This window comes from Thermobia domestica, chromosome 2 (assembly GCF_964235325.1).
Source record: "Thermobia domestica chromosome 2, izTheDome1.hap1.1, whole genome shotgun sequence".
NCBI classification, from domain to species: domain Eukaryota; kingdom Metazoa; phylum Arthropoda; class Insecta; order Zygentoma; family Lepismatidae; genus Thermobia; species Thermobia domestica.
In genome coordinates this window covers 333,096,619-333,240,797 of record NC_137455.1, presented here as the reverse complement: position 1 = coordinate 333,240,797, position 144,179 = coordinate 333,096,619, and the positions used below count along the sequence as shown (strand labels likewise).

At 34.9% G+C, this 144,179-nt stretch overlaps 2 protein-coding genes across 2 annotated transcripts in view; one reads left to right on the top strand and one right to left on the bottom strand.

The window, feature by feature from the left end:
* LOC145678713 (uncharacterized) overlaps nucleotides 1-30,011 on the bottom strand; it is a 117,584-nt gene extending 87,573 nt beyond the window's left edge. The window contains exon 1 of the mRNA XM_081749140.1: nucleotides 29,855-30,011. Coding sequence (XP_081605266.1) covers nucleotides 29,855-29,881 — 27 coding nt within the window. The 5' untranslated portion in view covers nucleotides 29,882-30,011. The remainder of the gene's footprint in view (nucleotides 1-29,854) is intronic.
* Nucleotides 30,012-80,430: 50,419 nt separating this feature from the next.
* LOC145679530 (uncharacterized) lies at nucleotides 80,431-135,298 on the top strand. The gene is made up of 5 exons (XM_081750108.1): nucleotides 80,431-80,526; nucleotides 115,099-115,170; nucleotides 130,720-130,887; nucleotides 133,976-134,112; nucleotides 135,250-135,298. The coding sequence occupies exons 1-5, from the start codon at nucleotides 80,500-80,502 to the stop codon at nucleotides 135,296-135,298; spliced, it is 453 nt and encodes a 150-aa protein (XP_081606234.1). The 5' UTR covers nucleotides 80,431-80,499.
* Nucleotides 135,299-144,179: the final 8,881 nt, after the last annotated feature.

Genomic DNA, 144,179 nt, shown 5'->3' with positions numbered 1-144,179 from the left:
AGCAGCGAGGCTATGTGAGACGTGGACCTACTGATTAACGTGGAATCCGAACCACATGAACTCCCACCGGGAATCAAACCCAGGTTTCCCACGCCAAAGGCAAGTATACTAACCGTTAGCCACGAAGGAGCTCCACCATAATTTTAGTGGGCGATAAGAAATATTTCGCCAGTGCTTTTACAATAAATAAAATTTTATAAGTATTAAAGAATAGTGGTAAGAGATTTTATAATAGCTCTTTTATTTATGAGATATGAGTATTTAAAAAAAACAACAACTAAAGAATAGGTTGGCGGAACCACAAAAGACTCGTAAAATAAACTTTCTTATAAATACATACGCACCTTACTCACCTTTTATAATTGCTATGCTTACGTTCTCCATAAAAACAGAAATTCTCTTTTAATGATACTTTACACAAGATCATGAAGTGGGTTCAAATTTAATTAAAGGCAAAATACAATACAATAATCCACAAATATTGCCACAAGTGAGTTTAAAGATTTCTAAACACTAGTGCGAAACCGGGCTCTGCCGTTGCGATCGATTTACAGGTCTTGAAACGAAAGTAAGAAGGGACTTACGCACACAGTAAGTAAAAACAATTAATATGCCTGTAACTTTCCCCCAAATGGGTGTATCTTAAAACTAACCTCACCATTATTTTTCTAATTAAATTCTAGCCCGAAATTATGTATCATATTATCCTATTCCCATTTTGAAAACTTGACCTTAATTCAAAATGGCGGATTTCAAGATGGCTGCCATCAAGGTCATATCTACCATACGACTTCCCCCAGGACTTATATGTATCCACATGGTTTTTCTTCACTTTTCTTCATTAACGCTCCGTTTACAAAGGGTAGTAAGGGACTTCTGTAGTAATCTCTAATAACCACATCACAACTCTTAAAATTTATTTAAAAAAAATAGAAAACATGCACCATGGCAAAAATTTGTCATCACAAGTAATGATGCATACATGCCTTCTATCAGCAAAAAAAGTTTCATTGAAATTGGAGGGGTACATTTGAGTGATGTCCCTTGTGGGATGTGATTGAACGTGACGTCAGAACACATCGCCCCCCTTCCCGGAATTTACGGGAATTAGGTGACCTGAGTGAGCACATGTGGTGCCAGCTCTCTTCAGCGACCTATCAAGGATCATTGCGTGTATGCCAAGACGTGTCGCCGTTTTTATCCATGCCAAAAGTCGACATACTGACAATTAGGTAGGTAGTCATGATGGTCTGGCTGATGTGTGCGTATATTTTAACTCGTACATTTTGTCTCGACTCGAATTTCGAGACGTCTCGACTCGAATTCGAGTCGAGTCGAGACAGAGACTGTCGAGTCGAGACACGAGTCGAGACAGAAACATATTTTCGAGTCGAGACACGAGTCGAGACAACATTTTCTCGAGACGAGTCGAGACAGGCTTAAATCTCGACTCGACTCGACTCGAATGCATCCCTAATATTCTTTTAATTCAACCACAGGCGAAAAGTGCTTCAGTGGTTGAAAACATGCAGAAATCAAAGAAGAAACTTTCTAAGACAAAATGACAAGAAGAAATTTTTAAGAGGGAAGAGAGAGTTCACAAACCACAGCATTTAAGATACTTGCGATTTGGGTCACGAGTGTACAAAAGAAGATATAAGTGTGATTAATGACTCCGTTCCAGAAGAATCTGTACATTACATTGCTTCTAGTGTCCTTGAATCAAAATTAATGCTTCTTTGTTTGTAACTATGTGAAATGCAATCGTATTGTAATGTTTCGAATCAAGACGATATTTGAAAGCTCTTAAAACATTCAACGGATCTCTTCTATTTTAAAGGGGCCGCGGTGGTTCAGTATTAGAGCGTTCACCTCTGGTGCTTGGAGTCCCGGGTTTGATCCCAGCCCCCGCCAAGTGGACTTTGTGGTGGACAAACACCGTGTGCGTGGGCTAGGGATGGTATCGAGACGAGACGAGACGAGACTTTGTACAGTCTCGGTCTCGTCTCGGTTGATAAATAACGGTCTCGGTCTCGGTCTCGTCTCGAGTAAAAAATCACCGTCTCGGTCTCGGTCTCGTCTCGGTCAACAGATGCTTGTCTCGATCTCGGTCTCGGTCTCGAGTACGAAGTCTCGGTCTCGTCTCGAAAGTCTCGAAATAAATAGTGTGAAATTAAAATAGTGAAAGTATTATTCTCTTACAGTTTGTCGTTTCCGCTTATTTTTTTCTTTTATTTTGACTTTGAATTATGGTATGGTGTACCTCTTCATAGCTAATTTGCTAGTGCTAATGCTTTCCATGCGCTTATTCCAGGTAGAATGATCAGTGGGTATATCACCCTAAAACCCGAATAGAACCCATATTTCACTTTCAGCAATAGACTGTCTCATATAGCCTCAGAACTGCCTATACAATTAAACTCTATTAAATTAACTCCAGTACTATACAGTAGTTTATTTCCTTCCTTTGAATCAGAATTGTTCAATACCTCCTAACGATAACGCAACACATAGCAGCACGAATTATTTAATCGTACCGAAATTGAAACTTTATTATTTCTCCTTTATTATTCAATACATTCTGCTTTGACTGTCATTTTAAAAACAAAATATAACGTTCATTATCTTAACAAATAGGGTAAATTATTAATAGGGTAAATTATTACTATTGAAATTGATTAAATGCTTTATTACCATTTCACATCTCCGTGTTTAATTGACACTTTATAACACGAACGTCCTGAACCTTGTGGTGGGAGCTACTTACTACACTCATCTTTGCTATGTGAAGTCTCGAGTTGGATCACAAAACAAGTTAGATTCAAAGTCCGATGTTTCACATAATTCGCGTCTCATTTTAAGTGCATTCTGTTTTTTATACAAGTTTATAAGGTCGTAAAACATTATATAAGCATATATCCAATGCCGTAACATAGATTAATCTTATTCCTGAGCTTTCAACGGTGCATGCATCTTTATTCGAGAAAACTAATCTTGCGTTCATTACGTTGAAATTTTATATTGATTAAAAATTACTTGCGAAACATGGATATACATATTATATAAGTATATAGGTAATTCGAGTTATCTGTATCTATTTTTTTTCTCACTCACCAAAAAAAGTGATTCTTAACTTTCTAGTTTTCTTTTGTATTAATTTTCGTAGTTTTGCTGCAACATGATGGATTTAATAGTCAAAAATACTTTTTTCGCTCTACGACTTTCATTAAATTTTGGATCAATTTTAACCCTACCTTATCTAGTAAAAGTTATGTATATAGTCTTAGTTGAGAAACCAGGTTTTCGCTTCTGTAAAATTACGAACTTATGACTTGGTTTAGTTTACCTCCGAGGTTTAGATATAATAAAATCATCACCATCATCATAATCAATCATTATCAATCCATTGCTGGATGAAGGTCTTTCCAAGTCTTCACAACTACGGTATCTAACTTGGGCAATTCTTTTCCAGGTTACTCCTCAGTGGCTCTTGATTTCGTCACACCTTCTTGTATCCTAAGGTTTCCTAGGCTGTTTTTGTCTTGTGGTGTCCAGTCTAGAATTGTTTTCGTCCGTCGATCATAATTTATTCTTGCAATACGTCCAGCACATTTTCCAGCTCATATTAAATTATTTCATTAGCATAATCAGTATTCAATTCTATATATTTGGGCTACAAATAGTTCGAATTCGCTACTTTCGGACTACTTTTTAATCTTAGGATCTGGCAACACTGACTAAATGATTTAAATCAACATAATGTGAGAACCCCCATTTGGTCTAGCGCCTAGCACGCTTGATTTCGGTTCGCGTGATCTCGAGTTCGATTTCCGGTAGGGGTAAAGTTGAACGACCGAAGTGGTTCGGATTCCACTATAATCATTAGCTCCACGTCTCCTTTAGCCGCCCTAGCATAACTGTGGACGTTAAACTAAAACAAAACAAAACAAAAGTGAACACTGTGTATTACTAACTGTAAGTCTTGAATAATTGTATATAGCTATATGGTATGGATCGAGTTTGATGTGATCGGTGGTCAAACTAAAGCAAGTGAAATGTAATTAGTGTGTAATTAGAACTTTTAATTAAGCACGGTCTTAATCTAAAGTGTACACCAGGCCTAAGGCTTAGGGGGAGCAACTAGTGTTACTGAAAATGTATCAGTTACATTTAATTTCAGTTACAATTTGCATTTACATGTATTGCTGGAACGAAGACTTAAACATTAACATTATAAGTAGCCCAAAGACTATGAAAAACGTCTTCTGTTGAAAGCATTCTTGCACCATAAAAGAAACTACGAATAATTTAAAAATATCTTGCAGTTCATCTACGTTATTTGCACATATTTAGAATAGTATTTAGCAATTTATTTAAGTGGGCAACGCTGCTTAAAATAATGTAACTGCCACTTGTAATTAAAACCATCAAAAACTATTGTTGTAATGTTATAGAAGCAAAGGAAAGCAATAATCATTATAAAAAATTAATACAAATACGTCATTTTAAGCAGTATAACAATCACTACCAATGTGTTTGGTATCTCTGAAACGATTTGAAATAACAATTGTTGTAAATGGTGTTATAAGCATTTAAGTCTTTTGGAATCATCTGCATCATGAGACGTGATATGTCAGCGCGTTTTCGAAGTAAAGTCTTTAGAAACATTTAAATTTTCCGTTTCTTGTAACTTTGTTCCCTCATTCATTCGAAATATATTATACCATGATCACAGTACTTGACGCTAAGATAAGTTGATGCGCATTGCACCGTCCATGCCATTTGAGTTACCGGTATTAAATATTTCCAAATTGTTGATGTTAATGATACTGTGTTGTCCTCTGTTACACTAAATAATGTATGGGCTATTGTGGTTTTGTTAAATAACTAAATTAGAAATATGTAATACTTTACGTAGCGCAATTTGAGAAAATACAACTTTGTTTTGCTTTTAGCAACATTGTTTATCTAGTGACATTGCAGAGTATCTAGAAGAATTTCCCAACTTTCTAGAAGAATATATATCTAGAATAATTCCCCGGTACAAAATTTCAGCATTTTTAATATATATAAACGCACTGGATTTCGAGAGGTTAAGGACCTTTTTCAAAATCAATTGCCTATTGTGGCCATAATATTGGTCGGTGTTGGCCCATTTTTTCCTTGAAATGTACAGTCTCTACTAATACTAAAAGGCACTTCAAGGCTCAAATGCTAATGTTAAAATTTTTTATGAAACTGGAACTCGTCAATTGAACCCGAATTCGACACACTTCACCTGGTTTCGACAGTTACGGTACCTGAATTCGACACCTTCAATTATATCAATGTAAAACATTAAGTCGGCATTATTAGCAGTAGTAATCTCTTTTCAGCCTCAAATATTGTTTTATTATTATGCAGAAATTATCAGACGGGCAAAAGAACACAACTTAAATTTTCTGAACTGAGTAGTTACTTCGATGATCCTCAATTCGACATGCAGGAACCTGATTTCGACATTCCATATCGAACTGAGGTTACTACAACTATCGGAGAATTATGCAACAAATAGCTTTATGAAAGACTTTGAACATACTTGTACGTTTAGATATTCAGCTAAAATTATATTTGCACTACTGAGCATGAATTCGACAACCTTGTCGAAATTCGGTTCACGTTACAAATAAAGGCTCGTGTTTTCGACAACCTCCCGTTCATGTTACATCACAACCTTTGTCCTCACAGAAGAAAACAAAACGCACTGATTGAAACTTCTTTACAATATTAAAGTACCACTATTTGCTTGAAGCAGACCTAACTTTAATAAAAGTCTTACGAAAATAACTTGCCGTCTTATGATTTTCTTAAGATTATGTGTTTTTTCTCGAAGAGTGTATCACACACACAACAATGTACTTCTTTTCTCCATACATATGACTCATATACTGTAACCACACTTTTCACACGAGAAAAGACGTATAATGTTGCCACTTCTATTCACGATCGCAGGAATGACATCTTACGCTGATTTCACAACATTTAAGCACACGTATGTCGAATTCGGGTGCCTGTCGAATTCAGGCGCGTTTACCTTATATATATATATATATATATATATATATATATATATATATATATATATATATATACCGCAGATCATAGGGGAGGGCTATAGGGACTATAGCCCCCCTTAACGCTCAGTTATACACTGGATGAAATGGGTTTCAATCCTACTTTCTTTACACTGGATAAAGCGGCAAACCATGGTTTAGCCCCTCCCTTGATCATATACTGGGTCCACGGCTATATACACACACACACACACACACACACACACACACATATATATATATATATATATATATATATATATATATATATAAACAGGATGGCCCATTTTAATCTTTCCACGGAGATATCTCGAAAACGGTTGAACATAAATGGACCGAACAAAAACTCAAATAGGAAATGCCATGGGGCACAGCGAATTCCATTTACAATTTTGAGTTTGCCCCCTGGGCCCCCATGAAGGGTGGCCCTGGGAGCCTCCGCGACGATATCAATCGATGTGCCACATGACATTTTCTATTTGAGTTTTTGTTCGGTTCATTTATGTTCAACCGTTTTCATATAAGTGGTACTGCACGTTTTATTGTATCTGATAGAGACAACATGTCATATCGGCCATTTTGAATACAGTGCCCGATATGAAAAATCTTTTGCCACAACGCTTTTAAGTTTTTCAAGGTATATCGAACAAGGTACCACTCACCCCTTACTTCCATTTAAAATTAAAGTTGTGTCAAGGGAACCTATGCAGGGTGGACCTGGGTGACACCGCGACAAGATATATATATATATATATATATATATATATATATATATATATATATATATATATATATATATATATATATATATATATATATATATATATATATAGAGAGAGAGAGAGAGAGAGAGAGAGAGAGACAGAGAGAGAGAATTCTATTTTCATCAGCAGTGGATTTTGTTTCTGGAGAGGCTTGAGGAACGAGTAAGAAACATTTGCGTTGTACGCGCAATGCAAAAAATTATCACAAATTTATTTCGGGAGAAGTTTGAGCCCGATAACCACACCCGAAATACGCCAATGTACATCAGTCAACCGTTCTCATATTATCTAACACAGCAACGAAACAAATTTTGAGTGAAGGCAATTTTAGTATCTATCAATATCAATATTCGAGACGAGACCGAGACTTTCGAGACTGACCTAAGTCTCGTCTCGGTCTCGTCTCGATTTATAGAGGTCTGTCTCGGTCTCGGTCTCGTCTCGGTATTTAAAAGTCCGTCTCGGTCTCGGTCTCGTCTCGGTATATAAAAGTCCGTCTCGGTCTCGGTCTCGTCTCGAATTATCGAGACGAGACCGAGACGAGACCGAGACTAGTCTCGGTCTCGGTACCATCCCTAGCGTGGGCTTCCTCGGGATTCTCCCGTTTGCTTCCACTTTCTTCATTCCACCATTTCATTCATTACTCATCATCACCGTCTCCTTTAGCCTAACCGGCATAACCGTGGGACGTAAAATCCAAAGATTTCATTTCGATTTTAAGAGAGTTTTTTTTTTTAATATACATGGTATCTTAAAGGTCCATTGACATAAGGTAACTCTATGTTATTATCAGAGTTACAACAAAATGTAAGAGGGGAAACCGTCTCCAAATATGATGCTTTCAATCTAAAGTGGGGGATTTAAAAAAAAAAATCGGACGAGCCATTTGGACTGTACACTATTTATGCCCCCAATGTTAAATGAAAATGCAACGTTGTCATTTAACGGAGGTGGATAAATTTTCTAAGAGTATAGTGAATGGGGGCTGGCCATTGACACGTTAGCTTAAAAGACAGTAACTTCATTCACTTATGTTATGAGTCCCGGTAAATGGCAAGGTTGTATTTTCATTTAACATTGGGCATATAAAGAGTGTAACATAGGGATGTGCACGAAACAAGATTTGTGGCTGTCTCGTCTCGAAAATGTGCTGTAAAAGTGATGTATCGACTCGAAAAATGTATATTTCTCTATTGGAAGAGCCGTGTCTCGACTCGAATTTTGTCAGGAAAATCCTGTCTCGACTCGTCTCGTGCGCGTCCCTAAGTGTACAGCCCAAACAGCTCGTCCGATTAAAAAAATCCTTCACTTTGGATTGAAAACATCATATTTGGAGACGGTTTCCTCTCTCACATTTTGTCGTAACTCTGATAAATAACTGAGTTACCTTGTGTCGGGATACTTTTGAGGCACCCCGTATATCGAAAGATATATGCAATAATAATGTATAATATGGAAACAGATGGTTTTATAGTTGAGTTTATCTCAGTTTCTATTAAGAGGAGAAGTCTTCTCATTGTACTAGTTTGGAGTCCTAACTTAGCGTTTCTCAACCGCTGTGTCGTGAGACTTTTAATATCTTCCAAGATCTTCCGCAAAGAAATTATCTTTCGAAGAAAAGAGAAATTGAAGAACATAAAATGTGACCACAGATCTCGCCTCCTCTTTGATATGGACGCCAAGATGAGAATGTATCTGTGATGAGTTCATCCACGCATAGAGAAGTTTCGCAAAAATCGCCAGGGACAAATATCTCACTAGTTTTAAGTTTGATGCCTTGTTATACAGTATTTCTGATGGTAATAGTTCTTTCTCATATTCCTGCTTAAGGTGGATCACCACCCGGAAGTCAGTACATATTTTAGCTCATTCCCTTAACTACTGCGTAATGAAATGTTACATATTATACCTGTAAATGGTTTGGGTACAAAACCTCGCGGCCAGAACCACGCGGCGACAACCTCGCGGACCAAAACCTCGCCTCCCAAAACATCGCGGCCCAAAATCTCGCCGGGCCGAAACCTCGCTTGGCCAAAACCTCGCCGCCCAAAACCTCGCGGGACAAAATCTCGCCTGGCCAAAACCTCGCCACCCTAAACGTCGCGGGTCAAAATCTTGCGAAGCCAAAACCTCGCCTGGCTAAAACCTCGCGGGCCAAAATCTCGCCGGGCCAAAACCTCGCCGCCCAAAACCTCGCGGGACAAAATCTCGCCTGGCCAAAACCTCGCCACCCTAAACGTCGCGGGTCAAAATCTTGCGAAGCCAAAACCTCGCCTGGCTAAAACCTCGCGGGCCAAAATCTCGCCGGGCCAAAACCTCGCCTTGCCAAAACCTCGTCTTCCAAAACCTCGAACCCCAAAATATCGCCATACCCCATATCGTCATACTTTAAGAGCATGAAATAGGAACTTTTTCTCAATTTTTCTAACGGAATGATAGAAAGTTAGGAACGCATAGCAATTATTAGCAGTTCACTTTAGCGTGAAACTCGGGTTACAAGAGCAATGCTTAAAGTGGTCAGGAACGCACAGAAACTTCATTCTGGCAAATGAGCGTTCTGTCGGAACATAGTTTTTAGCTGACATATGTCTCTTAGTAACATTTAAACATTTTCTTTTAGTTATTATTATTATTATTATTATTATTATTATTATTATTATTATTATTATTATTATTATTATTATTATTATTATTATTATTATTATTGGTTTATGTAGCAAATTACAATTAATATGCGATATAAAACAAATCTGAAATCTTATTGATTCCCATTATTAACAGCGTTCCAGCAAATTAGTGTGGTAAGCGTTCCAGCTATTCTTTGAAGTCACTTTAAGCATTGTACAACAAGAAATACGTTCACAGGCTGTTAAAATTTGACATGGTTGCTGCCATAGCATGATGTTGAGCTTTGAAGTATCTCCAGTTCTCAACTAACTTCTCATCCTGCAATGCAGATTTCATACCAGCACATTTGCACTGAAGAGAAGCTTTCTATCTTTTAGAGTTGTTATTCAAGTCTCAGAAATATTGTATATAATAAACCATGCTACTCAGACTCTTTTGATTTACTTGCCACTGTCATAGAGTAGTTGTCCCATTCCTAAATATATATATCAAAAATGCTTGTGAGTAAACTATGCATAATATTGTTATTTAAATTGTACGTGTTAGCAATGAACTTTGTAAATTCTGTAAGAAAAAATATCAATGACTGTGTAAAACAAAATTACTGATGTTTAAGAAAAAAATAGGGAGTTTTACATTTATCGACTTCAGTGGAATATAAGTAGGGGCAAAGAGCAAAAAGAAAGGACTGGCCGGACTAAATCGGGACGTCCGATGGCCTTAAACATACTATCTAACCTAATCTACTAGAAACGCAGAAGACGAATGGTGTGCTGTTACAAAATTCAAATAATTCCACATTCCATATTTGACGATTACATTAATTTAAGAAAATGATTATTGCAACAATTTAAATAATCGTGCTGGGTAAATAGTTTAGGTTCTGAACCATTTAGCTCCGACACCTTTCTCACTCCTGTTATTATTTTTTTATGATTGTTAGTTATTTTAGTCAAAATTGACCGCTCATCTTGTGTCGGGATATTACTTAAGTAACGAACAAATCGAAAAGTTACTCGAACACACTATTGGATTGGTGCGATTGAAATGTCTAGTTTTACATTAAGTAGAAAATCATCCTTTAACCAATGGATAGACTGAGGTTAGGCGTACGATGTCACAAACTCTGCACATGTTCAGAAAACGGACTAGGGTGTCCACTTCTATGAAAACACCATGGAGAACTCACAATTGCTAGTGATTTTCCTTTGCGAGTTCAAACTGGGACATGCTGTATGTATATCTAACTACGAGACCGAGACCGCGACTGCGTCAGCAGTGTACGTATTTGGGTCAGGAATGTTGAAGGAAAACATGATACGCTATTAATTTGTGAAATTGACACAACTATGGAAAACGAACACATCGTTGCTGACTAACACATGTTAAAATGAGCTTCTCAGGAACACCGTAGAAGCGGACCGTCGAAAATATTCATAAACTTGCAAACGAGTTAGGTATACACCATATCACTTCCGTTCGGCAACTGCGCGCAGTCGATAAGGAAAGAGTTAGACTCATTTCTTCCAAACAAGATAACAACAATCAATAAGGCCATCCAAGGGTGGCCATCTGGAAATGTGCATTTATCTGAGTGTACGTCATAACTTGGAAGGTTTTCATCATTGAATTATCACACTTCTCATAATTGTGGGGATCTCAGTCAAAAGCAGCAAAACCTCTCTAAACATGCCGTGCTTCAGCAGAAATTAAGCTTAGAAATTACTTTATCAGAATCAATACGAAAAAACCCTCCTGGTTACTTAATATTTAACATTTATATTTAAATGAATACGGTATGCAGTCAAATGTATCTCGTAAGCTATATGAAAAGAAAAAAAAAAAACATTTCTTTAATTTCTCTGCTACTTGCAGGAAGTATCGCGTATATATTGTTTTAGTTAAAGTACGGAAGAATGAAACCATGTGCTCCACATGGGAAGAGAAACGCCCACAGCCATAAAATGTTTTCAAATTAATAATATCCAACATTTGTAATTCTCTCACACAATTAAACAACTTCCCCCTCAGGAAAACAATAATTTCTTTCTTTCTAGGTAATATTCCTTCCACACAGTTTCTGTGGAAGTATTTTTGATTCCTCTGATATAGTCATTAACTTTGTAAAGCTCGTATAATAATTGAGGATAATGAACATTGAATAAGGCAACAAATAAAACTTTCACTTAAGAAAACACACAAGCTATATTAAGTTGCAGTAAAATCTGTTAAATTGGCCTCCGTTCAAGTATGGCCACTTAAAGTCTAGAACAACGTACTCGTAAATACTGCATAGCTATGTCCTATTATTATTATTCCGCTAAATTGGCCACTTGCATACGTTGTAACTTGTTTTGGAACCAAGAATTACCAAATTTTCACTGTATTTTATATTAATCATAACATGTACTAGCAAGTTCGTTGGTCAAAATTAAAGACGTCGCAAATAATGTAAATTAGGAATAGTAATCGCCCTTGTATCCTCATTCCTATTCGGAGGCGGTACACCGACATTCGATTATCATTACTATAATACTGTTTATCCTTTTATTATCGTGTCAGAAAACTTATTCAACGTCTACAGTGAAACACACTTGGGTTGGTGTCATAGAAAACAATCAATTTAATGGAGTAATTATAGCATATCCCTATATCTACGTAGCTTCACAACTATGATGTCCATTTCAGGGAATACGAGCGAATATAGCTAGCATGTATTAAGAATTTCGACTTAACATTATGTGGAAACTTTTAACTCATACTACCTAATATCACACGTGCTTCCTCTTACGTGGGCAGCATAGCTGTCGAACCACATATATACAGAGGTGTGCTATTTTCGCTTGGATACAGAGATATTCTATTCTTACCTCATTAAGTTCGACATTTTTTTATGATTCCAAGGATGGCCAAACAGGGGCGTTTTACTGTAAAAGTACAATGAACTTTTTGCCATAGTGATACAAGGGTACAGATAATGAAAAAAGAATTATATTATCTATAATTTATACCAAGAAAGTTCTGTCGCTTTTACTGCAGATCTGTGTTCAATTGGACCTCATACCGTGAATTGAAGGCGAATAGAGATAAGACGAAAGTCAGTTGTTGGTGTGGGTATATCCAACATTTTACCTGGTTGTGGCAGTTCAGTTACACCGTGAACTTGCGTAAGGACAGAGTGAACATGAGACCTCCATAGAGCGTCATAAAGGCACGTATGTTGGACGAGTTGAAACTGGAGTCAAACGCCACTGCAGCGGTGTGGAAGATATGCAGGCATTTGGTGAGGGTGTCGTGACTATGCGGACAGTGCAGCGGTAGTTTAACAAATTTAAGGAAGGTAACGAAACACTCGAAGACGAACCCCGTGCCGGAAGACCAACACATGTATTAAATGAAGATATTCAGCCAGCAATTGAGGCGAACAGTGGCCAGACATGTGAGGAACTGGGACTATAGTTAAGTGTGAGTGGACAAATCATTCGGCAGCATATCCATGAAATTAGGAAGCCCTACAAGTTGGGTGCCATCTGATTAGATTTCGGGCCAGAAGTAGAGCTGTTCCGATAATCGAGTAATCGATAACAATTCGATAAAATTTCAAAACCGTTTCATCGATAAAGAATTTTAATTTTATCGAATTATCGAACTTTCGAGACTCCCGAAATGTTCGAGACTCTCGAAATGATCGAGACTCCCGAAATGTTCGAGACTCACGAAATGATCGAGACTCCCGAAATGATCGAGACTCCCGAAATGATCGAGACTCCCGAAATGATCGAGACTCCTGAAATGTTGGGACTCCCAAAATGTTCGAGACTCTCGAAGCGTTCGAGGCACTCGAAATGTAAGAAACATTAGACAACTTCGAGACACTCGAACTCTTCGAGAGTCTCGAATTGTTTGAAAGCAGCGAATACAGAAATATATCAATATGATCGCATTTGTCGAGTCGCTTGAATATTTTGAAAAGTTCGAGATTATCGGGGTGTTCGGAAGAAGCAATGAATTCGAGGTTATCATAGTTGTATATAATATGTATTACATATATGCAGAGTGTTTATTTTAAAACTTCTCTCCTTAGCAATGAAGTGAAGGAAAAGTTTTTTCCCCACAGATCTGTATAAGGTTTAAGCAGTCTGTCAGAAGAGAGAAAGAGAAAGAGAAAACATGCATCACTTGAATGAAATTGGAATCCAAGACACCATTAGTCTACTAATAGTCACTTTGCCGATTGCGCCAATAACGGGGCAGGCAGAAAAATAATTTTAATATGATTTCGAGGGTTTAATTTAAAGTTCTGTATAGAGGCAGCTAGTGATATAGGTAGAGGTAAGGAAAGTCGATAAGGCTGAAGACTTATCAAACTTCCGTTTCGAAAATTTACTCTCCGGCGCTGGAATTCCTTCGAGTATTTGAGATTGTCGTGAAACAAACCTTGAGAATTTTGGGTGTGAAGCTCCCTATTACAGGCCGTCCTGTCTGTCTGTTTGCATGTGGCATCCGACGATAACTTTCGAACGGATTGTCCGATTTTGATGGAACTCGTTTTAAAATGCTCTCTTTTGCTTTCACCAGACACCTATTGTTTTGGTTGCCATACCACAAGGGGATTTTTCCCGAATTGAAGTATTTGTTCTTGCTTTGGGCGTAGGTGTGTGAAAGCTATGATAATTTTTGAATGAATTATCCGATTTTAAAGAGGATTGGTATAAATGCATATGTCAGGTATCTGTTGCTCTTCGTTACTTTACGATATTTGATTTTGTGCATAAGATGCCGTGCGGCTCTGGGTATTACCAACCTCAGATTCAATGCGTACCTGGGAGGGGGGGATGCGGCCGAAGCGTGGTGCCGACAACACCACATTCATCTACGACTGAGGACACACTCCCTACATGCCCTCATGGCATGATGCTATGCACAAGGGAGAACTTTACATATGACAGAATGAAGACTAAAGGAAAATGAAATGAAGTGAAATCTTCCAGTTTAATGACCTACTATTATGTCTGTTAGGCAAAGGGAGAAGTATGATTAAGGCAAGTGAATGCTGATGGAATAATTGGTGGAATGAGAATGTGGAAGGAAACGGGAGTACCCCGAGAAAATTCATGGACACGATGTTGTCCACCACAAACTTACTTGGTCGGGGATCGAACCAGGGAGGGACAAAAGGGATGAAGGGGAAAGGAGAAAAACACACATCCTCTGACTTACATTTCAATGGCTCTGATTCAATTTCCATATCAAATTAAAATAACTTCCGATCACTTCTTAAGGAAAAATAGAAAACATTATTTCCTCAAGAGTTCTTTTAGTTGCTTCGTATATTGTTGCAAACAGCCTTTGAAAGAAAGATGGTCGTGCAGTTACTTGCTTTGCAGTTGTTGAAAGAAATATTAGACCCTATCTCTCCTGTTGTGTCCTGCATAGAATAGACTACTTATCATTGTTTCTTTCTTTTAAGAAACAAGAAGCCAATGTCTTTAAAACCGATTACGATTACATTGCACTTCGGTTGTAATCAGATTTCTCTATGGGAAACAAGGTTATACTGCTAATTCAAGCTGAAACAGTACTGGAAAGTGTGTTCAAGTTACTGAAGTGAAAATGTCAGTGAAAAGATCATATGGGATATTTGGATCATTCTGAAACTTGGATATTTGGATAGGAGTTCCTAAATAAAATCTTGACCAGACTACGGTAGATCCTATAGTATTGGAGCTATGGACCTATAAAGTTCATTTAGTCATGTTTTCGGCATCCTATAACTCCAAAAGGAAGCATTTGTGCACCCAGGTTGGTCTATACTTTTTGTTTTATCTTGGTCTCAGGATAGGGTTGCCATATTTTGAAATTAGAAAAGCGGGGGATTCTAAACCGTAAGTACTGATGTGAATTTGTGTATTAGAAATACTGACGATTCTTCTGACCATTTTTTTTAGTGATTTCTTTGTTAAGTGACACTTCCAATGTACTTTTCTAACAAAACTAAAGTAAAGAAAATTTAGTTTTTGCCTTTAATGTTTTATTAAGTTCAACAAATGTAAGTAAGTATTAAATAAGTATTACAGTAAAATATCTCTAATAAGGATTTCTCTAAGACAAGTTTTCAAAAAAAAAAAATAAATAAATAAATAAAATAAAAAATAAAAATAAAAAAAGAAAAAAGAAAAAAAAGCAAGCGATATATGGCAGATGTTGTTCATACGGTTTTCTCTCTAAGGAATACAAAATAATTTCTAAACTTTTATCATAAGAAAGCTAAAACATATTTAGGAGTCTTGGTCCATCTCTTATAAAATTTCTGATTATTTTCAAAGATTTCTACTTGAAATCATACTAACATACGAAAATACCACAGTTTCACAATATATGAAATACAGTATAAACATTTTAAAAGAAGAAAATACTAATAATGAATCTAATCTAAACAATATGCTAAGGATCCGTAGGTTCAATTTGCAATCATTTCTGAATATATAAAGACTAGTTGAACATATAGATTACGTAACAACATAGACGTGTTCAGTTGAACTGGACAGAATGTTATCAAAGAAATACGCACCCATGAGATCATACATTAGTATTCATGGGTTGAACCAAAATGTGTATGATTATGCCAAATTTTTTTACATCTTTCATTCCCTTTAACTTCCTTTAAAAAATCTCGATGGCATAAAATCTTATCATAAAATTCTACGCATGATACGTCTTTTATATTGTACAAAACCAGTAGTAATAATTTGACAGTTTTTGCGTTCATGTTGTTTCTGTCATCTGTCCATTCGCAATTGAGATTAACACAGAAATGTAGCGGTTTACGTTGAATATAACAACACTTTATCAACAAAGTCGTCTTAGATTTTTCTCCAATCCGAAAAAGCGGGTGGTTTTTCATGATTAAGAGATAATTAAGCGGGGGACGAATATAAGACCTGAAAATCTGGTGGTATCCGCTAAAATTAGGTAATATGGCAACCCAAACGTTGGCGGTATTGTTTTGAAACACTCTATATAAAATAATGCACCACGTTATTCTAAATTGATGCAAAAATCTTACGTTTTTAAAACCTACATTATTCGTCCAGGAAGCAATCTAACGACGCCAAACGACGCTTCTGGATCCGCTAGTGTGTGGATTCATCATAATGTACAAACCAACTGTATAGAACATATGGTACACTGTATATTCACTGTCGAGGAAATAGATTTATTTCCGTTTTTCACCTTCATTAAACTTAGTGATGATTTCAAGGTTTCCCCCGCGTAGTCTTATCATACGTCCTAGATTCAAGCCCGATCCGGAAAATTGTCTGGGATTAACTAATGCCCGAAATTTTAGGGAAAATGGAAGACTGGGAAATTTTGCTGTGTTCGGTCAAGTGCTTGCTTGGCTTGCAATTCTGTCTTGTGCTGATATTTATGAAAAAATCAATAACGATAAGGTGTTATTCGCAAGAATACTTTACTCAGGAAAATAATTAAGACAATAATATAAAAAATATATTTTAAGTATAGAAAATGAGCATAAGCATTTTAGGAAGTTAAGATTAGACTTTTCTTAACTTCTCAATAAACAGACACACCATTCTTAAAAATATCCAGAAATTATGGTAATCCTACCCCGGGAGATTTTGAATACACGGAGGGTGAAAGTAGCAAAAATACTGGTAAACCACGGTGAACATGATCAGAGATATATTTGTGTGGAAATATTCCTCCTAAACAACCCCTGAAATCACCACTGATTTGACTAACATTTATTTTATTGAAAGGCTAAAGGGAGAGTTTGCGCCCAAAGCATCATCATATCTGATTGCGGCAATGTGTGAACTAGTGGCCATTAAGGGAAAGCAAACACGACAGAAGATAATACATTTGGCTTAAAAATAAAATTTTGCTATAACATTTTAGCAACACCGTGCGTGATTAATATGGTTGAGGTGATGGGCATATACTATTTTGTATGAAGAGCAAATTACCATATTTGTACGTTTAAGACCGTATCTCTGGCAACACTAATACACTAGCTGTTAGTAAATAACAAACAAGAGATAAAATTCAGGGAAAAATGAACGCTTTCTGTGTGTGTATGGGGGGGAGGGGACCAAAAAGCAATCCCTTTGTGCACGCTTTCCTTTCTACTCGCTTTCCTTTACAATAACTTATCAGATAAAAAAAGTTGTTTGACTAGTTTGGCTGCAAGAAGGAATCATTGGAGAGGTGAAGGAACCGAACTGTCCATCACTACTTTTGATAATACCCGAAACTTCGATAATACTCGAAATTCCGATAATACCCGAAACTTCGATAATACTCGAAATGTCGATAATACCCGAAACTTCGATAATACTCGAAATTCCGATAATACCCGAAACTTCGATAATACTCGAAATTTCGATAATTCCCGAAACTTCGATAATACTCGAAATTTCGATAATACCCGAAACTTCGATAATACTCGAAATTTCGATAATACCCGAAACTTCGATAATTTCAAATACTCGAAAGGTTTCGAGTAACCGATGACAACTCGATAAATTTTCAGTCCCGAAGTTCGATGGTCCTCAGCCTTATCGAACACCCCTAGCCAGAAGGCAACGCGAGGAGATACCTGTGTTCGTTTGCTGTTTAGTCTCAGGTAGGATCCATTTCTGGACAGGCTATTGATATGTGAAGAGAAGTGGGTTTTGTACGAAGCTCCACGGCACCGTCATCACTGGTTAGCATCCCATGAACCGGTTACAAAACAGCCGAAACCAGCATTGCACCAAAAGAAGGTCCTCCTGTGCGTTTGGTGGACTGCTTGCGACATCGTGCATCGGGAACTGCTACAAGATGGTCAAGCATCAATGCAACTGTGTACTGTCAGCAGCATAGCCGTGTTCAAGAAAAACTCAAAACTCTGGAACCAACACTTTTGAATCGCAAAGGGGTGCTCCTGTTGCAGGACAACGCTGAGCCCCACGTGTCTAGAATGACCCGGGACACCATTCTACGCCTTGGATGGGAAAAACTATTGCATCCGCCATACTCTCCGGACATTACACCGTCCGATTATCACCTGTTCCATTCCTTGGACAATCACCTTAGAGTACACCAGTTCAAATTCCTAGTAAAGGTGCAAAATGCACTTGATACCTTCTTCGCTGCACGGCCCACCAAGTTTTACCGCGATAAAATCCATGGCCTTCCAGAACTTCGGCAGAAGGTCGTCGATGCTGATGGAGACTACTTTTGATCTTCCAGGTACGTCTTAAGTGACATATCGATGTTCGAAGGTGGTAGATGAAAAAGTGACAGAACTTTCTCGGTTACCTTTATATTTGCAACGTGTTTAGTTCTCATCAATGAACTTACTCGTACGTAGTATAGTTATGGTTAATTTAAAATACATTGAAAGAAATTTGACAATTTTGTTAATTATAAGTTAAAGAAGTTATATTTGAACTCAACATTTTTATTCTTTAAAATAGTCAAAATAAAACAATTTGCACAATCATGGCGTATGCAAATGGTTTATTTTCTGGGTTTAACTTCCCTCCAAAATAAACCGCCACGTTAAGATATATGTAGAAAAATCCTGAAACGATATGAACTTCGCATCTTGAACCTTACGTTGATAAGTTCTGCATACACTACTATTGCCCAGCTCTAGTATTGTGTGCTTAAGTTATTAAAACAACAAATTATTTCCCAGAATGAATCACGTGTCGCAGATAACTCAATTAATTAAATTTAGATTTTTTTAAAAAAAAAACTGAAATTACTTTATTTTATTGACTTTTATTTTGAATACTAATGTCTTAATTAGAAAAATCGATTATGAAAAAATAAAATTATATTGAACGTCAGTCGTTGTATATAAAACAGGGTCTACTTCAGCAACATTTCAACTTATTATAACGTGAAGTAGTGGTTCCCAACCTATATAGACTGACGACACACTTTAATGAACACCCATAGCCAGGGATGGATCCAGGACCGACTTCTGGGGGGGAGCGGTGGATTGTCATACTGCTACTTTTAAGGGCTCCAAACTTTGGGATGGGTTTTATTTTTATATATAAAATAAGGAAGTTTCCTCTCCTGGGGGGGGAGGCGATTGCCCCGATCGCCCCCCTGAATCCGCCCCTGCCCATGGCATCGTGACATACTTATTTGATTTTTATTAATAGTAATATACATTATAATAGTAGAAAACTATGTTTGTATGAATTAGTGACTCTTTGTAGTACCTTTTGGACACAGTGGCTTAGTGGTAGAGCGCCTACCTCTGGTGCATGGGGTCCCTTGTTCGATTTCCGGCTAAGTAAGTTTGTGGTGGAGAACATGGTGCTCATGGATTTTCTCGGGGGTACTCTCTCTTCCTCCACTTTCTCATTTCATCAATTCTTCCATCGCCATTCATTTGTTTTAATAATCATCGCCCTTAGCCTCAAGAGGATAATCGTAGAACTTTATAACTCAAAGATTTCATTTCATTTTTTCCCCTTTGTAATACCCTGAGAATTACTGCTGTGGGCTGGAGGTGTTAATTGGTACAAAACTTATTTGAACTAATTATTAAATGCATCATGATTTTTAAGTTCTAAAATTTCGCGGCACACCGGTTGGGAACCACTGGGATAAAGTACTCAATTTTTTACCAACATATACTCAAATCTACAAAAAGATAACTTCCATTACAAAAATTACAACTTTTGCTTCTAAATTGCAAGCGTTCCATACACGTTGCTAGTATTTTAAGAAACAGAATACTGATTTAACTACCGTAACTTACATTGCTAATACTAGTTGCACAAACTTATAGCTTGTAATTCACTTCCGTACTCTAGGTCAATGCAAACGTGGTAAAACTGATTTACATTAATAATGTAAGGCTAATATAACAAGTAAGATGTGCGTAAGTGTTAGATATATATGTGTGACACCGTTAGGAGAAGGCAGGGACGTTATTTGGGTTTCCAGGGGGCGATTTCCACTCTGAGTTCGATATTTGTATACATTTTAATCCATAAGATGACAGTATACCAATGGAAAACCTGAAAATCTACTGATATCTAGTGTTTGCTCACCCACACGCAAGCAAAATCTGAAACGACTGTATTATTGTTGGCAACAAAAGAGTCTCCTTCCAGAGCCATAAAAATTCGTTTTGGTCGAGTTCCTCAAAAACTACGCATGAAAATTTAGCAACAAGCACGTATAATTGTTCAATTTGATGTGGTCTATCAATTTACATACGTTTCATTTTAGGATAATATTGTAATTAGACAAAAATTAAAGTTTATAGCTTAATCATAATGTTGGGCTATGCCTCATTAACCTTATTGTGCACTGCTATTTCGCAAGTGTCGCGATAAAGAGCTGAATGAAAATATACACATCTGTTTCAGTTTCACCTTAACAGATGGCGTGGTTATCGCAGAGCGCCAATTGGACAAGCTTGGATGCCAAGTAATGTATTTCCAAAATGGAAAATTTTCAAGAAAGAACTTTTAAGTTCAATATCTTATGAAAAATTCATATTTTTTATAGTTGTAACCAAGAAAATACAATTATGAAAGTTTATTTACTAATACTGATAGTGAAAAACATTCTTTTAATGTTATTTACACAAGATGTTGAAGATTACGCACAGACTATCGCAGCTTCAACATCGAAGATTTCTGCGGATGATAACTCATCATCTGAAAACATAATACAAAATATTAAAGAACTTCTTCAACTTCTGAAGGATTTAAACCTGACCAAAGTAGTACACACGCTACGCACCTACATGCCAAAGCTAAAAGCCTCCCCAGATATGTTCAAGAAATACACCGTCCTCACTGATTTCTTTTCTGAATTATTACCATAGAATCAAGATGCCTTTTCAACACTTCAACGATTCATTGCTTGTTGTAGAAAGCATTTTTCTTCTTTTATTTGTATTGGCCTGTATTTTGTATTTTGAAATTTTGTGTTGTAAACAGCCAAAATCGATCAATGAATAAATCCTGTTACCCATCTCCGAACGAAAACTGCAAATAAACGAATACCCATGGCTCAAGAGAAGGCGTTACCTTCTGCAGTCCTCCCATCTTCAGATGAGAATGAAATTGCACTTATAAAAAGATAGATTTCAAAATTCTCTCCTGGAAGATTTCAATTTTGGAGTTACATTGGATTACAGAAATTGAGTTTAGCGTCCTGTTCAGCAGCGAAGCTATATCTATGAGTCGTGGACCTACAGCTTATCGTGAGATCTTAACCATATGAGCTCCTGCCGGGAATCGAAACAGGGTATCCCGCGCCAAAATTGCATGCGCTACTCACATAGTCACGAAGGAGCTCCTGGAATTACACTACTTGGCATCACCAATTCTTAGATTTACGAAAACATTAGTTTTTTTACATTTTCTCAAGAACTACGCATGAGGATCTACATTCACACATATCATTACGATCAGCGCAATGAGATATATCAAATTGGTATATATATATATATATATATATATATATATATATATATATATATATATATATATATATATATATATATATATATATATATATATATATATATTAACTTAGGAATCTTTCTCGTTAAGCCTTAATAATATTATAGAAGTAATCTAGTAGTTTTGAGAAATATATTCAAAATAGAGTCATTTAAAATAAGAATATCTTATGGGAAACATCCTAAAATAAGTACAACTAGAATGATTTAAAAAAAAAAGCACCTAACAAACTCCATTATAATGCTATATGAACCTTCCCATAGAATCCATTATTCAACCGCCACTGACTAAGCAATACATCAAGTATATTATATGTAATGTTTGCAGAACATGATGTTTATTCAAATTATATGCAATGAAGACCCATGACAACAAGCGTAGAGCGAAGAGCTGTAATCCAGGAAGACGGCGGTCGGTCGCTTAATGACTTTGGAGTATGCGGTTGATGTAATCGTCCGTAATGTCTTATTCGTGAACAAGGAAATTATTACCTGTCTGCTTTTCCCTTACCATCTACATTATACTTCCTAACGACTTTTTTGCCCATACCGAACAAAGATTAAAAAAAAAAAAAAAAAAAAAAAAACAGTTTCTTGGGAAATTCACTGTGTTTGCAGATGATTGACAGTTCTTCATTCTTTCACAACTGTTTTTGGAACAGAGTAATTTAGTAAAAACAACTAACTAGGCGTTTCCTTTTAGCCATTATGTGTAATAAATAAATAAATGAACTTGAAAGTGACTATGTGATTTATTAACTCTTGAACTAGCCAACCGATCCTGATCAAATTTTAAACATAGATGAGGTTCGATCCTGGGATGGCTTTCACTTTGACAGTGCAACTTAGGGAAAGAGGAGGGGTGAGATATATAAAAATTATCGAAAATGACCGATGTTAGCATTGAATCCATAATTTTCGGGGTCGCTGAGATGAACAGTGACACTTCTGATGCCGTTTGAATCCAAAGATACATTAAAATGACTGAAAATGACCGATATCAGAGAGCGCTTCAGTAATAGTAAAAAGTGACTAACTAACGGAACATACTAGTAATTTTTCTTATTTTAACCCAGAAAAGCGTGTAATTGACACTACTATCTAATAAATAAATAACTAAAAAATAATATCCTTACACATAAACACAAGTTTGGTCTTTATTCACTCCTTCTGTGTGGAGTTATTTATTTATTTATTACAGCATTTTATTCAACTTTTAATTACATTTATCTACCATATCAACACCAGTGGCTTAAGCAAAGGACGAGGGTTTCGGGCTTTAAACCCTTCCCTTGAGCAAGATATGAAAAAAATACATATTTATTAGCGTCCGGAGTAAGTATACGGGAGTTAATAGTTTCACTTCAGATGTATATACAGTATGTATGTGTATACGTGGCATTTTACTTTTCGGCAACTATTGGCTGGATCTGAGCCAAGTTTGCTGGGCAATTAACAAATGGTCTAAGGAATAGAGATCGCTATATTTGGTGGACAAGCTCGACCACAAACTGACTTGACTCGGTTCGATTTGTTTGTAGTATTTTATTTTTCGGTAACTATTGGACGGATCTAAACGAAATTTGGTGGGTAAAATAGCCTATCTTTGAAGCATTAATGCTTGCTATATATCATGTTTATTCTGAAAGGATATGCAATGGCATGCTTGAACCCCCTTTATGGAATTTACCATATATCTATTTTGGACCTACCAAAGTTGAAAAATACAACTATGTAGGCTAATGATCAGCGTGGATGGGAATTGGTAACTGCCAAATTAAAGTAGAAAAATTATGTCTTCTAATGATCGGCATGATTGGGAATTGGTAACAGTCAAATTAAAGTAGAGAAATTATGTTTTCTAATGATCGGCATGATTGGGAATTGGTAATTGCCAAATTAAGGTAGAGAACTTATTTAGGCTAATGATTGGCATGATTGGAGATGGGTAACGAAGAAAATAAGGTTGAAAGGTTACGTAGGCAAATGATCGACACGGCTGGGAATTGCTGGGGTAATTGCCAAAATAAAGTTGAAATAAGTTGATAAAATATGTTGGTGCCAACATTTATCCAACAGTATTGAGCTCGTATTTCTAATCCCGATTTGACCTCTTCCATAGTGATTACGTTAGCAGTAAAATTGGTTGGCAAATGACTGGCAAAGTAGCTGATTATAACATAGGACCAACGTTGGCAGTTTGAAAGCCTACGGCTTCGTACTGTTGGGTCTACTGTCTGTGCTGTTAGGATATTTCGATCAGGTATTATTGTTACATTTAGTTTTTCTCGAGACACTGGACGAGATAAGAAATAAGATTTCCTTGCCATGTCTCGTAAATTTTGTAGAAGTATAATCTTATCTCGTCTCTATTCTCGAAAAAATAAAACTTTTTTTTCGTTTCGTCTCAATATTCTTCTTATCTCGTTTTGTAACTTCATGTACAAAATTAGCCCTGATTTTTTCTTAATTACTTTTTCCTTGAAATTGCTAAGATACCGTATGCGCAACTACTTCACACTTGGATAAAACATAAAAGGGTTTATGCATAAAAGTAACAAAAATTTAACACATTCTACATTGTGAAGTTATAAGAAGGTAAACATATATCAATTGAAATGTTTTTGTTGTTTCATACGTGTTTTATTTCATTTGCGTTTATTTTGCTGACATTCTGAACAGTCATAACCATTTTCGTTTTCGAACCTGTTGAAACTTTTTGTCGTTAACAAAATGGTTATAATTTCTTGGAGGGTCAGCAAATCGATAGAGAAGTTAATAAAATATAGATGGAACATCAAAAACTACTTAAATTACATTAAAATAGTCTCTGAGCAAAACAATACTTTTTATTTAAGAACTAATATCGTGTGCCCGTTTCGTCAATCATCATATATATGGGGACGCGGTGGCTCAGTGGTAGAGCGTTCACCTCTGGTGCTTGGGGTCTCGGGTTCAAACCCTGCTCCCGCCAAGTGAACTTTGTGGTGGACAAACACCGTGTGCGTGGGTTTTCTCGGGGTTCTCCCGTTTCCTCCCACTTTCTTCATTCCACCAATTCATTCATCTCTCATCATCACCGTCTCCTTTAGCCTAACCGGCATAACCGTGGGACGTAAAACTCAAAAATTTCATTTTCATATATATATATATATATATATATATATATATATATATATATATATATATATATATATAGTATTGTTTTCCTCAGTGAATATTTTAATCAAATTACGTTATAAAAGCAAAGCTGGATATATATATATATATATATTCCAGATGATGATGTAAGATTATAGTTTAAATCCAACACCGGGATGTAGAGAAGGCGATGAATTGGTATGAAGATTTCAGCATTACTAAGAAATAACAGTTTAAAAACCACATATATCGTTTTAAGAAAAGAACTACAATATTACGCACTTTATAGCAGTGTTACTTATTCTACTGTTCGCACATTAAACAAGGACTGAAACAAGGAAACAAAACAAATGAGAAATATAATTTTATTTAAATGAAAATTACGTCATGTTGTGTAAATTTATGGCCGGATTGGCGGAAGACGGACGGATGAGTGAGAAAAATAACGCACCGTGAGATTTTAAGTATTCTTTCTATCATCAACAAATGGAAGAAGAAAGGAAAACATAAGAAATGACGCCTTTTTTTAAAGCGTCTCTGTACGTCTTTTCCTCTCGTAAAAATTGCATATGACTTTTTTTTTTCTCTAAAAGAAACTGCATGCATAAGTTATAGATCTTGGAGAGAAAACTGCAGTAAATAGCACGCATTTCTTCTCTTTTCTTATGGAGAAGGCGTGAAAGGAAGATGTAAGGATGATTATATACGGAATTTCCAAGTATTAGTCACGGAAGTATGGTTCTTAAAGCACTTTTTTTTTTTTTTTTTTTTTTTTTTTGAAATCTGCAATTTTGCTTCGACTAGTCAGGTTGTGCACCCTCTTACATTGTTTAATCTGTAAAGGCCTATCCGGTTTCAATGATGTAAACAGACTTTGTGGGAGATGGCTGAAATTCAGCTTAAATATAGAAGGGACTATGCAGATTCTATATTCCAAAAGCAAATTGTTCTAAAATGGATGGAACATAGTAAAAAGTTACGAAACATGAACATTAAAATCAATGGAAAATAAATGAAAAAATAAAGTCGTTCACATATCTCTAAAACTATAATAAGGAGGTGGCCAGTTAAAAGCTTAGTGCAAAGACATAATGAACAGCTTAAAAACGATGTATAGCACGTAAGGTAAATATGGATAGAACATTGCCAGAATTCAAGTTGTTTGAGTAAAATCTATAATAATAATAATAATAATAATAATAAAGTATATGCATCTTCTACGAATTACCCAGGGCACCCTACGCGGAAGTTACGTGCTTGAAATATTTCACATCTGGATTTGGGATCTCCAAGCTCAATTTAGTACGCAACGTGACTTTTGACCTGATCACGTGACACAGTCTGGTCCTTATGGCAAACCGATAGACCCTTTACTAAACGTGTAATTTTAATTTGTAGAGCCGGATTTTGAAACTAGGCGCTATTAGTAAGCAATGTTGGTATTGTGCTTACATTACCCATCCACCCTCGAAATAAATCATGAAACCTATAAGTTTGCTCATACAAAATACACTACTGCTGTTAGGTGAAAGGGTCGCATTCACATCATTGGAGTTCATAGACACATTGAAAATTAATGTTTCAACTTTTAAAAATTTCGAATTTAAACGTACGAGGCTAAAGGAGGTGATACTGATGGAATGACGAAAGTGAGTAAAAACGGGAAAACTCTGAGAAAACCCACGTACACGGTGTTCGTTCACCACAAAGTCCTCTTGGCGGAAGCTGGGATCGAACCAAGGACCCGACGACTCAAATTTCACGCATCAATGAGCCAACACAGCTTCCTCGCATGTACAGTATACACAAGGATGAGAGAAAGTATCAATATTTTCATATATAACAAATGATTATGTAGCTACTGACTATAGTATAGCCACCCTTTACCTAAGTCCGAAATCACCACAGGAAGTAGAGGTAGGGTGTAGGAGTACATAAGAACACTTAGCACTGCAATCCATGAACACAGATAGTTTACATACTATGTGGAATTAGGGATACAAAGTTGCCAGATCAAAATTGACTCAATTTGTTTAATTGTTTTTCCCCATACCACCAGTTCAAACGTTAATAACATATAAATTACTCTAATTAATTTTGGAAACTGCTGGCAATAGTGCTACCTGATTCACCCCTCAGTAACTTAATAATGGAGAAAGGCTAATTCATAGATTTTAAGTGGCGAAATTTTCCGCATCCCTAGAATTTTGCATCCTTCTCCCAACGACAGAATAATAATGAAAAAATGCAAACTGCTATTTATGCATGTACTACCACAATATTCAATAAACTGAAGAATTTACTGACAATGTGTATGTAACTTTTCTTGTTATTCTTATATACGGGGCACCGTGGTTTAATGGTAGAGCGCTTACGTCTGGTATATGGGATCCCTGGTTCGACCCCTGGCCAAGTTAGTTTGTGGTAGACTACCCCATGTACGTGGATTTTCTCGGAGTACTCCCCTTTCCTCCCATTTTCTCATTCCACCAATTCTTTCATCATCTTTCACTTTCCTTAATAAGCCATCTCCCTTAGAATAACTTACATAATCGTGACATAAACTGAAATATTTCATTTCATTTCATCCTGAGCAAAATTAAACACAATTAGATTTTAGACAGAAAGAACACTTCCCTCTAGTTATTAATCAAAATAAAATAAAATAAAATAAAGATAATAAAGACTAACTCTTAATTGAATGAGAATGTTTCCTGAAATTTCTTGTTTAGAACAGATCTCGTTAAATTTATACGGTCAAAATAATGGACGCTTAAAACAAATTTTTGACTTCTTACTAATGAGTGGACATATAATTTTAATAATTTAACATTCACTCGTTTATAAGTTAAACTTGTAAAGGTGTTCGAAGGCATAAGAAACTTATTGTAATGTTACAAAATATCTATAGGGTGGTATAGTCATTTAAGACTAGAAATAGTGTTAAATATAAAGTGTTTGGTCTTTTTGGAGTCTTCTAAGGTTTGTACGGCTTTATTAACATTTTGTTTTCATGTACTTATATTGACAAAGGAAAATATTTAATTTTTTCACATTCATCATGATCAGCTCAGAATTTAAAAACACAACGCAGGGGCTATTAATATCTATTATTTGAAGTAACTCGTACATGATTACTATAACATGACTTTTTGTGTTAATATTGCTTCTCGAAGCATGTTTACCGAATTCTAAGGTAGGATGTTAGATGCTTTTAGACCGAACTTTTATGGTTCGTGCAGTATTTTAAACTGTTATGTATAGAATTATGTAGAAAACTTATGTCGCGTAAAATATTAATTGTTATGCAGTACTATATACTCATATTCTGCGACAACTCAAAATCTAATTTATCCACTTACTAGATTCCTTATGTAGAAATTGATATAAGATGTGTAGCAATTGCACAAAAATTACGACTATAGCTTGACTTATTTTTGTTAGTTTTTAAAGTAATTTCAATGTGAATAAAACGTTTGCAGCTGCTCAAATTTATATTCTTATTGTTTAAAAAAATATATTAAATTTACTTTTTATTCTGCATGTTAATTCAAAATTAGTATGCAATCACAAAATTGGATAAAAATTATTAAACACAAATATTTAGATCTAATTGAGGTTTTTATGCTAGTATATGATTTGACATTTAATGACATTTAAGTATAAACACAAACCTTATGTTTTTTTTATTCCGGAAATTGAGATAAAACTATAACTAGTTCACAGACTATTTACTAATTTTAGAAACTTGGAAGGAAATAAATATAATTATTACTTTATGATATATTTATTTTATTATTTTAGATAAATTTCCTTTAACTTTGTTGTTTAATCTTTTTTTTTTATTTTAACAGTCCTAATGGTTAGGTTTGTTATAGTTTAACTCGTCTCTCCCCAGCACCGATGCTGACTAGTGGCATTCGGTCTGAACCTAACATATTCTTAAATACTCTACCCTACATATCTAACATACAGTTCTCCCGCAAGAACGCAAGACTAAAGGCAAGAACGCTACTATTTAGCCACACGGGGGGCATCTGTTGCTAATAAAGCATGAAACGCAGAAGACCAAGTGTTAACCTGAAGAAGTTAATCGGTTTCATTATTCATATATTTTAAAGAATATTAGATTTATAATAAATATTAGCTTTTAGTGTTTACCGGTATTTGATAATCTATCGAAATTCTAGTCCAACTAGTAAGCACAAATAATCATACGCCACCAATTTCATTCTTTAAAATGCTTAGTAAGCTGAAATCCGAAAGTGCAAGAATTGTATAACATATTTTCAGCTTATTAATTTTTTTTAAGATTTTCGCACAGTTTTTCCCAGAATATTTTGCTTTTAGCAATTTCGTAAGTAAGCATGAAGCAAGGCTCCATATTATTTTCTAGAGTAGAAATTTTCGGCAGCGAATTTTTGTTTCTAACAAATTTATTTTTCATAAAATTCCGATATAGCTGAAAATATAGATAGAAAAAAAAAACTTCATTGGGTCACGTTCGGTCACAAATCTGAGATTTGTGTGGTAAAAAAAATGTTTTGGGTGACTTACTAAAATATTCATTGTAAGTCGAACACAACGTAGAAGAGAACACTTCCTTTTTTTTTACACAATTAACACAATAGGAAAAATCCAACACATCACACTAACACGCACAAACGTCCCATAATCTTGTACAGCACAAAGTATGATTTCACTGTGAAGGCACTCACCATCAGAATCGCTCCGATCGCCCCCATGGTTGGCTGCGGATGAGTGGCCGCCGCGGTCGACGCTCCTCTATATCAGCTGCGAATGTGTGTCAACCGGTGAAAGGCTTTCGCACAAAGCACATAATCCAACAGCCTTTGGAGTGTGTGAGAACCCAAGTGGAGGAGTCAACGAAGACATCTTCCATTGACCTTAACTGTGGTCACTGCCAAGGCCGCGCTGTAGGTAGTGGTCACTACTACATATCACGTCTCAAACATATCACATAACATATTCATCCATCATTCATTACATACACATACATAGCCTATGCATATACGTGTAACCTTTCTTCTTTGATACACTTGATGTATACAGGGCTGTTTACATAAGATACGTCAAAAGCTATGCTACTCAGTTGAATAATAATAATAATAATAATAATAATAATAATAATAATAATAATAATAATAATAATAATAATGCAATAAGTGGGCGTTAGCTAGTTAGAGTTCCGCGTTCATACTTTGCAATCGGGAAATCTCAGGTTCATGGACACATGGTCAACCATTCTGATTGAGGTTTTTCCAGTTTCAACTCAGTTCCATCAGGTGAATGCTAGTATGTTACCTTTAAAAATGAACCTTTAGAATGTTAAGTGGAAATTCCAACTCCAAAATGGAAATTTTTCAGAAGAGAACTTGAAAGTTCAATATCTGATGAAAAATTCACATTTTTTTTTTTAATGGTTGCAACCAGAGACACAATTAAAAAGTTTATTTTCTAATGTTGATATCGAATAACATTTTCTTAGTGCGATTTACATTACACCACTTGGTATCAGAGCGGTCCATATAACCCGGTATTTTTGTTGTTGTTCCTTGTTGATTGACTTTGGGGTAAATTGATCTTGCATATTATACTTGGAAATATGCTAAATAATAATAATAATAATAATAATAATAATAATAATAATAATAATAATAATAATAATAATAATAATAATATAACAGGGTACAAAACTTTAGGTCTGAATCCATTAGCGAAATCAGATATTTTGATCACCGTTTTTTCTTTGTAATTCGAAGGCAAAGACCAAATGCCTATCGCTAAAGTAGTGGCCTGGTGCCCGAAAATTTTCGCCCGAGTAATAATAATAGTAAAATTCTGATTGTCAAAATTAGCCTCTTTACTGACCTATCATAGTATTTATAATACACGAAATTTTTCTGATGCATTTGAAAGTAGAGATGAAAATAAGAAATGTTAATATATGAAATTTATTCCATTTTTACTACGGATGAATAATAAACATCACGAGTGAAAAAAAAATGCAAATGTTTTTGGAATGATGAGTAAAATTATAGAAAATGAAAATATCCAATGAAAATTTACTAGTCATGTGGTTAGCGTTGTTGTTTCCGGTACGAAAGCGGATTGAATACCCAGTAGAAACTCACATATTTTATATCTTTGTTTAAATTGTAGACCAACAATCTCACGGGAAGGAACACTAAACTTCAAACTCACGGAAAATATATTTGTTCATATATTTTCATATATAGCATTCAATTCATATAGGGAGAGATAGAATCTTTGACTCTACACTGCAAAAAATAAATGTTTTTGTACATTTTTTATAAACGACTTTTGGTCATTCTTTAGTAAGTCCAAAAATGTCCTGAAATGTTCTATCAGAAAAGAAAAAATGTCTAGAATACATTCTAATAATGAACGGTTAATAGGAACTGCCCTAGAGCAGTGGTTCTCAACCTAATCCCTATTACGACCACCATTTTATCACATCCTCTTGCCAGTGACCCCTTATAATTTCTGATTTGAAATAAGCTTGAGTGGGATTTTTAATATACATATTGCGGAGATCTCAAGTTATCAATCTATTTCTAGAATAGTAGAATCCATTTCTTATATATCGTGGATACAGTAACTTCCCTGAAAGTGAATGTATTAAAACTAAATTTGGTCAGTTCATTCATATTACAAATATCGAATCCGATCCGTAATACTGTTTCAAAACGGAGGAAGTTTGAAAATTTTAGAACTTCATAGTACCTCCCTTAATTTTGGATCATATGATTTAAAAAATAAAGTGATTTCTGATTTTGGTTTAAAAACTTGGACAGTTGCTTAAAAAGTTATTGACTATTTTAATTTTCGAGAGGACGCAATTTTGAGCTACCTCATATTGTTGTGAGTTTGGTACATTATTGTGTATGTGTTCAGTATCACCAAAAACTTTTAAAAGAAACTTCCTTACATTTAAAATTTAGAAAACAAATAAAATCTCACTCGAAAAATCTAAATTCATTCTGGTCCATGTCTTCACTGTTCGCCTTTTCCTGTTTTGCCTTATGATTCTTATCTCAAGAGACGACAATCAAAAATTGGTACTTAATGATTTTTTTTTTTTACCGTAAGGCAAAACGGGAATTCCCGTATCATCTTAGACCCTACAATAATTTTCATATATTGGTAGCCCTACTTAAGCAAATACAAATGTAATTAAAAGTTCAACAGAAGGATACTGAGAAATTGGAAAGAAATAAGTTTTATTGAAAAAGAAGGTAACAATATAATGAATTGGAATTCAGGACATATAATTAATTATGACAGGGCAAGGGCGGACTGGCGAACCTTGACCCATCATCAAAATTTTGACCCACGAATCCGATCATCACGGCTTACTAATCCGGATTTTCGGCGCCCTACTGCAATTCACGGGAACAGTTATACTTAATTACACACAAAAAAAGAAAAAAAGAAAAAGAAAGAAAAAAAGAAAAACGACACAAACATAGTCCTACAAGTCCTGGTGTACGTAAGAGTCTGCTTTTGTACGTATTAGGGATGGCCAGAACCGGTTCCTGGTGGAACCGGTTTTCGCGTCTGAACGGATCCGGTTCTAGAAGATCCGGCCCGGAACCGGTTTTTCGGATCCAGATCTAGAACCGGTTCTTCGGATCCTGGTCTGGAACCGGTTCCTCGGATCCAGGTCTGGAACCGGATCCGGAACTGGTTCTGAAAACCGGATCTCCGAGAACCGGTTCCTTGCGGAACTGGTTCCGCCGGAACCGGAACTTTGTGGCCATCCCTAGTACGTATAATTTACATGCAAATAATTATAGCATGAAATTTTCCTGCTTCGACGAAATCTTTTTCAGGATCATATTTTGGTCAATCGGCGATGACATGAAGCACGAATATTCCCTTCTTGTTTCAACTCGCAGGTTCAAACGAACGTGTTTGCTTCGAATCTGCTGCCACTCTCAAATTCACGTTGTCATTTATCATTTCTCTTTCCGGATTTTTTTCTTTCGTTGTATGAAAACAGTAGAGTCACTTTTAACACTATCCACCTTACACGTGCTTTATTTATTTTAACCTCAATTGGTAAAGTTAACATTAAAAAAAAAAAAAAATGGGAGCAACAAGGAACTTTACAGTAGCGATATATACAGAGGTAGTCGGAGAGAAGAATGGCTAGCTGGTCTTCCAAACCATATCCTGCCAATTGGGGTGCGTTTGTCATATGTTTATTAATCTTGTTTGATACTACAGCCAGGGACGTGAGCAAGAATTTACTCCGGGGGGGGGGAAGGTGTCCAAATTTAAAATGAAGACAAATTGTATTAAAATTTGTGATATCACCCCTAAAATTAGACAAAATTTACAGAAAAGTCAGGATTTCGGAGAGGGAGTTCGGACGTTATGGACCCACCCTTTGCCTACAGCAAATGAAGAGTGTTTATAATATAAAATGAAGTATTTAAAACATTGAACAATGACAACACGTTAAAATAATTTAAAGAAATGAAATTAATCATCCATTGTGATACTCTGGTGTGCCTGACTGGATGCACAGTTTCGAATTTATTGTATACTACATATTGTATAATGGTGTCTACGTTTAATCTTATATTTTCTTCGAGCTTTTTTTTTTCGTTCATTTATATCCATACAAACGCAAAGCCAAACAAATTGAGTTTTATAAATGATTTTTGCTTCCTTATTAATAGTTTATAGATACATTTTGTATAACCTATTATTCTAAATTTGCGAAGACCAAAGCTCAATAAGATAGTATACCCAACACACAATAATAAGTAGGGACCGGATTTTAAGGTGCAAATATATGGTAGGAAAAAAAAGAATAAAAGGTGCTGAAAAATTATTCAAAAAGGTGCAAAAAAGGTGTTAACAATTATACAGTTACGTGAACATTCGTTATTCATTACACCAGCAAAACTTGGCTTTAAACATTTGACAAAATTGTTTTATTTATTCTCATAAACTTGTACAACATTCAACATTCTTGTAATAAAATTGCTGTTAAAACCAACACGGTATTTAAAAAAAAAAAAAAAAAACACTAATTTAACAATATTGTGGCTCGAGAAACGTTCCATACTACTGGATTTTCAGAAACTGATTATACTTGATTATGCACAACATTTCTATGGTTTCGAATGTTAATTTCTGTCGCTTGGAGTTCAGGTGATTCTTAAACATTGCTCGACATCGATGGAAACCAGTGCTGCATATCTTGTAAGCACATGGACAGGAAGTTCAGATGACGTTGCAAAGATTTCTACGTCCGGGTTGTTTCGCAATTTCAGTTCAAATTTGTTCCCAGCAAATCCGTCAAGGTTGTGTCTAAATTTATGGATTATGTGCAAACCAGATTGAAAATAAAATATTGTTCTGTCCAAATTTAAAAAAAAATAAAAATAAAAAGGGACAATAAAGGTGCTGAAGGCTAAAAGAAGTTTAAAAAGGGAAAATTTTATTAATTTAGCAAAAAAGATGCAACATTCACAAAAAAGATGCAACAAAGTGCCTTCATTTCAGTTCGTTTTATGTCTGGAAATACATATTTTGAACTTTGGTTGTTTAACAACTACATTTTTAGAAAAGATGCTGCACCTTAAAATCCGCTCTCTGATAATAAATGTATATGAATAAGTGTTTCCAATAATTATTATTCATTGTACACATATGGAAGATAAATAGCATCTTGTATAGATAGATGTTTCGCTCACACACACATACGTGCACAATTCTGCAAGGAACAACAAAGGATCCTAAGCAAAAGCAATTCCCTTTATTGCCGACAGAATAATTTGTCCATTGTTTATTTTTCAATATGGAGGTTTTGTTACATTTGTACATTTCTGGTATTTCAATATGCAGTAATTTCACCTAACCGTACCACTTTCATTTAAATTTATTTTTAAACAACTCTGCACCTGTTAAAAATGTTTAGTAGGCCTATTTTTTGTTGTTCTTAACAGTATGTATATAAAAACATGCCTATCAGAAGAAAATTCAAAATAATATTTAAAAATATTTTTCGGTATTAGATTCTAACTAGATTTATCTCTTTCGCTTATCTTCGCGACCCCCATGAAAACCACTCCGGACCAGCAGGTTGAGAAACCCTGCCCTAGAGTGTTCAAAATATACCTGGACTTCTGATGTGTTGAATGAGCATGAGTAGAGACAAGTTGTGATGTGTAAAATGCCCTGACATTTTTAAAGTCATTTCTATGCCCGTTTATTCATTGGTTATAAAAAATTCAGGTGCATTGTAACACTCTTAGGACAGTTCGTATTAACAATTCTTAGAATGTGTTCTCGATATTTTTGTTTACTTATAGGACACTTGAGAACATTTTTGGACATGTTAAATAATGATCAAAAAATATTTTTTAAACAATGTCCCGACATATTTATGCAGTGCACGCAGCAGAGGCAATTCCTCTGTCCCAAAGCCGTTTCTTTGTTACTTTGTTAATAAAACGCTATTGAATACTGTAATGTATGATAAATAGTTGAATAAATAGTCCTAGTTGAATTTCAAGATTGCATTTTTCCTTTTCATTTCATGACAACTAAGTAAATATCAACATTCTATCAATAACTTTGTTTTGTTAATTCCTCCACATTGAACAATGCATACAGACTGCAAATTGTGTCAATAGCAGACTTGAAATATTAATATCTCAATGCCATAATATACCTTTTGGTGTTTGAAATATGACTAATTTATTTTTAATTTTAGATTGAAAAATTTAATGAAAATTAAAACCCGCTAAAACACATTGAGGTTAGAGAAATATATTAGTGATGGGCAAAACTGGTTTTTATAAAAACCGGAATCCGGTTTCTAAAACACCGAAACCATAAAAAACGACATTTCTGTTTTCTCCAAAACCGATTCAGTTTTTTTTTACCGAAACAGGTTTCGGTTTTCTTCAAAACCGGTTTGGTTTTCACCGAAACTGGTTTCGGTGAAAACTTTTGGAAAACACAATACTATTTCTGTGGAAACGGAATCGGAGAACAACGAAACACTATTCTGGTCAGAAATAGAACAAATTTTGAAAAAAAAAATGGAACCGGTTTTGAAGAAAACAGAAACCGGACCAGGTGAAAAACCGAACCGATTTTGGAGAAAACCGATAACCGGTTTCGGTAAAAAAAACGAAGCGGTTTTAAAGAAAAAAACGAACCTGTTTTTTGAAAATTTTCAAAAACCGTTTTCCGTTTTCCTGAAAACCAAAAACCGAAAAACCTGTTTTTGTGCTCACCATTAAAATATATACACATAAATCGACTAAGAAATGGATAGTGTTTATCTCCCGGTAGGCAATTCTTTTACTGACATGTTCCTACCCAAAAGTACTAATACTATTAAACTTCGAATGTTGGGGTACAACACGAATCAAGGGAAGATAATATTGATTAATGGATTTATATATGTTGGGAAAGAAAATAACCATAACACAAGAAGTTATGTTATACCGTTTAGATTGAAGTGTGAAACTGATTTTTAAGATTTGTTTCTCCCGTACTTGCGAGCAAACTGATAAAACGAAACGTTTCTTCACTGTGAAAATTCTGATTTATTCAGAATGTGCATCTACGATTATCATGTCATCCTTTTCCAATAATTACGACATTTTTGCCTAGGTTCATTTAAATGATCAGGAGACCGCGAAGAGGGAAATTTTTGAAATCCAGGTTTTCTCTTACAACAAATAAATAATAAAATGAAATAAAATACAAGCTAATTTCATAAGCTTTCTTAGTGGTTGAGCACTCATTTCATCTGCGTGTAATTCTTGTAGTCAACAAATCGTGTGTGTGGATTTTATCATTTTTTTTAAAATCTCTTACCATCTTCATTGCAGCAAGTTTTTAGACTTCGAAACTATGCTACGCGTAAGTGTCGGAAGTCTTATAAACGGCTTTGTCCGTCCGACTGTTGACAAATATCAGAGCAAAACCGTTTAAGAGATATCGAGATGCGATTTCCCACAAAAGATTCATTGCCCAAGAATAGATTCGATATTCTTAATTAACACTCTATTCAAAAAGGAAGTGGTTTAAATTAAGCTTTTTCTGTTTCAACCTTTATCGCCATAGAACAAAAATGGTAATATATAGCGACAAGTTGTTTTCTGCAATCAATTCATGGTGTGAAGAGAACATACCATCACAACTCACAATAGTCTATCAAACTCAAAAGTGGTTGAAATTTACTACTACTTCTGGTTCCAATAATGATTTTGTTGGAGCAAAAGCCGTAAGAGATATCAAGATGCAGTTTATTTAATTATCTTTTTTACAATCGATTCCGATTCCCAAAAGTAGGTTCTATCTTCCTTCACCCTTAACCATCTATTCATTACGGAAGTGGTTCGAATTAACAATTTCCGGTTTCAACCTTTTTCGCCATAGAACAAACACAGTAAGCCATAACAAGTAATGGCTTTTTGATATGGATTTAGCATCCGAGGAGCAGGTTTTATCTTTGATCTTATCAATATTATATTGCTACCAGTAGTTATAGATGTAGGCTTACTACTTCAAGTTTGAGTATTAAATTCACATAGTTTGGACGTCTACCGTCGTTTCATACTGTAGAACGATACTCACTTGTTCATAATCATGCATTTACACTTACCAACAGCTCTTTTTTTCTTTTACAGTTTGTATCACGAAATTGAAAGTTTGTTTAATTTAAATTTATTGTTATTATTTATTCCAACTGTTATGGGAAGACGAATCAAAGAGATTATATTGAGAACCAAGAAAGAAGGCGGGAAATATATGGATACTTACATGACAGGTACAAATAAATGCAGAGTAAATGAGCATGTTCCCCATACGGAAACACATGAAACATTAAGATAGACAGGCAATAAAGATTGAAGCAAATTGGGAAAGTCATCTGATCTATAACAACAGGAAGTAAACAACGTACTGAATAACCTTTTAAAGGAGTTTAGGAGCCTATTGTTGTATGAACTTTGTACTTTATTTAACATTTTATATTGATTTACAAGAACAGGAAAACAATTGTAAATTCTGATTCTCGTAATTCTCTAAATCACTTTTATGAGGTTTCGCACATAAATTCATTCAGTCTTCTAGACAAAGCACAGGAATGGATGCAAGATTCCATGTACTTAAAATGACAAAATGTTAGTCATTAGTCTGTTTTATAGATTAAAGAAATGGCTGTTAAAATATACTTCTTAATGTAACATGTTATATTCCTAGTGTTACTCACTCTTTTGCATATTTTGATTCAAATTTTATTTTTTGTTTGTCTGAGTAATATTTCGTGGATTACTTTTAAACATGTCAACCCATCCGTTTCTTAGATTTCCAAGCTTCACTATTCGAAGTATAGGAAGTTTTATAGAATGTTTCCATCCTCCTTTTGTCTGTCGACAAGTATCAAAACAAAAAAACAAACTCTGGTAAAGACATTAAAGAGGATCACCCGAAATTAACATTAATGAATGAATCTATGCTGGTATTTAATACTATCAGTATTATATATTCTCTCATATCCTAAGTATGTGAGGTATTAACTCACTAATAATGTTTGAGTTAATAAAAAATCTTATATTTGATATCAAACAACAACAACATCCTAGGCTTTATATACCGTCTATATTCCAAGTATTTAAATTTTTAGTGCCTAACATTTTATTTGTTTTAACAAAAAGAACTATTAACCTTAAGAAAATACCCTTTAAATAAAAAAAAATAATCCCAACAGAATTTCCATTGATTGGGTCTGGCTGTTATGAACTTTAAAAATCGCTTTATTTACCATTTGCAGCACTCAGGACGTGTTAACATCACAATCTTATAAGGCTCACTAATACAGCGAGAAATGTTTTCTTAATGTGGGTTGAATGTCGAAAGAATGAGACCATCTTCGCCATTATTCGTGTATTAATGCTGGAAATGGTAGAACTCTGTTTTCAATGTTGATCTCAAGATTCTAGTTCCAAGAACAGGTTTCGTCTCCGTCTTTATCCCTCTATTGAAACCAGAAGTATCAGAACTTAAAACAGGGATAAATAGTGAGAAACCATTTTGAAGGGGTTTAGTTTACCAAAACTCCTTTATATATTTACCCTGTCTGAGACAACTTTTAAGAACATCTTGACCAGGATGTATCTGATTTTAATGTTGATCCTTACAGAGCAAAAGCGATAATATAGATAATGAGAATGGTTTCCTTCAGTCGATTTAACGTCCCAATACACTAACTTTATATCCATATCACTCTACTAAAATCGGAAGTGATAGAAACACACTGGAACTATCTGGTTCAATATTAATCTATAGAAAGCAAAAACGTTAAAAGGTACCGATAAATGCTTTTTTAAAAAATCGTTTAGCGTTCTAAAAATAGGTACCATCTTATCTCTCAACTCTCCAACCGAAAATGGGAGAAATAAACCTATTCCGGTTTTAACGTTAATCGATACAAAATAAAAACCGTAATAGAAAGGAGAACCTGTTTTCTGCAATTAATTAATCGTCCCAACAATATATTCTATCTAAACTCCATTTTGTTTATAAATGCCGATAGTGTTAGAAATCTAGTGTCACTTCCGGTTTCAATGTTAATTGAGAAACCACGCCATTCAAACCAAACTGCTTCACGTGGTGTACAAGTGACACTGCTACCTGTTATATATAGGTTCAATGTCTTTAGAACCGACCCAATTACGGCCCTTATTCCTCTGTCCATGCCACTGGCGGATTCACGGGGCGGTTTGTGGGGTCGCCCGCTCTCCTTCTCCTAAACGCTACCTTTATATATCTCTGCGCTACTAAGATGGTAGTGCGTACGCAAATGTGGTTTAGGGGAAAGAATGAAAGAAGGATTGACTGATCATTTTCTGTAGATAGAATTCACTAGCAATTGGGAATATGGTACCATCAGTACAAGGTAAGAAGATATGGAAACCCTCAATAGACGGCCGAAGATATCAAATAGACTATGTTATGATTCACGACAGGTATCGGAATAGTTTGAAGAACGCGAAGACCCTTCTCAGGGTCAACATTTTCTCTGATTATAATCTTGTACTGGCCAAAGAGGATATTCAACTGAAAACTGTAGGAAGAAGAAAAGTAGGCATCAAAATGTTGAGTAATGATAAACTGAAAAATGAAGAAGTACAACACTTTAACGACGAAAAATTGGAAGAAAAATACTCAAAGGAGGAAAGGATAGGTGCAGGTAGTCGGTGGGTACATGTTAAATTTTGCATACAGTTGGCTGCAGAGTAGTAGTAGGTTACCGCGAACACAAAACGACTAAGAAACCATGGGTTGTTGCAGAAAATGAGGAAAGGAAGACTTGGAAACAGGTTGATACAGAAGAGGACAGAAAGATGTAAAGGAACAAGTTACGAAGGGAAACAGACATAGCAAGGGAAGAGTTTACTAAAGAAAATGGGAGGACATAGAAGAATTAGAAATAGTTGGGAAATATGAGGAAATGTACAAGGAGGTGAAATCTATGAACTTCGGAGGAAACTAGGGGATATTATGATGATAGTAGAAAATCAAGAAAGAAAGTTTTAGGGAGATGGAGAGAGTATATTGAGAACTTACATGAGAGTAAGGATAGACCGTGTGTCCTAGATATTGAAGTAAAAAATGAAGTACACGAGGAAGGGTTTAGTACCCTTCGGGATGAGTTTGAAAATGCTATATCCGAGATTCAGAATGGAAAGGCAACCAGGAAAGATTATATACTAATCGAATTCATGAAAAATATGGGAGATAAGCGCAAGAAAGAATTGTTCTGACTCTGCAATGAAACATAAGAAAGAGGACAGTGGCTAAAATATTTCCTGAAAACGATCATGATTCCAATGTCTAAGAAATTGAACTCAAAGAGAAGTGAAGATTATAGGACAATTAGTGTCATATTTCATGCAGCAAAACTTTGCTTCAAATACTGAACAGATGGAGATGACTGTATGGGAGAATAAGTGAAAAAGTTGAGGAGAAAGAGTTCTGGTTCAGGAGAGGTAAGAGCACAAGAGATGTAGTTGGATTATTAGGGATAATCAGTGAAAGGTTTACGGAAAAAGAGAAAAAGGTGTAGGTTGTATATATTGATCTAGAAAAGACTTTTGATCGTTTGAATTCCAAATTATTCTTATGAGTTCTAAAGGAGGTTGGGTAGGAATGGAAAGATTGAAGACTCATAAGAAACTACCCTTCTGGATATGCTTGTGGTCTAGGGGCGCACCCAACGGACTGGTCCATCGGGTCCGGAACCATCTTTAAAAAAAACGACATATATATGTACACATTCTTAATAAAACTATATTTGTTTAACAGAGAAATTATTGATGTAACATAAAAAATTGATCTTTCTCTTTATCTGTACTCATTCTTCCAATACAGAACAACATAGCTTCATCTTTTTTTTAAGGGTAAAGATAGAAGTACTTAAGGATCTTCACTACAGCGAAATTAAACTACCGCTAATTTTAGAGTTTTTCTGTAATATTTTCAAAACAAATAAAAATATTCGAAAAGCAGAAACGTAGTGAACTAGACAATGCGATTTTGCATGTGATACCTTTACCACAATTCACCTTTCTGCTTTTGGTACGTCGCTATTTACAGAACCCGCAAAAAAAATGCTAAATCTATCTACAGTTGCAAATTGAAAGCAGATAGGTGGGTTGTGATAACGGTATCACAAGCAAAATCGTATTGTCTAGTTCACTACGTATCTGCTTTTCGAATATTTTTTATTTGTTTTGAAGATATTACAGAAAAACTCTAAAATTAGCGTTAGTTTAATTTCGCTGTAGTGAAGACCCTTAACAATTACGTCTCGTCATTTCTGGTGCTGAATAACACCGGTTCAATACTACATAGACAGTGTCTTGTAGTTAGGGATGGGCAAAACCGGTTTTTATAAAAACCGAAAACCGGTTTCTATAAAAACCGAAACCCGAAAAACCGAAACCCGAAAAACCGAAACCGGTTTCGGTTTTCCTCAAAACCGGTTCGGTTTTCACCGAAACTGGTTTCGGTGAAAACTTTTCGAAAACACATAAAACTATTTCTGTGGAAATGGATTCGGTTTCCGGAGAACAACAAAACACCATTCTGGTCAGAAATAGAACAAATTTTGAAAAAAAAACGGAATCGGTTTTGTTCTTCAAAACCGAAACCGGATCAGCTGAAAAACCGAACCGGTTTTGGAGAAAACCGATAACCGGTTTCGGTGAAAACCGAACCGGCTTTGAAGAAAACCGAAACCGGTTTTTTGAAAATTTTCAAAAACCGGTTTCGCTTTTTCTAAAACCCGAAAACCGAAAAACCGGTTTTTGTGCCCACCACTACTTGTAGTATTGGAGTCTCCCAACAAAAAAAAAATTATAGGTGCGCGGCCAACTAACTTGTTTTAAAATTTGTATATAAGCTCATCTATGATGATAATACAACCTTTCATCAATTCCAACTTACTCTGTATGTGTTATTTCAAAACTAAATTCATGAGGAAAAAACGCAATCGCAAATGAAAATCTCGTTCATCGACAATTGTTACGCAGATACACTGTACAGAGTGTAGTTCTCATCTATAACACAAAGCATTGATATCAGTTTAAATTGAACCACCTTCGTAAGTTGCATCCGTAACTACTGATTCATTAAGTAGTGGTTCTCAACCTTTTTCTGGTCATGACACAGTTTGCTATACTGCAGTTGATTGTCATTAATTACTAGCCTACATTCTTAAACCCTTATAGATTCTAGTACCTATTTTTAGGTACTAAAGTAGTCTTCATTATTCGATTAAAAAAAAAAAAACAATAAAGCTTTTTGCTTCATTTTTTTCAAATAAAGAGGCATTGTAGAACACGTTACGTATGGTTTCACGCCTTCCTGCGTCGAGACATAGGAGCTGATGACGTCGTAACTAAAAAAATATTTTTTGTTAGGTCTATTTTCATTATTTTTTGGCGGGCTTACTTTTGCACCTAGAAGATTGAAACTTTGCACAAACATTCACTCCACCAAGTAGTATTTAGCAGATTTTTCAGATATCTGCGTTAGCACAGGAGGGGTCCAGAGGAGCAAAAAGGCAAAAAAGGATATATATATATATATATATATATATATATATATATATATATATATATATATATATATATATATATATATATATATATATATATTGTTTTACCAAAAATCCTTTTTTTTCACGATTTTCCCGCCTCAGATATATGATGGAGACATGTGAATGGTACAGTTTGAAAGGGAGTTCTATTCTGAAGAGAATGAAGAGAATGATCCTAGGATAAATATGGATTTCTCAGGAAATTTTGTACCTGAGATCAAGGTCTTTTGCGGTAATCTGGGTCATTGTGGGGATTATTGATAAATATTTTTCCCGCCCTTACTATTCAAAATAGAAGCTTGAAATTTTGTACACACATTTAGCACACCTTTTAGTATTTTTCAGTTGATTTTCGGGTCTCTGAGTTAATACAGGGGGGGAATTCAGAGGGGCTCAAAATTTTTAAAAAATCAGGGAAAAATCCTAATTTCTCTCAAAATTTCCCGCCTTAGGGACATGATAGGGAGATGTGAATGGTACCAATTTAAAGGTTGTTCAATGTGAAAAATCGAGATATGAATCATGATCCTACGATAAATATGTATGATGCTATAGCCGCTTGACTGAAAGTATCTAATTTACCTTAAAAAACCGGAATCTATAAGGGTAAGATCGTGTTCACCGACAATTGTTACGCAGATACAGGGTACAGAGCGTAGTTCTTATCTATAACACAAAGAGTTGCTATCAGTATAAATTGAACCACCTTCGTAAGTTGCATCCGTAACTACTGATTCTTTAAGGTAGTGGTTCTCAAACTTTTTTGGTCGCGACACAGTTTTCTTTGTTGAGCACACCACGAACATACTATCGTACGTGTTTGCTATACTGCGGGTGATTGTCATTAATTTCTAGCCTACATTCTTAAACGTATCCGTAAAATACATAATTTTAAGCCTTTGGAATATTTTGCTTGTTCCCTTTTTCAAACTTACTCTAAGGAATCTGAAGATAGTAAAAATACAAATCCAGTAACTGAAAAATACATTCAATTTTAATTTATTATACTAGGTAACTTTTGAATGAAAGAAATTTAAATTACAGTACTACCTTCATATCTATCCATAGTTGTTAGGATAAGGAATGGAAATAAGTCAATTATCTTAGGCCTACCGCTCAATGGCGACGAAACAGTTGAGCAACTATCTCGTCGCTGTCGCCTACAGTCAGCAATTTCACGGAGACAAAATATTTTTGTTGCCACACTCTAGCTCACTGGCGACGGAAACAGAAAAGTTGCCGGGCATTTGGTGTCACAATTTGGTGAGATTGGACACAGTACGATGTACATTTGTCATTCTTTAATCTTGTTTTACATGGGACTTCGAGCTTTTCTGTGAGAAATGAATACACATAATACGTCCAGAAACCTCACGTTGGCTTCTATCGGTTGGCGCCATAAAATAAAAATTGGCTTTCCTCGTTCATCCCACGCACTCTTTACGTTTTAAAATAAGCTATGTTTATACTGTACAGTTGATTTTTTTTTTCATATTTGAAATGAAAAGGAAACTGAGAATGACAATTTTATTTGTATTTATTCTACTTGTGGGAAATCAATAAAAGTAGTAGTGAGTAGTATGACAGCGATGTGTAATTATCGAATAATGTACCTACTTGTGTTATTTTTCTCTTGGTTGGAAAACTCTTTCCAGTTGCATACAACAGAGAAACATGCTTCCTCAGACAATTTTTTTCTTTAAATTTATATCGGAATATTGTTGCAATATATGCTACTAGGTGTTTCTTTATTTCCTCAATTAATTTTTCATTGTCTTCATCGCTAATTAAATACATATTAGCTTCCATTGCAAATACTTCTTTTCGCGCTCCACACGGAACGAACTGTTATGTGAAAAAACTTGTAGAAAACATTGAGCAGTGAGCGGACAATGTATTTTTAGTTGTTCCGCAACATTCAGTTACTGAGCTGTTGCCCTGCTTAGTGCAGTCGGCGACTTTTCTGTTGCTGTCGCCTCAGTGAGAGGACTACCATAAAACTCAACGCATTTAGCCAGGGCAACAAGATAGTTGCTCGTTAGCGTACGCGCCTTTGGCGTGGGAGACCCGGGTTCAATTCCCGGCGGAAACTCATGTGGTTTGGATTCCACGTTAATCAATAGGTCCTGTTTCATATAGCCTTGCTGCTGAAAGGGACGTTAAACTCAAAATCAATTCAACTCAAATCAAAATACACCCGACAGAAAGTTGGCAGAGAGCGGTGGGCCTTAGGATGATGGAAAGGTGATGGAAAGGAATGAAATGGAAAGTTGTCTTCCTCCTAAAAACTAACTTACGACATATCTTCACATTATGGAGAGAAGATACTGTGTATTTCTATAGGCTCAATTAATTTGAAAAATGAAACATTTTCACACCCTAAGCATTTCAGGCAAATTTTACGGTGAAATAGCTGACAATGAAATGCTAAGCTTTCAACGTAATTTTTAATTAAAATGTTACTGGAAAAACTATGTGCAAAATCATTGATTCAATGTCTATTGTAAATACTAAGGCTATATGAAATGTAACCTAATTAAAGAGGGATCGAAGCCACTGCTCGTATTAATAATTGCAGTGAGTACCTGTATAGAAAATAATCACGGGATTACTCACTCAGAATTGACGTGCATTGCCACTTGACGCTAAGAAGATTATATTATTTTACGTATTCTATGAGATCTGATAACTAACTCTGGAGAGTAGATCATGGTAAAAGTTTAGAGGACTTGTATAATGATTATTAGCAGAATTTTTCCTCCATCGTCGTTAGACCTGTAAATTACGCAGAATAAATTAAAATTTGTGAAACTGTCACCAATCGTAAGTGTTTGTACAGACATTGTTATCACAGATTTGCTATACGCTTAAGGTTTGTACAGTATAAGAATTGTATAATGATTTTGTAAAAGAAACATAAAAAAAATACCTTATTATTCATTGGAAATTCTTATATAAGAGTAAAACCATACGCAACTCGGAAATTTATGGTGAAATTCTGGCTTCTTAAATACCACTCTAAAACTGAAAGATACATTTTAGAGTATATGTTTTTACAATAGCCCTTACTTTGCACAATTTCCTGATTGTGCAGATATTAACGTGTTAGTAATCTGGAAATGAAGAACACAACCTTACTTTACATAGAATAGCACATAAGGTGTATAATGATGCATTACCTTCATTATGTACGTTGCATTTTGTGTGCATAATGACCAAGGAAAAGGAAGATAAAAATAATGGACGCTAATTCTAATATCCTGCATGAAACCTGCTCTCACCATGCATTTACAGTGTATTTCCAACACAATGTATGGTCATTAATCTTAGGTGGAATGAGAGTGTTCTAATACCTGCGACAAGGAAGAAGAGCGGAATATATTAGCGAAAGTTACGGCTAAACTCTATTGCCTAACCTTTCCAACGAATGACTAATAATTGTGTATTGTTCACTGAACTTCGTCCTGTCTTTGACCCATTTCTTTTCTTTTTTCAATACAACTACAGTAAGAATTAAAATAATGTAATCCATAATCTTATATCATATGAAAAAAAATGTGTCTAGACAATAGGGGTTAAAGAATGATTTTAAAGAAAGCTTAAATGGGGGTTAAAGAAAGCTTTCCTGCTTTGCAGTTGGGAGGTCAAAGCAGGGGTCCACCCAAGGGAGGTCCACGGGGTTCGGACCCCCAAAACTCCCTAACTCAATATACATTTGTACATTTTCTCAATAAAACTTTACTTGTATAACAGGGAAATGATTGATATAGCATGAAAATTTGATCTTGTACTTCATTTGTACTCATAAAAATTATCTAGTTTTAACATATTTTTCTGAAAGTATAGGAGGAAGTGTTTTACAATTACTTATTCTTTTTTGGGGTGCATAAATATACCAGTTTAATACTATATAGACGAGATGGCTTGTAGTAATTGAACCTTTCCCATTTGGGGGGGAGGTGCGCGCGTGGTCCAAGGTTTGAATCCCGGGAGTGTTTTCCAGACGATTATCCCTATCCTATCAGGCGATGGTGTCTTTGATTATAGGTTCTGATTGACTTCTTTCAAAAAACTTCAGGGCATGATGTTTCAGAAGTACAGCTCTTACTTCTGGTGTAAGGTCTCTTACTGGTGTGAGGGCTCTTACTTCTAGTTCGATCACATTCCATGTGAATTACAGTGGACAGCATCATGTCAGTAAATTTCCTCGGTGTTTTCCCATTTCTTCCCTCATTCCCATTTCACAATTCTTTCATAATCATTCCCTTTCATTAATTATCGATCACATTTAATCTAGAGCTCCCTCGTGGCTAAGCGGTTAGCGTACGCGCTTTTGGCGTGGGAGACCCGGGTTCGATTCCCGGCGGGAGCTCCTGTGGTTCGGATTCAACGTTAATCAGTAGGTCCACGTCTCATATAGCCTCGCTGCTGAAAGGGACGCTAAACTAAAATCAACTCAACTCAACACATTTGATCTAAAAAGCATAGGAGTGGGACATAAAACCGAAATATTTAATTTTAACTTTGAAAATTTCTTCCCTTATTTCATTGTTAATATTTCTTTCAGTGTAAAGTGTCTTGTCGGTCAGTGCTAGTGACCATGATTCCAAAGCAAGAGATCGACGGGTACAAAATAGGAAGAAGTACCGATTGTACTACTACAGACATGAAATTTGATGGCCTAAGAATATGAGCTGTGACTAAAGTTTAGAATATGAAATTATTACATATCAAAAGGTGTTAATAATTACTAATCAGGTTTCAAGACCTAATTTTTTCCTCCAGTGACAGACCGTGAGTCATAACTACAATTGTAAAGTTGAACAAATTTTCAAACTAACTGACCAAAAGATTTTTTTAAAAAAAAGTATTGAAAACATTTGAAAGTTTTAAAATTAAAATTTTAACATGATTGGTTAATCAGATTGCACCAAGGATAGTTGTTACCTAGTGACATAGACTGAGTTGGGAATAAAGTTCAAAGTGTGAAAATGTTAGTTACATATTAACCGCCTTTAATAATTACATATTTGGTTTCAAGTCCTAAGTTTTTCCACCAATGATCTTAGAATATGAGTCATGGTCCTATGGTTTAAAATTTTTCAAATTAAAATTTTAAAACAGTAATAGAACAATTTTAAACAAAAATCTTGAATTTTTTAAAAATAAAGATCTGGAAGTGATCAGCCAATCAAATTTCATCAAGAGAAACTTTTCACCAATGACCTTAGACTATGAATTGCAACTAAAGTTCAGAGTGTGAAATTGATACTCTTTCTTATCAATCGGTTTTAATAATTACATACCAGGTTCCAGGTCCTAAATTTTTACACCAATGACCTTTGACTATGAGAAGTATCTAAGTTTCAAAGATTTAAGATGATAGATCAAAATCCTCAAATTTGAGTTTTGGCAATTTTTTACCCATGAAAGAACCCAAGTTACGGTGTAGACCATTCAAATTTAAACGAATCCTAGGGAAGGAAACATTATTATTATTATTATTATTATTATTATTATTATTATTATTATTATTATTATTATTATTTACAATTAGAAACTAAAGTTGGGCCAAATGTACTCCTCCTGAAATTTAAAAAGAGTATCACAAGATACTCACGTTTCATAAAAGAGAATGGGAATTTGTAATCATCCAAATGATTATATGTTACAAATACAATCTATCCTAGTGGGCACTAAGCACAACATTCAAAATTTGCGCCTTATGCTAATTCAATTATCCCGCCACAATTTAAAATTCCCGCCAAATATCCTGATGTGTTACTTTTAATAATATATTTTATACATTTTTGTACTTACAAAAGAGGAATAAGCTTGAGGAACCAAATTTAGAGAAGTATACATTAAGACCTAAAGAACATTTAACAAAACACATTTTTTAGTAATTCTTAAATTTAGGAGGTGAGTCAATATACTCTTCCAATTTAAAAAGGAATGTATCAATGTACCCATATCCTATGAAAAAATAATGGATCCCTGTACTTATCCATATAAGCATATAATACTATAAATCGTCATTCGAGAGTATAGACCAGGTCAAAACCCTCCAAATTTGGAATTCTTAACATTTTTTTTTTTTTACCTATAAAAGCGAACAAGCAGTACAAAACCTAATTTACAAAAATATACGTACGAGTCCTAGCCAACATTTGCCAAATTTCTTTTCTCACAATTCTCAAATTTAGGAGGTGGACCAATGTATTTCTTCGAAAATTTAAGAAGAACGCACCAACGTATTTATATGCTATAAAAACCAATGGACTCCTATACTCAATTGTATAACCATATAACATGATACACTGTCATCAAAGGAGGTAAAATAAGTAAAAATCTCTAAATTTTGAATTTTTGGCAATTTTGTGCCCATGAAAGAGTTGGACCGCCCAAATTTACGAAAATGTGTGTTTGGGTCCTAGAGATCAGTTACCAATTTTTTTGACTACTTCCAAATTTAAAGGTTTGTCCTATGTACAGACTACACTTTCCAAAATTTAAGAGGATACATTACTGTACCTATTCCCTATGAAAGAGAATGAACCCCTGTACTCAACAGATAATCATATAAAGTGTTAAAGGCTCTTCAAAGAACATAAAATAGGTCAATAGGCGAACATGACGAATATGTAGCATTACTGATATGTACAACTATTGGGCATTTTTTTTTTTTTTGCCACAGACAAGTGTAAGCTGGACCACCCCAAATTTATATTGGTTTACATTTGGGTACTCGTTATCAAATTTTGTTTTTTGACAATTCCCAAATTTTAAAGGATCGGCCAATGCACCTGCCCCCAAAATGTAGAGGGCTACAATAATACCCATGTCTTACAAAAGAAAATGGACTCCTATGTTTGACTATATAACCATATAACGTGATAAGCCCTCATCAAAGGAGATAAAATAGGTCAGAAACTTCCAAAATTTACATTGTTGGCAATTTTTTTTATCCACGAAAGGAAACGAGATGAACCAACAGTACATACCCCAGTCTTAAGATTTTCTTTATAAAATTTAACAATTTCCAAACTTTAAGGCTTGTGGTCCTATGTACCTCTTCCAAAATTTAGAGTGTGGGCCGAAATACCCCTTGCAAAATCAAGAAGTCATTGACCCCTGTGACGTCCTACTCAGAACCGAGTTATCCAAAGTAACCCCAATACTATTACAGACTGATTTACATATACCTTTAGAGGGGAAGACTTCACTATTCCTCCTCTATCTTGTCTCCCACCAACCACTCGCGAGTTCGGTATGGTATTCGCAACTGAGAGGATACACAAAGAACATGAAAATGAAAGACGATCAAAGGAATGATGAATGAACCTCCTGATACCGCAAGTAGTGATGTGAGGTGGAAAATTTTCCGCTATATTTTTTCCGGAAAATTTTCCGTTCTAAAAAAATATCAGTAATCAAGTAACAATTCCTCAGCAATCATAAAATTGGTTGAATTCGTGTACAGAAATGTAAAAATGTGAAAGATAGTTTAAAGAATCTGAAAATTTTCATCGCTCACACAATTTTCAGTACTATGTAGGAACAAGTTAAACCATTTTTCATGAAATATTTTCTGTCTTATATGGAAAAATTGAAGAACTTTTTATGAGTCGGAAAATTTTCATCATTTTTAAGCAAAAAGTAAAACAACTTTTTGTGCATCGGAAAGTTTTATTGCTCTGTAGAAACAAATGAAAGAAATTTTCATAGATAGGAAAATTTTCATCACGTTGTAGAAACAAGTGGAAAAAACTTTTCATAAGCCGGAAAATTTTGAATATTATGTATAGTTATGTTAGATGGAAAATTTTCCACTATATTTAACTGCACATTCAGCTACAAAATTGAATTTATGTAGAGGAAAGGTGGTCAACAACAAATTATAATTTTCCAATTAGCTTTCGGGAACGGAAAATTTTCTAATATTTCAAGTTGGGAAGTAAATTTTACACAATGTTTCTCTCTCTCTCTTCGCTCCTTCGTTCCTAAGCAGTTAGCATACGCGCCTTTGGCATGGAAGACCTGGCTTCGATTCCCAGCGGGAGCTCATGTTGTTCGATTTCACGTTAATCATATGATCCCGTCTTATATAGTCTCGCTGCTGAAGGGGACGTTAAACTCAAAATAAACTCAATTCAACTCCTCTCTCTCTCTCTCTCTGTGTGTGTGTGTGTGTGTGTGTGTGTATGCAAAGTGCAGAGAACATGAGTTCGTAGGATACAAATATCCCATTCTATTATTTAAAATTTCAATTTATTAAAAGTCATGAATGTTTTCCGATTCACAAAAACATACTCCACTTATTCCTATATCGTTGTTTAGCCGTAAAATTTATTAGTAATAAATATTATCTTAAAAAGTTTCATGAAGTGAAAATCTAACAATTCTTCATTTCAAGAATGTTTTAAAAACTTCAATGCGTTCTTCCCTCAGAATCCACCTTTGATCTCACAAAATTAGATTTCGTCAGTTTAATACGCATAAGACGGTTTTATCATAGCTTTACTACTTTTATAGATTTACATTCTGCAACATTTATAAATAAGTAGATATAATAGAGAGAGAAAAAATAAACACTATGTAAATTTTTACTTCCCAACTTGAAATATTAGAAAATTTTCTGGTTCCCAAAATCTAATTGGAAAAGTATAATTTGTTGCTGTCTAATTTTCCACTATAGGAATTGTATATCTCAATGTGCAGTTAAATATAGTGGAAACTTTTCCACCTAACATCACTATATATAATATCCAAAACTGTCCGGATTATGAAAAGCGTTTTCACTTGTTTCTACATCGTGATGAAAATTTTCCGATTCATGAAAATTCCTTACATTTGTTTCTACAGAGCAATAAAACTTTCCGATTCACAAAAAGTTGTTTTACTTTTTGCTTCAAAATGATGAAAATTTTCCGACTCATAAAAAGTTCTTCAATTTTTCCATACAAGACACAAAATATTTCGATTTATGAAACATTGTTTCACTTGTTCCTACATAGTACTGAAAATTGTGAGCCATGAAAATTTTTAGATTCTTTAAACGATCTTTCACTTTTTAACATTTTTATATACATGATTTCAATCAATTTTATGAATACTGAGGAACTGTTACTTGATCACTGATATTTGTTAAGAACGGAAAATTTTCCGGAAAAATATAGAAGAAAATTTTCCACCTCACATCACGGCTAAACAACGACATAGGAATACGTGTAGTATGTTTTTATGAATTGGAAAATTTTCGTTTCAAAATTTTCCGGAAAATTTTCATTGCTGTACAGGACAGACAATTCTTCGATTCATGAAAAATTGTTTCACTTGTTCCTACATAGTACTGAAAACTGTCTGACCCATGAAAATTTTCAAATTCTTTAAACAATCTTACAATTTTTAACATTTCTATACATGAATTTAATCAATTTATGAATACTGAGGAATTGTTACTTGATCACTGATACAGTATTTGTTAATAACGGAAAATTTTCCGGAAAATATAGAAGAAAATTTTCCACCTCACATCACGGTTATACAACGATGTAGGAATAAGTGGAGTATGTTTTTATGAATCGGAAAATTTTCCGGAAAATTTTCATCACTGACGGCAAGCCACTACAGTAACAAAATAGTAAGTCCTTTGATACCGTAAGCCATTATATTGGCGTAGGCAGAAGGCCCGATGTGACATGCGACTGGCCGGTTAACGGAGTTTTTGGTTCGTTTGGGTGTCGACTATATCTCCACACATAGTAATAAAAATTTATACTAATAATACTAATAGCAGTAGTATTAGTATTATTACTATTAGTATTAGTAATAATAATACTACTAATAATAACAAAAAATTATAGTAATAATACTGTTTCGTCCTAACACCTAAACCAAACAGATTTCGCATTGGGAAGGTTTTAGCTACATTTTAAATAAAATTATTTACAAATTAAATTGAAAGCGGGGGTGTTTTGGGGTGGTTCCCCCAAAAACATCCTTTTATCTAGAATTTTCGGTTTTTGCCCCGTGGCCCCCCAGAATTTTTTAAAAAATATCATGAATGCCACAAAAAATAAACTAGAGATCCTAGACAACAAAATACTTTTTACTTCATGGGTTAATTCATCATGCACAATAGAAGTGATGCTATACGCTTTTGTTTCATACACTATAGACTATTACAAATCATTTAAATGGCCCGCGGAATCGCGAAGCATACTGGGTGTTGGCGGCGGTAAGCCCCACGCCTTTCCCGACGGTGACGGTCTGATGCATGAATGGGGTAATAAACTAATAACAAAAAGCTATTTCAATTATGCTATTGTTTTTTTTTTAATCTTCTTGATTTTGTTGTTTCGTACTGAAGTTCTTCATCTTTAGACTCTGACTCATGACTTTCGGATAAAGCCACAACAGAAACCAAGCAACGGGCAAGAGTTCCCTGGCACTGAATAAAGTCGTCAAAATAATTGGGATGCACTTGGATAAAGAACAAGCGAGAACTACAAATTTTCCAAAGAATATAAAGATAATAATTAATTTTCACATCAATGTACTTTGAATACTTCCTCATCAGAAGTATGATAATGAATTGTTAACATCTAATAAAGACAGAAGTCAAGTGTTGTCATAATTGTCACTTTCGCTGTTACCAAAAACCATAATCATTTGAATTGAATTGAAAGTAAATCTCAAGATATTCACGTGATAGAAGTATATTTAAACATACATCATATTTATTTATTAGAGACACAGTATCAAAAGACGCTTTGACAAAGATAATGACAGAGATATTTAAACTTAAAACACATCCATGGTTTTTATGTTTTATAGTTAGATAAAAAAAAATGTTCATACGAAATAAATCAACTACAATACTTCAAGAGTTTAACCTATATATTTTTTCGAGAAATGTTTTAAACTTTAAGTTTAGATTAATAACGTGTGTGTACGCTAATCGCTTAGTCACGAAGGAAAAACTGAAAATGAAATCTTTCAGTGTAATGTCCCACGATTACGCTCTTTAGGCTAAGAGAGTCGATGATTAAAGCGAGTGAATGATGACGGACGAATTGGTGGAATGAGAACGTGGGAGGAAACGAGAGTACTCGAGAAAACCCACGGACACGATGTTGTCCAACACAAACAAGCTTGGTCGGGGATCGAACCAGAGATGATTACTCTACCATTGAACCACCTTGCCCCAAAAGCTACGAGGGGGATGGAGCATTCAAGACATTATCATAGGTAGGTACATGTATAAGGCTTATAGTCAGTGTTCGAAGTGGAAAAAAAAAGGTATGTTTTATTACGCAACCACCTCCCCGTGATGAGTTCTGGGTTATTTTGCGTACAGAGCAAAATAAGCGAAGAGTTGCCAAAAACAAATCGTGTTATATCAAGAGCTATGCCTATAACCATCGTTAACGTGGCATCCAAACAAAATCTGAGCATTAATTCCAACAACTGAGCTAATATGGCTGTACTTTGACTCAAAAACATTTTAAAATTATTTACTTGCATTGCTACAAGTTTCTTTTAATAAAATAATTGTATTATAGCCATCAGGTAACTCTAAAAACGACCACAAGTAGTTTTTCTGTTATTTGTGTTGTGCGTGTTGCCTAACCATACACTTAAAATCTTTAAGTCCGTTGGGGCAGGGTAAGGGGTTGTCGAAAAAAAATTTTTAAAAAATCAGTAAGGTTGGTGCCACTAATAGCACCTTTTCCGCACTAGCCGTCATAGAATTTCCAACAAAAGTGCAAAACGCTCCACCCTACTGTACATTAGATTAAGTTGTGTAATATGAAGGAAATATGATGTAGATACGTCAGTCTGAGACAATTAAACAAATAAAAGTAGCTGCTAAACATGAATGCAATTCTGGATTTTAGTTTAATATTGGTCTACCTCAGAAAAGCAAAGGAACAAGAAGCAAACGTGCAAAATCTCTTATTTGTTTGTATCGGCGCTACTGGAATCCTTATTAAGTGCGAGGTAACGTAAATATAAGCTGTTCTAATAAGAAATGCTGTTATAAGATCCTAATTTCTTTCAGTCGACGGATATTATTAATTTAACATGTGTAAGAGTTTTTAAAACATAATGAAACACCAGCGTTGTTATTGCATTTTCAATTTTCCAATTTCTCTTCCTAACAAATGTAGAATTACCATGAAATTTAGCTTTAAAAAGATTTTTGGGTCTAATTTAAAAAGCGAATATTTTTGTTTCGTTTAGCATCGCACGTTTATGAACCGAGGCTAAAGGAGACGGTGATAATGAAATGAAAGATAATGGTAGAAAAAGTGGGAGGAAATGAGGGAAATCTGGGAATACAAACACTCATGGTGTTTTTCATCATAAAGTCCAGGAACCTCACGCACCAGAGGTAGAAGTAACAAACAAATCATTATACGTTTTATAAAGATTCACAATTTTAAAGGTTTTTATCATAGTGTTTGTATGTTTATTTTGAATACTAATTACAGAGTTTCTTGCTGAAGTACTTTACAGAATAAATTACAAAAGTCTTTATCTGTTTTCCTGACAAAAATATCGTTTTAAAAGCTCAGCTTAAAAAAAAAAAATAAAAGTAATTTGTTTTGTGTGCATCAAAAGTTATTCAGGTTTTCGTTTGTTTTTTGCTAGGTTGTAGTACTGATATTGCAAGTAAATGTGATTTTACTTTGTTTCCTTAAAATACTGTTTCCTTTCATCCTCCTATGCAAAATAGGGTTGAATGAATCACATGTTATACCAGAAACTACAGATGTTTTCAAATATTCTTACTTTTATTCTACTGACTTCAATGTTTTTTTTCATAAATTATTCCTTAGTTTTGGCTCCCAAGAAGGTAGCTGGACAAAGGTATGCTCTGGGGACACCCGAATTAGCAGTGGAATGATTAGCAAATTGCGTAAAGACGATTGTTAATCATTGTAGTCTAATTGTAGTTACGATATTTTCCTTACTTTCATCACTTATATAATCGATCTAGATTCAAAATATAAATAATGTATCACATTTGCGACTTAAAATTACTGGAGTTTTCTATATTGTCACTATTTTGCTTGTCTGCAACGAAATTAGCATATACATACTGTAATATTATTGTTCAATTTTCACTCCTAACTGTGGCAAAAATGCAGGGAAAAAGAACCAGATCTAAAGGGGATTCGTGAGAACCTAAGATCATTTTCTCGGACTTAGTCTCTGGAAGGCAGTCCCACTTTTTGTGGCTAGAACTGTACCAGTACACTACGATGTTTCAAACCTGCTCGCCTCTGACCCGCGACAATGGAATAATTCAGGAATTTCTTATGACAATTCAAATTCCTACAAAATAAAAAAGCAAGTTTTTAAGGCGATCTAGAAGATGACCTCCACTTATAAAGAGAAAAAAAAAATATTATATGTATGTAATCTACTCTTAACTTAAATTCTCTTTCTAATATTCAATGATGATACTTGGTAAGTGAAAATAATGCATGTTAGAAAGTGTCAGTGACAGAAAGAAAGAACCGGATAGGAATGACTAGGAAAGACAACTGGTCTAGACATAACTTATTTCTCTTCCTTCTTCCAATAAGTTTCTCTGGCAACAACGGACGAAGAATTATGGAAGTTACACGTAATGAATTTTAAATGCACGTTTAAGCACAATTAACGGGAACTTTCTTGCGAATTTTCTTTTGGTCATAACAAAACGAAACCTTTTTAATGATAGTTTCACGTTTCAACGAAAATTGCTTTGGTTAGGTTCATGTGAACTTTTGCATGAGAAATTGAACAGGCGTATAGGAGGTTTATTATATACTTAAGATTTAGAGGCGGGGTTAGAGATCTATCTAACAGATTTTTAGCTATTACTTATCCATGTAAAATATATGTGTATGTCAATAACCTAAGGACTATTATATTGTTTCTCTAATATTTCATCCATATACTGTATAAACGGAAAATTACATATATACGAACTTCAGTAATACGTATTAGGTTTAGATATAAAATATAACTACAGTTAATAATAATAATAATAATCAGTGGCGTAGTTACGATTTTGTTTCGGGGAGGGCTTTGCTAACTTTCGGGGGGGCTTTGCCTAAAAATGTGAAAATTCTGGAAGATATTTCATATACTTTAGTATAGTAAGATTTCCGGGGGGGCTTAAGCCCGGAAGCTCCCTAAATACGCCACTGGTAATAATAATAATAATAATATTAAATAATAATAATAATAATAATAATAATAATAATAATAATAATAATAATAATAATAATAATAATAATAATAATAATAATAATAAAGTTTCACAGTGTAAAACTACAGTAGACTTCCAAACTATGAGAATTTAATATTCAAGCTTGAAGAAGTACATCTAGCATTATAGCTTTACTAGCAGCGTTCACCCCGCTTCGCTGCGGTCACCCCGGAACGCAATAAACTTTGTTACTTAGATAATTTTTACTTTTTCGCTTTCAAGTGATATGATAAAAACCATATCGCCTGTCATTTATGTTAACCCGCCGAGTGACACGGTCATGCGGGTTGCATATAAATACGTTTATTTTTACCTATGATGAATAACTAACAAAGGATTTGTACGTTATGGACACTTGAATGGTCAATTATCTCAAGACACTGGTAATTAAAAATTAAAGTGATATGATAAAAACCATCTAGGGTCCAAATCCTAATAACCCCCCAAAAATAAAAGAAATTGGTTCAGCCGTATTAGCGTGATGAGGGAACAAAGGATTTTGTACGTTCTCTTTTATATATAAGATATCATCTCAAAGGATAGAATTATAGTGCAGCATTCATATACAAAATTAACAATAGTTATGATCAGGGTCGGATCCAGGATTTTCTGACGGGGGGTGCACCAAATAACAGCCAGTACATTTGAATTAAATTTGAGTTTTTTAAATGCCTTTAGGCATCTGTGGTTTGAATGAGGAATTGCCCTGGAAATGCTAAGTCTCTACTCTCTATGAATTCTTTTCCTTCAATCTTCAGAAAATTGACTGAAGCTATTGATTTTCGCAAAACTCACTGCTAGTTTCTCACTTTAGGTAGTGTATGTTTACAACGAAGGGGGAGGTTCACGTGTACTTTTGTACCCCCCTAAATCCGGCCCTGCTTATGATACAAGTACTTGCTGCTTTACTGAGCACTGCGGGGCCACGATGGCTCAGTGGTTGAGTGCTTGCCTCTGGTGCGTGAGATCTGTGGTTCAATCCCCGGCCAAGTTACTTTGTTGAGACAACATTGTGTCCGTGGGTTTTTCTCGTTTCCTCCCACTTTCTCATTCCACCAATTCTTCCATCAACATTCACTTGCTTTAATCATCCGTCTCCTTTCGCTTAACGGACATAATCGTAGGACGTTAAACTGAAAGATTTCATTCCATAAATATTTGTGACCCTTTCTGAAATCACTTATGTTGTTAATTTTTTTTATTGATGCCATGATAAATTTCTTCTGAAGTATTTATGTTAATTTCAACATTTTCTTCTGAGGTATTTAAGAACTAAATTTATAACTGACATCGACGATCCCTTCTGAAATATTAAAACCTTAAATCTATAATTGCTATCTACGACATCTTCTAAAATATATTACAGTCTTAAATCTATGATTGATATCTATGATCCCTTACAAAAATACTAAAGCCTTAAATCCAAGATCGCTTCTAAAATATTTGTGTTCCAAAATTTATGTATTTAATACATGAGCCATATGAGGTATTTGGATATTATAGTGTGACATTTTTTTTTTTTTCAAAAATATCATGAACAGTTAAAGGCGAGTCTTGTAACGCGAATAGTAAGAAATACAGCAGCACTTTTGTTTGGCACACTGATACTTGCAGCATAAATTATCATTGTCACTAGAGGAAGGTTCCTTGCCGTTTTATTAAACGAGAATAATAAGAAAAGGTTTGTATGTGTAGATATGTGCTAAAATAAACTTCTGTGAAGTATTGCCCATATGAGATAAGATGAGACGAGAAATAAGGTTATAAATTTTGAAAAAGTTTCATTTCGTCTCGATTCTCGAAAAACAGATTTCGTTATCTCCTTTTGTTTTGTAAATTGGTGTAAGAAAAATTGCCTGATTTTTTTCTTAATTTCAAAATCCCTCCGCGTCACGAGAGATGCACAAAGAATTTGATATAACAGCATTTTAACTATATTTATTATTGGAGTATATTGTGTAATGGCTTGAGTGTCTTTAAACGTTCATAAAGGCTCTTCATTGTGTTCGAACAATCATTTTATCAATGTATATCTTTTATACTGTGTACCACATGTAATACTAAAACAGTGTTAGAGATCTAAGGATGGTTGTTACCTTTTAGCTCAATTAGGGACAGTTACCTGGTTTGCCATACCCAAATCGTGTACATGAAACAATGCATTAAGATTCGTAGAAATAAATAAATATATTTATGAGTGAAAATTGCAATCCAAATTTAAACTAAAAACACACGAAAGAGTAGAAAAGAGTAGTTGAAAAGAAGATATGAACCATTGAACCGATGCAAACAAAGAATAGCATTATTGGCGTCGGTTTCACTGCTGCCAAAAAGAAAATTTTTATCGTTAGATCCATACCGATAGTCATGGGTCAAAATTTATATCTTTGAATAAGAGTTTCTATAACATATTTTGTAAAGTTGCGTTGCCATTTTACATGAATCTTGTAGATGTCATTTTAAAAAATCTTGCAACCCGATCTTTCTATTTACTGTTTACACATTACAACTTTCTGAAAGCAAGAAAGATATGCAACTCTGCACTCTAGTGGACAAATAAGTGAGCCTCCTCATTAAAAACGTGTATTTTGGCGTCCTTCTCCTCCCCGTCCAAAAGAACCAGTTGTTTCCAAAGTGGCGAAACTGGCTTTTCTTTATGTCAGCGGGAGGGCGATAACAGGTAGCAAGCAAGACGACCCAGAAAGTTGCACATGGTTTAACTCCTTGCAAGATGAAAAAAAAAATGTTATGTCTCTTTCAATACTATGTTTACATGAAGAAATATTATAGGGTTTCAAGATTTTAATGACAGCTACAAGATTCATGTAACGTGACAACGCGGTCTAAGAGTTTTAGACACTTTGCTATCTCGCTATATAATAGTTCCTTTTTGGCATAATTTGGGGTACTGAAAATTTTCTTACAATTCAGGAGTCCCGCCTAATTCGGGACAGATGGCCACCTTAGACCTAAGACGGGTTAATGTTGGTCACGAAATTCATAAAATTTTTCGTCTCGTCTCAAATTTGAAAAGGAGACTCTCGTCTCATTTTCGATATCAGACGAGAAATGTATCGTGGGCAACCTAGCTCTTTTCTAGTGTAGAAATAGTGTTTTCATTTTTAAGTGCATACAAGTTTTTTTTTTTTTTTTTTTTTTTTTACAGCTAAGACGTAAAAAAAATACATAATCATTTTGGCTATATGCAACATATTTACGAGGATACCGTAAATCTATGATTGATATTTATAGTTGTTTCTGAAATATTTGTTTTAAATAGAATGACATAATCTAGGTGAATAATCAGATGCCTTCAGAGCAGAATATAAGGTCGCCGTCCATTAATGTTAGTTAATCTTTTTTCCAAGTCATTTCTCATTCAAAAATAACGAAACATTGATATAAACGGAAACGCCTCAAAAATTAAAGCACTACAACATTATAAAATAATTTTAAGCCTGCCAATTGACCTGAAGCCAATTCCTGACCAGAAGTAGGAAGCTCGTAGTGATTTTCTTAGGAGTGTCTTTGAGTATGTCACGTTCCTTAATTAAAATTAATATCTAGTCTAGTAAATGACATAGGTTAATTACTGTGCTCTTTGCTTGTATTACATTTAAAGTGTTGGCATAGCACAACCTCCTCATTAAATCACGTTACTTGCCGCATAACCTTTGTCTTGGTTATCCGAGTTAGGAATTCTTTTGTTTTCTTTCGGAAAGATCGAATGGCTGTTGAAGTACGTGAGGCGGTGTATCAAGAGAGCACACACACACACACACGTATAGTAAAGTGTGCGAGATGAGTGATGCTGGGATCTTCTTCCGTGCCCTCAACGCGACCTCCAATGGCTTGAATGACGTCGCAGGAGAATGACTGAGCATTCATGTTGTTGCCGAAGGGGGCAAATGGTTGGAGTAAAGTCACGGCTCCCAGGTGAAAGGATTCACTCAGCACTTTCTCCGCTCGGTGGTTCATTCTCCCTAGAGGTGGTGAGGTAGCTTAGAACTGTCTGCATCTGGAAGCCTACGGTTGAAAGCGAACTCGATATTTATGGAGAAATCGGATGGATAGATGGATAGCTGTGCTGAAGAGTCTTCACGCTTTTTTTTTTTCAGGTTGTTTCCAAAGAATTCTCACCACGCCCTCTTTCCTTATACAGCTATTGTCTCCATCACACCCAACCGAATGACATCATGTTTGTACACACACATATGTATGACACATATGTTAGACACTTAACTGTGTTACACACAACAAGCACATATTGGCCTTAGTAACCTCGCCTAGGCATACACGGAAATAACACACGCAAATAAACATACAAAGACAAGGAAACAATGGAACTTAAACGTAAAATGAAACTTCTTAACTAACAACTACAAACGCAATGAAAATACCATATGTTGCGCCATTCCCATAGAATATTATACTCATGGCATAGATATTTTGTATGTTTCAAACATTGTATATTATTTAATACGTGTGCCAGAAAACTTCCTAGACATGTATGATCATATGAGTTTATGACAGAGTAGGTGTATGCTTCCCAAAGTATGCAAGTAAACGCTATTTATTACTTACGTCTCAGGAGCTAAGTGGTACTTAACAACAAGACGAGAAAAAGTTCGTTTTCTTTTTTAATGAACATTGCTAATAATTGCGGATGGGGTTTTTCAGCAAGGAGTAAGGTTTTGCGTAGTTCTTGCAATCCGAACAATCCTGATATTTGCCTAGTAGAATAAACAAGAATGCATCGCTGCTTCCTCTGGATATGAAAAATGGTGATAGCAACAAATTAAGGTGGCCACTGGCGTCTCTGGCAAGAAAAATGGGGGGGGACATCAAAGAAGTGATTTAAATGGTACTACCTAGCCCAACCTGTTCATTACCTTCAATTCCCTTTGTTACCTTTCTGCTTAACTTCACGGACCCCCTGTTATATCACGAACTCTGTCATAATCATTTCACAGCCTGAATATTATATTCCAAATAAATATAATAATTATTATTTATATCTTATTCTGTCGTTAGTAAATAAATTAAATTAGGATAAAATATTATTTTGTACTTCAAAATATTGGGGGTATGCGTCACCCTCGTCCCTTTCCCACCAGAAACACCCGTGAATGTGGCTGTAATATTGATGCCATTCTATAAGGCTTCTGACACTTATGCATAGCATAGTTTGTCAGTCCAAAATTATCTTAGGGAACGTATTAAGAAGAGCCATGGGCTATCAAATGCGTACGTTCATGTGAATGAAGAGCAGTCAGCCAGAGCAATCGAATTTGAACGCTATTACTCTTGGCTGTTCATAATTTAACATAATAAATTAAAATTTAACAAGACATGAGCAAAAGTGACCTATACCCCCCCCCCCAAAGAAAGAATACTGGTAGTACATTATCAACAAAAATAGACGTAAGTCCTATATAACTTAGAACGAGCCTATCTATAATCACGGTTTATCACCTTTAAAAAAGTTGAAATACTTTTAGTCTAGTTTTCTAGACTAGAATTATTATTATTATTAATTTTTTTAATCAAAAAAGTAAACTGGATGCAGCCTAATTTCAGTTCATTTTACTATCAAGAACAAATCAAGATATGATACCATGCTTCTCTGTTAAAACAGAGATTTCGCATTGATCTTAATGACGGCAAAAGCCTATCGAATAATTCACCTGTAATAATGAACGATATCAACTATTAAATCAAACATTCTAGTTACTGCGTATATGTACCTAGGTGTATATATATATATATATATATATATATATATATATATATATATATATATATATATATATATATATATATATATATATATATATATATATATATATATAATGTTTTACCAAGACCAGTTCCAATTACTATTATTAAAAGCGCAAACCACAAAATATAGAGGACTCCACAATGGATAACCTTAATTTTCGGAGGGGAAAAATAAGTGAGAACATGTTATAGATTTGGCAAGTACTCTGAATGAAAATTTGTTATTGATTTTAGGATCTCTGATTTGATCATTTATACACAAGAATTTAAAATATGATAATTCGATACGTTCTGATGAAGCCGAAACATTTTAAAATGTCAATGATCATTTACTTTATAAATATCACGCACTAGGAACACAATAGGCTAGTAGCTGAAAAAAAAAATTGAAACTCTTTCTACTTTTAACAGAATATAAATTGAAGCTATTAATCAAAACCAGTGCTGTAACCTGATAGTCCCGTAACCTGTAACCTGTAATCTGTAAACTGTACCTGTGTAACCTGTAACCTCCTGCACCTGATGCCTTCGGAACCAAGTGCACGAGAATATTTATGTCCCACCTCCCCCATCAGTGAATTGAGGCGCCTAGTATCAAAATCCGCCACATCCATTTCGCTTAGTTTCGAGTAAACTCGCAAAACGTGCAATGAAGCTCCATATACACGCGTACAAAGTCCCATATTTGAACTAGTTTTTTAGTACGAAATATTAAGCTTTTAAACAAAATTCTGTTTCCATGGAATTCTTTTAAATCAAACATATAACAAGCGGTATATAAGTCAATTTCGATAAAAAATAAAAAAATGAATTTGGCGAGTTTGGATACTATGCGTCTCAATTATTTTGAAGATGTAACAGTTGAAGCTTGAAGCAAAATTGGTCTCCTTGTGATCTATATAATAAAGGGGCCGTTTGAACTGATTTAAATCCATGATGTATATGATATCCTGGTTGGTTGTGCAGGGCCTCCTCTCCTCGGGGCACCTTTGTGCAGCAATGATTAGCCCTTTCCTTTATTGGGTCATGAAGGGTAACACCATTCAAACAAAACAAGTCAGTGAACAAGGTCTTTCGACTTCAAGAAAGACATATAACACATAAAGTTTTGATAATTATCATAACTAGTTGTTCGCTCGAGCTGAAGGCTAAAGGTCGCTGTACATTATAGATTAAATCTACTTATTTACAATTAACATTTTTATATTTACCTACTAACCACCGCAAACTCAATACCATAAATATACGATTATTAGAAAACTTCGTTATACGAGGCAACGATAGCAAAGGTATTGACACATATTAACGTCAAGCAGACGAGCTATAACGCAGATAGCTTGACCTACAGAGGGAATTATTTGCTGTTTATTATATTGGTGGTCGCTTGAGTTTCTCTTTTGTTCTTCCACACCCAAAGGACCAGCCTAAGCTGGCTATGTTCAAGATACTGTACAATACAATGCGAGCTGTCATAATCGTTTCAATATTTAAGTTATTTTATATTTTCAACATTACTTACATCTTAACAGTGCAGGAAGAGGGGACCAAAACAAGTTTGCTACTATTATAATGTGCATATATCACATACACAAAATTAATAAAATGATAATTTAAGTCCCAATGAGCTTAAAAAATGGATGCAGCAACCCAGGAACGCTGCAATGAAAATGAAATCTTTTAGTTTAACGCCAATTAATTATGCCCTCTAAGTTAAGGGAGACGGACGATTAAGGCAAGTCTATGACGATGAAATAATTGATGGAATTATAATGTTGGAGGAAACGATAGTAGTCTGAGGACATGATGTTGACAACCATAAACTTACTTGGCCAAAGATCAAACCAGGTACCCCAAGCACGAGAGGTAGGTGATCTACCTCATTTTTAAAGAAGAAGCTAGCTGATTTATCGAAGGTTCCTCAGTAACTTAATTTCCCTAATGATCACTTTTTTTCTATTAACTTTTAAGAACAAGGATACGAACACAGAAACATCGAGGACAGTTAAAATTCCAAAGGGAGTCGAACTCAGGGCTACGTACACCAAAAGCGCACGCGCTAGCCTCTAAACCAATGGGAACGGCTTACCGCTAAGCCCCGTGTCTTCTCCTCCCCTAGCGTTACATCACCGATTGGCTCTTATCAGAACTGTGAACAATTTATAGACTTATGCTACCATATTATGATAGGACAAAAAGTAATTTAACTGATTTCCACATACTTATTCAACAAACATTAGTAATAAATAGAATATCTATATTTTTTATAAGACAGTTTTGATCTAAAAACCCAATTGGAGATTTTCTTTTTGGATCTTGCTCTTTGAAACGAACCATGTATTCATGTGTTTGAAATAATTATGGAGTGAATTTAGATACAATTATGATATGCTATGAAGAAGACCAACAGACAAGGATAAGTAATAAAAGTTAAAGAACAGATTCTTAATAACAATAAGAATTTGCAACAACCTAAAAATTATCTATTTTATTTCAACGTAGACACTATTATTAAACTTTGTGATGTAAGAATGAAGAGTGTAATGCTCTTATTAAAAGCTCACGATCTCGATGGCTGAACGCGATATATTTTACATGATAAGGCTTTGATTGCATGATACTTGGGAATTTCTCCACTATTACTGAGAATAAAATTTAATATACTTCATAAAATGTATTCTCCCAAATACAAATTATGCTAAAACTCATTTAAAATTTAGTTTTATCTCATTCGCAGTGTTACCGTTAATATTCTCTGCCATAGTTACCATCCCAAGTTCTTCTTGATCCTTAACAGTTCACTTGCCGGTGAATGAGAGGTTTTTATGCGGCACGACATTCCGCTTCAAGTTTTCATGTTCAATATCGCAATCAATCATACTTTCCTACATCATTTGATTTTCATTCTTCCGGAGCTTTCTTGAGATCTTCTCGTCTTTTGTATGAGGAAACTGGGCTCGAATTCCAGTGTGAAGATGTATCTCATATACTCTCACTTCATCTTACTGAAAACGACATTATTAAATTCCATATCAATCAAGAACTTCTTTTTATCTGTCCCAGTGATGGGTAAACATTTTTTTAAAGAGGGTACCAAACGGACTATATAATTTATTAAAATCAATATGGCTACGTTTTACAAAAATCTTGTAATATGAGGGCTATCCAGAAAGTACTAGACGTTTTGGCCTATCACGGCAGTGGGAGGAGCTACAGTCGCCATCTTGGTGTCAGAACGTTGCCAGATCCAGCTGTGGTAGCGTGATGACTATGACGCTCTTACTGTGCTTTCTGTAACGTGTTACAATATGCGCTGTAATAGAAAATTCCGCCTCTCGTGAGGTGCGTTCATGTGATTAGGTTTTCTTTTTTTCTTTTTCTTTTTTCCTTTTTTTTCAAAAAACGCTGAGAAAGTTTAGGCGTGCGATTCAAAACAAGCGCGGGGAAAACTTAGCGCAAAGGTGTTGTTTTTCACGACAACGCACGTACACGCACGGCCAAGCGTACCCGTGAGGTCTTGGATGGGAGGTGTTGGATCACCCACCATACAGCCCGGATTTGGCGCCGAGTGACTACCACCCCTTCCCGTTGATGAACACATGACTGGCTACACAACGCTTTGATACTGACCCCGAACTGCATGCTGGTGTAAGCCAGTGGTTGAAATCGCAGGCGACAGATTTCTACTGCGACGGCATTGAAAAACTTGTGCCACGGTATGATAAGTGCCTTAATTTGCATGGCGATTATGTGAAAAAAAATAGCTTAAGAGTGTACCTTTCAAATATATATAATATAATTTGATTTGTTAGTTCTGTTACATTTTTATTATTATTATTTCAAAACGTCTGTTAATTTCTGGATAGCCTTTCTGCAAGTCCTATTAATGATTGGAGTTCTCAGATCTGATTCGACCTGGGATGAACTGATTCCTAAAAGTGAAGTTAAATATTCATCTGTCAGTCAGTTTCTCATATGACTATAATCGCGGAATGTTAAACTGAAATATGTCATTTCATTTGTCTAATATGACCCGTAAGTATTTCTGGAAGTAACCCTATTTTTCTTTTCATTTGTCGGATTAGGGACATGTATCGGGTTGATGTAGTAGGGAATTTTTACCCCTGGGAGTTATTATTACTCTTGAATTCGCGTTTATTTGAAATGTTTCCAGGGATAATCATACAATGTCATATATACACCAAACCGATGAGGAGGTAATAATTCCCTAAGGAAAATATTACCACTTCGAATTCCCGTTTATTTAAAATATTGCAATGAATGTTTGAATCATACTATATCAAAAGCTAATCAAAGAAACATTCCGATCAGGGGGTTATCGAGGATCGAACTTCAAATTGTATAACAAAATCTATTTATGATACAAAAACGTCTTAGTTTGTAAGTGACGTTGTTAACAATCGCCGCTCCGCTACGTTCACTGGCTTCTAATTGAGAATGGATAGTGATCGTGCTGAATATGAACATGTTTTACTATTTATTATTAAGACAAGGAGCTATTAAATATAAAGTACTAATTAGCAAGTGCATTTATAAAGGAGGGTAAGGGGGCGATTTCTTCCTTTTGGTAATCCAAACTTTCTTTTAACATATAGGGAAATTAAAACAACACAAGCAAAATAAATATTCCCCTTACTTCCGTACAGCAATAATGATTTTTTTTTTTTTTTGGTATATTTCCCCTACAACATGCACAGTGGAATGGAAGGCCCTTCAGCACGCTTAGAAGGATGAAGACATAGCTTTGCTCGAATATGTGTGAAAAATTATTACATAGCTTATGCATGCTAACTGTCCACAGAGAGAAAAGATAGAGTTAATATATCCATGCAAGTTTGAACAGGAAAAGAGAAATCTTCGACTTTTGCTCAAAGAAAATTGAAAATCATTTTTTAACAACATGGAAAATTAAAAGCCAGTTACGTCACCTATTGATTCTCTCAATTGTAAGTTTGCATTATTGTATAATTAACAACATTTGTGTTTGATAAATCCATGTTCAACTTTTATTTATATGGATTTGAATAAAAGACTATAAAGTAACTTCAGCCAGTGTAACATTTAAAATAACAAATCTACAAATAGATCGCCTGACAGTTGCTCCTTGTTGAAATCAATCACATGACGATTTTGATAACTAGTTATACACTCTGTAAAGAAAAAATAGCGACACTTGCTCGGATATGGTTTTCTCAACATACTCTAATCAATATGATTTTTTACATGAATTCCTGATAATATTACAATACATATTCTTAATGAGCAGTTCATTCTTAATACTTGCGCCAGAGTTTCAGGCTTTTGACATGAATTTAGTGAATTTATATGCATATATAAGTAGCTATGTGTGTTTTGAGCAAAATCGTTTGTAGGAAGAGTAATACATAAAACTGGAAAAGATCAACAACAATAGCAGAAAACAAGAAATGGAATCTCTTTAGGGTAAGACATATTGTGTGCAAACATCGGGAAGTACGATACACCAAACTAGTATTTTGTATGTGCACCATGGGCTTTCTGCAGTGCAGCGAATCATAGGAGCCCTTTGGTAACAAGGCAATTGCAAATGCAACCTCGATTTCTCGGAATAATACCTGGATTATCTGTTCCTTGAATTCCATTCTGTTTGAAATAGTTGTCTATTGAATCTTCTGCTCATATTGATCCACAAATTGTAAACTGGATTCATGTCAGGTGAGTTTGTAGGCCACAGGAGTCTCTAAATAGTCATATTCTTGAACCACGTATTAACGATTTTCGCTCGGTAACATGAAGTATTATCGTCCTGGAAAAGGAAGTAGTCCAAATTTTCTTTAGAAAAGTCGTCTTTAGCTATTTAAAAACTTTACGTACCAGAATTTGAAGATATTTTCGTGCATCAAACGATCCTTCACATATATCCGTTGGTCTGATGCCTTTAACGGTGAACCAAGCCCATACCATCACTCAGTAACTGAATATTTGCATCTCTTAAACTAAATCCTTGTCAAGTTCCTTGCTTGTTCGTATCCACAACTTCACACCACCATCGTTTCCCACTATTCTAAACTTCTTTTCAACGAAGAAAACGACATGCTTTCAGTTGTCAAAAGTCTAAGTTGCATATCGACTCACAAAACTACATGTTGAAGTCCTCTGTGTTTTGTCAGTTTCGACTTTCTACACGGTTTCTTCTTTGTAATATCCTCTTCATACAGTCAAGACAATACAGTTGTACGAGTAACTGCAGTTCCAAGATCATGTCAAACTACAGAAGCGATTTTTGGGGAAATCACTCCTTAAATCTGCGGTGCTATTGATTTCATTTAGCAATCTGCTCTGGGTGATGCTTTCTTTTTTCTTTCACACTGTTGACGAAGGGACGATTTGTTATGCTATTTCCGCTTATAAATTACTCTTCCTGCCGTAGAATGATGGGTTTTCAGTATTCCATCTATTCCCTTAGAGATTTGCCTTAGCTGCGCAAAGCAAGAATTATGTCTTGTTCACATGGCAACAACTCACATTTCTTACCCATCTTATTTGTTTACGGTCTACATGTAGCAACAATATCACACACAAACATCACTGCACAACAACAATTTTGCCACTTGACACTGTTCAAACAATGAGAAAGCAAAGAACAATCATAAAATGCTATTTACCTCAGCCCACACATCACAAATGCAATGCAGAATTTCTCACTACAATAATTTACGAGACGCACTTAGTGCCATGTATCGAAAATACTACTGATACACAAACAATTGACAAGCGATGTCGTACACCACAGGTGTCACAGATAACGCAAATGAACTATCCCACTCTTCATTTCCTTCTATTCCTCTTCTAACGGGCTGCAACTATGGTTTTCTGTGTAAGTTACTTTGAAAATTGAGGTGTCGCTATTTTTTCTTTACAGAGTGTATAGAATCCACAAGTATTTATTCCACGTTAATCACAATGTAATTTAGTAACTAATCAACATAAACACAGTATATAAACTACAGACAATTATTACAGTTTGCCTTTAGGGATAGTCCAATATTTATATAACAAGCTTTATATCTCCAACTCACGTGAAGCATACTACCATTAGTAGGTCGTAACCACACGAGGAGTGCTCAAAAAGGAACAGAACTTTCGAAATAGCGCGCCAATCGTTAGAGAGAACTTAAACAACGTGTGTGTGTGTGTGTGTGTGTGTGTGTGTGTGTGTGTGTGTGTGTGTGTGTGTGTGTGTGTGTGTGTGTGTGTGTGTGTGAAATCTTGCTACAAACTTGGCAAAACATTTACAGAGACACTTCAATTGCTTTTCAATTCATTCAATCTCTGCTTGTTTAAAAGCGCGCATGACTCGGTCAAAAATCAAGACAATGTTGGTTGTGTTTTTTGATTGGAAACGCATTGTCCATCATAAATTTGTATCATGTTGTTAGATGGTAAACAAACAGTTGTACCAGGACATTTTAGCACGGTTGAGGGATGTTGTGTGCAGGAAGAGGCCTGAATTGTGGAAAAACCAGACTTGGATGGTGCACTATGCCAATGCGTCTACTCATGTTTCTGTCCTTATCCACAGTTATCTGGCAATACATCAGACTCACGTTATTCACCATCCACACTATTCTCCGAATATAGCCCCAGCATACCTTTTCCTGTTGCTCAAACTTAAAACCACTCTGAAAGAACATCATTTCCAAACTATAGAGGAGATTCAGGACAATGCGACAAGACATCTGCTTACCTCGTATTCAGATTTGAGCATAAATATTTTTGTAACCGCAAGTCAGTTGGGAAAACTTTAAAAAGAAAAAAACGCAAATAATTAGAACTTTTAATTAATCATGATTTTAACCTATAATTTTGAAGCGAACCAAAGCATAGGGGCTTCAACTAGCAATAATAATCCATATACACAAGCTAGTGTTATTATATATATATCTTGTAGTATTTAAAAAAGCTTTAATTGAAATTAAGTTTATATTGTAAAACTTTGTGTATTTTTGTCTCATATATAAGGAAGAGGTAGAGCAGTTAATAAAAAGAGTGTCCGGAATCGACTCCCACTACCAATTTTTATTACAAAAATCCACTATAAGAGTATTTGTACAAAATACTATACAATTTGTTCTCTATTTTAAAAGGGTAAGTAAAAGGTAGTCTTTGACCGTAAGGTCGCAGACAGGATCTCCAACAGAGCCCCGAAGCAGGCAAAGTGGAGTGGAATTAGGTTCCCAAAGCTCCGAAGCAAGCAGTGGGTACGTTAGAAGGCCAACAGAGCTCCGAAGCAGGCAAAGTGGCTGAGGTTTGGATTCCCAGACAGAGCCCCGAAGCAGGCAAAGCCAGGAGAAAGGATAGGCGTAGTCCCGTAGCAGACTAGAAGCCCTGGGATAGGTTACTCCTAAAGTCCCGAAGCAGACAGTAGGAGGGTCACCAGAAAACTGGTACTGAGTTGGATTCTTCTACCCAATTTATAGCGTCCCTTGGGTGACGGTGGCGCTTCTGCTTCGATTTCGTCTTCTGCTCCGTGGGAGGGACTAAACGTCGTCTGCAGGTGATTGCAGGTCCTCCTGGTGGAAGTTCCTCTTAATGAAACACGTGGTGGTGTTTATAAACACTTGATGCGTATGTTTGTTTACAGACAACTTCCCATGGGATATTATAATTTACAATACAGCTGAGCGAATTTCAGTTTTTACTGAAATTATAATTGAGGATCGTTTACGGAAAGCTTGCTTTGTGAAAAAAAAAAATTAAAATCAGGTGAGACATAAAACTATTTTTGAAGAGAACATTAGGAAGTAAAATAATAGTAAAATAATATTTTCAGTATATGTTTAGTTCAAACAAGAGTTATTCTTAAGTCTGTCATTAGGTATATTCACGTCACCATTTAGACAACATTCATATGCAAAGAACCTCACAAGAAAAGAATTTTCGCTTCTTTTTTTTTTCATAAAATGATGTTTTGCAAAAGCGGTTCTCAGCTGAATCGGTGAATGGAAAAAGGGGAATATTCCAAAAGTAAAGATTGTTCCATACATTGAAAAAAAATTCTGAATTTAAGTTGTCAAATATCAATGTAAAATCGTTTACCCCTCATTTTGTAAGTTGATTACATTTACTTAGATTAAATTACAAAATTTGCTGCTTTTTTTTTACAAATTTATAGTAAATTTGTAAGAAAATATGACATTTTTATTGACAAAAATGTAATTTTACACCATTTCATGTTAGTAATTTTACTTTATAAGTGCAAATTGATTTACATAGAGGAATGACAAACAGATTGCCACTGTTTCTTTGTGAATTTGCGTTTGAATTTTTTTTACAGTAGTTTCTGTATAGGTAAATATCCAATCTCATTACGTTTATGGTATTTTGGGAAATGAAAAGTGTTAACATACGCTGCAAATATCACATACAAATGTACTACATATCTGAATAATTAACATTTTACACTCAGTTTTAGCCACCATTCCGGAGCACGAAAACTGGTCAATCAGCACCCATGTTAATGTTGTCAATGTGGCCACCTGTAAAAGTTACAAGGAAATAAACCAGAACAAGTAAATAGTTTTCGGAATGTAGGTAGTCTAGCTAGGGAAGATCTGAAATGTGAACGAGAAATGCAAGCAAGAATAGGAATGACAAAAATAAGTCAGTACGAAAAGAACAGCATATTTCATAGATAGATAAGTAACGTTGCAAAAAAAAAAAAAAAAAAAAAAAAAAAAAAAAAAAATTATAAAATTTTTAGCGTAGTGTACTGTACTAAACACAACAAAATTGTTTACATTACGGAAATGTGATAAAAAAACGGGTAAAAAATACTTTCTAAATACGGTTGTCAAGGAGAATAAAGAGAAATACCTTGTCAAAACTAAAATATATTGCTTTGAATATAAAACGAAAATGGGATATATTTTATTATGGGTCTAACTTCGTTATTGTTGGCATGAATGACAATTTTTACTGCCATAAAAGTCAATTTTCGTGATTTTCTGGAAAAGTACGTGAGGATTTATCCTCGTAAATGCCATTTTGTTCAGCTCAACGAGATTTATCTGTTTATATGTCTTAAATTTGTTTTTTTCTTATTGTATTCTAATGTTATTGTAGAGTTAGTTTAATATTGGTATTTTTATAGCTGTTAATTAAATAAGGAAACGGTAACATGAACTAAACGGGAAAACTATAACAAAATAAAGTTTATCTATGCTAAATATTTATTGATAATACATTGATACGTACTGTATTTTTATAAATATGATTTGCATTGGCCAACAATAATTTGGAGAAACAAAACTTGAGAACGGCCCAGTTTCTGCAGCATATCCTCTGACCACTACCAGGTCTAACCTTTGTCCTGTCTTTATCAAAGCATATAACAGAAGTTTCAAAGCAAAACAGAACAAAAAAATGAGAAACAACTGCGCTTCTCCACTCGTCACTGACTAAAATTACTTAGTTTCAAGAGAGAGAAATTGATAAGCAGGTCGATGTCCGCCCGATAAGCAAGTGATCGTCACAGTTCCACTTAAATCGTGTAGTGAATAGATCGAACAGAAATCATCACAAAAGTCAGGTGAGTAAATTGGATATTTCCATAGTGATTTTTTCAAGATTATTTTTTAAGTACTTAAGCTGGCGGGACATACTTAAACAATACTTCTAGAATTTAGTGCATATGTAGAGTGTGTCAAATACAAACCATCAGTTATGTAACAGCCACTCGAAGCTATTAAACAATTACTTAAATAATATAGCAGTGTTGCTAACAAAACTGGCGATTTTCATCCAGGTAAATGTCACGCATATTCAGTTTTTCCGGGCCTTGAAGCATTGAAATGAAAGGAATAGTGTACCTGACAACATTGATGCACGCGTCTCCCATCACGCAAAGTTGTGCTCAATTCTTTGACTTGCTTGCTAATTAAGGAAATGCTTAAAAAAATGACAACTTCAAACACGTAATGCACAATATCTGTGAAATTATTAACAGTGTAAAATCAAACAAAACACGCGTAAGAGAGTATTTGATAAACATTTTGCATAGGCTAAATAGAAAAAGGTAGGATTAAACGTGAACTATGCTTTAGAAGAATTAATTGTTTTGTTCAATATTTCATTGATTTTGAGATTGAACCTACTTAATAATTCGGGAAGCATCTTAGCTCAGAGCGAAGTGATTTGCGAGCACAACTTTCGTCCACAGAGTTTCGAATGAAAATTAATGTTCAATACAATTAACTATTTCTTAGATATCAGATCTATTAATTATACTTCACGAATGGAGTGATGTCAATGACCAATTTTCGAATAATTCTAAACTGCTACTAGAAGACCTACTATCAATAGTATTTATCTTGCGGCCTATATGGCAGCCAAACTATAAGAGCCTATGACTTATGACTTCAAATTATAAACATGAAGTGGATTCCGAACCGATTTGTTCAAATATGTTTCTAGCTGCTATCGAAACCGCATTGTTCACATGGAAAACACGTGGCAGCAACTTGGCCATCATACTGCTTGACTACTATTATTATTATTATTACTATTATTATTATTATTATTATTATTATTATTATTATTATTATTATTATTATTATTATTATTATTATTATTATTATTATTATTATTATTATTATTATTGCCGTGCAATCGAATGGTTAATGTGTGTTTGATTTCCAATCAAGGCGGAATTGTTAGTGTTGCCTATCAGGATTGTAAGACAATAAGGGAACTACAGTGGAATTAAGGGGTAGTATATTTCAGTCTTAATCGTCACGAAAAACAGTTCATGCGAGATGATTACCTGACCTCGTATTTTCTAATTGGGATCCCATCGTGGGTTTGCCGGAGAGTTTAATAATAATAATAATAATAATAATAATAATAATAATAATAATAATAATAATAATAATAATAATAATAATAATAATAATAATAATAATAATAATAATAATAATAATAATCTTTTACGAAATTATGTGCTTCTGGTAAGAAATTGTGTAAAACGTATCGGAATGTTAGCCGGAAAAGGATGACTACTGGGAAATTGTATTGTAGCTAAGAAATTGAACAAACCTAAGGAACGTGTCTGATAAAACTTTGAATTATTTACTTTAGCAATGAGTCAGAAAAAAGAACCTGATAAATCGTCGTTCAATGTTGAAAGAGTTTGTATACTTATGATAAAGCATTCTTTTCCACTCTCTGTCTTAAGTAAGTAAGTGTTGGTTTACCGTTCCTTCTTTGTAGGCAGGTGGTTCTGGATTTTAACCTGCTCTTGTTCTTGAGGTTATTTTATCCTATTGCAACAGGCAAATACAATAAAAAGATGACTTAATTGAAATTGGTTCTCGATTACTTTTCCCCAGTTTTTTTTTACATTTTATTGCTAACGTGTACAGTGTTAAATGTTTTAAAAATGAAATGACATTTTATTTATGCCCACGTTTATGCCCTTTGGTCAAATGAGGCGGGTGATTAATACAAGTGAATGATTATGAAGTGATTGATGGAATGTACATGTGGGAGAAACTCGAGAGAACCCGCGAACATGATGTTTTCCACCATAAACTCGCGTGGCCGGGGATCGAAACACGGATCACTCGTACCAGAGTTAAGCCCTCTACCACTGAGCCAGCTTGTCCCCCCCCCTTACACAAAAATGCTCCCAATAGGCGTTATTTGGAATATGGTCGAAGATGCGGTGTATAAGAGAAATTCATTTACGTATTCGTGATAAAACTATGCAACATGTTAAATTTTGAAAATACCTGTAAATAATGCATTCTCTGATACTTTTTTTTTTAAATCTCCCAATAGAGTAAGTTTAAAGGCTGGTGGTACGCTAAAATCTTTTTGTTAAAGAAACCAACTGTACTGAGTAATTTTCATATGTATTTTGGAAGTTTCCTCGTCTCCGAAAGACTTTTGTAAATCTGGAAAGACCTCAAATAGACAGCATGTATTATTTCGATGTATTGTTTCGGGTGCATTCACAGGGCATCCTGGTGTAAGTTTTAGGTTCTCCCTACTCACTTTCCCTTTCTAACATTCGCAAAAATGGATTCCCCAAATTCATGGCCAACTACTTTTGGTCTATCATCTGAAGTTTATTAATAAATAATTATATTTCGAAACACCAAAATGAAAAAGTAAAATAATTTATTTTGGTAGAATCATGCAGCTACATCCATGGGTTAAAATAATTTTTAGAATAAATCGAAATTAAAACGGATAAAAACTTTGGAGACACTCTGTATGATACGGATATTCTGTTTACGTTACTCTGGAGATACTGTGTTTACGTAACTGCCAGGACATTTGCATCTGAAGATCTACCCTGCTAGTAAAGATATCTATAATCAAAGTTAGATTTCTCTGTGAAAATTTCCTCACGTAACAGGATATATATGTGATGTTTTGGGTTCCAAAATACTGATATTCCTAACTTTCACAGTGTATTGACGAAGTATCAACTCTCTTCCTAGTACACTACATAATCGCTCTAAACTTGGATTCTATTAAAGAAAAATTTCGTAAAATTTACGTACTGTAATTTTATTTTAAAATTATTTTAATCTTAAGTTGAGTTTTTCAGATTTCTTGGTTATAAGATGCTAGAATATAAAGACAGTAATATTGGTTCTAGAGTTGCAGAATACAGGTGTTGAGACTGTCTCGTCTCGAAAGGTATCTGTTTCTATTGGTACAGCTCTGTCTAGTCTGTCTTGTCTCGTCTCGGAAAGTGTATTTGTTTCTATTGGAATAGCTCTGTCTGCTCTCCGATCCAGTCAATACAATTCTGTCTTATCTCTTCTGGTCTCGTGTTCAAGCCTACTTGTTTCTGATAGCTACGTATTATACCTAAAAAAAAAAAAAAAAAAAAAAAAAACTTTTAGAGACTAGCATTGTTGCCAGATATTCAATGTAAAGTTTTCTATTCGTAAAAGTACATCAGAATTTTTACTGTAATGTATTTTGACAATTGGAAAGCTAGATTTTTCACCATAATTTTCAGGTCACTTTCTGAAAAATCAATATTAAAATTAAGTTTGTCGAGAAAATGATTAAATAAATCGTAAATATAAGTACAGTTTGATTCTAGAGTTGCCAGGAGAAGACTCTAGAATATACCAGAAGAGTTAATAACGCTTCCATGAATTAAGTTGTTTTGTACGTAAGTTACAGTTTTGGCAATAACACAGGAAGAATTCATGGCAATTGTATCATAACATTCACCTGAAGTTTTAAGTATTCTTTTAAGTCCTACATAAACACATAAAAGTGTCTTATTTATTAAAGTGGAATCAAAATTTTACTAGCTTTGTTCAATATATAGTGTACTCCAATTACGCAACGAATCTGCGAAACACGTTTGCCAAACGATGATTATGCTAATGAAGTGACAAGTAAATTACTTATTTGAAAATTGGACGTTCTTTTCAGCTCCGAGAATATCTCCCAACAACGATGAGTTGATACTGGTAGAATTTAAAAATAAATTAGTACAACAAGCCATTTGGTCGTCAAATGCAGAATATATTAGATAAGGATTATAAGTAGTATGTTTGTCACAGTCAGGAGAAATTAAACAACAATAAGTACAACCTGCTAGTTAACAATGTATATTTTAAAATATAACAAATAAATAAAGAATTTACTTCTGTAGAATTAAACTAGAAACTTCGCATCGGATTGGCAACGTACAACATTCTTTTTGATGCCAGCCAGAGAAAATCTTTTTCTCGAAACTTATGCATTTGAGTTCATTCTGAGATGTGCCATTTTATACAGCTCAATATGACCTGTCCACTGATATATTAATCTTTGAACAATACCTCAATTGAACATAAATTACAGTTTAAGAATTAATGATAATTTTTCTGCTTTACATCTATTCTTTTTGTTTATAATTCGTATAAATACGGTAATTAGAAGTTAATAAGAATTGGAAACTGAATGCAGTTTAATATACTTTGATGATTGCGGTCATGCGCGCCGATTACGTGGGTGCTTCGGGGCTCCAGCATCCATAAGATTTCTAGTTTGAACCCGGGTTTGAACCCATTTCTCTTACGTTGATGTCAGCCGTATTACCGACTGAGCTAGGGCAGCCCCAACTTATCCTTATAATACCAGTATATTTTACTTTATCACAGTATAGTCCATTATGACACTGTTCATAAAAGATTTTAACCACAAGGAAATCAATTTTTAAAAAATACAGAAACTTCCCTGAAAACATATAACACGACCCACCATTGACAGGCACCAACATAAATTTTGGAAAATCGGCGCCATTGATTGTGGTTCAATATCCGTTTTCAGCACGAAGCCTATATGGGACGGAACCTAGTTGGATTTCGGCAATGCAAGTATTCCCACCGGGAATCGAACCTGAGATCACACTCATTGAAATCATGCACTCGGTCATGAAGGGGAATAGTTGATTATACAGGACATTATTCAGACAGTTAATGTTACAATAATACAAGTAAAGTCATAAGGCTTGCAATATTACCCCAAGCCAAACACCAGGCACGTGCGTACGCCATAATTGACCATAAATAAAAGATCAAACTGGCCCAAGTGGTATGCGAAAAGTGGGTTATTTAACACAGAGCTCGCCATTTCGTCAGTATTTTCAGTTAGTTTTAGTGGTGACGATGATAAATGTTGAAACGGCGTGTGAATTGTGACTGTATTTGTAAGTGTCCGATCTCGGGCGTAACACTGCGGCAGCAACCCAAAACATTTATCATACAATAAGAAAAGGTGCAGTGAATCAGAAGACAGCGATTTCCAGGTTCCAGAAATTTCATGCACGTTGTAAAAATGTCGAAAATCAATCAAAATCCAGCCGCTCCAGGATAACAGATTCTTAAGTCTTAAGACACGCGATTGAGGAAAATCTATCCATCTTGGGAAAACTACCAGGAACTTCTGCTATTATGCTACACGTTGACCCTAAGTCAAGCTCAGAGGAGAGTGGATGTGTGCCGACAACTGCTGCAAAGTACGCATAAAATGCGTTTCCGGAAACAGAGTTTCACATGCGACGAAAAGTGGCCGTTTTCCGAATTCTGAATGTGCAAAAACAATGGTTGATCAGGGGCCAATTTGCAGAACCGGTCGTCAAACATAGCCATTTCGAGCACAAAGTCTATGTTCCGTGTGTGGTGGAACAACGAGAGGGTAATTCACTTCAAGTTCTCAATGATGACCTTTATTCCGTACAATTGGAGCGGATGCATCCTGCACTATGCCAAAATTATGCTTCTTGGTGATCCGAAAGCGCGCCCTGTCGCAACAGAATAACGCAAAATCACACTGGGATTTTTAAAAAAATCAGGAACTTGATGATCCCGAACTGGTGTCACATCCGGCAAATAGTCCTGACTTTGTCCATTTGATAACTATTTGTTTAAGACCATGGCACATTTCCTGAAATCACAATGCATCAACAACCAGTAGAGCGTTCACCTCAGGTTGTATGTGGTCCTTGGTTCGATCCCAGCTCGCGCCAAGTGAGCTTTCTAGTGAACAAACAGTGTTCATGGATTTTCTCTGGGCTCTACTGTTTCCTCCCACTTTCTTCATTTCACCATTTCTCACTATCACCGTCTCCTTCAGCCTAGCCAGTATAACCATAGGACGTAAAACTTAAATATTTCATTTAATTTCATTTCTCAACAACCTGCAGAGGTGCAAACAGGAATGACTAACTTCTTTGCCACTAAGGACAAGGCGTGGTATCGTAGTGGAATCGAAGAATTTGCAGGAAGATAGCTGTAGAGAGCTAGCACGAGGAGCTATACTCAGAATGTTAACTTGCTTTTATTGTATTGTAGTAAATGCAGATTTGTTATGTACAAGAATATAGCAAAACTTATGTTTCATCCTTGAAAATTCTTTTTCTTACTTCAATTGGGTTGGGTTACCAGTAAAGAGGTCAGCATGTTATCAAGTCCACTTACGATAAAACAAATTATCAGACGCAATGATAGTTAGTTCAATACTTTTACTATCATGTTAAAGATATTCGCATATATGGAAATTCTTAGCAGGGTGTCATAACGTATAACTTAGTTAACTGAGAATTCAAGATGAAAACAGAGGATGCAAACCTTGTGGTAAGTACAAAATAGTGAGTTTAGACTTTGAATACACGATCTATTTAGTAAAATACATTTTAAGTTAGCATATGGAAGGGCATATGTTTGTTTTTTTAATACTCAGTGACTTTTGGCATTGAAGTTACAGCTAGTCGATCGGCTTTTTGTTGACAAGTCGGTACCCGGTCGTTATTTCTAGTTATTTAGACTAGAACACGCTACATCTTAATGCAACAAACTCAACAACAAATTATGTGCCTTCTGCAGCTTTCCAAACCGTACGATTGCCTCAAAATACTATATGGACGTTGATTTACAGTTTAACGTGGAATTTGAACTATTACCGGAAGCTATCACCATACTGCTGACCATTTAATTGCCTCATCAACATTTGTTTTAATACACATATCGATTTATTAATTAAAGTGAGTGATCCCAAAATGAGCAGTGTAAGAATACATATTAATGACATGGTAGTTTTCTTAATATATAAACGTTTATTTTCCTACATCTCTTCAACCCTTCCATTCCGTGGGGTTTGCTAGATGGTAGATGTGCTGGTATATTTCAATATTATCAACTGAAAATCAATTGAAGTCCCCATCTTTGTACAGGATCTATCACAGCAAGAAAATAGAACAAAACAGAAGTGACCAACACCTTTCTCACATCTCACACATACCGGGTACATTAATGGAAACATATACTAAATGAAGTTATTGTATACTATATTTGTATACATTTATATACAATTTATAAACGTATAAAAGTATAAATATAAATGGCAATATTGTGGATGAAAAGAGTACAAGTTTGTTAATCAAGTAAGACAATTCTTTTGTCTTGTGTTTCATGTCGTTGGAGAATAAAACAAGAATTTTAGGAATGATCCTAAAAATGCATAAAAAGATTGCAATCTTGACTAATAATTAGGTTTTGGGCCTAGGATCACAAACTTTTTTGAACGGCCCCTAAATCGAGTTTTTGTATTTTCTACGGAATAAGCACATCATACTGAGTTAAGTGATAGTTTGAGTTTGACTAAACTATATGTAGTTCTCCAGATATAAGGCGTACAAGAAAATTTTTGATTAAGGATCAGGGGCCACAACATTTTTGAACGGCCCCTAAATCGAGTTTACGTATTTTCTACGTAGTTGAGTTGAGTTGATTTTAGTTTAGCGTCCCTTTCAGCAGCGAGCATAGACCTACTGATTAACGTGGAATCCGAACCACATGAGCTCCCGCCGGGAATCGAACCCGCGAAGCACATCACACTGAGTTAACTGATAGTTTGGATTTGGCTACACTATATGTAGTTCTCCAGATATAAGGCGTACAAGAAAATTTTTGATTAAAAATATTGGATCTTTTGATCCAAAAATACAGAATTAAGTTGGAAGTAGTCTGGAGACCCGCTGTTGTTGTTCAAACCCTATGTTCAAATTGTAGATTCTTGTTCTATGTAAGCTCTAATCTAAAACTTCAAAGAAATAATAATAATAATAATAATAATAATAATAATAATAATAATAATAATAATAATAATAAAGGGGTCAAAGGTTAAAAGAAATCAAGTGAAGTATATAATCCACTGTGATACCGCTAAATTTTAAATGCCAATTTGACATCGCTTTTGTATCGTATTCTTTTCTTTTCACTTTCTTTTGATGAGAAAATTATGACTATTTTGTTTGTATTTTCTATTCGTGGAAGTACTCAGCATGTTTATGCAATAGGTGACATACCATTTGAAAAGAACAGAAAGATTTCTCCTTTTGCTCACTTGTACGCAACTGGGACACTTCTATGCCCGAGGGAAATACGCCACCAACGATAAAGAACTATTGTGCTGCTTCTCTGGAAGAAGTTTATTAGCATCTTCACGCCTTGGGAACAACCGCTGGTCATGTTGGATACCCATAGCACTCGCAGAGAAAGTTAACTAGGTTTATACTACCTGGTACACTGTAATACTATATCAAAAACTGCTGTTGCTATCGGCATCAAAATAAATAATAGCTTTTATCAGTTCAGCGGCAACAAGAGGTAATTAACGCTTATTATACTGTAGAAAGTAAACTGGACTTTTTGAAATCGTTGACAGATTTAGAAGGAACTTTTGTACCTGTTAATATTATTATTTACTATATATGTAGACATATCCGTAGCCAGAACACCAAGACAATGGGGATAACTTTAAGGAGGAGGCGAGCTAACTTAAGAGCACCTAGCATACACAGAAATGCAATTATTATTAAGAATAGATTTTACTTAACGACGTACATCGATGCACAAAATTTTAATGCATTGAACAATTAGCAAAGTTTAGTGTGATTTTAACAGCTTCTGAAAATCAATCATAAAATGAATTATGGAATTCTATCAAATAAACATAAAACATGCTTACTTGCAGAAGACAAATCCGTCTTGAAATTTTCATGAAAAGAAAGAATGAAATACGAAGCAGCCAAATTATTAGAATACTTAAATGAAATGTTCTTCTGGTAAAACATTTGAATTTCTGAAAACAAGAAATACCTAAATCTATTCCTCCTTCAGTCATGCAAATAATCATTGTCAAGCCAATAGGGACAGAAACCTCCACGAAAACAGAGTGGTCAAGTTTAAACAAGAAAAAAGAATAAAAGAAAAAGCTGCCACCTTCTCTCGGGGAAACAATAAGCCAGAAATGCTAAAATTTTCAGTTAAGTTTCTAGTCAGCCGTATAACCAAATGGGACTTTTTTTTAAAAAAAATGTTTTTCAATTAAATAAGTTATTATAAGGATATCTTGGCTGCTCACTGTACAGTACACATAACTGAAAATTTTAAGGGGCTGAAGTTGTTCTCATGGAGACTTATCTCCCATTTGGCCAACTCTAACTACGGATCTGTACGTACAGTAAGAATGTGCTTGGGACTCATTCTGGTAAACAGAGAACCCAAATGTCTCAACTTAGATATTAAACACTGATACACTTTGTTGTATGAAGCAGAACTTTTAGTTTAAAGAAGACGTGTGATCGTGATGAAAACTAGGAATGACACATGAAGGTGTTATTTCTCCTTCATATGGAATGTATATGAGTATCTCAAAAGGATTAAATTGAAAGCTAAGTATAGCCTTTTTTTTCTCTCGTGGTATTGTCTGGATTCTCTGAACTTCGTCTCACATGCCCGGTTTATCCTTCAACTTTTAATTCCAGCAAAATACGAATGAGTCCAATCGAGCGAACTAAATTAGCAATCTGACCTTTTCCTCTGTCCTGTATCGTAATCAAAATGCATTGTTTTTATTTCCCCTTTAGATACGTTCACCTGTTTCTTTTTTCTATTTCTCGGAGTATCTTCTAGAAAGTCAAATTATAATTCTCTTACATGGTGCTCGTCAACATAACTAATATTGACCTTTTTTTTCCTTCCCGAAAGGTTGTAAGTGTTTTCCTTACAACTAATATTCTAAACATTGACTAATCCTAGTTGTGCTAACGCCGTCATCTTGGAAAAGTAGCGGACCAAAGGGCACCTTTGACCGGTTTATTGTTTAACTTCTGACACACAGTCAGTTTTTGAAAGAAAATGAACTGGGCCGATTTAAAAGAGCAGAAAATCTTCTATTAAATTGAGACTTCAAATTGTTCCCAAGACTCATAACTCTTAAGAACTTATGGTCACATTCTGGAAAATTATATTAAAAGATAGCTAAGAATTGTCAGTTTTATCGGAATGTTGAAATGGTTTTAGGATTAATGGCCATCATCTATCTCCAAATGATGTTTTATGCTGTGAAAGACGATTTTTAGAATAATTTTTGCTCCTTGTCGATTGGAGAAATGTTCTCCTCGAACATCCTGTACTACTAATGTTACCTATTATATTTTGTCTTTATTTTTTAAAATTTAGAAGACATGAATGCTATTTATTTTGTTCCTCAAAATGATACGGTCCTGGTGTTAACACTAAGACTGAACCAAAAAGGACCCCTGCAAACAATAATCTTTCTAAAGAAAAGAAAACATTGTGACATAGTTCGAAAATGCAACCACTAGTTATCACTCCGAACTAATATCAGAATGATATTCTTTATTCAAGTTAGTATATAAATATTCGAAGAAAGACGCTGACTCTGTCCCCCCTTAAAAAAAAAATCCTGAATACAGCCGTGGCTCACATAAAGCAATTCCACTTATCCTCTTTTTTATGTAACAATCGTAGACAGCCAGAAAATTTTAGATTAGTTTGCAGTAATATTAAGAAAATGTTATTGAGTCACTGACGGTTATACTCCGTTTGGAAGGCAGTGAATAATCCACTGGCGTCTCTGGCATGTAACATTTGGGGGGGGGGGCTTCGAAGAAAGTGATTTAAATGGTGCTACCTAGCCCAACCTATTTATTATCTTTGATTCCATTTGTTACCTTTGTTCTTATCTTCGCGGACCCCTAAAAGTATATCAAGAACTCTGATATAATCGTTTCACAGCCTGAATAATATATTCCAAATATATATAATTGTTATTATTTATATGTTATTCTGTCGTTAGTAAATAAATTAAGTTAGAATAAAATATTGAATATTTTGTACTTCAAAATATGGGGGACGCGTCCCCCTCGTACTCCCAACCAGAGACGCCCATGGAATAATCACTCTCAATTAAAATGGGAATACAAATTAGGTCGAAGTGTTGAGTTGATAGACGCCTGATGTGAATTATCATATTTCTTATTGGCTAAAAGCTGACAAATTTTGGAATACGAATATTGAGACGTGATATCTTATACTTTAACTAACTGCTATAATTGAAAAGGATAAGCAATTTAAAGGTCTGTTCGGTATGTTTAAAAGGCGCATTCTTTGTAACTATGGGATCATTTACTCTGCAATCTTCGCGTGTCTTGCAAATAATTTTATTTTGTAAGAGTTTGTTTATTGTGAATTTGAAATTACTTTCCTCAAATTGCATTCTTTATCGAATAGAAACGATATCATGGGGTAATTTGTACATATAATTTGGTCATGAGTATCTTGTGTTATTGTCCTTCCACTACTAAGCACGAAATACCCGAAATACAACTTCAGATCTTCCTCAATATCTCTCTCAGAGCTTTCTGTAGCATTTTTTCTTTAAATATTAGTGTGCTTACTTATAGGAAACTTATTCCCAAATTCTTCGTTGCATTCTTCTTCAACAAAACAGGTACGTCTTTTTGAAATCAAAATAAGATTCAACTGACCTTAACTTCTTTAACACTAGCTTGAATGTTGTCTTTCTATAGGTGCATATCATACATTCCTACAATGATTACACTGGCTTACAGTGGTTTTGGTGCCGGGTGTTTCTTAGCTGATTTGAAGTAGAATTGGGACGCTGAATCCAAATATGGCGTTAGTTTTCCCCTAACAGCTTTAGTTTTTGAGATATAGGAATTGCAAGACTGACCTGCTACAACGTTGAAAATTGCATAGGTGCTGTTTTACTGTAAGTGAAAAGAAAACTATGACATTTAAATCTGTTATTTGGAACACTTTGAAAATAATGAAAACCATATAAACACAAACATCAAGTACATAATAACTCTGTAACTACATTTTATAATAGTTTTTATGAATAAAAAATCAAATAATTTGTTCAAAACGATCTATTCAACACTTCGGAAGCTTCGTTTTCGTGACATCCTTGAATGTTTCTTTGCACAGTCTCTTTTTAGGTTCCAGCAGTAATCTGCCATCATATGGGCATCCCATCTTCCTTGGTAGCGGTCCTCCATTGTTTTAATATCTTGGTGAAATCTTTCACCTTGTTCTTCACTCAGACTGCCTACGTTGTCTGGGAAACGGTCCAAATGGCTGTGCAGGTAATGAATTTTGATACTCATATTACATCCAAGCTTTTGGAATGCATTAAGCATCTGGTTCACTAGCTCAACATAGTTATCAGCTTTATTATTGCCAAGGAAATTCTTGATAACTTCTACAAATGAGGTCCAAGCTCTACGTTCAGTCTCATTCATGGACTCCACGAAAGCCGGATCTTTCATGAGTTGTCTTATTTGGGGACCATCAAATATTCCAGCTTTTAATTTTTCTGTGCTGATCTGAGGTAGCTTGTTTCCCATGTAAGCAAAGCACGGCCCGTCCTTATTTAGCGCCTTTACAAACTGCTTCATCAAACCGAGCTTGAGATGTAGAGGTGGCAAAATGATTTTGTCACACTCAACAATAGGCATGTTAATAATATTTTTCTTACCAACAACCATGTCGTCTCTCTGCGGCCACTCTTTTATTGACCAATGGTTTGCTTTGTCTCTGCTATCCCACAGACATAGAAAACAAGGATATTTTGTGTAGCCACTTTGCTGTCCAAGAAGAAAGTTCACCACCTTTAAATCCACACAAATCACCCACTGATGGTCCTGATATTTAATTTTTTCCATAACCAAAGCAATTGCTTCATATTCTTCTTTCAGTCGTGTTGAATGAGCGATTGGAATTGAGCCATATTTATTGCCATTGTGTAGAAGGACGCATTTTAAACTTCGCTTGGAGCTATCAATAAACAGGCGCCAATCATCTGGATTGTATTCTGGAAGACCCATGTGTTCTAGGAGACCTCTAACATCGTGACAGAATACGAGATTTGTGTCTTCAGTGAAAAATGGTAAAAACTCCTTTTCCCTTGTTCGGTAGAATGTGATTTTAGTTCCTTGTTCTAGTACGTTTTTCTCCTTCAATCTGGAAGCAAGTAATTCAGACGATTCTTTTGAAAGATTAAGGTCCCTAACTAGATCATTTAGCTCATCTTGATTCAACTGTTGAGGAATTGTTGACATTCCCTCATAATCACTGTCACTTCCATCATCCATGTCACAAGAATGTTCACTACGTTCGTTTTCAGTCTCACAAAGCTCTGGCAAGTGGTGAAACGTTGGGATTGGTATTTCATCGGAATGAACAACTGGACGTCTTGCTGAAGGCAGATCAGGATATGTCCACTTGTTCCAGTTATTTCTATTCATACCTGTAACATTTACCAGGCAGAAATAACAGTCATCAACATGGTTTGTGGGTTCCCTCCAAACCATTGGAACACCAAACTTAAGACTTTTTGTTTTTCCAGTTGTCCACTGTCGCAAGTGTTCAGTACACATTTTACACACAATATGTGGAGCCCACGTTTTATCTTGGTCCCCTAGGCGTACACCAAAATATGCATGATATGCTTTTTTTACAAAGTCACTTATATGTTTTCTATTGTCTTTAAATGTGTACTCACCACATATAGCAAAACACATCAGGATGGTTAACACAACTTCTTCGACTTGAACTCATTTTATGTTCAGGCCACTAACACGGATGTTAAATATAAAGCCTTAGTATACGCGATACAAGTTATGATTTCAGAACAAAACTCACATGTTCCAACATGTCACTCCACCTGCAAGACAACAACTACGATCCACTAGCCAAGTAGAATACCAATGCAATCTAGTGGACGTTCCTGGAACTACTATATGACTAGTTTCCGTTTAGTACCGACAGATAGCAGCACTAATGAGAAAAGAGCGCCGTTCTTCCAAATAGAAATCTCTATAGAGCACAGTAGGATTTATTTGAGTTGCAGAGTTTATAAGATCATATTCAAACTTGTTATTACGAGAATATTTGTATTTCTTTTGCTTATTTTGTATACTATTGCAAGAAGCATGCAGAAATAGTGGTTACATCATTTATAATTTACATATTTATTTTGGATTGTAATATTTCTTCCACATACATTGTAACGTAAATAACACTACTGGTACAGTAGCCTGTATCTACCAAAGTAGAGCTGATAGAAAAAAACTGCTTACATTATTGGATTCAGCGCCCCACACATAGTTAAAATCAGCTCTAAAATTTTAGGCACCAAGAAATTTTTTTTTTCTGTAGGCCTGTGTTATGAACGGTAAGGAAATCTAATTTTCTATTTTTCCTAGTTTTTCTATTTTAGATCCCTAACACCATACTTGAATTTGTTAGTATGAAAAATTCCCATAATAGGATGACTGTAGATTTGATACTCAGTTTTCCATCGCACAAAATGCACAATTCTTCACACCTCGCTTCTGCATTGCTTAGAATCAAATATGGAAATGGTGGCCTATTTAAAAATATATAATTAGGTTTAACTTATAATTAGATATTATATTTCATGCTCTTAATATTCTTCATTAAAGATTCAAGAACACTAAGTAATATAAACCAGATTATATAAATTATACCAGTTTTCTAAATTACTTATACTTTTTAATCAGATAGGAAATAGTAAAATCAGAAAATATCATATCTCAAGCCATACCCCAGAATACTACATTCCTATTAAAAATAACAGATGTAATGATTCAATCCAAACACTTACAAACTCTTTACTTTTATTCAGTTTGTGTTGCCATTTTAATTGAGGATGGTTATTTCGAGTGTAGTATAAATATCAATGCGTTCGTTAATGACATTACTTTTCTCTTAACTGTAAACTTATCAATCTCAAATTTCCTCCCAGACAGCTTATCTTACATGAAAGAAAAACAAAGTGGATTTGTTTCTTATGAATCACAGCCATAATCAAGATTTTTTTGAGCAATATTACTGCTGTCCTCAGGATATCTTCGAAAGGAGGAGGATATGTGAACTTTATGAACTAGAAAATAGTCTACTTAATGTAACGTGGCGATATTAATTCCAGTGTTATCTTGGGCTGGGGTGGCTCAGTATTAGAGCCTTCACCTCTGGTGCATGAGGTCCTTGGTTAGATCCCAGCTCGCACCACGTGAGCTTTGTGGTGGACAAACACCGTGTGCGTGGGTTTTCTCCGGATTCTTTCATTTCGTCCCACTCTTCATTCCACCATTTCTCATCATCACCGTCTCTTTTAGCCTAACCGGCATAACCGTTGGACGTAAAACTCTGATTAAAGAGTTCATTTCATTTCATTTCGAGTGTTATCTCTAGTACAATGTCACCTTGCAGGCATTTCCGAGCTACGTGACCATGTTATGTTTTAAAACCAATTTGAGTAGCGGCCATGATCACTTGGATCCTTTTTGGGTATAGTCCTAATTAAAGACAGGACTGCGCGAATATTTTGAAGAAGGAAATAAACAGCATTCATATTTCCATTTAAAAATTGGCGAAGTACAAAATGTACTGTAGGTAATTTTAATTTCGAGATGACGCGAAGTAAGTGAGTGTGGGGAAAAACATTTCCCCGATCCTCTAGAAACAGCCTAAAATTCCCCTATAACAATAAAATGAAGCCTTGACATTAACGACAGGACATTTTGAAGAATGAAATATATAGCATTCACCATTTTGATTTTTAGAAAATGGAACACAAAATATAATGAATTAGTGGTAGAGGAAATTCGAGGGGAAAAAGAATTTCTCCGATCTACAAGAAACATCCTAAAATTCACCTTTCATAATAAAAACTTTATTCGGAGATGGATGATGGCCATTAATTCTAAAAGAATTCTCAAGTACTTTTTAAAATAATTTTCCGGAAAGTGACCAAACATTCTGGTGAATGACAAGTCTCGGGGGCAGTTTTGAAACTATTCGATAGGAAACTTTTTTCAGTTTCAAAATGGTTCCAGTTGATTTTTCTACTAAAACTGGCCGTTTCTGAGAAATCAGCCAAAAACCAGATAAATGTGGCTTTTCGTCCACCATTTTTCCAAGATGGCGGGATTAGCACAAGTTGAATTAGTAGAGAATTTTAGTATGCTAATGAGGAAGACAGTTACAAAAATCCTGTCAAGGAAAATAAATCAGTATTAATTATGTTCACTATCGATACCTTTTTGAAACTTTGTCATAATTTTTGTACTCTTTTTCACTGCAGTTTCTTTTACAATAAAGGGCCTACACATGGTATATTTTAAAAATAAGTTTCGCCAGTAACTTAATACGAAATGACTTACTTGTATCCAAGCGAATTATCCGAAATGTAATCTTCTCTAATAGTTCACATCAATTTTAATCAACTATATTAGAACTTGCCAACTAGCCTTTTTGCCGCTCATATGGGTCATGCTCAATTGTGTTGCATGTGATCAGAGCAGCGAATCACAACGACAGGCTGATGGACCATAATTTACTATCAAAATTCTGCAGGTTACAGGGAATCGAACCTAGGACTACGCACAAGAAGGGGCAAGCGATAACTATCCTGCTGGGACAAGAGGAAAAGATGTGAAAGTCATATCTCGATTTGTATACAGTATGTTTCTATTGGAAGAAGGTAGAGAATAGCTACTCCTTGGGTTGAGTTGAGTTGATTTTGAGTTTAACGTCCCGTTCAGCAGCAAGGCTATATGAGACGTGGACCTATACTGATTAACGTGGAATCCGAACCACATGAGCTCCCGCCGGGAATCGAACGCGGGCTCCCCACGCCAAAGGCGCGTACGCTAACCGCTTAGCCATGGAGGAGCTCAACTACTCCTTGGCTCCTGTGTCTCTTCCTGCCCATGATCCCTTGGTATCACTATTTTGTTGGTAAATAAATCAACTAGACATTGAGATAAACGAACCGAATTAAGGTTAATAAAAAATATATATGTTGGGCTACTTCTTTTCAAACCCATTTTCACTTTCGGTATAACCACAGAAATACAGTACACACTACGGGAAAGATGAAAATTTGAGAAATTTGTTGCTGTTCTTTTGAAATTCGTAACAATATGTTGTAGTAAGACATAAATCCTATACCAACTTTCAAAAAGAACAAGCCTCTACAAATTCTTCAATGAGAGATTCTTCCCTCCTTATGTCGTTGTTAGGAGAAAGAGAGATGTGCAAACAGCCACCAGCATACAAGTAGGATGTGAGAGACTGGCTGGAGAAAGCAATTTTTTTCGCGTGTAAATAAAATGCGTAAATTGAAAGCTATAAGGACATAAGGTGAATAGCCGAAAGGAAACAATGAGACATTAGGAAGAAGGCCCTGTAAAACACATGACCAATCCAAAGCGTATTTTGTCATGCGTGTACCCTACTTCCATATGTTAGACGTGATTTTTCGGAAACTTGTCCATCTGCCAAAGCTAATAGAAAATCACTTTTCTTTTTTTTTTAAACGTTTCTTTTATGTACTGTTCAATGTAGATCTCATCGTAATGTGATTTAATATGTCATTACATTTTTTTTTTCTATGAATGTCCTCATTGTTGTCAGGTAGCTTCTGATAATGGTTTTGCGGTTTAAAGTGAATCACAAATATTCGCGGTTCAATGTTCTTAAAATATTAGTAAAAGTGAAAGATGCGAGTGATGCTGTAAGCAACGAAATTGTCGAAACAACCAAGCCATATGCTTGTATATAAAATTATGAAAGTACGAACCAACCAGGATACGCGATTCGGGAAGGGAGAAGGAGGAAAGCCCCTCACTTAATATTTTGGAAATAAACTCCCTGTCCCAATGTAACTAATATTTATTAATATGCACCCTTTATAACATGTTGGGGGTATACCTAATTCCACACAGTTTTGTAATTATTGATGTTTAGGGTGTGAACTCTCTATGTAGAAGATGAGTCGTGGTGGCTCAGCGGTAGAACGTTCACCTCTGGTGCATGAGGTCTTTGGTTCGATCTCAACTCGCGCCAAGTGAGTTTTGTGATGGACAAACACCGTGTGCGTGGGTTTTCTCGGGTTTCTCCTGTTTTCTCCTATTTTCTTCATTCCACCATTTCATTCATTTCTCTTCATCGCCGCTCCTTTAGTATAACCGGCATGACCGTTGGACGTAAAACTTAAAGAGTTCATTTCCTTTCTCCAGTAGAAGATTCCAGTTCGAAGAGATTTTATTTATTTATTTATTTACACTCCCTGTCCTTTCGACTGTGATGATTTCGCCTAATGAGACTGACATAAAGCTGAATGTGAGTGTTTTGAAACCAAAGTTCAACACTTTTCAACAAACATATAAATCTATTATTATTATTATTATTATTATTATTATTATTATTATTATTATTATTATTATTATTATTATTATTATTATTATTATTATTATTATTAAAATAAAATTAAGCTATTTTCAATCCAATGGTAATGTTAATTTTATTCTGCACTTGTAAATCGATTCCGTTTCTGCATACGTCATCTATTTCTTCTGAATAAACAAACAATGCTATCCACGCTAGGGATTGATCCTAGATTCATGTGAGCGTTTCTCAGTTACATTCCCAGATACATTCAACCTTATGATACGTAATTTTATATCGTAATATGCAAATATGGAGGTGAATAAAGTTGAAAACCAAGTAAATGTGTTGTGAAGTGGTAGGATTTCTGAAGGAATTGGTAGACAACGCTTAAGAAACAAGTCAATTCCGTTTGAAATTGTGAAACTATCATGGACTTCCAAATTATACGAAACAGCTCTTAAAACCGACAGTAATACAGGGCAAATCTCGATTTCAGAAATTTATTCTATAAAATCTAACACATATATTGTAAAACACGTGCTAAGAAAAGTAAATTGTGAAATTTTTCTTCAAACATACCACAAGTGTTCTATGTAAGCACATCGCGTAACACGTCACACATCAAATTGATAGTCAAATCTCCTGCCAAATCTTTTGTACCATGCTGCTGTGATGGGAGCACGCAGGTCATCCAACGTTGTTGGAAGTGATGGTATGTAAATATGATCCTTTACAAAGCCCCACATGAAGAAATCAGATGGAGGCAAGTCGAGGGAACGAGGTGGCCAACGAAGGAGAGATCGATCATCCGGAAATACACGCAGTCAACGCTATTTTTCTTCACTTTTCGTTGCTGACTCGTAGCGATAGAAAGTCGAAACACTGCGTGGAAACTAAATTTTGAAAATTAATCTGTCGAAACGCGTGTCTTACAATATCATACGCTTAATACATTTCACAGAATAAATTTCTGAAATTGGGTCCATCATTTTGACTTGCCCTGTGAGTTACTTCCGGCTTCAATAAAGGATAAGGACGGGAGGTGGAACCTATTCTTAGGATACTGAATACATACGAAAAAAAAATATTTCTTTCTATCTCTTACCATTTTTGGCTCGGATATTGTCAACAGACAGATGGACGGACAGTATCGTTTCATTGTTTAAGACTTCCCACAAATATGCAAAGCATATAGGGTTGCCACGAGACGAGAAATGAGGATTTCTCGTCTGGTCTCGTAAATCTTGTAGAAATATCGTCTCGTATCGTCTCGTCTCGAATAAATTCTTGTCTCGTCTCAATTCTTGGAAAGTTTTTTTCGTCTCGTTTTGTAAATTTATGTACATAAGTTATACCCTATTTTTTCGTAATTTCGTCTTGAAGTCATTAGAAACCTTCCGTGTCACAAGAGATCCACGAAGGGTATGATATAATAACCTTCAAACCATATTGGAAAATACTGTGTAATGATTTGGTGTATCTTTAAATGTTGACAAATCCTCTTTATTATGTTCTGTACAATCACTGTAAATCATGTAACACTTAAATATTCGAGATCTAAGATTTTGGTAAACTAATTTAAACCATGAGATTAGAGAAATATCTCGTCTCGAAAAAGAGACGAGAATTGTCATGTTCTTTGTTTTGTCTTGAATTTGGAAAAGCATTCCCGGTCTCGACTCTAATCTCGTTTCCGACAGGAGGCGAAATATTTCTGTGGTCTCGTGGGCTACACTAATATCATAGAACAAAAATCTGGGGTACGGAATATCTATCTTTAAAAAAAAGAGCACTTATTACAGATAATTGATTTGATTTTACGTTCTTTCAACAGTGAGGCTATTTGAGACGTGGAGCTACGGTTTAACGTGGGATCCCAATTACATGAGCTCTCTTTGGGAATCGAACCCGGATCTCCCACGGCCAAAAACTCATACGCTAACCGCTTAGCCACGAGAGAGCTCAGAGATAATTGAAAATAATATTTCATTTTATTTTATTTAGTGTTAAGATTTTTTGCGAGGTTTGTGATTCCCCATATTCCGATGGTATAGTAGTACTAAATTATAATTTTAAAAAAATCAACTAATTCAGTACGGACTTTTTCTTTTTCTTACTATTATTGCCCACTTAGCGTCCACAGAAAAAATATGTCATTTGACACGAATGTTTTATAGATGTTCTTTTAATATACACAAGGTGGTCACGAAATGAAAGTTTAAAACTGTAACTGACCTGATGTAACAATCGTCTGATATGAACAAAAATTAACAAAATATGTTTTTTCTACGGTAGGTCAGTTATATTTTTGAAACTTTCACTAAATGTCTGTTTTATGCATGATCATGGATAGGAATGGATGATTTGGAAAATGTCCATTGTAGATGTTTTATTGGATGCTCATGAGATTAACAGAATAAATACATAACACTCAACTTCATAATATATGGTCGAAATACGTGTAAGTAGTTATTAGAAATCTTCCGTGTAGTTATCAGAAATAAATCGTTCTAGTTTTATTTTGATCTATTCGCACTATATTTGATAGTGCTTCTAAGATGGGTCGTCTCAATGGGTTATGCTTGTTAAGAGAAGGAACATTGAGAGATTTGGTTCAAGAGCCTTTGAAAGGGAAAAAAAAAAAACTTTTGGAGAATAAGGTTGGATGGTAAAATAAAAGAATGACATGTACAAGTAGTAACAAACGTTACTGGATAGAATCAACTGACATCTTTTTGTTTCTGCAGCGCTGATGTAATAGACTTTATTAACTTAAAAGTAATTAGAGGAACAGGAGTTCCTGGCCCCTAAGAATACCGTTGAGCCACAGATAAGATACTTTCAATTCTCAGAAGTAAGAGAGACATGCTCTCCCCTAGCAAAATATTCTAGATACGCCAATGTTTGTTAACTAAGATATACGAGTATGTTTGTCATCACAAAAAAGCGCCCCAAAATATAGCAGGATTCCCAAACATTCCTCTGCTACTCCGCTTGTCCCCCCTAGAAAGCAAATCTGGCGGCGTCACTGGTGCAGATCACTTTTTAAACTATAGGTCGTACGCTGTATAACTTCACTGTTGACAGATTACTTAAATACAAATCGCTCATTCATTCAATACCGTTTGTAGAGTGTCTATACTATTATACATAGCATAGACAATGATTTAGTCTAATAGACTCCTTGATGGATGGTTCATGCTTTCATGCCCCCAAACCTATGGAAATGAAATCAACATCTTTAACATAACATAAACCTCTCGTCAGGAGCGCACGCACGAGGGGGTTCACGGAGTCTATATCCCCCCAAAACTCCCTAACTTAACCTACATTTGTACATTTTCTCAATAAAACTATACTTGTTTGACAAGGAAATGATTGATGTAGCATGAAAATTTGATCTTACACTTCGTCTACATGTATATTGTTTTGCTTATAAAAACAATCTAGTAATATCATTTTTTTTTTCTGAAAATATAGGTGTAAGTATTTTACAACCTTCTTATCGTCTTTTTGGGTGCAGAATAATACCACACAGCTGTAGTGGCTTCAATTCAGTGCTTCATAGATGTAGTTGCTTGTGGTACTGGATTCCCTTTCTGAAAGCTTGGACCTTTCCCAACTAAAGTTTCTGGGTACACAACTGCCTCTCGTGCTGTATAACTAATGAATTCTATTCCACAATTCTTTACTTTTCTTTTCTTTTTTTCATGATACATCAGTAACAACAAAAAGAGATTTCCTTCTGATATCAATTCATTTTTGAGTCAGGTCAGTGCACAATTGCTGCCGTAAATAATCAAATAACAAGAATCACTGTTAGTCAAAGAGAAAGAGATGTGTTGGAAAAATAAGCCATAAAAACAATACAATTGCTAGCGGAACCAACAACCAAGACGGGATGAATCCAATTTATACGCAGAGGCCATATTACAAACTTGAAGCAACATACGAAAAACTTGTTGTAAACAAAGAAAAAGAAAACCAGACAGAAAAAAAACTTTCATTCAAGTGAAATGGATTTATCCCAGTTTGAATGCAGACACTGCATGCACGGACAATTTCCTTCGATCACGCTATATCAGACTACACTTCAATTTTGATCTCATATTTGTTGAAGAGAAATCCACTTCTTTCCTTATTTTTAAACCAATTAAATAAATGAAAACTTTTTCCATCTAATAGCTACTACTGATTTTATTACTACGTATGTACTTTCATTTTCATCCGTATAACACCCATCCGTCGGTCAAGAGAAACAAGAAAAAAAAAAATATTGTATATCAACATGTTTATGGGATAAACATCTGTGATAGGGAAACAGGCTTGACCGTTGAGTAGCTTTCCGGTTTTCACTTCATTAATTGTTGCAGCCCAAGAGTAAATCTATGTCCACTGGTTCTTTTTCAAGAATACCTTCTCTTCTCTTGTAACCCTATCATTTCTCTCCCTCTCTCTCTCTCTCTTTTGCTCAAAAAACAGGAAGAATATTTTCTTCTTTCGTTTTGGAAGCTGTTTTTTGTCCATTTCCTTCCTGCACACTCTCGGCAGTACGGTTAAAAAAATATTTTAAAAAACATGTGTTGACCTTTGGCTTTAAGAGGTCATGTCACGACATGAAAATTCTCCGAATATCACATAACACATTACCATTAGCTTCAGCTGGTTTTTGTTTTGTTTTTCTTATTGAATCAATATAGGAATCTTCTATAGAAAAGATTACAAATAGGAGTCTTCTTTTGAAATAATACGCAAATTCATTTTTTTTTTTTTCGAGAAGCAAACAGTACCAGATTAACATACCTGAGGGTTTCTACGCTGATCTTACAGGTTGACTTTTTTGGTAAAAATTTTGCCTCATTAAATGTAAAACCCATTACCCAATTTATTAAAATTACAATCATAATGAAATTTCTCTCTACGCTCGGTACAATAACTCTCTTGCTTAACTGCAGCGCACATTTCGGTTCTGAGGGTTATCTGGTTCGAATCCAGTCATTCGAATTTGTGATATACAACATCATATACGCTTTTCTGGGGTTTTTATTCATTTTCTCTCACATTAACATTCTATTATTTTTTCGGAATTCACAAATAAAAATCTTTAAGTTTTACGTCCCACGATTATGCCTGTTAGGCTAAAGGAGACGGTGATTATGAGAGATGAGTGAAATGGTGGAATGAATAAAGTGGGAGGAAACGGGAGAAATCCGAGAAAACTCACGAGCACGGTGTTTGTCCACCACAAAGTCCACATGGCGCGAGCTGGGATCGAACCAGGGACTTCAAGCACCGGAGGTGAACGCTCTACCGTTGAACCACCGCGCTTTCGGAATTCACGTTCATTAATCTCCATATCCTTTAACTTAAAGGACGTAAGAGTGGGCGTTAAATAAAAGAATCATTTATTTTTCTCTTGCTTAACATTTTTATAATTCCTTGTGTGAAATGGGCAATGTGTATATACTGGGCCCCTTTGATGTACTGGGTCCCGGATTTGACTCCCAGTGGGTGAGACATACAATTTGAACGCTTTATGGATGATCATATTCCACCTAAAATTGTAGATCCGAGTCTCAAACATCCTTCTTGTTGAAAAGGGACGCGCTAACCAACTACGATAAGAATAGCAAATCCTTAAGTAGAAGTTTATGATTTTTCCTGAAAGTCGAGGATTTTATAAAAGGGTTAATGATGCCTTAAATTTAACACCACAGAAACCAAGGCTCATTAATGGATTATATCTGCACTAAACCAATCCAGTCAGGGTTTTGTTACATTGCTTTCCTTGGACTTTGCTTTCTATTATCCTTCCATGTGCTTTTCGGACTACCCAAAGACTTCTTTCCTGACGACCTTCCATTCTGTGCAGCTCTCGTATAGATATGTATCCCATGAAAACTCATGTCCTGTCCGTTTTGGACATTTCGGTGACTTTACTCTAATTTATCCGATAATGGCTACACGAGATCCATTTTGTATCTATAATCGTCTTTCCACTCATTCGTCAATTATTTTTTCAAGCTCCTTGTTTTCAAACCTAAAATCTGTTTTTATTCTGAGAGTTAAAGTCCAACTTTTGAAAATTTAAAATATATGCAGCTTATAAAATTATAAGGAATTTCTGACAGGCGTCGCGACGATGAATTGAAAATAATAAATCAAAATTATGGGTTGTAAATCGGAAGTCCATGTTTTTGATAGTTCTTTTTGTTCTCGAAATTCAGTTGAAACTATCGGAAATAGTTTCGTCACGACGACACTGAAAGACAGGTGATGACATCAAAAACGACTAAGTAAAGGGAGGATGCTGATGCCGAAACTGAGAACCGTTTATCGGTACTCTTTTCATTCACAAGGCATAAGATATTTTACAGTTACCTTTCTGTGTGCTGTAGAATTCAATATAAGGGGATACGGCTGTTTCGGTGTAGGATGTTTCGGTGTAGGACGTTTTGGTGCAGGGCGTTTCGGTGTAGGACGTTTTGGTGCATGGATGTCTTGGTGTAAGGACGTTTAGGTGTGAGGCTGATGAAAATTATTCGTTAGGGAGAAATAAATTCATGAAGTAGAAAATATAAATTAATAAATAAAATAAAAATTAAATGCTGCTGTAATTGACAGGGGTTACTTATTTATAGTGAGTCCCTTCACTTCACTCTATGTCAGAACTTCTTATATCCTCAAATGTTATAATTATGAATTGATTGGAAAAACGTTTTATGGTAATGATATATAGTAAAAAAGTGTGTGATGCATAAACATTGTGTACACCACACACACCTTATTACGGCAATAACTGTGCACAAATCGCAAAATGCTGCACAATGTCTGAAAGGAAATTTTCAAACACAGGTGTTTTTTCTTCCAAATAACCGCTTTTATATCATGCATACCCAATAAGATTAGCAAATCTAGGAGAAGAAAACTGATTATGAATCAGTGTTTGGATCTTAATTATATTATTACGGAGATGTAAATTCATGTTATAGTTGTAGAGAAGGACAGTGTCAGAAAAATATCTCAAGATTTTTTTAACAACCTAAAGAACGCAAGAAGAGGCTGAATCCTACCAGTTGTTCCTGCATAAATGGTTTATGTTATGAGTTACTCTTTTGTTCTTAAAATGGGTTCAAAGTTGATGAATTGTGACCACTCCACGAAGCTAATAACAAAATGGACTTTGCATTAGACGCTTGAAGAAAAATCTCTTGGAACCATGATCCTACAAGATTTGATCTTAAATTTTCTGGAGTTGATGCTTTCAAAAAGATATCTTCAAATTTAAAGAGGTTGTGTTGTACTACAAGGCCAAATGTTCCATTGTTTTCCTACAAAACAATTAACAGTGGTGATAACAAAACACTATTTGCAGAAATTAAAGGCTGTATGATGTAGCTACGAGTCATAGAATTTACTGACTGTGTCACACTTCCTACTGTTTGTATCCCTGTAAACACTACAGTACGTCCCGTCTGCATTTCCAAATTAAACCGTATTGATTAGAGTTATAAATATTTTCTTTTCCAATAACACGTTTTGCTTCACACTCGCGACAAATGCATTGGCACTGGCTTCTAACTTTTTGGGCTATAGATTTAATAAACGTCCTGTTAAAATAAGTACGGAAAGGGGTTTCAAATCAGTCTGCACCTTCTCTCAATAGTCCCTGCCAATTATAATTGTTCTTGGCTAACTGCAGAACATTTCAAACCAGAAGACTATTTGTAATTGTAATCATCATATTGGACCCGGCAATTTGAATTTTGCAATTTTAACGTCAGGTTCTGAATCACCTGTCCTAAAACCCCCTTGGCAGTAAGCTGGCAGTATCATTTAATCTTCTATTTTAATCATTATTTTCTGTTTATGCTTGGAGAACACCTCTAACGTTCAAAGGGTGGTTTCTACAATTAAACCAGCATCATTGTCAAAATGAATAAAAATACGTGACGATTATTTGTTGATATTCTACAAGTATGCAAAGTTTCATTCAAAATCAGTAAATTAAACTTCCGTAAGTCTCCTTGTTAGTGCTGTTCAAATGGAACAAATAAGTTAATTGGCGGACATGAAGTCAGAAAAAAAAAAAAAACGCCGATGTTACGAAGAGAATGAGCAATAACAATGAGACTCAATAACAATGTTAATCAGTTTACACTATTGCAGAGTGGCTACACTATGACACTTCATGGTTGTTCATTACAAGCATATGCTTAATGCAATCAAATATTAGGCTATACACCGAAACGCCCTTTACAGCCAAGCGTCCTTACACCAACGTCCTTACACCGTAACGTCCGTACACCGAAACATCAGTACACCGGAACCTCCTACACCTAAACATCCTACACCAAAACATCCTACACCAAAACATCCTACACCAAAACATCCTAGACCCCAATATAAGATATACAACTACAAGAAAGCAGAAAAGAAATAAAAGGATTGTGACTTTTTGAGATAATTAAGAATTCTTCTTTGCTTGTAATTCTGTTTTGTTTAAGAACCAATAAATATTTCCAGTCAATTATCTGTCATCACTTCATTCCGTAAGTGTAGAGTTTTTTTGTTTTTTTTTTTAAAGCAATGTTTCTAACCGTGGAATAATTTAAATGGGAAGGATAAGGTTGCTTACTTGTAGAGCACTTACCTGTGGCGCATAGGATATGTGATTCGATCTCAGACGATGTAAGCTTATGGTAGAGGAAATAGTATCCGTGAGTTTTCTCTGGCTTTTACCGTTTTCTTAATCTCACCGATTCTTCCATCATTATGAATTTCTTCCACTTATCATCCATATTTTTTATGATTTCCTCCCCCCCCCAAATCTTTTTTAGGTTAATTAGCACAGACTATCTAACACTTTGACTGCGAATGGTGTCCATATGTGTACCCTCCTTCCTGTTTCTATAACACCAGCAACGGAAAACCTGAAATTTATTGTTTACCATGATTTTCCTTCTGGGTAATTAGTTTGAAATTCATACCAGACTGTAACTTTTGATACAATGTAACAATATATCTTATTCTAGAATTAGTTTTTTTTTTTTTACTTGACATACCCTCGGCAAGGGAGTTATCATTTATGTATTCTGTGCAAGGGGAAGGGGTAAAAGTGGAGCTAAAGAGATAGGGAGGATGACGTCACACCGTCCACCGTGCCTATCTTTGGCCTTTGTAATTTTTTTAGGAAGTGAGGGGATGCCGTAGATAGCTTTTGGAAGTGAGGTAACGATGTCCTCTCGCGTTCCCCCCACTTTTACCCCTGGCCGGGGTATCAATTTGCAAGGTCCACACCCGTTACAGAAAAAGTAATGCAATAGGTGCCAAGAGTATCCAATTGGATACACTCCTCAGTTGTACAGTCAGCAACAAAGGTTCTTTCCGTGTGGTAAAATTTATTTTGGGAATAACGGTGGTATAGTTGGTATTTTGGGAATAACGGTAATGGTAACGTATAGTTATTACATTCATTCTAATTTACTGAAAACTATACTCGAATCGTCCTTCAATTCTGAAGTTTTTCACGAAACTAATTTCATCAAACAGAAAGAACCTTTGCCGCTGACTGTACATTTTCGCGATTGTCAAGTAGCTAAAACAAAAACTAGTGTATTTGTGATTTCAATGCTATTACAGCACTAGTTAAATACAAGAGGGTATCCGGGAGGGTATCCCTTGGAACCTGTATATTATGCAGGGGCGAAATCTATTTGGATAAACTCGGTTTACTGTTAATCCCAAGGTAATCACAGTGGCAATCAAAGTGTTTTTACGAAAAATGGCAGAAAGCTTATAATTCATTGTTACAGCATGTGCTTAAATGAGTAAATTTTGTAGAATGTCAAGTATTGTGTTTATTTAAAGTAATTCCTATCAAGAACCACACATTTCTGGCACTCCCACAAGTGAAAATGTCTGAGTTCAACATTGCTTAGACCTGGAATCAAACTTGGGTCTCCCACTCGAAAGGCAACATATTTAGCGATAAGGGAGTCATTTTGAGGTATATGATTATGTCGAATGGTTAAGTAGAGCTTCATCTTAAGACGCTTTAAAAATTCTATTTAGTTGACATTTGCTCTTAGACACAATTTTTCAATATTTTTTTAACGAAATCGTGCTGTGTAAAATAATCTGATGAGTGATAAGCATAATGGGAAATTTTTGCATACAAGATCCATAAAAATGTCATTTCTTCAGTCTGAAACGCACGCATAAGTAAATAAAATATTTAAGAGATAAAAATAAAGGTCACACCTGCGTAAAGCCATCTTCCTTGTTCCATTGAGTGCAATATAATTAATTTTCATCTTTATAGCATTGTTTGCTTGTTATATCCCCTCCTCATCTGTTGGCTTCTACTACATCAGGTGTCGTCGCTTCTTGTGTGACTTTCTCTTGTTCCACTTCTCCTTTCGGATGCAGAAGACTTTTGTTCGATTCCTCTTCCGCCAGAGGGCGATGATACGCCTTTGGTTCAACAGTGCTAATGCTGGAGTGGGAAGAGAAGCAAATTTTTATTGCTGTCAGAGAGAAGAATCGTTATTAACCATGTCCTGCTGCAGATTTCTCGTGACTCGAGTGGAAACGTACAATATTCTCAATACAATAACGTATGGCATATACAATAAGAATAGGTCGGTCACGTGACGGTCTTTTTTCGGAAACAATAGCATAAAAGCAGTCAGGCTCTTTACAATTGATTATATAAATCATATTTTGTGTTTTGAATTGCCTGCGTGAGTTATTTGACGATTTGTCCCCGTTTTAAGTAAGAGCAAAGCCTCAAATAGCTAGGTTTGGCAACTTAAGTTTTCACTAAAGATTTCAAGTTGTTTCAAAGTTTCTAAAGGAGAGAAATGGATTAAGAAACGTCTATGGAACGTTCATGTAAGGATTCATTAGCATTCTAGCTTCATAATCGAGAAACTCCAGGTTCAAACCCTGTCGTCGCCCATCTTCAATAAATTCTTCCCTCAGACAAATGCAAAGGTGGTACTTTATGTACATAATACTTCAGTATGGTTGACTTCAACTTTCGTCTTTCAAGATTTGCCTAATGCGAAATTATGTTAGTAGTACTGACAAGAAATGACACAAAAATCAGTAGTTTCTAATTTTTTTTTTTAAATTAAAAAGTCCTTATTAAAACAGTATAAGCACAATTACAGTATATGACTAGGTATTAGATATTTAACATCGAGATATGAAAATGTTACATGAAATTACAAAATACAAAATGGAAAACATAAAATGAAGTAACATAAATTTTACGGGAATTTGCATGAGTCATAAAATTAAACAAAGTACCAAGAATCAGCATAAGCACGATTACGGTATATGAATAGATAGTATACGCTTGATATCGAACATCGTCATTAAAAATTTTAATTTTTAATCAAGTGCGAACTTTTTTGTCCAGCATGTAAGGGCCTGAACCTGAAAAAAAATTAGTAACTTAACGAAACTTGCAGGACAGCCTTTTTTCATCAAGTATAGGCATATCCTAAAAGTGCTCAGATATCCACCTTAAGCTTCATCTAATATGATTGCCATATCTAATTTGGCCGCCGCCGTTTATAGAACAGTTATGTTTATCTTGATTTCTTACCTTAGGTTCAATTCTACGGTCTTAAAATTTAACAAAATATTTTGCAAATAAAATTTCCTTTCGTTTGATAATAGATCTCTGTAGGTTAGGCAAATATAAAGTTACAAATGATAAAGTAGGCATGTGTCACTTAATGTTATATGTATTTCTTTCAAGCGTATTTTTCTGATTTTTCAAAAAAAAAAAAAAAAAAAAAAAAGTTCATAAAGCAGATAGATTTCATCAACCAGTCAAAATGTTTAAATACAGGAGGAAACATGGATGATGTTATACTGTTTTTACATGAATTTTTAGGAAGTGACACGACTTTGTCTCTGTTCCAGAAAGGGAAGAAAACTGGTTAGAAACTACTCAAGAGATAGACAGTTAATTGCAACAGGTTATCATTATATTCAACAAATCTACTGCGAATCCTGAAGAACTAATAAAAATGCAATAACATTTCGAATTACACTTTTATGCATCGCATGATTGTGACACACTGGCTTTCTAACGATATTCCACATACAGAAGACTTTTTTCACACCAGTCACTCATCCCTCAGTTTCACCCATAAGAGCAAGTACAAGCAGACGACACGTTTTGGTGTATCACAAGGAGTAAACTTGGTGGAGCAAAATATTTCAGTAATTGACTGATTATCGAAGGAGAAAATAAAGAATTCTATAGAATTACTTGTTTGGACATAACAGCACCAACTCTTTTCTGAAGCTGGTGTATTGCAAATGTAAAACTCTCATGTGCTTAGTTCAACTATTTATGTTCGAGATTGTTTTACTCAGACATGTGCATTAATTGCAGGAAAATTATATTTCGAGAATCAAAACACAACAGAATGAAAGTGACATGTTGGCGTTATCTTAGTGTTGAACTACCCTCGAATTACACGTTACTCCTATGAATCTTTTGAAGTTTCTTCTTTCTTTATCTTTTTAGTTTTTTCAGTGTAATAAGAAGCAGAGTTTATTATGTGAAAGCTAAATTACTAAAATATAAACGTTATCCTTAAAACTCGTTGTTTCAATATTTTTCACCTGAAGCAGCAGTGGGCTTGATCAACCCAACCGTATCGTTTAAGTCCCAATAATGTACCGTGCCAGGAATGGGTTAATTTTTGTCTTTTATGCACTATAAATTATTTCTATCGTTTATTAAAAAACTGAATTTATGATTAAATAGAGTTTTCTTATGGATTATTTTACTAAATAGGTTTAGAGAAACTTCCGTATAATGCCCCATTATTCTCAAATGAACCATATATTGTATATATAAATTGTAATTATGGCATGTTGATATTTTAATTATATAAATATTATAGTCTATGTATAATATATGTATAATCAGAAAAATATGCTTGAAAAAACAGGTACAAGGTTACTCTATCATTTGTAACTATATCTACCTGACCCACAGGGACGAATTATACATCAAACAAAGGAAAATTTATTTACAAAATATTTTGTTATAAGTTCCAAGGCCGTAAAATTGAACCTAAGGTAAGAAATTAAGGAAAACATATTTGTTCTATAGACAGTGCCAGTCAAATTAGATATGGCAGCCATATTGGATGAAACTCAAGAGGGGTATTCGGGAACTTTTAGGATATTACTATACTTGATGAAAGGAAACTATCCTGAAAGTTTTATTATGCTACTAATTTTTGCTGGGTTTGACAAAATGTTTCCTTACATACTAGACTATTTAATAAGAGCGAGAAAATAGTTTCAAGAAGAGATGTTAACTATTAATGAGATACAGGACTACCAACTTATGCGAGCTAAACCAAATTTTTAGAAAAGTTCAACTTTCGCCTAATAAGAAAATTAACTCTGTCATCGCTTTAATTAACGTTTGCATAGCTAAGAGGTATTAGGCGAATCTTGAATAGGCAAAAGTTGAAACCCTGTTCAGTATGATCTGCGTGTAAAGCACTTATTGACTTCTACAAGGGCCTATTCATTGCTCAATTCATTAAGGTAGCTCATCACTTTGTTCCTCAATTTATGATGTTCATGAAAGAAAACTTGTAATTCAATCAACTTCGATATTAGCGTACTATTACAGTACTTAACATTATGTGAAACCTGATTTTATATTGAGAAAATACCTTCACTAAGAACCAAATCCAGGACTGTAACCTACATACAAAGCACGCACATTAGTCATTTAAGCACGAAGAGTCACTTGAAATATTTTTGTGTTGTTACAGTGCAGAAGTGAGTGTTGCATAAAAATGTGTCTTTCTAATGAGAAAAAATTTCCTCATTACTGGCAGATCAGAGCCAGCGTTTATACTTATGAATATCTACGTTACTATTTATCAAACACCTGTTGGGTAACTTAACACTGTGGAAGATCCTGGAGTCGAATTTTGTGGCCGCCATCCAGACTGAGATTTCTTTTGTAGAGTTTCTCCCTAGTTTCACCAGACGAATGATAGAATGCAACTTTAATTTGAAGGCTCTGATCAAATTCTTTCCATTATCCCCCCCCCCCCCCCAATGATTTGCTATTAATTGTTTCCAATAGAAAACGGCTTAACGAGATATTAAAATATTCGAATTTCAATCTCCATTCACGTACAAGCGATAATGTGGGACTTAAACCAAGAACAAAACCTGCAAACTCATCTGAAACAATCCATTTGGTGGAAGTAAATTTGTATCTATTTGAATTAGTTGCTTCTTTAGAGTTTAACTTCACTTTCAGTATAGAAGTTATGAGCGTGGGTAAACTTTTTAAATATGAAATATGATACTTCATTTTTGTCTATGATTGTACCTCTATGTACTATCTGTAAGACCCAGAGCTGAACCCAGGTTTCAAGGCCGAATAACGCAAATACTAGCGAGAAATTCTCGTGAGAAGATTCAAGACAAAGCAGCTTGTGTTTCTTCACAACTTTTGATAAATGGAAAGCAAAATAGTTAATCACTTAGCTACGAGGGAATTCTTTCTGAATGAATACTTCAAAAATTAATTTTAAATTTCTGTTACAAAGTAGTTCGTGTCAACTACAATGAATTCTTTAAAATGGAATTGATGAGTGAGTGCAGAAACCAGTATCAAGAAATTAGGTTTATAAAGCAGCTGAATATTCTTTTAATTTTGGTAAAATTTGAACAAGCAAGCTAGATTCTACATTGTGAAAGTACAACAGGATTGTGAACTATGAGAACCCAATACTGAGACCGGAAAAATTCCACTTCTGGATAAATATAAACACTGATGTGCAAAATTTAAGGACGAGATATATACCGGTATATAAAGTAACATAATATATTGCGTAGTCGGTGAGAATGAATGAAAGCCCGGCAGCATGCTACATCTCCCACATGTGCACAGAGAGCAAGACGTTCAGCGAGTGACGTCAGTGCGAGCGTAGCGCCGAATAGGTCTGCTTAGCTAACAAAGCAATTTAATAAAAGAGACGAGACAGTCCGTGTCAGTCTGAGAGCTGTTAAGGTACATTGTGGTAGTGTTACTCAAAACAGTATGATCCAGAGACAAGATTTGGAAGGCTAAGTCGCAAATCTTTACAATATTTCCCCAATCCAAATAGTAGGCGCGTAAATACGCCGTGATCGAACATAAGTACAAATTCAAATTGGCGCAATTGGTAGTGTGGCAAGTGAATTATTTATCCCAGAGACTACCACTCCCTCAGTATCTTCAATCAGTTTTTAATGGAAATGATGATGAATCCTCAACAACACCTGATACGTGAAGTGTTACCGTATGAGTTTGAACTTGGGCATAACACTGTGTCAGCAACCCAAAACATTGTCATGTGAAAGAGGGAGCTGCAATGAACATAGCTCAGCAACTGATTGATTCCAGAAATTTCGTGCAGGTTGTAAAAATTAGGGATGGCCAGAACCGGTTCCTGGTGGAACCAGTTTTCGGGTCTGAACGGATCCGGTTCTAGCAGATCTGGTTCCGGAAGCGGTTTTTCGGATCCAGGTCTGGAACCGGTTCCTAAGATCCGGTTCTGGAACCGGGTTTTCGGATCCAGGCCCGGAACCGATTCCAGAACCGGATCTGAAAACCGGATCTCCGAGAACCGGTTCCTCGCGGAACCGGAATTTTGTGGCCATCCCTAGTAAAAATGTCGAAGATCAGCTAAAATTCGACAGTGTAAAAGATTCTGAGGTCATATTTCACGCCATTGAGGGAATCCATCCACCATCACACGACGATTGTCAAACCGACTTGGTATGTCCCATTCCACTGCAGTGTGTCATTTTTATGAACTCGGCAAAACTATCAGAAGCTGCCTCATTGTGTCACATAAGTTGACACCAGCTCAAGCCCAGAGGATAGTGGATGTGTGCCGACAACTGCTGCTAATTCCGCTTGATGTGCCTTTCCTGAAACAGATTGTCATATGTGATGAAAAATATCTGTTTTCCGAAATCCGAATATGCAGAAACAGTGGTTGAGCAAGGGCCAATTTCTAGAACTGGTCATGAAACAGATCCGTTTCGAGCAGAAAGTGATGTTCTGTATGTGGTAAAACAATAAGGGGATAATTCACTTCGAGTTTTTTCCCTAAGAGTCCTACCATCAATACCGGCCTTTATTCCAAAACTTGGAGCGGATGTATACTGCATTACTCCAAATTATCCTGCATTGCGCCCCGCTACAACAGGATAATGCAAAGCCACACCCAGTTCGACAAACGCAAAAAAAAAAAAAAAAAAAAAAAAGAGCATGAACTTCATGTCATCGAACTTATGTCATACCCAGGACTAAGTCATGACTTTGTCCCTTCGATTTATTACCTGTTTCAGTCCATGACACAGTTCCAGAAGTCACGATACTTCACTAACCAACAGGAAGTTGAAACAGCAATGATATGATTTCTTTGACTCTAAAGACGAGACATGGTATCGACGTGGAATCGAGGAACTGGCAAGAAAGTGTCTGCAGACAGTTCAAAACGAGATGTTATACTTTAATTTTAACCCGATTTCATTGTACTGTAATAAATATAGCTGTGTTCTGTATCAGAATTTTGCAAGATATGCCACATCTTATAAAACACGATTTATGCGCTCTGCTGGTTTCCAGATAACTCAATTGTCTTTTATGTTTGGAAAGACAAATGGAGAAACCTGTTATTTTTCTTTTCAATTGTTTTTATTAACAAACGAACCGATGATGTTTATAATTTTTATACCGTATAAGTATGCTTACATAATTGCAAGACAGAAATTATTAAGCTCAAGTGGAGCTCAGATAATTTTGTCGTAACCCCTAAAGAACAAGAAAATGTTTGCACTTTTTTCCTGGGAATTTTTAACAATAAGTGCAAGATGTTAACCGCTTGACTTTGATAGAAAGAAAAAGAAAGAACTCACTTCCATCTTAAAAGTAAAATTGAACTTTATTCCAGTTTGTAATCACTCAAGTAGCAAAATATATAAGCGTCTATTTAACTTGCAGTGAATTTGTGTATTCTTTTCTCTCGATATAGATATAATTGTAGGTTGTTTTGATTGTTTACGTAAGATCTTGTATTTTACTTCCACTCGAGACATTGCAATTTATACGCCTACTATGACCGTTCTGAACTAGATTAAAATACTTAAAAATTCCAAGGTTATCTACTCTTGAATTACAATTGCAAACAGTCTAGATTTTGCTATTTAAAAGATTTATTTGTACTGATATGAACAACTACGAAATATTGATAATTGACATTGATACAATGATATTAGGCCATTAGTAGGCTGAAATGGAGGGTGAACATGACAAGTATTCATCTTAGAAATTTCCAACATCTTTGGTAGTTCTCTTAAGGACCACGGTAGATTAGTGATATTGCGCTCATGTCTGACGCGACGGATTCCTGGCAGTCGTTCTTTCAGAAAAAATGTTCCGGGGGGGGGGGCACACGTAGTATTCCGGGGGGCGCTGCTGGTACTATTTTATTTATTATTATAATATAGACGTATTATTTTGGTCTCGTCCGGTAGGGCACTCTCAGAGCTCCGAGGGGGGGGGGCAGTGCCCCCCAGAAACGTGTCTGGAAGAAACACTGGTTACTGGTTCATTCTCAGACCACATAAGTTAGTGGTGGAGAACATTTAGTCCATGGATTATTCCGTTTTCTTATTTCGTCAATTCATTCATAATCAATCATTCATTCATCGTTTCCTTGAGCCTACAGAGCAAAACCGTGGAAAAAAAACGCTAGAAATTTTAGTTAATTTCTTTTGTACATTCTTGTGCTTCTGCAAATACCCGTACAGAGAGCGTAAATCCTGTAGTTTTTGGACTCAATGCACGATTTATGTAACTTCCTGCAATAAACGTATAACTGAAAACATATTTTTAATACTTTCCGTATGGAAGAAAAAACGGCGGTCAAAATCTCACATACAGATGGACGTATATAACATATAGCTGACGTATGCAACATACGTATACGTATATAATACACGAAAGATTGTTAGATCAGTCATCCTGCAACGGCATGATATAACATCAATGTGGGAAAAGCTAGTAGTACGTATGTAGCATATAGATAACAGATGCTCCGTACAGATTTCTGTAGTGAAGATAAGGATACCGTTTGTACAATATACAGCTGTCAGGATAATGAATTTTTCTCGGTGCAGAAGTAATTTGAATATTAGCGCGTACCGAAAAAAAGAATCCACCTTGCGCCTCTTAGTATTGTAATTCTAGCCAATTGCTTCTAACTTCATATCTTCCTAGCAGTTGATGCACTTCCCTTTTACGTGTACACAGAGAAAAATCCGTTCTCCAGACAGCGGTATATTGTACAAATATACGCCATTCTCTTTCTTACTATAGGAGTCAGTACGGATCATACGTTATCCGTATGCTACATAGGCACTGCCCTTAGATGTTACATCATGCCGTTGCAGGATGTCTGACATCTAACAGTTTTCCGTATATCACATGCATATACTTATGTTACATTCCTCAGCTATATGTTAAATACGTCCATTTGTATGTGAGATGCTGACCGCCTAGATTGTTTCTACGGAAAGTACGTATAGATGGAACACTTATACAGAAAGTATTATAAAACATGCATTTTCAGTTATACGTTTGCTGTACGTTAAGTCCAAAAACTACAGGAATTACGCATGTAACCTGTCTTTTTAAGTACGCCACCTACATTTTTTCCCTCAGTGTACAGTTTTTTTCTTTTTTAAAAATCATATTATTGGACCTTCTTCTAACAAATTGCAGAGAACCAAGTATTCTAATGTTCCACTTAACCAAAAAAGCTGTTTTCCTCCTGCAATACAAAGTCTTTTGAACAATTGGATAGGTATATTTAAAAAGATGGTAACTATGTTTTAAAAGAACTCATTATACATGGTCAAGCAATCAATATAATGCTATTTGCCTTTACTCATTGAAATACTATAATAAAATAGAATACCGTTTTTAAACATCCTCAAAACATTTTCATTAGAGCGGAAATCCTCTTTACTCGTTTTAGGCATTCGATTATTCAGATACTCCTCCGAGATACCGGAACCGTTCTTAACGAAATTTGACATGGTGATTGGAGAGCGCGCGCTGGGTATCGTACGGGGTCGCATGCCCCGATCGGATGTACCATTGAGCAATAATCACCGAAAAACGGGATGGACATAGACTTAACCCTTCACGAGTTTTCGTTACCATTTTGCTACACATTTTTTTTTTTATCTTGCCTACTGCGTTTGAAGAGTATTATTTTCAGGTATTGTTCGTTGTGGTTATTTATGTACACTCATGTCCAAAATTATTGTCACATGTCTTTAAATGTATTGTTGTAGGAAAATAATTTGATAACGAATTCGTCCAGTATTTCTTATAATCGGCAAAGACATGTATGTGGCAAATTTCAGGTCGAAAGAGCAGTAAATAAGAACAATAAAACGAAAACAAAACTTTCTTGCTCATTTAGCAACATTTTGTTTTACTCATTCTAATTTTCGTATGTATAATTCTTTTCCTATGAAATTTACCATCAATATACATTTCCTGATTATACACGTAGTATCAGTATTAAAAGTACCCTGCAAAATCATTATCAACCTATATTTTTACAAGAAGACAGTTATAGATATGCGACAATCATTTTGGACATGAGTGTACATACTTTCTGCGACGGTAGAGCAGCTATTGTCCTTGGTGATAACTCTAATGAATTTTACGCGGTAAGTAGTCTATGGATATGTTGTTTTGCAAGCAATGCCGAAAGCAGACAGAAAAGGTAGTGAACCGTTAAGGGTTAACCTTGAAAAAACCTTTTGCCGCGCGAATTCTGATTGTAAACAATGGCAAATATAATTTTCAGTATTAGAAATAGGGCGAAGCCCTTTACGCTTTGTTCTCCGAACACAATTATTCAAAGTCGTTATGCTTTTCGCTAATATGTCAAATCCAGCTATTTGCATGTCGTGTTCGTTCACAAAAACAATTGGTGCACTAAAAAATTTTATGAATAATAAATAAAGTTCGATTGCTTTTCTCCAAATTTGCAATTAATTCATACTTAGTACTAGTTAAATTAATGCATACTTAGTATTGACGTTTCAGTTCTGTGTTGCTTTAGAACTTGTTTATTGAATGTTATGATGTTCTTTACATTCTTGCATTTTATTTATTTATTTATTTATTTATTTATTTATTTATTTATTATTTTTTTTTTTTAGAAAAACGTTGACATTCAGTGAAGTAGCTACTACTTCAGCGCTATTTATCCAAGTATCATAATTCATACATCATTCTTCAGAATGAAACAAACTTACAAATAGTATCACGCGTATCTATTCATAATGTACGAAAGAAGGAAATTTAGCATAAATAGGGAATGATTAAAAAAAAAAAACCTTCCCTGGAGCAGCCCTGGTACAAGTACCCGAATATAATCTACCTTAAAAATAACTATCTCCTAAATGTAACACACGTAAAAAGTTTAACTTCAATATCTGGAATAGTTACCAGGGAAAAATATTTATCTATCCTGTTTGACAATACAAATGAGATACTATCGGAGACTCGAACCCAGTAACAGCACTCTTATCTTAATATACCGTTCATTACACTCAAATTACACCACCTAGTTATTACTGTTATTATGTATTCTGCCTGTTGGCACGTCCTGGGACTAATAGAGATCTCTGGGTCTGGAAATGTTTCTTCTACGTTTCTTGATCTTCAGTAGGGTGGGGGAGGCTCGTAAAAATCGAAACTTTGACGACCGTTTAGCGGTACTATGGAAAAGTTACACCTACATCTAAGTACTTCCTGTGTTAAATTTCAGAATCATAGGATAATATCTTCAGTTCCGGTAGGCCTCTGAATTTTCGAAAATTTGGTATAAAAACAAGGAAAATTCTAAAATCAGTTACCAGAAACTGTAGAGTTTTTTCAAATGAGTACGAGGGCCACTATTTATGTTTTGAGCCTTGGCAACACTGATTGTAGTTAGGCGCTATTTTTATGTTTGCATAGAAGCGTTTGACATTGTTGACCATAACGTACTTCATATGTTTTGTCAATAGCTTTATTTGTGTTGTTTACGTTGACTTGAAGATTGCATGACAACAGAAAAATGGAATTAACTCGTGAAAATTTTCGTGCCATGATTTATTGCGATTTTCGACGTGGATTATGAAGACAAGAGTGCATCGATCAACTTACTTCCCCATTTGGCGACGAAGCCACATCCTTTGCCACTGTGAAACACTGGTATAACGATTTTACTCGTGGCCGCCACTCGCTCGCTGACGAAATTCGCAAAGGTCATCCAAAATCAGTTGTTATTCAAGAAAACATTGATGCTGTGCAAAATCTAATGCTGCAAGATCATCATGTGACATATTGTGAGATTGAAGCAACCCTAGGCATTAGTTCCACCAGCGATCATTTAGCTGTGAGAAAGGTTTTTTTCTCGTTGGATCCCACATAAATTTGACAAAAACTCAAAAAGAAGTTCCCGTCGATTGGTGCACACAAATGCTCAATAAATACAATGGCGGTGCTTCAAAAGACGTATATAAGATTGTAACAGGTGATGAATCATGGATATATGCATATGAGCCGGAACACAAACAGCAGTCGATTGTGTGTGTGTTTCAAGATGAACCAAATCCAACAAAAGCTGTTCGCGCTCGAAGCACTTCAAAACAAATGGTCGCCTGTTTTTTCGGGAAAACTGGTCATGTGGCAACTGTGCCTTTACAGGAACGTAGAACGGTCACATCTGAATGGTACACAACAATTTGTTTGCCGGAGGTCTTCGGTCAAATACGGAAAACAGACAAGCGCCGTCGGATTATTCTTCATCAAGGCAATGCGAGCTCTCACACATCTCGTCTAACAACCGACTATTTGTACACTCAAAGAGTCGAATTGATGGGTAATGCGCCGTACACTCCTGATTTGTTACCCAAAAACTTCTTGTTCCCGAATGTCGAGAATAAATCGCGTGGACAAAATTTTTCGGCAGCGGAAGAAGCTGTTGATGCGTTCAGAAACCATATTATGAAGGTGTCTCAAGAAGATTGGAAAGAATAATTTGATAAATGGTTCGAACAAATGCAAAAGTGTATTGATCATAAGGGAGAATATTTCGAAAAACAATAAATCAATTTTCAATGACAAATTACTTTTTTCATTGTTAGGCTCAAATTATAAATAGTGGCCCTCGTATACTTTCAAATCATTTATAAATAAGCTAATTTTGTAATGTTGCTGTTGTGGTGTACCATCTTGAGCTCAAATTGTTATTCAATTGTTATGTTATCAAAATGTTAAAGTGGCCTAGTGCTGTATCTGAAACCTATTATAAATAAAATAAATAATAAATAAATAAAATAAATAATAAATAAATAAAATAAATAAATTTAAAAAACAATCCCTAATACTTTAACCCATAAATTTAGTTGTAAGTTTGTGTGATAAATATTAAAATTTTTAGAAGATATTTTCAAATATACATTATTTTCTTCTTATTTCAGGCAAGCAGTAACAAAATGGGAAAAAGCAAAGCCCTCCCTGAGAGGCTCAACATTGGACAGGAAGATGAAATGGTAAGAAGAAAAAAAAATCAGTCATCAATAAGTAATTCTGTAATCAAAACAAAAAAATATATAAATATATATCCTCGAACGTAAACAATTCTAAGTGTCGTCAATTTTTTAGTACTACAAGCTAATTTTGTTTATTTTTATTTTATTTATTTGTCCTCATTTTAATATTAATGACTGTTGTCTTCAGGGCTATTTCTATTTTAGCTTCCAGCGTAGGGATACGGTTGATTGTAATTTCACTCGAGATGTATGTGTATGTATATGTGTGACACTTTATTTCTCGGTAACTTCTGTCCAGGACTAAACGAAATTTGTCTAGCAAGTAGCCCATTATCTAAGAAATAAAGATTGCTATATTTGATGGTCGAGCTTGGTCAGGAACAAGTTCTGCTCGGCTTGGCTCATGTTATAACTATGTGGTATTTTATTTCTCTAAAATTACTGGCCGGATCTGAACTACATTAGGTGGTCAAACAGTATATTATGTAAGGAATAAAGATTGTTGTATTTGATACTCGGCTATGGACTGTGTTCCACAACTTTGCAAGCCGGGAGCTTCTGAGTTCGGTTGACCGGTCGTCACTATTTAACCTCACTTCACTAACCTACTCGGTACAATTTTTCGTTGTCTTCTCTCTTGTTGATGATCTTTCACGCTTTCAGTTTCGAATTAATTTTAAAATGTAATCGTGGGCAACAAAAATTTAGAATTTTAAGTCGTAATTATATAAAACAGTACTATATAATTTGATATTATTTATAAAACATTACTCCAAATTAAATAGTTAATGATTTGTTGTTTAGTATTAGCTAACTCTATGGGTTATTGAACACGGAGGTTCAATACTACGCTCAAAAAAGCTCTCCACTGACTTCTATCCTTAGCCAAATTCGTCCAGTTTCTACTTTGTATTCCTATTTCTTCGAGATTCATCTTAATAATTTCCTTCCATCTGCACCTAGGTCTTCCTCATTTACGTTTTCCGATTGGGTTTCCAATTATAACTTTGGAAACGTTTCTATTTTCTTCCGTCCTGGCTATATGACCTGCCCACTTGAGCTTCCTAGACTTGATAAGACTAACAATATTTGGTAAACGATATAAATTATGCAGTTCCTCGTTATGAAGTTTCTGCCATTTCCTATTCCCGTCCTTCGTGGGTTCGAATATTCGTCTCAGGGTCTTGTTCTCAAATACTTTCAGTCTACGTTCTTCCTTCGCAACCATTATCGTTTTAATCATTTTAAGTTTTAAATTCCTCGACAGCATTTGTGACTACAAAAGATTTTGAACTGAATAATAACACGAATTCCCTGCTTATAGTTGACACTTAATTTCTTTGTGGATACAGTTTTGATCTCTTAATATTGATCTTAGATATTTGAAAGTATCCACTTTGTCGAAAGTATTATTTGATAAAGTATCCATAATTTGCCGTATTACGATTCCGACGAACTTCCATGTATTTAGTTTTTTCTGCATTTACTTGTAAGCTGTTTGGTAATAGATAATTCAAATCTGGTTTTAATCTGGTTTCAACAATAAGGATTTTGAAGCGTAACCTTTTACTTGTCTAACTGCTTTATTCGTCACATAAGGTTAAATATAAGAAATATTATACTAAATTAATACGTAGCGTTAATGATTACTTCTACTCAAAGAAACCAAAGAGCAATGAAGACATCCCAACATTAGGCCAAATTATGCCAACGTTTTCCTCCTCCGAAAAAAAACCTTATTGTAATAGCAAAAAGTCAATTGGTTGTCAGTTAATGGGCTTCTTTCGTGTTTAAGGAGAAACATAAGCTTTCTAGTCATTACAACTCATTTAGTTTTTGACCGAGTCTTAACCACGAACACTTTCTCACCTATGGTAAATATACGTGCTTCACTGCTATGGAACCATTCAAGTGTAATTGCTGTTAATAACTCTTGGGTTTCAAATGAAGAGAAAATATTCCTTTACCAACTCAACACAACGAGAAGTTCTATCACTGGAAAAGCTTATGACGTTTGCTTTTTTTTTTTTTTTTATGTTGCTCTTGAGAAGCTAGGACAAATTATACCTTTGCTCACATTTCTACAGGCAAATGACTAAGTATTATTTGATTCTGGGATATTTCGCAACGTGGTTCCCAATCTCAGAAGGGGAAAGAAGCAATCAAAATACAACGACTACTGCAGAGAATAAGATCTTATTAAGATTGTTTGAATATATACAAGATTATGAGGCTTACTTTAGCAATCAACCCTAATAAGCTAGTCATAGAGTGATTATCTTAATCCGTTGATATCAAATTCGTTTCCCAATGCTTCTAGTGGTAACACGACATTCATCTCTGGTGCGAAATTTTTGGCTCTATCTCAATGGCTCTACACCACAAGGTGTGAAGTTGGTGGATGGCATCATGCCTGTTTGTTTTCTCTGGATTCTTCAGTTTTCTTCCAGCATCATCACTCCACCACTGTGAAAGTCTTTTCTAAAACCTACCACGTCAATAAACTTGTGAGTATTTGGAAATGAGCTTCAATATATTTTTTTAAAAAAATCTTGGTCAAGAATCTATGAAAATAGAGGTAACCCTTATTTTATATCTGGCAACAGGTTTTGATATGGGAAGGAGCAAATCCTATTGAAATAAACGTATGCGAGGGGGGGTTCTAATTCTTTAAATAATGTTTACTTTCATCGTTTATTGTAACAATTCGTGCTTTTGCTCCCCTATGCCCTTAGCCTATATAGTGCATAGATCTATTACGTTTATCTGCTTTTTAGAAGAAGGTAAAATTGGAAACAAGTGACGAAAGATACGTCATTTAGTTAAAATTAGATTCAATCCAGTAGGTTTACTATGCTCTTAATATAAACCACTTCTGCATTTCAAATAACTTCAAAAAAAAAAAAAAAACTTTCATTAATTACTCAACACACGGGGAATTGAAAATAAAATTTTGAAGTTTTATGTCCCGCGATTATGCCAGCTAGGCTAAATGAGACGGTGATGAGAAATGAACGAAATGATGGAATGAAGAAAGTGGGAGGAAACGGGAAAACCCCGAGAAAAACCACTCACATGGTGTTTGTCCACCACAAAGCCCATTTGGCGCAAGCTGGGATCAAACCAAGGACCCCAGGCATCAGAGGTGAACACTCTACCACTGAGGGAATTGCAACCAATTTCTCGTTAGTGTAAAATAAAGTAAATAGTATTCTGGCTTTGTGTAGGTTGATCTTGGTGATAGAATAGCTTCGATTTTATTTATTTGTGCAGAGCAAATCCCAAAATGGAGTATTAAATAAAACTTTTAGCTAATTGTTTCGGTGAATTTTCCGAAAGGTTGCCGTATTAGATTATGAAATAATCTTACAGCCACGTAAATCTATCATATGTGAATATATGTGTTATGTGTTCATACGAATAATATAGGTGCAAGCATACAGTATACCATAGATTTGAAGAAGTGCAAGAGAATGTACTTGTACAATGATAGAGCTTGAACACTCCTCCAAAGATTTCCCTGTTTGACTTCACATCATATGAATTCATGATTGACAACATTATGACTGTTTTTTGTTTTAATTCTTTTTTTTTACAATTGCATTTCAGCAGTTTTCATTACCATTTACTTGCTTATGTCACTCGTCTACTTTAGACTATAAAATATAACAGTGTGAACTTAAATATTTTTTATTAAATTTACTCTGAAAAAGTGCGAAATATGTTATTGTTAAAATCATTCAAGAGCCCATCATTCGAATATTTGTTCGAATATCTTTCCTAGTATTATTCGTATATTCTCTACTTAGTTATTAAATTAATAATTATAAGTAAGTAGCTTCATTCAACCTGTACTGTAAAGATAAATTGGTAGCAGATTCGCTTCGCGATGGGAGAGCACAAAATATTAATTTTATAATCATCCACCCTTACTAATCATCCGTCTTCCCTAGTCTAAAGGGCATAACCATTGCGTGATAAACTAAAACAAACATTCAAATTCATTGTTGGATCAAAAGATTCAATACATTTCAATCAAAATTTTTCTTGCAGGCCTTATATCTGGAGAACTACATATAGTGTAGCCAAACCCAAGCTATTACTTAACCCAGTATGATGTGCTCATTCCGTAGAAAATACGAAAACTCGATTAGGGTTCGTTCAAAAATTTTGTGGACCCCTGATCAAAAAACTAATTATTGGCCAAGATCACAATCTTTTGATGCATTCTTTTTTATCATTACTACAATTCTTATAAAGATAGAAGACAGATAGACAAGGAGAAAGAAAACTAGGATGTATATGAACATGATTTGCCGTGGAGACTGCAATTATTTATTACAACTATGTTGTATGGGTTGTATAACTTTCCTGGAGTTTATGTACAGTATTTTAGCATCCTATTCAATGAATACTTTTATGATCAATTATTTCAATTTGTGACTAGTTGATAATAATTATAAATGTATTTTTTTTTTAATATCTCGACCTAAGTGCTAATTAGTCAGAAAAATAATATCAAATAGTGATTTATGTGAATAATTTATTGAACAAATAATAATAATAATCATTATGCAGATTCTACAAATAATAATCATAGAATTTGAATTTTCGAATTCGATTATTCCAACTTTAATAGCACTAGAAACATGGCAGCTGGAAGGCTGAAAATGGTTTTGATTAACATTTGGAAGAATGAAAATGCTTTTGATCTGAAGTTGTCCAGGACCAATAAGTTCTTTTGAATTCGGGTTCACCACCATATCAAGCCCCAGAAAAAGAATCGAACAAGAAACTTAGAAAGGAAAGGTACAATGTATTACATCTTGAAGTATATCACACGCAAATAATCTTATTGTAATATAATGGAAATAACGTGGAAAGAGGAAATATAGTCTATACTTTCAAAGAATGAAATACAATATTAAACAAATACTAATTATATATAATTACCTACTTGTATAATTTCAAATTATATGAACGTATCTAGTTAATTTTATAAGAAAGTAAACGGATATTAGGTATCAGATCAAGAGTATTTTTTTTCCTGGGATAAGTAGTAAATTAATGGTGAAATGAACACTTAAGTAATTGGATCACTTTTTTAAAAAAATGCTTGTAAATTAATAACGCCTTCCGTCTGATATTAGCTCAATAACTGTAAAGGAAGTGATTGAAAACTGCTGGAAGAAAAATCATATTTATGCTGATGAAAGAAATGTGGATATATTTAAGAAAAAAATCCCTTTCGTGTATCGAAAGATCACTAGTACATCAATCACGATCTTTTCTATACACTTCTTAATAGAAAAGAAAAGGAGAGAGGTGATGTTGCATACCCTTGAGGTACACCATTCACGGCGCGTACCAATTGATGCGAGCATTTCTTTCTTTCACCATAAGACAAACGGATACACTAAGACCAACTCTTCATACAGAATGAGAGCGGTCCATTTATCGAGTTTCTCTTTCACACACACACACACACACACACACACACACACACATATATATATATATATATATATATATATATATATATATATATATATTTCCGTTTCCTAAACTTTTTTTTTGTTCTTTAACAAAAACCCACGTCGAAACGTTCATTGAAATGCTCCTGAGGTAAGAAATGAATGCATGAAGTATTGCGGTGTTACTTTCAGAAAGGGAAACTACACAAATACTTACATTTTCCCTGTTTATCTGGGAAAAGAAATATACATACATATAATAATTTTATCCTTTATATACATTTCAATATTAAAGACTTCTATAATGAAAGTGAGATGAATATTCTGTTAGACAACACAAATTTTCACTGAAACCGCAAAGAGTATATGCTATGTGGTAAAGAAGGTTTAAAGGCAATAATATATACTGTCTTGAGTTAGGTTTCAAAGTTGCAACTGTTTATTTATTGCCTACCACTGTTATTTTATTATGCATGATAATATTACCAACCTATTCAATTTCACTTGGCTCTTTATTCATATTATTCTTTATTATAGTATTATAACCCACAAAATATATTATAATCATTGCCTTCCGTATATGACGCGGCAATATTTCTTAATATGTAAGTAAATATGTGACATCCTACCACTCTAAAATCAAAACAGAAACTGGGAATTTTAAACCGTGCAAGTACTTTTACAGCACATAGATACAACCAAGTTTTGTTTCACAGTCACGAAATAACTCTACGTTTGGAAGGAAGAATAGTGTGATAATTTATAAACTGTATTTTTTTCTTTCATTTTTACTTAAGAAAAATATCTTGAATTCGTGTTAACATGAGGCTGATAAGTCATGAGGAGGGAAAGGCTTTGAGTCATTTAAAGAAAGGATTCATTACGAGTTAATGTACGCATTTCGCTAGCGCTCTCGTCTTTGGTGCGGGCTCTCGATTCGGTGGGGACATTCGGTCGCAAAAGTGTAAAAACTTTTTCAGGACAGTCATCCTGAGGGAAGTTTTCCTCATTCACACCAGGCAAATGCCGGGATGGTACCTAACATACAGGTTCCAAGCCGCTTCCTTCCTTCCCCAATCCTTTCATCCTTCCTTTTTTTAAAGGATAGTGTGCTCGCCGAGGGATGTCATTCCTCATATATGACGGGCTAACATGGCCATAGATGCCGAAAGCCCAGAAATCTAATTCCAAATCCTAATACTAATATACGCATTTTTTAAAAAGTAGTATTTTAACGTTCCATGATTATGCTCTGAGAAAATCCACATATCCGGATTCTGTCCATCACAAAGCTCTCTTCGTACAATCTGGGATGGAACCAAGGATCTCAAACACCAGAGATGAGCACTCTACCACTTAACCCTTACTCACTTTCTTATTACTAGACTTCGGATCGATATGCACTTAAAAACGGCAAAATATGCATGCAAATATGCGCTAAAAATCACGAAAATATGCACTAAAAATATGCAAATATGCACTAAAAATTGTAAATATGCACCAATCAAAAGCTAAAGTTAAATGAGGAATTTTATTATCTTTAGAGGAAAAAAAAGTTTTATTATTTGAACTAATTTACTTGGTGTATAACTATGATGCATACAGTGAGTGTTGTACTTACATGGCCTGCCGTATTCAATTCTAGTATTAATTTATGATACAAATTAATACATAAAACTTTAAAAAAAACGTACATACGGTTTAAAAGGCCAAGACAAAAAGTAAATAGAATGCCCTTTTCAGCGCGCTCCTCCCTATACTTTTGGCTCCCTTCTGATCTGTTGTGTATATTGTGTTCCTTGTTTCATGTCCCTAGACCAGCTAGAGAACGAGTAATTGGTATTTAGAAATAACTAGTTAAATTGCACTTCGTTTAAAAACTCGCACGGTATCTAGGGCCTTACATAGCGGACTAAGGTTAAGTGTGTAGATAACTAGTAAACGAAGACATTTCCAACAATATAGTTTATAGAAATAACCTCTCATGGCATGTCTAAAATTTTTCTAAATGCTGCATTCCGGAACTTGAAAATTTCCGTTAAAATGTATATTTTAACATCCGTTGTTCGCAACACAGGTTCCGCCTAATCAAGAGAATTTAATACTTTTCTTTTTACCTTTAAATTCATTGATCCGTGAAATATTTCTGTTTAAAATAAATTTCGATTTAATAAGGGGCCTGTTGAAGGCAGTTTTTACTGTATTAAAAGCTTGTATGAAAAAAAAAAACTTATCTTGTTTAAAAGAAAATAAATCCATTTGAAATTACTTTATGTATCCAATTATGTGTTAAATCCTAGAATATTTTCTTCTAATGTAACATTGTCCGTTTCAAACTACAATAATTTACAATGTATAATATTGATACTTTAAACGGAATAAAGTGATTTGAACGAGACATGGAGCATGAATGAAAAGGTAAAGTTATCGGAAACATAGCAGAAGACTTAGTAGGAAAGTTGCGTTTTGAGAAACCGAAGTGCGTATCAAAGCAACACTCCTTATAGGAAAACTTGGGAACTTATCTCCTTATTTCAGAAAGTAACTGGTGTGACAAGTTTTGGATTTTGTAAAGCAAATATTTTAATTAATTTAGAGATCATTTTCAAAAGTGTTCATTTCCCAAAATACATTCTTCAACGGATTCTTTAGGATGAAATCTGTCAAGTGTGGAAAAAAAAAAACATCTGGGTTGTTTAAACTCCTTCCCAGACTTGAAACTGCTATGAAAATATAAGAAGGCCAAAAAATAGAGCGCTACTGAAGTTTGAACTTTTGCTGTCCTACAAAATAGAAATGTCCTCCTCTGAAAACAAGCTTACTTATTTTAAAAATATTACTTGTTTAGTATACACTTTGAAAAATATATTTTCTTCTTGAATTGTTAACGTCTCTAGACTTCAATCTATTGTTTCACAAGATAACTCCTAGAAGATTTTTCGGGCCCATATAGTTCTAGTGCGACATCTTTGTCCAATTTTTGTCCATCCAAGAAAGAAATGTATATCATTCAAATTAACAAAGGAGGGCCATTTCAAAATTTGGCAACTTCGATCACTCATAGTGCGACATCTTCAAATTCGAATTTAACTAGCTCAGAATTTTGTCTAATTTTTGTCCGCCCACGATAAAATTTTGTACCATTCAAATAAACGAGGGAGAGCCATTTCAAAATTTGGCCACATCGATCACCTGTAGTGCGACATTTTCAAATTCGAATTTTATTAAGCTTAAAATTTTGTTCAATTGTTGTATATTTATGTACCACCAACAAAATTATTGTACCATGCAAATAAACGAGGGAGGGTCATTTCAAAAATTGGCCACTTCGATTATCTATAGCAGGAGATCTTCAAATTCGAATTTTCATTATCTCAGTATTTTGTTCAATTTCCGTACATTTTTGTAACACCAAAAAATTGTACCATTCAAATTAACAAAGGATGGCCATTTCAAAATTTTGATCAATTCGATCACCAGTAGTGTAACTTCTACAAATTCGAATTCTAACTACCTTAGAATTTTCCCAAATTTTTGTAGATTGTTGTACCACCAAGATAGTTCAAATTCGAATTTGAAAATGTCTCACTTCAGTGATCCAAGTGGCCAAATTTTTAAATGACCGTCCCTGGTTTATTTCAATAATACAGAATTTATTCTTGGTAGTACAAAAGTGTTCAAAAATTCGACACAATTCTGAGCTAATTAAAATTCGAATTTGAAGATGTAGCACTACAGGTGATCGAAGAGACGAAATTTTAAAATGGCGCGCCCTCGTTTATTTGAATGGTACAAACTTTTCTCTTGGGTGGACAAAAATGGACAAACTTCTGAGAAAGTTAAAATTCAAGTTTGAAGATGTTTCACTACAGGGGATCGATGTGGCCAAATTTTCGAAATGGCCTTCCCTCGTTTATTTGAATGGTACAACATTTTTCTTGATTGGACAAAAATGGACAAAATTCTGAGCTAGTTAAAATTGAAATTTGAAGATGTCGCACTACAGGTGATCAATGTGGCCGAAATTTTGAAATGGAACTCCCTAGTTTATTTGGTACAAAACATTTTCTGGAGTGGACAAAAATGGACAAAATTCTGAGCTAGTTAAAATTCGTATTTCAAGATGTTGCACTAGAGATGATCGAAGTAACCAAAAATGGCACTCCTTTATTAATTTGAATGGTACAATTTTGGGGGGGTTGGACAAAATGGGCAAAAATTGGACAAAATTCTAAGCTAGTTAAAATTCAAATTTGAAGATGTCGCACTACAACTATATGGACCCGAATTTTTCTTTTGGTATTCTTACACTGCCACAGGACCACACAATTTCAAATCCAAACACATACACACACAACAGTAGTAACTTTAACTTCCGAGATGCGTGACCTGGAAATTTTGTTGTAGGTGATTTGGCACCGTTATTTATATCTTCTTCCAAAAAGGTGACAGTCATGCATCAATGCCTGGAGAATAAATTGCTCACCCCTTTGTTATTTTCCCTTCACATGAGCTTGGAAGATAATCTAAGCCGACAACAATGAATCATTTAAATCTCGAGTCTATTTATATTAGGAACTTGAAATTCCATTTATGAGGAAAATTGTTGGACGTTAAAATTTATCAATTTGGTCGTTCCTTTAAATATGCATTTATATGCAGTAACGACATAAACATGCACTAACCTCCGAAATATGCAAATATATGCACTATAAAACTCTGCTCTTTTACCCGAAAACACCCGAAACGAATTTATGTATAAAGAGCATACAATATCACATCAGGAAAAAAAACATGCAAATATGCAAAAATCCGAAGTCTACTTATTACGTTCAAAAAATATCTAAAGTTGTGCTCTATTTATTGTACGAACTTATCATTAAAGTTATATGAAAATAATAGATAAGAACATCATATTTTTAAGAGAAAAGTTAAAGACAACCATTACCATTAAGATTATTTGATTTCTTAGGTCCGGAAGTTGCAAACTTCTACTATCCGTTTACGTCACCCATGTTTATAAAACTACCAGTTTATTTAGAAAGCAATTTGCATTTGTGTATAATCCGATATTTAGATAACTAAATGCCAAGATGAAAGATTATTAACTAGTGAAGATTATGGTCAGTTACACTGAGAAAAGAAAATGTACGTGGCGTACGTAAAATAGTAGGTTACATTTGTAAATCTTGTAGTTTTTGGAGTTAACGTACAGCAAACGTATAACTGAAAAATTATATTTTATACGTACTTTACGTATAAGTGTTTCGAATAAATGTACTTCCCGTATGAACGAAAGAACCCTGGGTGGTCAGATCTCATATACAGATAGACGTATCTAACATACGTATATGTATGAAATATACGGAAGACTGTTAGATGTCAGACATCCTGCAGCGACATGATGTAACATCTAAGCGAGAAAAGTACGTAGCATATGAATAACATACGCTCCGTACTGATTTCTATAGTAAATATTTGTATATTTGTACAATATATATTCCGTATATTTGTACAATATACCGCTGTTCGGATAAAGGAATTTTTCTGTTGCTAATGTGTACTGTAATTGTGTTTTACTCACTTCTAGTATTTTATTTTTACTAGTAATCTTAATTAATTTAAAGAATTTTCACAACTTCGAGTTATAGTGATTGAAAGAATAAAACTTCAAGGTAGAGGTTATATAGTTACTTTTCGTGAGGAACACGAAAACCCGATATCTTGAATTTTTGTGGTAGACACCTTGATAATTCGAACCCTGATTACTCAAAAAAACCTCAATAACTCGAATTTTTAACTATTCTCTTCAGCTTCAAGTTATGAAGGTCCCACTGTATATATATTGAGAAACGCTGCTGTAGTGTATCGAAGTGCCCAAGTTGGATCGGGTTTTGCTATAGTTTAGACCTTTCTCATTTGCTCTAGTCCTTATTACTGGGAAAAAATCTTCGTGAAAACGTAAAATTCTAGCCATGTTCAAAATATGTTAAATAAACAAATAGATAACTTCGTGTTTATGAGTTAGAATAAAAATATATTTCAGATTGAACCATACATATGAACAAACCTTTCTAACATCACTAATTTTTACTCAAAATATATGAATATTAGCATCATTTTTGTTTCTTATTGACATAAATACGTTGTGTGTCGTACAGTGGAATGATGACGGAGTTACATTTACTATTATGCTCCTGCGGGTCACGTAATTCTGTTGTATTAACGTGGTATTAAATTATGCAATTTTCTCTTAAATAAAATGACAACGATATGAGAGATTTAAATAAATAATTAATTTTTTAAGACTGAAAAGGATGTCTTAAAAAGGATATAATTACATCCCATATATACATTAGTGAAAACTACATGAAATTGCACTGTTTGTTTTTCTGTTTACAAAAAATAAGTATATGGATTTATAACATTTCTGGAAACAATAAAAAGCTATTAGGTTTAAAATTTACTTACATGTCAACTTTTTTCAAAGTTAGGGCTAACGTGTTACATTTTTCTGCCCCAATTTCTTAAATTAAATCATGATATGAAACAATTATTACTGAAACATTTATTTATGAAAAATGAACAAAATTATGAGGCATTTTCAGAAAATTTTGGCCGTAGAGAATTCACCCATAGAGTAAACTGTCCCTTGCGCCTTTTTCATGAGAAATGACTTACGCCACGTAGTAGAAATGTTATTGAAATATGAACAAATTCGCCTGGGTTGTTCTAGTTTTACGTCTCATGGTTATACCATTTTTCGGCTAAAAGAGAAGAATAAGTGAAAGTGGAACAATTGGTGTAATGAGAATGTGGAAGGAAACCCAAGAATACGTTGTTGTCCATCACAAACTCACTTGTTCTGGAATCGAACGAGAGGTTGCTGACATCAGAGGTGAGCGTTGTATCATAGGACCACTGTTCCGCAGTTTGAGTTTTTCGTGAGAACATCATTAGAAAAGAAAATCAAAAAGAAAAATCTATTTGGTGTGGATTTTTCATGACAAGTTACTTATCCTATATTGTCGGGTTATTAGTGAAACTCGACATGTCAGAAGTATGGGTAAAATCACGTAAGTCGTTTTGAGAAAATTGTCTAAAAGGAAATTTACTCTTCTCAGAATAAACTACCTCTTGGCTGGAGAAGTTATTTATACTATGTTATAGCATTGTTAATGAAATATGAATCGTTCCGACATTTTTGAGAAATGTGCAATTTTTCGTTCTCACCTTGCATTAAACTGTCATTTCTTTCAAGATAAGAAGAATAATTGCAAACAGATCCTGAGGAATCTTGTAAAAACCTTGAGTTTAATATTTGGTGCACATATGTTGAACGATAGGGCCTCTAGGCGAGTGTAGATAGATCAAAATGAACAGACACAGACAGACATTCGAAAATCACTTTTCAGCATCAAACGTAGAGACCAAGAAACGTATATTATGAATACAATAAGCATTTAAAGTATAGCTACCTTAAATATTAATCATTATTGCATAAAAATATTGAGAAGACATCTAAACCTATTTCTTCTGTAAATAACTTTTGCTGTAAAGTGCGTACGTAAAGGATTAAATTAAAGTGGATTGATTATAAGGGAATAATAAACATGTTTGGAAGAAGAAGGAAATTCTACGACTACTAGATATTTAACCATTCAAGCGGTTGTGATGTGTTGATTCGTCATGTAATACGAAACACAGCGGGTTGGATGTGTGTTAACGTCAAAACGTTGTTTAACTCTCACATAACGTTTGCATGGCGTGACTTTGGACAGTTTTAAAATTGAAATGAACTGAGAGAGGCAGCGTGGAGATTTAAATATACAGCGCAGCATCGTGATAAAACGAGGAAATCAAGCATTTGAGTAGTTAAAATAATTTTCAGAGTGTAAGAGGAAAATGTTGAATTATCTTTTAATTTTTGTTTAATGAACCTTATCCGTAAATAAACCTGACAATTATTACTTTTTCCTTCGTATTTGAAACGTATTTGTTAACTAAGAGAGCACAGCATTACCACAATACTACAATCTAAATGTCTTAATATTTTCGTAAAAATGTTCTTTTATGTAATTTTGTTTTCATAGATTATTTCTCATCGTATATCTATTATCCATTTTGTTCTTTTTCCCTTCATCAGGATGTTCTAAGCAGTGACGTAACTAAAAGGGGCAAACAGGGCTTGTGCTCGGGCGCCGGATTGGGGGACGCAAAACTGGGCAAATATTTATTTTCACTATAAGGCAAGGAAAGGAGTTTTAGCAAACTAAAAATCGTAAAAAAAAAAAAATAATAATAATAATAATAACTCAGAAACTTAAGAGGACTGTAACGACTCACCAACTTTAGAATCATATAAATAGAGCATAAGTTACCTTCAAAGCTACCTTTTGAGGACATTGTTAAAACCTTTGCAGCCAAAGGAGCCCACAAATTTAAACTTTAGTTCCAGCTTTTTGTGTTTTCACTTAATTTCCATTGATTTAAGAGATTTGTAACATGTCCAAATATGATACTCAAGGCAACAGCTTGACTGTTTGTCATAATTAAATATTCTCTTGTAAAGCAACAGACTGTTGATTTATTCTACACATATGCACATTCCCATTTAATTAAAAAAAAAAAAAAAAAAACATTGTGATTGTCAGTTATTATGATAAGACTATAAGAATGTGTCAAGCATGCTACTTTCAGATTATTTGGTAATCAAATACTCTAGTTAAGTGTTTTGTTTTGTACTAAAATTTAAATTATGTACTGCAATTTTATAAATAAAATCAAGCTTTACCTCTTGAAGAAAAATTGAAATAGAAGAATTACTGTGATGTCAATATTAGGTGTAGTCGGGGAGTGTTTTGATTTGTTTGGTCAAGGAGGAGGCGCTAGGACGAGTTCTTGCCCCGGACGACGTCCTAAGTTGGTAATGTAGAAAGTTGGCCATTCTAATTGAACTAAAAACTTAATGAACAGATAACACGAAACGATATTTTTATTATCTCTTGTTCGCTTGGTATTAGTATTATATGAACCTTTCATTAGTATTGTTGAGATTTGTCACACAGCCTCTTTGCTAGGAGGTAAATTATAGTCGTCTCACTCTATGAACAGTTCTCCAATCACGTACCACTACCGTCTAAAGCAGAAGACACAGTGTGCTTGTTATTGGCTGCTGATGACTTCATGCCCTTGAAAGCATGTGTTTGTTGCCTGTTGCCACGTGATATCAATAAGCAAAAGCTGTACAGCCATAACTGATTGGGGAAGTGCAAAAGTGTGTGCTAAATTGCAACACTGCATAAATTCCATTTGCTTCCAGGTCAGCAAGGGTAAACAACTTGGTTGAACCAAGTCAGTAGCAGTGGCAAAATTATAGTATAAAAAATAATAGATGACCAAGTGATAGGAAACGATTTGCAAGGATACCAGCTGAATCATAATATGAATACATTAATATCCATTCATCCGTCTATTTTATGGATTTCGTAAGCAACGAACAAAATCTGGAGAAACCTATTCAGTGTTTCTTCCAGATATGTTTTTGGGGAGACACTGATCCTCCGGACCTCTGAGAGTGCCCTCCAGAGAAGATCAAAATAATACGTCTAAAATATATTAATAAATGAAATAGTACCAACAGTGCCCTCCAAATACTCAGTATATTTCCCTGGAACGTTTTTTTTTTTTTTCTGAAAGCAACGCTGAACCGATTCAGTTTGAAAGTCCTGCTTTTAAACTAAAAATGTTAAATGTACGGTATTTTACCGAATATTTACAATCCACAGTTATCTTACATTGTTAGATTGGATTGCGTACTTAATTAAAAGAACAATACTGTATGTTTCCTTTTTCCTTCCTAATATAGTTGTGAAGGTTAGCCACTGTGGACTTAACAGATCTTAATGTCGGAAATTAAGTAAAATCAACATCGGACTGTTATTGCCGCTAAAACGAGGAATGAGCGTATTAATCTTTCCAGATCTGTTTGACAAACATGCGAAATATTTTCCATTAATCTTCTTCTTCTGTGATACGCCCGTTCTTGATTTCCTAAAACATGATTTTCTTTCAGATGATGCTTGGCTACCGTCGAGATACTGGACGTTTGTGGCTGACTGTGGCTGCTGTGCTGCTCTCCGGAGGACTTTTGTTACTCTTACTGACGTGGAAAAAGAAATTAAAGCTTTTGTGCACTCACAAACCTTGTGCGGCACACTGTGCGGACAAAATTCTCCTCAAGGTATGTGTTACGACTAATATTTCCAGTTTAGTTTTATTTAAGCTTCTAAATTTATAGGTTAATACAGTTTCTAAATTTTACGTGACGAAAGAAAACAGTACATAATTATTCGAGATCTTTTAGAAGTTCAAACATGTTTCTTGCTTCAAGTTGTACAAATTCACTTTTAGCGGTGAATGTCATATAAAAGTGCCAAGATATAACATAGTTGTATTTCCGATTTGATTAATTAACTTTGTTTGCAGTTTAATGTTCATTTTTAGTTCTGAGGCTATGTAAGATTTGAACTTGCAACTTAACGTAGGATCCGGATCACATTAGCTCTCGCTGGCACTTGAAGACTGAATCTCCTGTTTTTAAGGTGTATATGCCAACTACAGTATATATAGCCCCTAGAGAGCTGGAACAGCAACGTTCATCAGTGGTGGAGCACTCGTTCCTGGTTCGAATCCAGGCTAAGTGAGTTTTTGGTGAACGACATCGTGTCCGTTGTTTTTAAGAGCTCTCCCGTTTCCTCCCACATTCTTATTCCGAAAATTCTTTCACAGTCACTGACTTTTGTTAGTAATCTGTCTCCTTTTGCCTAAGAAGAGCATAAACGGAGGCGTTAGACTAGAAATTTTAGTTCATATTCATTTTTACAAGGAAGCTTTCGTTTGTCATAATTACATTCAAGGTAGGTAAAATAAATTTTGAAAGAAGGAGTAGAAAATATTCAGAAAAGATTAAAAAAGTAAAGAAAAGAACAAATTATAGAAAGGAAAATTGGTATGTTTAGTGAAAATAAGTGGAGTAATGCAAACGTAGTTAGCAGAGTTTCATTCATTCCCGGAAAGTGTAAATTTTTCAATATGGAGCAATAGAGCATCAACTATGCGAGTGACCGACAGTCAGTCACCGATACACAGAGAAACAGACAAGATCTTAGTACCACTTGCTGTTTTTGGAAGATGAGTACAGCCTCAGGAAATCACTTGTATTGATCTCAAGCACCTGGAAGATTTTGTCATAGATTTTGACATCTCTTTTTAGTAGACTGAAACAGCACACACACACAAACATTTGGGATGAAGCTATTATCCAAATGTAAACTTCTCTATGCGTATTCTTAATAATATTACATTAATGCTTTCTTCAATACTTTATTCTTGTATAGTGCTATTCTGTTCATTCTTATGGAGACTTTAGAAGTTGCAATTTCTTCGGGAAAAAAAATGCTTCAATTGCAACAAAGTAAGAAAAAAAAGATAAGATTCATTTTCTCAAGAGTTTAAATAAAGAAATGTATTTGAGTGTAGGTGAAGTAGGAGGTGTAATGTGTTGATTGGTTGTCGTGACAATGATATAATGATTTTCTATGATATACTCTCTCAACTAAAATAAGTAGGTTTTAAATTAGTCAGCGAAACGTCAAAACTTCGATGTAAAAAATATTATTAACTGTTTTACAGTATATGATTATCCTTATAAATCAATAATTAAGAATTATGGTTAAGGTAATATAAATACTTTTTTCTTACTTTTCAAAATATTTTTTTGTCAACAAACAAGTTTACCTTATGGTACAGTAACTACAAATAGTGCGACGCACACTAAAAATTTCTACACTTTTTATACTCGTAAACTGCAACGACTTTTGATCATTTCTGTAACATGTATATATGCGTGCAACATGAGTGCAAATTATGTAGAAAATTTGTGAGAAATGTGTAGGAACTTCCAAGTGTGCAAGTCGTACACACTTCTCACACGGTTTTTACCCACTTCGCATTCCTGCTGTTACACACATATACGCATGAAAAAGAAGTGACCAAAATTCTTTGCAGATTATGTGTACAAAAAGTGAACAATATTTTACAGTCCAGTATAACATTTCAATAATAGCGCATTGTTTATAGTTGTTATCGTATACACAAGACTGTGGATATGTTTATGGATGTCAAATTAACGATATACAGAAAGGGGTTAATATGAATAAACTGTGACTGATAAGCAGGCCTACTTTATTACTAGAAAACAGTTTGTTGATGATATGTGATATTGAAGTTCTTTCAGATCAGTTTGCGCATTCCAGAGTTCCGTTGATTATAGAGTTTAAAACAACTAACTTTAAAAAATATGTATCGATTTTAGAGTTTTGACTCACCTTCAGTCCATTTTATTAGTTGTAGTGTAATGCTTCTCTATATTCTGTATTTTTTAATTTTGCACAATATTACTTTCATTATACAATTAGTTTAGCAGAATATTAATAAGCAGCCGTTTTTTTTCTAACGCAGTATGGCATTTTAGTCAGTGCTACATTAAAAGAAAATGTCTATATAGCTGTCAAGTAAGAATTTGTTCTTGGATCTACATAAAGCGATTCAGAACGTGCAATATTGCGTTTATAAAGTTAGCGAAGCACATCAAATTTCCAATAAAGTAACTGTCCGCATGAAAGGATATATAAATAGCAGCGCTACTATATCAACCTTCACATATAAACATTTACAATGATTGGGAAAAATCAGAATGTATAATAATAATAATAATAATAATAATAATAATAATAATAATAATAATAATAATAATAATAATAATAATAATAATAATAATGGTAGTAATAGTAGGAGGAGAAGGAGGAAGAGGAAAAATTGAAATAATTAAATTGAAATAATTAGGTTTTTTTTTTTTTTTTTTTTACATATTTAAAGTTTCGGACCTAAAAGTAACGCGTTACTTGCGTTACTTTCGAAATAGGGTAACATTTACTTTTTGGGGCAAGTAACGCGTTACATTTTAAGGGAAAGTAAAGTAACTTATAACGTGTTACATTTTTACAAGTAACTTACCCAACACTGCTCCGATAAAAGTAAAGGAGCTAAGTAACGACAAAACTAATATAACCATGGATGCATGAAAGTTTGTTTCTATGTATAACTTCTAGAATTTGTAAAAAAACAATACTTCACTCCTGTTTGAGCTTTTGAGAACCTTCCTAGCAATAATACCTTCATTTAGTTACTGTAAATATCACTTGCTTGTGCCTATAATTCTTATTTTAATTTATCAATATTTTTATTAGTACTTATTTTTGTTTTTTTAGGACAACAATGAACAGTGGTGGGAGGAGGAAGTACATAGAAGACCTGGTTCTAAAGGGAGCGAACCAGAGATTTACTTTTACAATAAGGAGATCAAATACATTTGGGACAGGGATAGTTTTCAGTTCTCCAAACTCAGGTACTGTAAAGAAATATTTATGAACATTTCCACCGTAACAGAGATATTCTTCGTAGTATTTTGTTACTACTATTTTCCTTCATAAATAGACCATAAATGTTTATTTTAATTATTTCTATTCTTCTATCTTTGATGCTCGTAAATGGGGCAGCATGCCAGATGTTAGGAGTGACGTGTTTCTCAGTTTGTTTATTTAAGAGCTGAAAAATAAATTAGAATGTATACCTTTATATTCCGGTGGAACATAGAAGATTTCTTTTTGTAAAGAATAGGGTTGCTAGCGAGACGAGACGAGACAAAATTTTCCGTTGCAAGATGCGAGACGAGACAGAGCTGTTGCAATAGAAATAAATATACTTTTCGAGACAAGACATCACTTTCACGACAACTTTTCGACATGAGACAGTCTCAAGCATTGTCTCGTAGGCAATTCTAGTAAAGGACGTTAACGAAAAATTATTCATTGCCTTTTCAGCTTCAATGAGTAAATATTGTAAAGCTCTTCCCTTTGAAAGGGTAGGTAGAGCTAGGTTGAGTAAATCAGAGTCTGGAATCGACCCCCACTAATCTTCTAAATCTTGTAATAAAATACAACAGTTTTACAAAATACCACAATATAACTTTCTCTTATGCTTGGTAGAGTAAGGGTAGCCTAAGACCCTACAACCTTAGGACAGGATCTCTATAGACCTCCAGGCAAGCTAAGTTGAGTGGTGTAGGAAACCTCAATGCTTCGAAGCTTAAGAATCACATAGCCCCGAAGCAAGCCAAGAAACTGAGCTTGGGACCCCGACAGAGCTCCGTCAAGCTAAGGCCGGAGGAAGGGTAGCCTAGAGTTCCGCAGCAAACTAGAGGCTTTTAGGTTGAGTTTCTCCTATTGCTCTGGGAAAGCTAGAGGAGAGGGGCACCAATCGCAGTCTGTCCGCTGAATCCTCTTCGTTATATAGGCACTCCGGGCGGCGGTGGTGGTCCGTCGTCTGCTTCTTGTAGTAATCCAACGCGAGGTGTAGTACTCCATCGTAAAATGCATGTGGTTGTTGTTTACAAACAGGAGCACGTGTAATGTTTATAAATCTAAGCACGTGGTACATTACAATATAAATTTATATTTACAATTTCTTGAATTTATTGTTTTAGACTATACATAATTGTTTTAGACTATACATACAAACAGGAGCACGTGTAATGTTTATAAATCTAAGCACGTGGTAGTATCAAGAAATATTTTTTAAAGTTTTTAAATTAACGCACTTTCGTTTCAATTTTTTAATTTTTAAAGTTATACGAGGACCATTTCATAAATAATGCACACTAAATTTTTGTAACTCACGTTTATGGTTTGGAGAGGTCTCTTTACAGGCGTTCACTATAATCTCCTTGCTCGGCAATGCCGGAATCCCAACGTCCGGGTAGCTTCTGTATTCCATCAAGGACGCCATTTTTGTAAAGCTGCCGAATGATTCGGATAATGGCTGCAGAAAATTCATCCAGACATGGAAGCAGATTTCCACGCATACATTGTTTCAACTTTGGAAACAGGTTGTAGTCTGATGAACTCATGTTTGGAGTGTAGGGAGCATGAGGTAACATTTCCCAACCATATTTGCGAAGCTTTTGACGCACAGCGTTAGCGATATGAGGATGCGCATTGTCAATCAGTCGCGGTCAATGAGGACGCGAGAATCAGTGGACCTACCCTGAGCAACTGTTATATAGGGATTTGTGCACTTTTCTGCGCCGTTTCAGCAGGAATTCACAATAATACGCTTCTTCCACATGAAATTCTGCCCGCTTTGATATTGCCTTGGTGATCGTACACAAAAATAATCATTTGCTTAACCTTTGAAGTCGGCAACACTTTTTTGGTCTTGGAGAAGGTGAAACTCTCCACTCACTGGATTGTGACTTCCACTCCGACTCAAAGTCTCTGATCTACATTTCGCCAATAGCAATAATGCAATGCGAAGAGTCCTCACATTCAACGCTGAATCGTTGTTTCAGCACCGTTGAATTGTCCAGACGTGTCTACTTCTATTTAGTATCCAAAAAGTGCTGGACTCATCGGGCAGAAAATTTTCTCTTTTGTTAATCACTTGTCAGAATTCGGTATACTGACACAGATAGAACCCGTGTGGATGGTTCCTCACATGTCACATGGCGATCTTGTTCAAGTGCATCTGCCACAAGTTGCATACTTCTCTCATCGGTTGATGTTTTCGACCTTCCTGGTCTTGGATCATTCTTTATGATCACACGACCACTATGAAACCGAGTATCTTAAGGAGAAACTGTACTACAGTGCACTGTTGTCTCTTCACTAACTTTATGTAAGGCACTTTGAATTTCTGTGGGGGTTTTGCCACGTAAAGTTTCAATCTTTATTTACGGCCTCTGATCTTCAATCGATACATTATCCGATATACTTGCTGCTTTCATTTCCAACATTTTGTCACAGTCATACTGTTTACTAGAGAGCGCACAAGCACACGTCTTGCTGTCTCAAGACATCAGCTTCAATTGACGAAATGTTTACCTGGGTTTCATCATCCACTCTGCAGTGTTGCCATACTGTGCATTATTTATAAAATGACCCTGGTCCATTGAAATAGTAGATTAGGTGGACAGTGAATGAGTCTAGTATTCTATTATTTGACTCAACTATATATATATCCGTATCTTAGTCACTATAGACAGGTGTTCATTTTTGGCACATTTTTCTTTTTTACCATGTATTCCTAAGTATAGGTGACTTATGAATGTAACTATCTCTCAGGGCGCTAAGCGTGCTAGTTTCAGAGTTGTTACAGTTGTATAAAGGGGGCTTTCACTAAGAAGTATACATTTGATTTCGTTTTATTTTATTTTCTTTCTTTTTTCTTTTTCTTTTTTTTTTCTTCTGAAAAACTAGATTTTGTGACAACCGCTATTAGTGCGGACATATAAAATCAGCATTTTCTTTCAAAGCGGTTTGCTACAAAAATCATAAAAATGCAATGCCATCGAGCAATTCTATTACAAAATGCAATGCTTCTGTGATCATAATTCATCACTTTTATTACAAAAAGCAATATATTATTGTTATTCCTTTATGATTGAATGATTCTGTTCTAATCTCACATATGTTCGGTGATGATTTTCTTCTCAAAAAAAAAAAAAAAAAGAATGTTTGCTTTTAGATTCTTAATAGACTACGGACGATATAGGTACTGATTGAAATGGCGAAAGAAAAATAATGTTCGATATAAACCGTTTAAAAACATGAAAAAATGGTCTGGATCCAAATAGTGTTTGGCTACGATGTGAGTATAGATAGTCAATATTAAGAGAACAAGACTACTAAATATTTTTCAAAAGCTAACAATATTTCTTTTGCCACTTTTTTGTAAGTGAAAAGAGACAATGAAATGTAACATACCTTAGTACTAGATAATGTTATTCTACAACCGAAAATACGAATCGGAAGAGTTTTCAGTGTTGCCATCCATAGAAATTACAGTGTGACCAGGATTTGAATTACTCAAAAATCTAGGTTATGGCAACGACTAGAAAAAAAAAACTCAACGGCAATTGATGACTTATCATGCTGTTTGTGTTCTTTGTTAATTACTTTTTAAATAATATTTGTATTTTAATTCTACTGTTTATTAAAAAATATTTATTTTGTACTCTTTATTACAAAATAAATACAAATATTATTTAAAAAGTAGTTAACAAGGAAAGCAGACAGCATGGGCTCGTTAGTCATCAATTGCCGTTGAGTTCATTTTTCTAGTCGCTGCCATAACCTGGATTTTTGGGTAATTCAATTTCTGGTCACACTGTAATTTTTATGCATGGCAACTCTGAAAATTCTTCCGATTCATATTTTCGGGTGTAGAATAACAATCTATTACTGAAGTAAGTTACATTTCATTATCTCTTTTCACTTGCAAAAAACTGGCAAAAAGAAAAATTGTTAGCTTTTGAAAAATATTTAGTAGTCTGCTCCCTTAAGTGAAAGCTAAGTGACTAAAAAAAATAAAAATGAAGATTAACCATGTGGACTACGTAACTATAAATGTCAATCTCCAGGCAGCATTACGGGTTCAGCATTTAATAAAAAGAATTGCAAACGGGTACATTGAAAGCAGCTATCTCCTTAGACAGCCTGTTGGATATCAGAGTTGGCATTTGTTTTCTTAGAATACATTTGTTATTTCTTATTTGTTCTTTGCTTTTTACATCATACTTGTTTTCGATATACAAAAGATGTATCTTTCATGTCCACGGAGTAAAATGCCAACTGCTACCACTACCAATAATAATAATAATAATAATAATAATAATAATAATAATAATAATAATAATAATAATAATAATAATAATAATAATAATAATAATTATTATTATTATTATTATTATTATTATTATTATTATTATTATTATTATTATTATTATTATATCTATATTAAACAAGCTACATATAATGTTTGTGGCCAATATCTTGCGACGACGTGCTGTTATTTTCCTATTGAATGTTTAGGGGACATTGCGAGCCCAAGGGATTAACATTCTCGCTAGGGAATTGTTAAGATTGACATTCTTGTGTTAGACAACCCGTAGAAAAGCTATGTATAGCGGGTTGACGGACATTGCAGGCAGTTTAAACCTGAATTGCAAATTCTACTGCAGTCTGGCAGTATATATATCCATAATAGAGGCAGTATATACGATTCCATGTCAGAAGGGCCCGGACAAAAGGGCGAGGCCAGAAAGGCCCGAGTCAAAACGGCCCCGCGTCAAAAGGGCCCGGGTCAAAAGGGCCCCGCGTCAAAAGGGCCCGGGTCAAAAGGGCCCTGCGTCAAAAGGGCCCTGCGTCAAAAGGGCCCGGGTCAAAAGGGCCCCGGTCAAAAGGGCCCCGCGTCAAAAGGGTCCGGGTCAAAAGGGCCCCGGTCAAATGGGCCCCGCGTCAAAAAAGCCCGGGTCAAAAGGGCCCCGCGTCAAAAGGGCCCTGGTCAAAAGGGCCTTGCGTCAAAAGGGCCCGGGTCAAAAGGGTCCCGCGTCAAAAGAGCCCTGCGACTAAAGGGCCCGGGTCAAAAGGGCACCGCAACAAAAGGGCCTGAGTCTAAAGGGCCCCCCTCAAAACGGCCCCGCGAGAAAAGGGCCCGAGTCAAAAGAGCCTCATGTCAAAAGGGTCCCGCGAAAAAGGGCTTGAGTGGAAAGAGCCCGGGTAGAAATAGTCCCACGGCCAGAAAGCCTGAAATCAAAACAGAAGTGGAAATCGAAGATTCACGAGTGGATAGTGCCACCTTAGTAAGTAGAAGTGATTGTCTAATAGAAGGAAGAATATCAGTGGTTATTAGAGACAAAAAGGAAACTTGAATGGTGACCTTAATTTTGTTTGGTTGCTGTTTGGTCTGCAACAATCCCTATCGCTTAAGTCGTTTCTCGATGAAAGTTTGCTTTCAACCGCGTCTCTCTGAGTTTGTAGACGTGGAAGACCCGGGTTCGATTTCCGGCGGGATCTCATGTGGTTCGAATTCCACGTTAATCAGTAGGTCCACATCTCATACAGCCTCGCTGCTGAAAGGGATGCTAAAGTGAAAATCATATCATATCATATCTCTAAGTTTGTATTCTCGAGACCTAGCCCAATCAGACTATCTATTAATGACTGTTCCCTTAGTTCTAAAATTCAATTTCTGCCCCTGAATCAAAGTAGAAAAATACGTATTATATGAATAATATTATCTTGAAAACGTTTCTTTAATTTTGGTGTAAGAACATACATGTGGATCTCCATACAGGATTAGTCAAAAGTATTGGGACAGAACAATAATAACGACACGCGTGGACGGGGGAAAATCTAATGTTGCAATTGGTGTTATTGCAAAAACTGCATTGGCTTGGAGTGTGGTCGCCGTGGAAGCCATTTTGAATTACACTATATTGCGGATCGTACATTTTTTAATGGGAAAGGCTATGATGTTACACTTCAGTTTAGGCTTTATATTTCCACAAATGTGAAGGTGAACTCATTTTTGACACATTACCATTTGTTTATGAGACAGGGTGTTTGACATATATATCTAATAGAAAAAAGTATCATGACAGGGCAGTAAGAAAGAGACAAATGGACAAAGGAAAAGTAAATGTTACAGGTTGGTATTGGTGTTAAAACTGCGTTAAATGATCATGGCACATACTATATACCATAAAATATTTTCAAATAGACAGAGGCACTTGTGTCACATAAATTTAGGCTAGAATCTTGCTACAAACGATAATCTGAATTAGGGATGCGCACGAGACAAGATTTGAGGCTGTCTCGTCTCAAAAATGTACTGTAAATGTGATGTCTCGACTCGAAAAATGTGCATTTTTCTATTGGAAGAGCTGTCTCGACTCGGATATTCTCAGGAAAATTCTGTCTCGACTCGTCTCGTGCGCATCCCTTACTGAGTCGACTTTTCACCGATCTCTATTCATTTACGCGATAGTGTGTGCTAAGTTTGATATTTGTTCCTAGTAGAAGAAAGTATTTAGACAGGTAACTAATAAATAGTACTCCATTGTGTTCTTAACGTTTCTGTTCGTTTGCTTACGTTTGTAAAATATTGAGAAGTTACCACATATGTATAACATATTTTAATAGTAAGTATATTTGTGATTAATTGTTACTTTACGATTATAAAGCAATAGAATGTTTTTAATGTGCAGTTTCGAATATTTGGTAGAGCTCAACAACGTCGTTCAAATAGTAGTGGGTGATAACGATGTTTCTTCTGGTCAGTGTATTGTACCATGTAGAGTTAATACGGGAAGGATATAATGGTAGAATTGCTAGAAAGAAACCATGTATTACCCAAATTAAGAAATATAAGATACTTAAATTTTCTAGAGCTTTTGAAAATAAACCCAAAAACTGGTGGGAATGTTTTTATCGACGAATTTAAGTTAAACCTGCATGAATATGATGGTAGAATAATAGTGTTTCGACAAGTAAATACAGAAATAAATGTCAAGAACTTCCAGCCTGCTTTAAAATACAGAAGAAATATATCTTAACGTTCTTAGAAGGACTTCTAATTTTATCAAGATATTGATCCCAAGCAAAGTATATGTTGTAAAGAAAAGATTGCTTTAAAACTGCCCAAAAGTTCGCTAAACCCCACCACACAGTACCGGCTTTAATCCCATCGAGAATCTTTGGAGCGAATTGCAACGTAAGGTCAATATATACGAGTTACGGTGAAAGAAGGTTTGAGAAAAGCATTACGTACAGATTGGAACAATATTTCCCCACACTACACCAGGAAAATTGTAACAACGATGCCGAAATGCTTAAAGAAAGTTATAAATCATTGTGTGTTTGCTATTAAATACTAACTGTATTAACTTGGAGGGATAAAATAATTTTAGAGGACATTTTATAGTAGTTTTTTAATAATATCTGAATATTTTTGTGATCAACAGTGTCCACATCCCCATTCAATGTAGTTTTTGCAACAACACACACTTGCAACATTTGCTTTTCCTCCGCCACATTATTATTTTGTTGTCCTGATACTTTTGTCGACTACACACTAATGTCAAACATAGCACACTTTCCTCGTAAAAGAATGAGGATTGGTAAAGAATGAATCATATTCTCGTTTGTAGGAAAATTCAATCCTAAATTGATGTGCTAAACATACTCCTTTCCATTTAAAAATATTATGTGATATCCAATATGGCGAATCTAGGATGGCTGTCATTATGTCCACGCCCTCACTCAGTGTAGTTTTCGCATCAACCTGCAACGTTTTACTTTTCTACGTCTACGTGTCTCTTTGCCTGTCCAGATACTTTGGTCTACTAGATACAAATGTCAAACGTAGCACCCTATCTCGCAAACGAATGAAGATAGATTTTAAAAAATGAGTTCTTCTTCTCATCTGTGGGAACATTCTAGCCTAAATTGATGTGTCAAACCCACCTCTTTCCATTCAAAAGATATTGTGTGATATCAAATATCGCAGAATCCACCATCTGCAATATTTACTTTACCTCCGTCCACGCGTATCGTTATTACTGGTCTGTCGTAACATTTTTACTAACCCTATATTTTTCCACATGTATGTTCTTTCAACACAAATAAACAGGTATGTTCAAGTAATATTTTTCATCTAATAAGTATTTTTATACTTCTGAAGTTTTGCAGGCTATATCTCAGATTTCTTGACATGGAGCCTTTTTGTTAGGGGGCCCTTTTGACCGGGGCCCTTCTGACCAGGGTCCTTTTGACTCAGGCCCTTATGACTGGAGCCCTTTTGACTAAGGCCTTTCTGTACTCGCCCTTTTGGTCGGGCCCTTCTGACGTGACACCCGTTATAGGATAGGAAGAGATCATATACAGAGGTACAACAGTTATTTAATGCTACATTTTCCGCCCATAACCCAATTTCGAAGTCAGCTGCCTAAGAGACCATTGAATGTTTTGCAGAAAGGTACCGCATGCGATCAGGAAGGCCGAAACAATGTAGCAATTTGGCAGTTTCTTTTAATTTACAATCTTTTGTGGAAATTCCGCATTCATTGATAACCAGAGTTGCTAACAAGCTAGGTGTTTCCCAGAGTTCAGCGCAATGAATTTTTGTACACTATGCTCTTTATGTAAAGTCATTCTGAAGTATGATTAGTACCATACTAAAGAGTTCGATTAACATATGTTAATTGCAGTAGTCAAACCTTTAGTATGACGCTAATCATACGTCAAAACGACTCTGCATAAGGCGGTATAAGTTGAAACCCTAGGAGAATGCGTTTAGTGCATGAAATAACGGAAGACGACTTTGATCACCGCATTGAGTTTTGCGAAGTATGGATATGAAATATCGATGACAGCAATATTGTCGTAAATGACATGGTATTCTCTGGTAACTTTCAGACTGTCAGTTTAACGTCCCACATTATGCCCTTTAGGATGACGATGATTAAAGCAAGTGAATGATGATGAAAGAACGGGTGAAATCAAAAGGAAACGAGGGTACCCCGGAAAAACTCACGGATAGAATATTGTCCACCACAACCTTACTTGGCCGGGAATCGAACCAGTAGTCCTACACATCAGAGCTAAGCGTTCTGCCACTGAACCACCGTGCCCCTCCCTGCGGTATTCTTTGATGAAATGATATTTACCTTATATGGTCTGGTGAACCGAAAAATATATCACTATTGGAGCGATGAAAACCCACATTGATGGGATGTTATTTCGAAGAACAGAAGTGCAGAAGCTACTGGCAGAAATAAACTACATTCTTAATTAGAAATATTACGAATTATATAAGAGATATGTTAAATTAAAAGTAGGAATGCAAAATATTTTTTGAATACGAACTGTGGTTTAATTAGGAATACAGCTGGTAAATAATAATATTGGACTACAAAGGTATTCAGAAATCTTCCTAGAGGAAATATAAATATATTGAGATTATTATTATTATTATTATTATTATTATTATTATTATTATTATTATTATTATTATCGAATTCAAAATTCAATGGTGTATCTGAAATCAGGTAAAAGATCAGAAAAAGTACGTGTAGCCAACAAGCGGTAAGAAATGTGTGAAGTATTAAGGGCTTGCATTGAGGGTGCCAGGTAAACATGATTGGGAGCCACTGATATACGATATTGCATTGAGGACAACCACTTCTGTACACGTCGTTCTTTGTCTAGGCCTTACTGACATGGAATCAAATAAAAAATAATGAAACAAGAAGTATGTTATAAACAAACAATCCTTACTAAAAACTATTATATATATTTTCTCCACTAAATCTCACCAAATTATATATATAGATATATATAATATTAACAACTTGACTTCGGTGAACATTACATTATTCTTATTATATATTAACGGTGCTAACCTAACACGAAGCCTTATAATAAGGATTTAAAAACAGCTGAAAGAAAATGACAAACATTACAAACAAATAGCATTTGTTTGTATTTTCTGTTGCATCTGATCAGATTTTATACGTATATAATTATTTTACATTACAGTATATTTTTTAAACAACTTGACTTTGATTAACATTAC

What these genes read in the sequence shown, in the direction of transcription:
- LOC145679530 (XM_081750108.1), top strand. Translation starts at nt 80,500, where the DNA reads ATGAAAACAGAGGATGCAAACCTTGTG. An exon ending in CAGAGGATGCAAACCTTGTG is followed by an intron (nt 80,527 to 115,098) that starts GTAAGTACAAAA and finishes TTCTTATTTCAG; the next exon opens with GCAAGCAGTAACAAAATGGG. An exon ending in TTTCAGTTCTCCAAACTCAG is followed by an intron (nt 134,113 to 135,249) that starts GTACTGTAAAGA and finishes TTATTGTTTTAG; the next exon opens with ACTATACATAATTGTTTTAG.